The 143,059-nt window shown below is 47.1% G+C and overlaps 5 protein-coding genes across 6 annotated transcripts in view; 3 read left to right on the top strand and 2 right to left on the bottom strand.

Moving 5' to 3' along the window:
* Positions 1-43,828, top strand: part of SAMD4A (sterile alpha motif domain containing 4A) — a gene marked incomplete at both ends in the record, with an annotated part of 64,014 nt that extends 20,186 nt beyond the window's left edge. The window contains 11 exons of one of the 2 annotated variants that reach the window (XM_079537154.1): positions 19,570-20,088; positions 30,845-31,108; positions 35,228-35,337; positions 35,928-36,014; positions 37,308-37,602; positions 38,214-38,299; positions 38,948-39,066; positions 40,192-40,393; positions 40,738-40,864; positions 41,898-41,981; positions 43,800-43,828. In XM_079537154.1, coding sequence (XP_079393280.1) covers positions 19,570-20,088; positions 30,845-31,108; positions 35,228-35,337; positions 35,928-36,014; positions 37,308-37,602; positions 38,214-38,299; positions 38,948-39,066; positions 40,192-40,393; positions 40,738-40,864; positions 41,898-41,981; positions 43,800-43,828 — 1,922 coding nt within the window. The remainder of the gene's footprint in view (positions 1-19,569; positions 20,089-30,844; positions 31,109-35,227; positions 35,338-35,927; positions 36,015-37,307; positions 37,603-38,213; positions 38,300-38,947; positions 39,067-40,191; positions 40,394-40,737; positions 40,865-41,897; positions 41,982-43,799) is intronic. The other variant, XM_079537155.1, reaches the window with a different exon arrangement.
* Positions 43,829-54,979: 11,151 nt separating this feature from the next.
* GCH1 (GTP cyclohydrolase 1) lies at positions 54,980-72,079 on the bottom strand (the record flags this gene model as incomplete). The annotated part of the gene is made up of 6 exons (XM_079537691.1): positions 54,980-55,106; positions 55,984-56,068; positions 57,240-57,271; positions 60,029-60,084; positions 62,274-62,383; positions 71,779-72,079. The coding sequence occupies 6 exons, from the start codon at positions 72,077-72,079 to the stop codon at positions 54,980-54,982; spliced, it is 711 nt and encodes a 236-aa protein (XP_079393817.1).
* A 4,758-nt stretch (positions 72,080-76,837) lies between these two features.
* On the bottom strand, positions 76,838-107,180 carry WDHD1 (WD repeat and HMG-box DNA binding protein 1; the record flags this gene model as incomplete). The annotated part of the gene is made up of 25 exons (XM_079536662.1): positions 76,838-77,038; positions 77,637-77,772; positions 79,002-79,135; positions 79,564-79,716; positions 79,859-79,902; positions 80,745-80,801; positions 82,457-82,587; positions 84,090-84,307; positions 84,652-84,783; positions 86,026-86,140; positions 87,847-88,003; positions 88,279-88,416; positions 88,886-89,127; positions 90,276-90,460; positions 91,127-91,320; positions 91,525-91,720; positions 92,253-92,388; positions 94,742-94,848; positions 95,291-95,383; positions 97,129-97,224; positions 100,348-100,398; positions 100,695-100,806; positions 102,517-102,668; positions 105,557-105,668; positions 107,104-107,180. The coding sequence occupies 25 exons, from the start codon at positions 107,178-107,180 to the stop codon at positions 76,838-76,840; spliced, it is 3,369 nt and encodes a 1,122-aa protein (XP_079392788.1).
* A 6,886-nt stretch (positions 107,181-114,066) lies between these two features.
* Positions 114,067-115,377, top strand: SOCS4 (suppressor of cytokine signaling 4; the record flags this gene model as incomplete). Its single annotated transcript, XM_079536677.1, has 1 exon — positions 114,067-115,377. The coding sequence occupies one exon, from the start codon at positions 114,067-114,069 to the stop codon at positions 115,375-115,377; it is 1,311 nt and encodes a 436-aa protein (XP_079392803.1).
* A 19,967-nt stretch (positions 115,378-135,344) lies between these two features.
* On the top strand, positions 135,345-137,175 carry MAPK1IP1L (mitogen-activated protein kinase 1 interacting protein 1 like; the record flags this gene model as incomplete). The annotated part of the gene is made up of 3 exons (XM_079537496.1): positions 135,345-135,368; positions 135,883-136,596; positions 137,164-137,175. The coding sequence occupies 3 exons, from the start codon at positions 135,345-135,347 to the stop codon at positions 137,173-137,175; spliced, it is 750 nt and encodes a 249-aa protein (XP_079393622.1).
* Between the last annotated feature and the right edge of the window lie 5,884 nt (positions 137,176-143,059).

The raw sequence follows: 143,059 nt of genomic DNA, 5'->3' as shown, positions 1-143,059 counted from the left end.
TTGCTCTGAGTTGGGTTTATAGGCGTCCAGCCACCCCTTTGTAGGCAGCAGAATCTCGAGATGTGCGTCTCCTCGTGTCTCCTTTTGATGCAGCCCCCAGTTCTCCCTCTCCCATCACCTCTGTTGTGCATTCACTGATCCTGAGTGGGTGCAAAGCTTGGGGGGGGGAGGTGTGGGGGACGGGGGCATTGCTCCCACCTGGGGGCTGACAGCGGTTCCTCACACTGCAGGGTGGATGGTACCGCACTGTGGGGAGATGAAAGGAAGGGCTGCTTATCTAATTACCCCAAAGGATAATTATAGCAAGGAGCAGGAGTTGAAGGAATGAACTCTCTGGGCCTGACTCATCCCCTTTGCTCCTCTCTGGCAGCACCGAGAGCAAAGTGGGTGGGAATGTCCCTGGAGATGCTTCCCACGTCCGACGGCATCCTTGGATGCGATGGCTTTGTCCGGCAGCCCTGGGGCCACACGGGGATCTGGCCAATGCTGCTGAGCACGGGGCTGCCTGGCGTTTGGTGGAGCCCCAGAAAAGCAAGGAGGCAGCCTGCTTTGCCCACATGCAGCACTTGGGTTTCAGTATTTTCAGGCCAAAGGGAGCCAGAGGGTTTGTCTGGCGTGACCTCTTGCATAACACAGGGCTGGAGCCTTCCACTCGGCGATTCCTGAGTCATGTCCCGGGCGTGTTTGAATTGGGCCATGTGCACCTAATTAGGGCAGAGCCTTGTTCCAAGGAGCTGGGTCTTGAATGAATGCAGCTCAAAGGTGTGCTCCTTATATAAGGCACCGATGTCCATCCTCAGCAGCCAGAGAGCCTCCAGTAAGACATACCCCATCACCCATCCGATCACCTTCTACTTCCCATGTCACTCACCCACATCTGCATTTTTCAGACCTCTCCCCCCACCTCATTAACCAGCGAAGGGATGGAAATGTCACATCCCACCCCCCAGCCGGTTTCCGTTGCCGTGCTGTATAAATGGGTCGCAGTGATGTACCAGTGAAAGAATGCAGCTAACCGCTGTCGGTTGGGATCTTCTCTCGTCCTACGGAAACTCCGCATTCTTCGGCCAGCTTGTGGCATGCCAGCACATTCCTGCTCCATGAGGTGGAAGCAATCCTGGTAGTGTGAGCTGTGATTTCTGTGACTGGGGTGGGGAAGCGCCGCTTTAAAAATACTTTTAATTATATTCTTTCTCGGCAACACATCAGCGCCGTTTTTAGCCCATTACGAGCGCTGCCTTTTTTCTCCTAAATCACGCCTATTATCTGATTGACCTACTTCTTATTTGATGGGTGTTGTTTTTTGGTTTTTTTTTCTTATTTTTTTTCTGCCATCACGGAATGTTCTATTTTCAGACACTTAAAGCCCTTAAAGGAGAAGGAAAATAAGGAACTCTGTGTCATAGAATGGTTTGTGTTGGAAGGGACCCTTAAAGGCCCTCTGGTCCCACTCCCCTGCAATGAACAGGGACACCCACAGCTCCATCAGTGCTCACAGCCCATCCTCTGCCCTTGGGTGTCTACAGGGATGGAGCACCACCTCTGTGGACAACCTGTGCCAATTGGAGATGGTTGGCTGCAGAGCAACCTGCTTTTGTTTGTATGATGATGAGGCTTGAGGGAGAATGGAAGCATCCCAGTTGTGTGTCCTTGTGGTGTTTTAATGAGGTTTCCATGCAGGATCCTGCTGAATTCCAGGCTGGATGTGGCTTTGGGCAGCCTTGTCTGGTGGTTGGCAACCCTGCACATACCAGGGGGTTGAAACTCAATGATCATTGTAGTCCCTTCCAACCCAGGCCATTCCATGATTCTGTGATTCTGTGACTCTATGAATGCAGTCAGTGTGACACAGGAGGTTGGGACCTCCTTCCTGGGGACAAAGAAATGAATGTGAGGTGTTTGTGCTGACCATGGATGAATCTGCACCAGCTCTTTGTTAGCTCACAGAGCACCTGGGAGAAACAATCCTGGCATCCTGTGTTAGAGGATGCTTAGGGAAAGCACTCTGTTTAGTTTACCCAGGAGGGTGCAAAGAATTGATCCAGCCATGTATAAATACCTTTGCAGGCAGTTTGATCCGTGCATGAGAGCTGTATTGAAGCGGATAGAAAAGCGGGGATCCCACGGGCATAAAGCACTCATTACTCCAAATGCAGCAAGTTGTGTAATTGATCACCACCCAGCCCTCCACAGCCATTATACCAGCTCCCTTACGAACCTGTCAATAATCTCGTAATGTTTTTTCTTTAAACCTTAGTGGGAGATGTCTCTCCCCACACCTGATATGTTTCTTGCTACGCCTCCAGCCTTGCCTCCGGTTGCATGTTGTAAAAATCCCAGTTCTCCTTTGGAAGGAAGGCCCTGCCAAGGGCATGAGGGTTCTCTGTTAGTGACTGTGACCCATCTCAGCCTTTTTTCCAGGATTTTCCTCATCAGACCTGGTCCTAAGTACCTCCAAGGATGGGGCACCTACAGCTTCTTTGGGCAGCTTGGTGAGGCACTGGAACAGGCTGCCCAAAGAAGCTGTGGGTGCCTCACCCTGGAGGTGCCCAAGGCCATGGATGGAGCCACGGGCAGCATGAGCTCCTGGGGGCAACCAGCCCATGGCATGGTTGGAATTGAATGATCTTTAAGGCCCTTCCAACCCAAGCCCACATAGCAGTGCCAAGAGCCAGTCTTGTTGCTCCACCTGATGCTGCGCAGAGTGGAAAAATAAAACAAAGGAACACGTTGGCATCAGGCTCGTCCCACTCTCTATTCTTGGCCTGTTGTGATACCAGGAGTGTATTTTTAGGTCTGCAGTCATGTGTTTGCTGTGCCTCCCTCCCATCCTGCCAGTCTCCAACCCTAAACAGCTGCAAAAGAAAAGAAGTCTTAAGGGGCTCCAAGCAACCTGTTGGGCTTTTGATTGATCTGCGAAAACAAAGAATCCCATTGGTAGTGATGCAGCCTGCAGTGGTAAATGAAAGATACATTGCAGTACCAGTGTGCTCTGTTTTCAGATGTTCAGAATGATCTTTTCTTAGCAAACTTGCCTCATTGTCCAAAGACTTGTGTAACTAGAGAGGTAATAGCCTCAACTTGCACCAGGGGAGGTTCAGGTTGGATATTAGGAACAATTTATTCTCAGAAGGAGTGGTGATGTGTTGAAACAGGCTGCCCAGAGAGCGGTGGGGTCACCATCCCTGGAGGTGATCCAGAACAGTGGAGATGTGGCACGGTGGGCATGGTTGGGCTTGGGGATCTTGGAGGTCCCTTCCAACCTTAATGAATTTGTGGTTTTATATATATTTATATATGTGTGCTCAGATTTCTTCCCTCATTGAACACATGGATGCTGTGATGATGGGTGCCCTATGCTCCCTGTGTAGGCTCTCACCTGCGCAGGGACGAAGATCTGAAGGGAAGGCAGCACGATGGGATAGCTATAAAGCAGAATATATCCACTCAGAGTGATGGAAAATCATTCACAAATCACTGGGGGATAGCACATACTCCTGAGGAGCTGCTCTAGACAGGTTTTGTACATGCCAGACAGATAGATTGGAGTGTAACATTTACTCAGGAGTAAGAAATGGAAAAACCTCACCCCAACCTTTTAATACCAACTCCTCTAAATTACATTTTTATTGACTTGTTTAAAATACAATGCAGGCGAAATCTGTTTCTCAAGAGTGACTTATGCTGGAGTTAAAAAACAGAAAGCAACTCTTGTCTGCCAGCCAAGCAAAACTTGGATTGGCTATTAGAACCAGGGTTTTGTTGGCTAGCATTGCGCCTGATTACACGAAAATGTGGGAGCTAATGCTTTCTAAAGCTATTTTTCCAGGCTTTCAGATGTTGGGTCGTATCACCTACTGTATTTGATCAGCAAGACTTCCATTCTCACCAGCCCTAATCAAACCCGCGTGTCTCAGGAAGCGCAAGAAAAGCACTTTTTTGCTCTGAGTATTTATTTCTAAGTAAGCATAGCTGTCATCTTAGACAAAAGATCTGTAAAACCATTTTGTTGACGTGCAAAGGAGATGGATAAACTCGATTGTGAGGTAGTGTTGTGCAGACTGGTGGAAAGAGCGTGGAGATGCTCTGTCTCCACTAGACACACTTGTCTGTTCTGCTTGTAAATTCTTCCTATAACGAAGATTGCCCAGCTCCTTGTGTCAGTGCTTTGGGGTCCTTACTGCGAGCAGATTTTCCCTGTTTGATAAACTAATGCTTCTTCCGTTGTGAGTCCCCATGGTTTGCCAGAAGCTAAGGGCAATAGGTCTTCGACAGAACAAGTGGTAATGGCCTTAGGTTGCACCAGGGGAGATTCAGGTTGAGTATTAGGAGGCATTTCTTCTCAGAAGGAGTGGTGATGTGTTGAAACAGGTTGCCCAGGGAGTGGTGGGATCACTGTCCCTGGAGGTGCTCAGGAAAGGATGTGGTATAGTGGTGTGGTGGTGATGGGTTGATGGGTGGGCTGGGTGGTCTTGGTGGTCCTTCCAAACTTAATGATTCTATGATTGTAAGTTTTCCTTCCAAAATGACTGCTGATCTGCTTGGGTTTCTGAAAGATGTCTGTGGCTGCAGATGGGAGACAAAGGGAGCTGGATTTGTGTCTTGACTGGAGATAGTTCTATGGGAATTGTGTGGGAGCTATGAGGGAGTATTATAGCTACTTTAGATGTTGATTGATAGAGGTGGTGTTTTGCAGTGCTGCTCCTCAGGTTGCGAAGGACTCTTCTGAGAAGCATGCAGAGTTAACTTTCTGTTCTATAAGGTACTTCACAGGGAGATCCTTAAGGAAAAAGGTTTCTATGATACGGGCAGTGAGGCACTGGCACAGATTGCTCAGAGATGATGGGCTCTGAGCACTGATGGAGCTGTGGGTATCTCCGTGCATTGCAATCCAAAGAGATGGCTTTTTGCCTTTATGGCCTCACCCCATGTACAGGGAAGGTGCCAGGGGCACAGCCACAAAGCATGTAAAGCAGACCTGGAAGAAATGGCAAAATGTCTACTCCAAGTCATGCACTGGATGATTAGATGCAACTTACTAGCTTGGCCTCCTACATGGTTTTCCCCCAGAAGTCGTTTAGGAGCATCGTAGAGTCATAGAATGGCCTGGGTTGCAAAGGAGCACAGTGCTCATCCAGCTCCAACCCTCTGCTGTATGCAGGTCGCCAACCAGCAGCCCAGGCTGCCCAGAGCCACATCCAGCCTGGCCTTGAATGCCTGCAGGGATGGGGCATCCACAGCCTCCTTGGGCACCCTGTGCCAGTGCCTCACCCTGCAGTGTGAAAGGCTGGGAGATGTGGGGGAGGAATGGCACGGTGAAGCCTTGGGGAGTCCTCAGCTGTGCCATAGGGGTGCTGCTTTGTCTCCTGTTTGCAGAAGTGGCTGCTAATGGAAAGCCGTTAGGAGAACGGGGTTGTGTTGCAGCTGAATAATGTAGTAAGTCTGAATAAGCAATGTTTCTATAGGAAGCACTTGGAAAGATGTTTTATCTACAGAAGCGAGGATGCTTCATTAATCTCAGTGAATAATGCCAGGCCATAAATTATCTTCATAATAGACATATTTACATTATGAAAAGTAACTGTGCTTAGTCTTAGATGAAGGGAATTCAAAGGAAAAGAATTAAAGAAAATTGCTGGGCCTTGCAGGGAGGTTGCTTTGCTTTCAGCATCAGAAAATATTGAGAAGAGTCTCTTGATAACAGGAGGAGATGGGTGATAATGCAGAGGAGTGTGCCCCACATCCTGAAGCTTCCCTACACATCACACAGGGAGGCTGGAGACAGGGAGGACCCAAGCAGCTGCAGGAATTCCTCTGAGCTGGGAAGCTTCAGCCTCCCACGGCTCTGCCAACACAGGTGCTGCAGAAGCAGCGATGAGCAGGAGGAGGATTCTGTTGGACTCAGGCAACACAGCAAAACTGTCTGCGTCCCCACGGGGTGCAGTTCTATCCCGTCTGGCCAGATTGTGAAACACTGCAGGTATTCAGCAGTCAGATCTCCCTGCAGCCCAGTACGTGGCTGCCTGAAGCTGTGGCACTCTCCCTGTGTCCGCTGCAGCTTCCACTCCCACCAGCTTTATCAGCACAGCTCCTTTGCTTCCACAGTTCACACTTTGGGCATCACAGGAGCTGCTAGCTCACAGCAATTGATTGGAGATGTGTGGATTTATCCATTGAGAAACCCCAGAGAATGTTAGTGCAGAGCAGCGTGGGCTGAATCTCTCCGTGGGGGTTATTGCAATGCACTGCTGCTGCAGAGGGGAGAACAACAGGATGCATGGAAGGTGATTTTCCTGTGCAGGAAAGAAAACAACACTTGTCTTCCATTTGATTGGATGTTTTGTCCCAAATACTGCGATATTTGGTCAAGAGAAAGAAAAGGGAAGAAGAGGAATGATTTCATTGACTGTTTAGAAACTTTTCAGCCCTGGGTCAGGGCAGTCCCAAGCATGAATGCAGGCTGAGTAAGCAGTAGATGGAGAGAAGCTCTTGGGACTGTTGGTGGACAAAAAAAACTGTGTGTGATCCAGCAGTGGGAACAGTGGGTTCCTGGATAGTCTGATCTCATGGTTGGCAACCCTTGCCTGTGGCAAGGGGCTTGGAACAGCATGATTTTTGAGGTCCCTTCCAATCCAAGCCATTCTAGGATGATGAGTACGAGGATGTAACATATATCTGCTGTGAACATGCTCAGTGCTGTTCTGGGGACTTCCATGGGCAGCAGGTGGTGGGGAAGGGGAGTCCTTGGGTATTCAGTACTGTACAAAGCCAAAGCAAGCAGCTGAGCAGCAGGGCCATGCAATTGCAAGGGCATCAATGCTGCTCGTTAAGGTAAATGCTCATGCAGACCCATGCATCTCATGTTCAGATTGAGGTGAGCAGCGGCTTCACAAGAAGATGCCAGAAAGGTGCTGGACTCACCAGCCCTGGAGGTGTTCAGGGAACGTTTAGGTGTTGTGTTGAGGGATATGGTTTAGTGAGAGCTACTGGTGATAGGTGGGTGGTTGGACTGGATGATCCCGGAGGTCTTTTCTATCCTTGGTGATTCTGTGATTCCCCACACTCCTGCAGGGCAGAAATGTGGCCAGGGCTTGGTTCTTACACCTCCAGCATTGCAAGGAGGTTTTTGTTGTAAAATCACAGGTGTGTTTTCCATGGACAGTACTGTGTAGGTTGTGCTTTGAGGAGCCTGGCAGGAGAGCAAGCTCTAGCAGGGTCTTTAGGGTCTGAATCTTCAGTGCATTGGGGTGCCGCCAGTGGATGGATGTCAGCTCAAGGTGCTCCCAATGGACTGTGTTGCATCATGCTGGTTTCCAGCAATAAAAATGGGTTCAGATCTGAGAAGCAGGCCAAACCTCAGACTGAAACACATGGTGGTGATGGATTGGCAGTTGGACTTGGTGGCCTTTCCCAACCGTAACGATTCTGTGATTGCGCGATTTGGATGTGTAGCTGAGTAAAACTTTCCTTGAAACTCCTTTTTCGTCAGGCTCTGTTTCCTCTTAATATGTGGAAATTACATTATTGGCCAGTGCGCTTCCAGCATTCACTTTATTTTTAACATTTCCATGTCCGCTGTGTGACGGGAAGCAGCAGCAGTGGCCTGTGAGCATCCAAAGATAGGAACGGGTTTGTTTTATCTTTCCTATGGCCGCGCTGAATTTTGCTGTGCACGTCTTGGCCGGGCTCCAGGAGAGTGAACCAAGCCCACCAGATTGAGAAGAATTGAATAATGACCGCCTTGCGGTGGTGATGCGGGGAGGAACAAAAAAGTGCTTTGAAGATAATGACAGCCCATGCTTTGAGGAGTGCCAGCCTTGCAGAGCGTGCTGCTCGTTAGCACGCCGTGATTAGAGGACGGGATGAGCAACGCAGTGTGCGACGATGCCCGATTTGGATTTCCTTTAAAGAGGGAGTGGCGAAAGGCAGGGCACAGACAGAAATAACCGAGCATCTCCCCGGCAGATGGTCCCATTCCCAAACCTAAAATTACACGGGATGAGGATGAAAGGAATTAGCATCTGGTGGCGAGGGGAGGGCAGTGTCCCTTCGCCCGGGGCTGACCAGATGGCCCCAGCTCTACCGATGGCTCCGTATGGGTGTTTCCAACCTTTCCCCACTTGCAGACCTCTGGATATTTATATTTTTCTCCCTCCAGGGGAGGTGCAGATTCCTGCAGAGCAAATGCAGGCTTGCTGGCAGGAGTCTCGCTTCTCCTGGTTCCCTTTTATGGACCTTCGTCTCCCTGCTCCTCACTGCAGGACCGGGTTGGGATCCAGCTGGGTACGAAACCCCTTGGGGACCAGCACCCAGGACATCACCAAGTGCCCTGACGCTCCTTCCATTATCCCAGCTGAAACCATGTGTGGCCTCACTGGATGCTGGGGTGTGCAGTGGGTGCACACTTGCTGTGCCCTGGAGCAATATTTTGGGTTGCCAATGCTCATTTTAAGGACTTCTTTCAGCTGGAGCAGGAAAAGCCTTCTGGAGAGCCTTCAGCATCAGTAGCCCAGTGATACAATGGATGTCCCGTCCCTGGAGACATCAGACCGGATGGGGCTCTGAGCACCTGGTGGAGCTGTGTGTTGTAGGGGGGTTGCACTGGATGCCCTTTAAGGGTCCCTTCCAACTCAGACAGCTCTGCAGTTCTATGAAAATGACCTTTTTGAGTTGATTGACCCCTTCCCACTGTTAATTTTAGCTGTTAATGGTAGTGTTGGGGGGCCCCATGCGCCCCATCCCCAGAGCACTGCAGGAGCGTCAGGCAGCATGCAAAAACAATCGTGTTTCAAAGCAAGGGAACACCCAAGAGCTAAGATTTACCATGTGCACAGGGGGATGCTGGCAGCGCCTGGACCCTCTCCAGCATTTGTAAATGTGAATTACACAACATCGCAGCGCTCTGCAAAGGCCAGGGCAGAAATCTCTGCAAGAAGCCACTGGGAGAAGCGAGGCTTCGCCTTCCTACGTCGCCACGTTTTATTTTTATTTCACTTTTGAGCTAGTCAGAGAGCGGCCTGCCAGAGCCCAGAGCCGACAGGCCATGCCGACGGATGGCGTGAGGTGCCGGGGGGAAGGAGGGGAGAACAGGGATGTTCTCACCCTGCTCTGCTTCCTTCCTTAGTGTTTCCTATTAAGCCGAGGGAGCCGCGCTGATGCGGCCGCTTTTTTCACCTCCTTCCAAGCTGGAATTGAATGGTGGATGATTTCATCGCGGCCTTTTTATGTCGAAGCCAGCGGCCTGCGTCATGCAGCGGCGAATTCAGGCAGATTTTATTTGCATGTGAGTCATTGAGCTTTTCCAGCTGAATGTCACCGAGTTGGAATTTTTGGGCTGATTTTGTTGTTGTTTTCATCTCTTGGTGTTTTTCCACCCGCCTCTGTTGCTGCCCCACGCTCCCTTCACCCCCCAAAAAGAAGAGGAAAAAGCTAAAAGAGCCCAGAGCTGGGGTTTGAGTTGGCAGAGTCGAAGGATGGGATTATGAATGTTCAGTGGGGGGGGAGAGTGGGGGGGGGGGGAGAGAGAAAAAGGATGCTTTATGTCGCTCCCCGAGCCGGCGCAAAGCCAAGCCAAATGGAGGGCTCTAATTTGGGAGTGGTGTTATTGCAGGTCAGAGGGAGTCAGTTGCGGGCTAAATTGGGAGAGCTGTCACATGCAGTAGCTGCAAATGCTGACGGTCACGTGGAACACACGGCCCCTCGTACAACTCGCTTGGATTTTGTTGACAACGCTGAAGTGAAGAAAAAAATCTCTTTCTTTTCCCTCAAAAGACGTGCTGGGTCGCACAGCCCCCCGCCTCGCTGCCCACTCGCCCCGGCCCTCGCTGCCCTTTGCACAGAGAAGTTTATAAATAGAGCAACTCCTCCATTATGTGCAGCTCCAGTCTCTTTATTTTTACACTGGAATCTGTTCAATGATTAACAGTTGAAACCATGTGCTGTATATCAATACCTTACATACTCTTCATAACTTATTTTTAGTATTTTCCCCCTTCTAAATCCTTTATCCATGTTAGGCAACACAGTTATGACATCCAGATAATATTTTTTTTATAGCCTTTGAAGAAACTTATCTGCATTTCAATTGAGCTTTTGCTAAAAGGCTTTTTGCAATTGAAATGAAGAAGTCAGAGGAGTGCTTCCTCAGCTTGTGTGCTTTTGCCTGTAATCTCCCTGCTGAAAGTAATGAAGCTTTGGGTGTTTTTGTGCATTGGGCTCAGAGAAGAGTTATGGAAGGCACAGAATCATAGAATCACAGAATTGTTCAGGTTGGAAAAGACCTTCAAGATCACCAAGTCCAACCCCAACCCAGCGGCACCATGTCCCCCAGCCACCTCTACCCTTTGTCACGTGCTTTGTTACATTTGGCTTCCTATATCCTAAGAAATTCCACTCAAAACTTGGACAGGAGGACATGCAGAGGCACATGAGCAATGTAACCCCAAGGCAAGCAGAAGCAGTGAGCTCATCTACCATCTGCACCCCATGCTTCCCAAAGCAGCAAAACCCTCCAAGTTCTGCCGTTGCTGCAATCCCAAGCTGCAGGAGGCCACGGGGCAGCTGGAGGCACCCTTTCCCATTTGTGCTTTTAATCCTCACTGACCCATCCCAGCAGCCATCCGACCCAGCAGCAGGGATATCTTTGTCCCACTGCAGGGACGGCCATCTCGGTATTTCTGTCGCGGCATTGCATGCTCAGGATGTGCTGGATTCCCTCCTCTCTTCCTCTTATGGCCCAGGAACAGCACTGAAACCACATTTTGGTGTCGTTGCTACCTTCCCTCGTCCCATACAGAATGTCCCCTTGCTTTTTCAGCTGCTTTCCTCCATCAGCAGATACAGTCATAGAATGGCTTGGGATGGGAGGGACCTCCAGTTCCAACTCCAATGCCATGGGCTGGTTGCTAGCCACTGTATCAGGCACCAGATCAGTCTGCCCAGGGCCCCATCTTAGAACACCTCCAGGAATGGGTATCCATAGTTCTCTGGGCTTGGGAGCACGATGCCTCCAGTGCCCAGGAGGAGCTCGTGTGCTCCAGCAAATAAATAGAAACTGGCACTGTGAGGCCTTGTCTGGTGACGGGCTGCCTGCTTGAGCTTCAGTTGGGGTTTGCTTCTCCTCCAGCCAGAGTTGGGAAGTGTTTTGGGATCTCTGAGAGATATTGAAGACTGCAAGTGCTCGTGCCCGTGGCTCATTGCTACCCTACAGTGCATAGGGATGAGGCAAGGAGTGCTTCAGAAACCACCAGGACATGTCTGGAGGCTCCTGTTCTATTTGAATCTCAAGCACATGTGTCTCTGATCCACTCCTGTTGGTCATTCCTTGCAGCATGTTCTTTTTCCCATGCCCTGGTGAGCATCTGGCCTCCTCTTGGGCTTTGCATAAGAAGTGCAGAGGTGGTACCTTGGCTGGCTCTGAGCTCTGATTTCTGACACTGCATCATTTCCCACATTTTTCTGTCCAAGTCAGACAGAACTTGTGGGATTTTCACTCTTCAGCCCCGATTCACATCCGTTGGCACTGCTTCCATCTATGCTGTCACTGCTCAACAAGGTTGAGCCTTCTGGACCGCAGCTGACAAAATTCGGGATGCTAATTTGCCTTTCCCAGGTATTTCATTGCATTGAAACTGAATGCCATCGTTCATCAGATCTTTGAGGTCCCTTTAAACCCAAGCCATTCTGTGATTCTGTGATCAGCATGGTCTGGGTCCCTGTGGCACCTGTGGGGCTTTTGATGAGGTTTCCCAGCATGCTGTCTTAGCTGTGACTCAGTGAGATGCTCTCCACGTTGCAAAGCTCTGCACTGAATTAAAAATCATGTTGCTAGGGAGTATTATGATAATACGTGGTTTTATGCTCCATAGCAAAAATGTGCGACAGTTATGGCCTAGAAAACAAGCCCATAAACTTCCCACCAGATGCATGGTGTGAAAATGGAGCAAACTTCAGCTTGGTATTTATTATGTTGTGGAAAAAGACTCATGCTCCCAGTGGATTTCCTGAAAGTCTGCTTTGGGTTGATGACCCTAGTGGTGCTAGGAAATAGGTGCTAGGAAAAATCTTCATTCTTGTTGCTGTCTGCAGAAGCACACACACATAATGCTTGTGCCATTTGATTCTCCAGTGCTAAAAGTACATTGGTTCTGGGTTTGTATGAATGGATTCACAAGAACTGGAGCTCTGGAAGGTCACTGCGTTTAGGGAGAAAGCAGTGTTAAAAGTGAAAATCTTTTTTCCTTCTACTCATTCTCCAGCACAGTGGAGCCAGGCTCTTCTGTCCCTGTAGCTCTGTGTGAATTAAGGGACATTTTGTGTAGGGATCTCCCAGTTCATTCTGCTGCTGAACAAAACAAGGAGTGTTTTGCTCCATCTGGGAGCATCCTTTGCAGTGATGTCTTCCATGCAAGAAAGGGAACATTCACTGTGAAGCAGACCATTGACAGGGCTGACGATGCTTTGGAGGGTTTGGTGTACTGCGTTTAAAAGGGCAAAGTTGGGCTTGTGTCATAGCCTCCAAAGAACTGGGGTTTTGTGGTTTGCTTTGGTTTGTTTTTGCCATAAGCTGCATGTCGTATGGCCAGCAACACCTCAGAGTGGCTTGCATAGAAGAGTTGGAAGAACTTGGCTGTTTTTCAGAATCAAAGTGCATTCAAGACACAGCAGCCAGCCCTGCGATGCTCTTCCATGCCCATCTACTTCTGCACCAGGGTACCTTCATTTCAGAGCTGCAGGGACCTGAACTTCAGCACAAAAAATATGGCTGATGATGGTCAGGGAGCTCTTCGGAGCTTGCAGCCCATCAGTGCCAGCGAGCCCATCCTGCTGCCTTGGAGATGGGTGCTGGAGAGTTTGCCTGTTGCATATGAAGCCATACTAAGGCTGATTGCTGTGATATTGCATCTTTTGGCTAGAATTGCTTTCAGTGATTAAACTGCTAGGTTTCACAGATTGAAGGGATATCATGTAGTTTACATGGAGGTTCTTAATCTCCTTCATTAAAGACAGTGAAGATCCTCCATCCTGAAGTCCTCTATGCTTCTCTCAGCACTGAATCCTGGGCTACAGTCACAAACATTTGCTTTTGCTGCCTGGTTCTTGCCTTTGCTTTTCCAAGGAACTGGTGTTGCCTGCACTGGGAATTCTCCAGCCCCCCCTATGCAGTGCCCATCGCTCTTGCTCCATTTTTATGGCATCTCCTTTTAATTCCTCGCCATCCACCATGGCCTGCTCATCTCCCCTTCTGCTCTGAGCTTTTCTGCCAGATGAAAACAAAATGTTAGGAAAGTGCTTGATGTATTTTTATCCCTGTTGAATGTGAGGTTGCTGTTGGCAGCACAGAGGAGCGCCAGTGCCAAGAGGACCCATGGGTTGCAGAGCATAACCAGCACATTTTCCATTGAGTCTGAAGTATGCACTGGTTGGGGTGCTGGAGGATGGGTGCTGTATATGGGCTTTTCATGGCTGAAGGCACACATTGCTGTCTGTCTGTCCCCTTGTAGTGGGTGCTGATGGCAAAAGATCCATTTGTCCTTTGAGATCATCTGCATGGAAATCAACCAGGTAGAGGAAGGGGCAGTTTGGTAATTGCCTTGTTATGATGCATTATAGAATGACAGAATCATTCAGATTGGAAGAGACTTCAGGATCCCCAACTCCAATCCATCCCACCGTGCCCGTTGCCCATGTCCCTCAGTGCCACATCTCCACCTTCTCTGAACACCTCCAGGGACGGTGACCCCACCACTCCCTGGGCAGCTGTGCCACTGTCTCATTACTTTTTTGGAGAAGAAATTCTTCCTAATATCCAACCTGAACCTTCCCTGGCACAGCTTGAGTGCATTACCTCTCATCCTGTAGAATGAAGCAACTGCAGACCATTGGGTTTTGTAGGTGTTGAGGTGGGCAGTCCAGCCCACAAGCCTTCCTGGTTTCTGCTTGCTTTGAGACCTCCTGACTTTTCCCATCTCCTTGCCAACATTTCTTACAGGAATAGAGCTTGCCCACCACTTCCCACATTTTTTCCCAAGACCTGCATAGGTGAGAGCCTTGCTTTTGGTGAGACAAGGAGCAGGATTTGGGTTCACCATCTTTTCAAGCAAGAGCCGTGCTCACAGCTTGTATCTATCTGCTGCAATTGACAGGTCTGCAGAAATCTTCGTCGTCGAGATATATTTTTTTTAATTAGCATCAGTTGCCATAAAGCAAAGGCACATGCTGAAATACTTATTATTGGCCTCTCATGCAGGGGAAGGCTGCCAATTTTTAATGGTGGGGGTATTGATGTGTTCTGGAAGGGGTACAGAGAGGGTTTCCAGCAGGGTTCTCACTTGGTTTGCTTGAATGTTGCTCTTTTGATTGGGCCTTATGTAGGGAGAAAATGATGTAAATCCACTGAAACAACGTGCTGTGTCTTCTGGCCAAGATCTGGCTTTTTTTTTTGCTCTCTTGTTTTCAAACCACTCTGTGTAGGGTTGGGATTGGTCACTCTGTTCCACTCAAACTTAATACTAAGCCAAATAACAGTTGATCAGTGTGGCCTCTGGAAGTCACAGAGCCAGCAGAGGCATTACGATGGTCTCAGGATTAATGAATGTGGAGTCACATCCTGCTAGAGATACAGCTTTTATCTTCTGTGGAACTTAAGGGAAACAAGAATGGAAGGAGGCTTGAGCATAGGTTCACAAGTGTCTTGAGAAGATGCAGAACGTGAGATCTGGTTAAATCAGACTGCAGTTCATCCAGAAGCAAAAAAATAAATAAGAAATAAAAAAAAGATAAATTCAAGCTTAACTCATCAAAATCCAAATGGAAATCAAGGCAACGTGAGACACGTGGGAACAAATGGCTGTTAAGAATAGGGGTGCTGTTTGCCTCTTGGTGATGGCACTTCCCTGGAAGATGGCATGTGGCCATAGAGACTGTAGGGCTGTTAATACGTGTGCTGCTGGAGCTTTGTGAAGCAGGAGAGGTCCAAGTGCTGTTTTTTATGCCAAAAAGAGTGGATGCTTCCACTGAGCTGTACCCTGCAGCAGTGCCAGGGCCGCAGTGGTGATGCAGGAAACTGCAAACAATGGGAAGCTCTTCTGGGAATGTTGCTGAGGAAGAGTTTCTCTAGGTGGGCATTTTTTGCCCTTCCTGCACGCCCAGAAATAGCCATTATGTGCACCAGGGCAGCCAATTTCAGGCTCGCTCCAAGTAGATGCAGCGGTGTACCTGGGGTGTAGTCCATCCTCAGTTTAGTCCATCCCTAGGAGGGTTCGGTCAGTTGGGCTCCGTTCCTCCTCCAAGACCCCAATGCTGGGGCACATCCCATGCAAGATCAGGGATCCCAGTATCAATTTTTGATAGAAACTCTGTTTTTAGTCCTTGGGTAGAGCTGGGAGCACTGATCCGTTTGGCCATTCCGGAGGTGTCCTGCTTAGTCAGTGCCCTTCAGATACATGGAGCTTACTAACTCTTAGTCATTTCTTGCTTGTGCAAATCATCTGAATGTGTTTTTGAGAACTTTTCGTGGAATATGTTGTTAAACTGAAAACAAGGGTATAATAAAACAGTAATTTAAGAGTAATTCACTGACAACAGGAGCCCTTAAATGCACTGACTTACCATTGTGGAGCGATGATACCAAGCCTGCTATTTAAACATACTCTTTGTCATTCAGAAAATCCTTGGGCAGCTTTTAAAACACTTGCAGTCTTTAATTGTTGTCCTTGTTACTCATTATAGGCTGGTGTCTGGCTCATAAATCGCACATCATTCATCTTGCCCGCTTTGTCAAAGCCTCAGCTGACACATTTGTCTACTTCACTTGTGAAATGCGATAACTTGCATACGACAATAGGAGCATAACCCAATTTCTGCCACAGAGCTCTCCCTTCTGCTTTCAAAATGAAAAGGTTTATCTTGGCTGGGGTTGTTGTTTTTTATTTTAAGCACTCAAGAGATATCATGCATTTCATTGTTCCTCGGAGACATCACCGCTAATGAGCAAATGCATCCCTGAGAGTGTGCTGGCAGCCCATCCTTCTGTGCAGGGTCACTGGTTTCCAACTTGAAGCTAGAAGGCTGCTTGCAAAAATTAGAATGGAGCAAACAAACAAACAAACAGGTATTGCGTACTTTGAGCTTTCTAAACACCAGACATTGTTTTGATAGAGGAAGGCTGAGAGGACAAGAGTGCTCTCCCTGCTGTCTCCCCACTGCATCTGCTCATAAAGCAGCATGAGCTTCAGCCTTAACAGAAGGACCCAGTGATATGGGTGGAGGTTGGTGGCCCTGCATGTGGCAGGAGGGTTGGAGCTTCATGATCCTTGAGGTCCCTTCCAGCCCTGGCCATTCTGTGATATCTGAGGCAATCACCCTGTGCTTTGCTCTATGGCAGGCAAACCACTCTGGAAGGATAAATGAGACTGCAGTTTCACATGGCACCTTACATGGCTGTTGCAAATATCTGAATATCTTTTATATCCCTGGCATTCCTTCAAGCAACCAGAGTTTTTATTTTTGCCTCAGAGAGCATCAAGTGTTGTTGAAGCAGCATGTAGAGGAACTAATGAGGCTGTTATCTCATTAGTGTCCACACCTGTGACCTGTGAGCACTGCAGGCAGCATGTAGGGACTGGGAGAGCTGGCAGCTGGGACACGAGTTAAGTCCCACCTGATCATGGGAGGCTGATTTTGGCAACAGCTCCTGCTGAGGTTGCCCACCCCTCATCCACAGCTCTGGGATAAGGTCTCCATCCTTTAGGACTTGTGATTTCAACCCTTAAAACCTCTTGGGTGCTCAAAGCAAGTGTACCAAGCAGGAGCTCTGTCAGTGACTGGGTGCGTGGTCATCCTGTTGGCCTTGCAGCACAAATCTGCCTTCATCAGCTTTGTACAGTAAGTTTTCAGCTTCATATTGCCTTTGCAAACTGTGGAAATGATGGAAAAGATAGCAAGGGCCAGAAGTGATGGTGATGAGGTTGGTCATAGGATCGTCAAAGAATGGCAGAATGGTTTAAGTTGGAGGGGACCTTAAAGATCATGGAGCTCCAACCCTCTGTGCTGGGGAGGGTTAACAACCCAGAGCTACAGGCACAGGAAAACTGCATGGGCTGTTCTTACTGAGAAGGTTACCCCAAATAATCCCAAATTCCCTACTAGGATCTTCTGAAAGCAAAGGGTCTTTAACACTCGTCTTGCTTTTCTGTTTGTGTTTAATTACTCTGTGTGAAAAAGCAGAGCTGCACCGGAGTGTTTTGAGAGTGGTCCCATGCAGAGCACCTGATTACTTGGTATTCTTGGCAGAGAGATCATGCTCAGATCCCCCAAACAGTGGCCAGCTAGAAAAGTACAGAACAGTGAATTACGACCCAAAACGTTACGTATCCACAGCAGAACGCACCCAGCCTCCTGCTACACTTGTGTATTCCCTACAAGTGTACTTAGGTTGAGAGTTGCTTTTCCAAATCCACTTCTTAAGCAGCAGAGCGTGCACATCTCCGCATGCACTGAGCACCAACATCTCGGTTCTGCTGCCAGAACCGGGGTTCCGTCCCACCCAAAGCTGCGTCACACGATGGTGAGCAGGGATGGGGAGGAGGCTGGGGCTGCAGGGAAGTGTGTGCCACTGCAGAAAGTTCCAGGGAGAGCCAGCAGCGCTTCCAGCAAGCCATCTAGTGGCTTCCTATTAAAACAGTTGCATGCCTGGAAATGGGAATGTGAAGCCAGAGTGCTGTTTGCTGCTGCTCACTGGTGTTTGTGTCGGGGAGCTGACATTAGGGTTTGTTTGTTTCATCTCTTTGAAAGGGGAGATAACAGCAGGACGAGGGGAAATGGTTTGAAGTTGAGGAAGGGAAAATTGAGGTTGGATGTCAGGAGGAAGTTCTGTGCTGTGAGAGTGGTGAGGTGCTGGAACAGCTGCCCAGAGAGGCTGTGATGCCCCGTCCATCCCTGGAGGTGTTGAAGGCCAGGTTGGATGGGGCCCTGGGCAGCCTGGGCTGCTGTGAAATGTGGAGGTTGGTGGCCCTGCATTGGTGGGGGGTTGGAGCTTCGTGATCCTTGAGGCCCCTTCCAACCCAAGCCATTCTGTGATTATGTTAGCCGGATGCTGAGCGGTGCCTTTTTTAGGGTCGTGGTGTAATAAGGTGTTGGAAGTGTTGGGTTGGTTGCTGCGCTTGGGTCTTCCCAAGCTGGTGGGCTGACCCTACAAGTGGACATCAAAATCTTCATTTCATGGATGCGTACATCAAATACATCTATCACATCACCCTATAGATAGATGAGAGGTTATGGCCCTCAAGTTGCTCCAAGGGAGGGTCAGCTTGGATATTAGGAAAAAATTCTCCGAAACAGCAGTGATGGAGTGGCACAGCTGCCCAGGAGTGGTGGGGTCGCCATCCCTGGAGGTGTTCCAGAGCCATGGAGTTGTGGCACTGAGGGACGGGGGCAGTGGGCACGGTGGGGTGGCTTGATGATTGGGCTTGGGGATCTTGGAATTATCTTCCAACCTAAATGATGCTATGATTTTATCACTAACAAAACTCCAAGTAGCATCACTGGGTCCAGGGCTCCCTGCTGAGCTCACCTCCCTGCTGACAGTGGGTCACCACTCCTGACAACTCCCATATGGTTTTCTGATGAGCCGTGTGCCCACATGGCGGCTGTTCCACCTGAGTGTGTCTCTCTGCGTTGCTGGCAAGGAAGCTGTGTGCAGCAGCATCTGATGAACATCAAGACATACGGTGCTTGCTGCTGCTCCAGCTATTCGCAGGCCAGTTACTCTGTTGCAGAGGGAAATTAAATTGTTCTTGACAAATCTGTGTCAGCAGTCACTTATCATCTTGTTATCTTCTGAGTACTTACAAGTAGCTTGTTTCATTATTTGTTCCATCAGTTTTCCAGGCGCGTGAGTTGAGTGACCAGTTTGTAATTCCCTGTCTTCTCTGTTTGCATATTTTTTAAGCTAGACCCCATGGTTTTTTTTTTTCCTCTGCTCTTCCAAAGCCTCTCCCATCTGCCACGAGCTAACAACAGCCCTGCAGTTGCTACAACGCAGCCCTTCCCTGAATTCCTGCAGGGCAGCTTGTCACTCTGCACACTTTGGCTTGCTTGTCCCACACCTCGTGTCCCTGTGGAATGCTGACTTTTCTTTAGGGCTCACACCCTGTGCCAGCTCCTTTCCATTCCCTATGGGTGCAGGATGCCTGGTGGCTGTCGGTCCTGAATTTGAAGAGCAGTGACTCCCTGCTTGACAGAAATTTGTGCTGTAGCATCACGCACACAGGGATCCCTTTGTCATGTTGTGTTTACCCTCTCTGAGTCATATCAAATCATATCATATCATAGAATGGCCTGGGTTGCAAAGGAGCACAATGCTCATCCAGTTCCAACCCCCTGCTGTGTGCAGGTCACCAACCAGCAGCCCAGGCTGCCCAGAGCCACATCCAGCCTGGCCTTGAATGCCTGCAGGGATGGGGCATCCACAGCCTCCTTGGGCAACCTGTTCCAGTCCATTCATTTATTCATTAGATCTGTTTGCTGATTTCTCAATTCTCGTTTTTTTCCCCCCAATTCCTTCCACAGGAATCATTAACCAATGGCAACAGGAATCCAAGGATAAAGTGATATCCCTATTGTTAACCCACCTGCCTTTACTGAAGCCCGGAAACATCGAAGCGAAAGTCGAATACATGAAACTCTTGCCTAAAATCCTGGCCCACTCGATCGAACACAACCAACACATCGAGGAGAGCAGGCAGCTGTTGTCCTACGCCTTGATCCACCCGGCCACCTCACTGGAGGACCGCAGCGCTCTGGCCATGTGGCTCAACCACCTGGAGGACCGCACATCGGGGACCTTTGGCAGCCAGGGCAGGGGCCGTTCGGACTCTGTGGACTACGGGCAGACTCACTACTATCACCAAAGACAGAACTCCGATGATAAACTCAACGGATGGCAAAACTCTCGAGACTCGGGCATAAGCGTCAGCGCTTCCAGCTGGCAGGACAAAAACCTGGCCTGCGAGAACGGCCATCTGCCCCTCTACTCCTCCTCCTCCGTCCCCACCACCATCAACACCATCGGCACTAGCACAAGCACCAGTAAGTACCTGGGAGCTCTGGGGAGCTGGTCCCACCATCCCTCTTTGCCACGTTAAGCAGAGGGGAAAGTTTCATTCAGGCCACAGAAGACTCCCTGGTTTTGGTGTTTTTCCATTATCTGCTTGTGTTTGTTTTTTTTTTTTTTTTAATTTCCCACCTGCCTTTTTGGTGTTCTCCCTTTAATTCTGTGGGCTTTTAAAAAGGTTGCTGGAGAGGACAGAAAAGCAGCCAGAAAGCTAGAAGAGCAAAATGGTGTGTTATGGAGGGCAGCCCCTTCTGTTTCATGCAGCTCCATCTAGGTTTGCAGCTCTAGAAGTTCCCAAAGCAGGCAGCTGATGCTTTGTTTCCAAAAGCAACCTGGGGACCTGGAATGAGATCAGGGCCCCAAAGAACAGGCATTGTGTTGAGAAGCAGGCCTGGGTTCTGGAATCTTTGAGAACATCCCCTTTAATCTGCAGCACAGAGAGGTGTGAAGCTGATGGCTGATGGTGATTGAGAGGTTTAGTTGCAAAGTTCTCTGTGTTTTCCAAGAGGTGGAGAGATGGGAAGCTCTTCCCTATTGAGGTCCTGACAAGTTTTGGTGGGGACGGCGCAGAGCCCAGCCCAAGGCTTGAACACTGGGAAGGTGCCACAGCTGGGACTTTGTCACTCGTGGTGAATGGAGGTGTAGTGCAGCTCTGGCTTTCTTAGAGCAGCTTGGGAGAGGAGCAGAACATGTTCTCAGTGAGCTCCTCTACTGTGTGGTTGTTGCATACTTATCCCTGATGACACGTGGCTTCTGCTCAGAGACCTTCCTTGGCTTCTGTATCACTGGATCTTGCCTGACGGGCCATGGAAGCAAGCACGTTCCCCTAATGCATGCTTTTTGTCCCCATTTTAACACAGTCTTCTCACCCTGCCCTTCCCCCTCTCTGTTCAACCCTTCTCCACCTGTTATTGGGATGATCTTGTCCAAAGCACTGACAATTCCTTCCTGTTCTTGTCCCCTACCTGGGGCTGCTTCACATGGTTCCTTGTTCCCTGCTTCTATCTGTGCTATTGGAGCTGATTAATAGCAATAAATGCCCATTCCTCCCCAAAATTCGGTATGTTATTGCTCCCTCTGTGGCCTTCCCCACCTGGCACCTTCCTAAGGGATGCAGAGAGTGCTTGCAGTGAGGCATTGGTATCTCCATCAGTCTATGGAAAGCACCATAGGTGTAAAATGCTCACTTAAGGCTGCTGCTGTTTTTTTTTTTTCCCACTCCTCTAATCAGTGCTCTATTAGGTTGTGTTCTAAATGAACAGCCATGGGAGATGCAGTTCTGGATTCATGCAGCCCAGCCCCTGCCTCTCCAGCACCCATCTTTGTCACCCAGGGATTTAGCAGCATCTAGACACTAGCTGATGTTCTCATCCCATCCTATCATGTAGCTCTCTGTAGAGCAGATCAGGGAGCAGCACGTGTAGCACTGGAACCAAGTCAGGCAGCTTTAGGAGGTGATACAAGGGTTGGCAGCAGCTCTGATGCTCTGGCTTCTGATACCCTGCGATTGCACAACATGGGGCTTCTTCATTGCCTTGCACGGGGCAGAGGAGAGCTGCATCAGAGTGACTGAGCAGCACGGGAAAGGTTCAATGAGTGAAAAGACTCATTAATGCGTTTGCAACTGTGATATTAAACCTCCCGTTGTTTATTTTTCTTCATTTTTTGTCCCCCCTCGTGGTGTTTGCATGGCTGGAAGCTTTGCTTGCCAGGGAGGGGATTAGAATTGGTGGCTGCAGGAGGGATTTGGGTCCTTGCAGGGAGGTATGAGCTTAATCTGAGGATGATGCGGGTGAAATGACACCGACTTTGCCAGTGGCAAAGTGATGTGCTCCAGGAGACCCGAGGTGTTGGGGAGGTTTGGGATGTTTAGCCAAGAGAGGAAAGGCCTCATTGATCCAGGTGAGGCTTGCAGGAAGAAAGCCTGTGACAAAAGAAGCTTTGGGTGCAGCAGGTTAATCATTGACAAGCTGGGTAAGAAGCACTGGGTCTTAAAGGACACTTCTCAATAAGCTGCTCAACCTGGTGTGAATTTGTTGTATTGCCATGGCCCTTTGCCACAGTGGTCCCAGCACAGCATCCCCTGCCTGGGCCAGGTCTCCCTTGTGTCCCATAGCACCGCTTCACATGGCACCATCACACCCACGTTGTTCTGCTGTGGGATTTAATCATAGAATTGTTTAGGTTGGAAAAGATCATTAAGATAACAAGCCCAGCCCCAAGCCACCCCACCGACCATGTCCCTCAGTGCCACATCATTGGACTGCACAGCTCCTGCTGATTCATTTGGGTGGCAGTGAGCACAGACAGCCTGCAGGTGCAGCTGGAGGCCATGCTCTGTATGTTTGGTCCTGAGTTTCCTTAATGCAATATTTACTTGGACGGAAGCACAGTGAATCCACAAATAGATGCTCAAAACCAAACACGGCCAGCCAGCCTTTGTCCCAGCCCCTCGAGTCGCTCACTACATCCATAAATCTCCTATTCCAAAGCAAAGCCCTCAAGCACTCACTGTTTGTTTAGGTTTTATTGCTATTCTTGTTGGGTTCTCCTCTCCCCAGAGGTGTTGATGTGGGCAGGGCTCAGCCTATCAGTGTCTGCTTCCAGCACCAGCATGGGGCAGAGCCCTTCCTGGAGGTGTCTGGAGGCACTTGTGCCTGATGTTTTGGCACAATTAAACTCAGCCGAACCAGAGCAGTGCCCTGGGCTCTGTGCTCAGAGCTCAGTGACCAAGGGACACACAATACAAGCTGTAGAGGAGCATTTCTCCTGACCTCTTTCTCTGCCATATGTAATAGGTTCCATCTGAGCATGATCTGGCTTCCAGCTGGGTTTCTTTTGTCAAGTGCAAGCCCAGCACAACTTAACCCCATGTTTTCCCCTCCTCTACTCCCAGTACATCACCTGGGGATAGCTGTGTTACTTCTTGTGTTGATTTATGGTGAGATTTCGCTGTATTCCCATCCCTGGTGTAAAGCCAAGGCACACAAGGTCCCTGTGGAGGGCAGGTCCCCAGACAAGTCAGCCTTACAGAAAGGCTCATTCACAGAGAATTTCCCCCAGATACTTGAATTAAATCAGGTGAAGTGTGTGCATCACAGATCAGAGACCTCATTATGGAATATCCCACAGAGCAGAGATCCTGGGTGCTGAGGATGTCACCAGGCAGAAGAGATGTCACAAACCCTGGTATTCCAGTGTCACTGCTCTGCCTGGAATCCCCTGCATGTAAGCAAAGCTTGGAGCAGCATTGACAGTCACACTTCTGCTGCTGAACAAATGTGCATGGTGCAGTCTGCCATTCCCACAGAATTCCCTGCCAGAAAACCCATGTTTGTCTCCAGGAGGAGGAGGAGAGTGAGCAGGATGATAGATACTGGAGAAATACACTGCTGTGTAACTTCCTCGTTCCACAAAAGAAAATTATCTTCTCTTGTCCTAAACCTGAAGAGAAGGAATAAATCAGCCTTTGATGCAGGTCAGCAGTGCTTGCTTTTGCCCACATTCCTTTCTCTCCACTTACATTGCCAACTCTTGCTGGATTTTCATGCATTTATAGAATCATTCAGGATGGAAAAGACCACTAAGATTCCCAAGCCCAACCCCACAGCACCCCACCATAAGTGATAATAAGCCCAGCACCAAAGCACCCCCACCATGCCCACTAACCATGTCCCTCAGTGCCACATCTCCAGAGCTTTTGAACACCTCCAGGGATGGGGACTCTGCCACCTGCCAGTGCATCACTGCTCTTTTCAGAGAAAACATTTTTCCTGATACCCATCCTGAACCTGCCCTGGCACAACTTAAGGCCATCACATGTTGTCCTACCACTACTTGCCTCCGTTTACTGCAGTTCTGAGCTTCCTAGTGATGAGAAAACAAGGTGGTGAGGTTTTCCCCAATCTCATCAGGAAACTAAGGTGGAAAAAACAACACCAGGAAAGCACTTGTCATGGACTGAGTATGAGTATCTTGTTTATCCTGCAGCATTGTGCAGCAGGTCATTGCCACAGTAGAGGAACCCACCAATGGACTCAGTATCCTGGTAGCAGACAGAAACTGCGTGTTTTAACCTCGGTTTGGGTTGGGTTGATGGGCAGCTTGCAACTACAACACTTGCAGGTGTAGATTTGCTGTCATGTGTGGAGGGAGTTGTGTTTTGAGCCAGCACCTTTTGGACATTGCCATACTGGGGTGGGATCCTTCAACACACCTATCATCCTCATTGCTTAGGGATGGGAACATGTGGCGTTATAAAACCTTAGTTGGGCTCAAATGGTTTTTGCTTTTTTCTCTCTTTTAGTGATTGGTTCTGCAAAGTGTGTTGGCCTTTATCATGCTGAGCCTTTCAGCCATGGGAGAGCAGGGCAACTGTTGTCTTGCTCATGCCCTCTAGTGTTGCTTGTAATGATCGGAGAACATTTGTAGGAGTTGCTGTTTGCCAGTCACTTCACTACAGTATCTCACTCGTTCTGTAGCTTAAAAACAGAGGAGGAGGCGTACAGAGAGAAGGTGTGAGCAGAGCTGTGTGAGTAGAGTTATTTGTCCAAATCCAGGCAGAATACACACAGATGGGACTGAGAGGGGGAGACAGCGTCTTCTGCATCAGCACTGAACATCAGGTACAGATTTCCTGGCCCTTCTCCTGAGAAATGTGGCCCATTAACCTGCAGAGCATCACTTAGCAAGGAGGCACTGGGGTGTGGTGGAAGACAAGAGATCCCACCATCTCAGGAGGTGGGGTTGAACCATCCTTGCTGTGTTGTTGTGTCTTCAGCTTTGGGGGCGTGACCTATGCCTGTATCCTTCAGCTACCTGATGGAATGGCTCCTTGCCTTCCTGGCTCATGGGTTCCAAGGATGCCATCGAATTTGGGAAGCCCTCTTAGAAACATAAAATCATGGAAACATTAAAAACATTAAGGTTGGAAAAGACCACTAAGATCATCTAGTCCAACTGTCAACCCCTCCCCACCATGTCCTCTAACCATGTTCCTCAGTGCTCTTCCAGCAGCATGTGGTGGTGGTGCTCCCAGCCTCCTGCATTGGCACTGGGGCTTGGATAGCTGCAGGCAGGAGGGTGCAGCTCCTTTGCTGCCTCTGCTTTCCTTACAGCTGCTGGGGTGCCTCGGGGACACTGAGAAGCAGCAGTAGTGGTTTTGTGCCTTATCCTGTGGTCCTTGGGATTCCTGTCTCCACTTGAGGTGCCGGAAGAGGCTGCCCAGAGAGTGGATCCCTGGAGGTGTTGAAGGCCAGGTTGGACGGGACCCTGGGCAGCCTGGGCTGCTATGAAATGGGGAGGTTGGTGGTCCTGCCTGTGGCAGGGGGTTGGAGCTTCATGATCTTTGAGGTCCCTTCCAACCCGGGCCATTCTGTGATTCTGTGATTCAGAGAATGCCAGCACAGCTAATTGATGCTCTGTGAGCTGGGAGTGAAATCAGACATCCCCAGTAATTCTTCCAGCCCCCTCAGCTGCCATCAGGGTTTCCTGCTGGATGGACCCTCCTAGAGCTGGGCATATTTCACCTGGTGCCCACCGTCACCGGCACAGACAGCAGTGAGCTGTAGTTGCTCATGCACTGAGCTCTGCTCTCCCCCTCAGATCTGGCAAATAAATAACTCAAGAAAGATCAGCTCTGCTTCCAGCAGGAGGACAGCAGTGCACACGCGTGGTTTGGGTTTCTCTCATGTCAATCCCAGCTGCAGCACTGTGCTGGGACTGGCTGCGTTATCCCAGATCTGCAGCGTGCAGCTATTTAATTAACTTCTGACTTCTGGTTTAAAGGAGCAGCGTGCAAAACAGTTATTTACTTCATTTGGAAATCCTTTTAATCGTTGCTGTAATTACAGCTTCCTGCTCTTTCATTTTTTTGGATATTTTTCTTAGCCGGGGGGAAAGGAGGGGAGGAGAGGGAATATTTGCCGTCTTCCTTGTGGTTATCACATCCTTCAAATTACTAAAAGAGGCTGGGATAATAGGTCTAGTGATTATATATAGGCACCATCTGCTCTGTGGCTGCTTCCTATCAAAGTGCAGCAAGGAGAGTGCAAGGAGGATATTTTCTCTCCAGCTATATTAAGACTCTGTTTCCATCTCGGCTCCCAAGCAAGGCTCTCTGAATGCAAATGGATCAAATGTGCTGTAATCAATGGCTTGTTTTTGGCAGCCTTGAAGCCGTGCCTTATTTTTTTTTCTTTTTCTTTTTTTTTTTTTTTTTCCCTCCTCAAACTTGCTGTTCCTATTCATTATGCAATTCTGTGCTCAGTGTTTTCTTTTAATTGCGGTCCCCGCCGTTTGCTGAGTAATGCAGCCTGGTGTTAGCACGGAGATCCCTGCTGTAAGTCAAATGCAAGGAAATGTCTGAGGAAATGCAGATGTTTCAGGATGCTCGGGGTGGATCTGTAGCACACACGAGCTCTCAGTTTGCAGAGGAGGCAGAAAGCTGAGATGAGTTGGTTTGGGATGATAGTGGCAAAAAGTCGATGTGATAAGAGCTCGTGTGTGGTGCTGATGGAGGCTGGTGGGGACGGTGTGTGCCTGCATCCTGCTGAGCATCCCAGCTGGCTGGGGCTGGGGGAGGTGGGTTGGGCTGAGATGCAGAGGATTTGCAGAGGTGCCTGCATGGCCAAACTGCAGATTTCAATGAGCAAAAGTGGGTAAAGAAAGGAAGAGTGAGAAGAAAATCCCAGTTTGGACAAGTCAGTGAGCATGGAAGAGATTTCAGTACAGTATAGCTGGTGCTTTTTCAGAGTGAAAACATCCCTTTCAGAACCATAGAATTATTAAGGCTGGAAAAAACCTCCCAGATCCCCAACCCCTGCCCACCCCACCATGCCCACTTCCTATGTCCCTCAGTGCCACATCACCACGGCTCTGGAACTCCCCCAGGGATGGTGACCCCACCACTCCTGGGCAGCTGTGCCACTCTAGCACTGCTCTTTCAGTGAAGAAATTCTTCCTAATACCCAACTTTAGGCTACCCTGGTGCAGCCTGGGGTCATTCCCTCTTGCCCTATTGCCAGTTAACCTGGCATCCATCTCTTCCACTTGTCCTGCTCAGAGTCCTTTGCTTATCCTACAGGTTGCACACTGCTCTGTAAAGGCACATTGCCAACCTATATCTTCCAGCTTGGTCTCTAGAAATGGAGGATGGAGGGGGTTCTCCATTCAAAGAATATCACAGAATCACAGAACTGTAGGGGTTGGAAGGGGCCTCCAGAGATCATCGAGTCCAACCCCCCTGCCAAAGCAGGTTCCCTACAGCAGGTCGCACAGGTAGGCATCCAGGCAGGTCTTGAACATCTCCAGAGAAGGAGACTCCACCACCTCCCTGGGTTATAGAATATTATGTTGTAGAAACTAATGCAGATGTTTCTCAGGCTGGAGGTCTTACCAGTGGCCAATGCAGTGGTGCTGGAGGCATCCCACAGGGTTTTGCCTACATCCAGGCTTGAAACATGTTTTCCAGCTTGCATGGCTGCATTTGACCACACCAGATAGCACCCTGGGTTTGCCAAAGTGATCCAGGAGCTCCTAGCAAAAATTAATTAATTCTGAGCTAATGGCTGAGGCTCAGCTTAGCACAGAAGCATTATTATTAATGGATCAGAATTCCCCGGGGTTGATTTGTGTATGAATGTATAAAAGAAACTGCATTCATTGGCCAGCAGAGAGGGCATTGCATTCACCTGGCTCAGGGCAGACCCTCTGTGCCCCAGTGCCCATTGCCTGCTCCATTCCCAGTTCAGCCTGGATGGGGCCCCACAAGAGCTGTGACACTGACAAATGGGTTATTGTTGCTCTGTCCAGTGCTCTTCTTGAACAGGAAACAGCATTTTCAAAAGTCGTGGGGTTTTGTTTTTGGTGGTTTTCTTTTTGGAGTTTGCACGACAGGCTTTTGTGCTGTCTGTGCTTCTTCCTGATTCCTTGGCTCAAGGCTCGCTTTGCAATGCATTGCTTTCCCTGTGCAGTGGTGAAAGGGATGTGAGGTTGGTTTAAAGGGCACCCCAGCAGCTCGGTGTGTCACCCCAAAGCCAGATTTTGAGGTGAGTGATGCTAAAGCCAGGAAGCATAGGGGTGACCCGAGTTTTCTCCTCACTGCCCTGTCCCTCCTGCAGCATCCCATAGCCCAGATGCAGACGTGCTCCTTCTCTACCCTTTTATTTTTGTCCCTTGGAAACACGACGCCAAGCTTGGTCTGAAACCCAAGAGTGCTCCGGCAGCACAGCACGCATTTCTCAATGCTGGCTCTGGGTTATTTATTATATTTTTCCCTAGGATGCCAAACGTCTCAGGCTGATCTCAGAGGCGTTATATTTAGCAGTGACGGCCAGGTTGTGGCTGCCCGTGGTTTGGGTGTGATTTAGGAGCTGGATTGCAGCAATGGGCTGAGGCTGCCCAGGATTGAGCACGTGCAGCTCATTTATTTTAGCAGAAGACCGAAGGAGCAGATTATCCCAGCTCAGCCATTGGCATCGCCAGCTTCACCTCAGACCACCCAAAAAGTGCTCCAAAAGCAGGGAAGGAGGTGATGCTTTCAGGATCATCAGCTGCATCTGTTATTTCAAGAAGCAAGAGAGCAGAAGCCCAAGCAGCAGCATTCATCAGTGTGCCAACAAATGGGCACCCACGCTGTGTCATGCTCCTGGGTCAAGCATTGCCTGCCAGCTCCAGGGCCTCCTACCACAATTACAAAGTAAGATTGTAATGTGCAGCATCCTTTTTGGAGGAGTTTCCCTGCAGCATTTCTCAGGAGCTGTGTGAATGGGCTCATACAGCAGCCTGCTGGATGCTGGCTTTGTGCTATCTCGGGAGAAGAAGTGGAACTGATTTTTATGTGTTGCACTGGGTGGTTTCTAATTGTTCCTGACCAGCCTGCGGAGTCCATTATTTCTCCACCAGCTGACGCCGGCTTCTAATTAGGGGATGTAAAATGAAGATGGAAGAGCAGCAGTTTGCAAGGGGATGGTTGCTCAGGAGGAAATCCGTGCTGGATTTAAGCCCAGAGCATCCTCTTACTTGGGGAGAGGACAGCTTGCAAGCAGCAGCCCTGGGCTCCCTACAAGCTATCCTGTGATGATCCTACAGTCAGCTCATGCCCTGCAAGCTCCTGTGCTGCCCGTACCCCATTCCTGCACATCTCCTCTGCATGAATATTTCCTTAAAGGAACTTATCCTACAGTTGTCTGGGGTGACCTCAGCCCCCTGGATGTTGCAGGGCTTGGCACAGTTTGGCTTTCCTGGCTGAGCCACAGCACTTAAATATCTCATCCAAGAAAACCTGGAATATTTCTGTTTTACCGTCAGGATGTTTTCCCATTTAGGAAACACTGCTTTGAAAACAATTCCAGCTCTGCACTGACGTCCTTTTCTGTCAAGAGGCTTCTGCGGGGCATTTCTGTAGTTGTTCAATGGGAAGAGAGCACATTCCTCACCACGAGCCACTCCACTCTTTCTGTGGATTGCTTGCAGTACGTGCCAGCAGGGAAGGCACTGTCAGAGACAGGAATGCTAGAGATGTGCCCTGATTACCCCACAGGGGAATTGTGGACTGGAAGGACATTGAGGCACTGCACAGATTGCCCAGAGAGGTGCTGGTGCCCCATCCCTGCAGATAGCTCAGGTCAGGTTGGATGGGGCTCTAAGCACCTGATGGAGCCGTGGGTGTCCTTATTGCAGAGGAGTTGGATCAGAGGGCTTTTAGTGATCCCTTCCACCTCAAAGGACACTATGATGCTGTAGCTCTGGATGCAGAGCTAAAACAGATTGTCCCACTAACCCTGCACCTGTGTGGGGTTCCCCGATGATCCTGGATTCAGAGAACTGTGAAATAATTTCAAATGCAGGGGTTAGCCATTGCTCTTTTCCCAGCATCATTAAAATCATTTATTAGAAAGAAATTGAGCTTGATGGTGTTAAAATGTCAGGCAGGAAATACAAACATGCGTAAAACTGGGGGGAAAAGCAAATCCGAAGCTTTCCAAGGAGAATTCTGCAGTGGGGGACTCAGACTCACCTCCATGTCCAGGCTGTGCTTTTTCTGCTGCTTTGCATTTTGCTTTTTTGGGGAAGGCAGCATGCAGATGAAAGCATGCCTGCTGGGCTGGGGAGCGGGGATGCTCTCATTACTGACGATAGCTCAGCTGACTGCAGGAGCTTGGTAGGACTTCAAGAGGCTGAGAGATCTATTTGGGTAATAAGTTTCTCCACAGTTACCTTAGGCAGATGTGCAAATGCTCTTGCTTCAGGGCATAAGCTGAGTGCTAGCCCAGAGGGAAAAGCTTCCCCTTCTGAAAAGCTTCCATGCCTTTCTCAGCAAGGGTTGGTTCTGGGGCAGTGTGTGATGGTAGCAGGATGCTTAATGAGCTCAGCGTAGCTGCTTGAAATTTCCCATTCTGCCTGAAATACCAGCAGCATCCTCCTTATCAGACAGGCAGCGGCTCCTTTTTTTTGGCTGGAGAGAAACCCATGGCTCACCCTCACCAAAGCATCCCCATGGAGCTCATGTAACCCCATCTTGTTGCAGGTACTGGGAGGCAAAGAGCAAAAAAAAGAGCAGGATTCCAGCATCCTGTGCACCATGAAGCCCCCGGCACTGTGCCGAGTCACCACCCATTTGATTTTTTTATATATAAATATATATAAATATATATATTTTTTTTTCGGGGGACTCTGCTGCATCCTGGGCCGCGAGGGGGGAATAACCTGTTTGATTTTATTTTTTTTCAGTTCTCTCAGGCCAGACACACCACAGCCCTTTGAAACGCTCTGTGTCCCTTACCCCACCCATGAATGTGCCAAACCAGCCTCTAGGACATGGATGGATGTCTCATGAGGACTTACGAGCTAGAGGACCCCAGTGCATCCCTTCCGATCATGCCCCCCTGTCTCCACAAAGCAGTGTAGCCTCTTCGGGAAGTGGTGGGAGTGAACATTTAGAAGATCAGCCTTCCGCTCGTAACACATTCCAGGAGGAAGGGAGTGGTATGAAAGGTGAGTGACAACTGAGATGCCTCCCCCCTTTTTGCCCCTGCCTGCTCCCAGGACCTTTTTGGGGCCATTTTTGGGGAACTTGGGCTTTGGTCGCACCCTTGCTGGCGTCATCGCTGCGTCATCGTTTTGGTCTCACCGTATTAGGGTGATGGCTTAGGCTCCAAAAAGCTGCATTTTCTCCATAGCCTGTGGTTTTAGCTGCCAGTGGTGCTCTCTTCCTCTTTCAATTTTCCAATTACAGTGAAAAAAATAAGTTTAACAAGTCATGGGTCATTTATCATTGCGATGGTTGATGTGACCAGAACCCCACCGAGTATCTGGGGCCCAGGATGCTTGTTTGCACTGACTTCATCCCACGTATCTCAGTTGTTTTTCCCATTTTGCCTGCTTTTCACAGAGACTTTTAGTAAGTAAGGCAGAAATGAAACCTCTTTGCTGCAAAGATGGAAGGCAAACGTCAGGCTGTAGGGGAATGAATCGCTGTAACTGTGCAGAATGGGCAAACTCACAGCCTGCGTGTTCTTGTGAGCAGAGAAAATGACTGGAAATGAACTCACAGCTAGCAGAGACTTATTTAAACAACTGCTGTCAGGCATGCAGTGTAACACAGTGCCAGCAGGGACGGTTGCTTCTCATTAATGCAAAGCAGCTCTATCGCGTGAAGACCGATGGTGCACTAGAACAAGGAAACGTATTTTTCAGTAGTCACAAGCGGTGATTTTGTTCTAATGGCAGACAGATCTGGGTATGGAGGAGTCCTCTGTAATGTGGAGCAGTATTTGAATGGGCACGGTGTGACTGTCTGTGATTTGCATGGAAGAAATGTGTGGAAACACTCCTGGTTTGCCCTGTGATGCTGTGTGCTGAGCCCCATCCCTGGGTGGGCTTTGCCTTGAGATGATGCCTTGGGACAGTGGCCACGGGCTGTGGATGTGACAGAAGGGGTTTCTAGGGGGCTCTGCTCACTAACAAGCTTCTAATTAGGGAGCTCAGGCAGGGAGAACCACATCAGGGCAGGTGGCACAGAGTGGGTTTTCCCCACATGACGTTTCTCTGGGTTTCTGCTGGTGAGGCTGGGGAAGAGACTTGGCTGGGCTTCACTCTGCATGATTGTGACCTGGGTGGTAATTTTCCCAGAGAAGTGCATTGAATCCCCCACACCTCACCCATATGGCCAAGGCTGCTCAATTTCCTTCAGAGAAGCAAACATAACAACCAGAGGTGCTTTTGCCCGTCGGGACCTTCCTAACCCAGCCCAGTCTCTTTGTCACCGCTTCCCCTCCTCGCCCCTCTCTGCAGGATGCTTCATGCACATCCCTGCTCTGTTCCCCCACTGCTGAGTCAGACAATCTGCTTCTGTCCCGCTCTCAGGGACATGCAAACCAGATGTCTGCAGCCTCTGGTCTCATGCCCAAAGTCTGTCACGCCGTCCCCTCAGCTGTATTTCCTTCAGGCTGCACTGACCTGTTTTATTCCCAGTTTTCTAAACTTGGGATCGTGCTTCCTTCTCTCCTCTGGTTTTCTTCCATAAAGCCCATATCCTTCTGAAGATGCGTTGCCCAGAATTGGGCTTTGTATCAGAGCTGAGCAGAGAGGACTTGGTTGCCACATGGACAGGGTTCTGGTGCTGTGCAGCTCGCTGTGCTCAAATAACACGACAGCGCTGGCTGCGTGCAATCCATTGTATCCCCAGATCTCCCCTGCAAAAAGTACTGCCCGTTCCCTGCTCTCATTCTGTGCCGTTTGCTGTTCCTACATCCGTGCACAACTTCATGCATTTTTATTGGATTGTGTCTTATTTCATCCAGATCGGGTTCTGGCTTTGCCAGATCCGTTCGGAGCTGCAGCCACGTCTTCTGAAGTGCCTTCCCCAAACTTGCTCTCTCTTCCACCCTCCAGGGCAACCATTGGATGCATTGGGGCCCACCAGGGGCCCCCACCTGTGGTTCGTCTCCCCTGATGTTATGCATTTCTCTATTTTCCATCTATCTTCGTGCTGAAGGAAGCACAGAAGTCCTCATCCTGCTGCTCACGTTAGACACGGCGTTTTGTGCAATCGTGCCATGACTTAGCAATTATGTCCCAATAATTGATGATTAAGGAGTAGCTCTGTGTGTGGAAGGCAAGCTCACTGCTCCATGGGGAGCTGGGCTTTCCAAGGGCCATGAAATCACCTTATGCAGCCTTTTGCACATCCTTATTTTCTTTCATTCCATGTGTGTGAAGTTGAATCTCTCTTCTGCCGGTGTCCAGTTGGTTTTTTCCCATTGACTTTGTCCTGTGCCAAATGCAAATGTCTCCAGGGAATAGAGGAACAGGCAGATCTCTAATGTGCCATCACTAGAACGTTGTGTTTCCCATAAATGAAGCTGAGATTCAAACCTGCCAGGCCCTGTGCTGGAAGCAGAGAGCTTGCCGTTAATAGCTTTTCATTTCTCAAAGCAGAAAATTGGGGTGAGGCTTTTGGTAGTGGGGTTTAGAATTGTCACGTGTTGGGACCTTTGGGAAATGGCAAAATTGAACTTGTCTGCACTTGGTAACTGCTTTGCCCCCTTGTTGGGTGTGAGGTTCATCTCCTTCAGGGATTTAACTGGAACACAAGTACTGACCTGTGTCAGTGGACAGAGCCTGTCAGTGGGCAGGATGGTTTGGGTTGGAAGGGAACATCCAGTCCCAGCTGCTGCCATGGGCAGGGACACTTCCCACCAGCCCAGGGTGCCCAAAGCCCCATCCAGCCTGGCCTTGGGCATTGCAGGGATGGGGCAGGAGGTCTTACCAGGAGGGTGGGAGCTTTGCCTGTTTGCAGATGAAAACTCACTGGGGACCTGTTGAGGTGGGCTGAGTGTGGCACTGGAGTCTTTACAGGGATGAGACACGGGTGACCCTCCTTTAGCAAGCAGCAAAGGGGTCTGTGCATGGGGAAGTGGGTACTCCTTGATGGGCACATTGAGCAGGCAGAGACCAGGGAGCTCCTTCCCTTCCCACCCTTGTTCACGGTCAGTGCCTTCCTGCACAGGCAGTCAGTGCCCACCATATGTTCTGCCTTACATGAGTGTGGGCTTCAATGCTGTTTGGGGCTGAAATGCTGTTTTTTATTCCTGTGCTACCCAGTGCAGGCTGAGATGGTGCTGGAAGATATCTCATGGATGAGGCAGGGGACAAGGACTGATGGGACTGATGGGATTGCTGAGGGTGCCAATGGAGTGCAGTGGGCTTGGCAGGCTACGTGGTGCTGTTCAGCTGCTAAATGAATCAGGTCCCAATCTGCCAGAGCATTTGAAGCCTGTAGGACATAGAGCAGAAGCAGCAGCATGGGCTGAAACCATCACCTGCAGAACCCAGGGGAAGCTCTGAGTGGGGCTGAAGCTACAAAAGTGGGTTTTGGAGACCATCTTTGACAGCGCATCATTTCTTCCTTCTCCAATGTAAAATAATGATGATCTCTTTGTTTCTCTTTAAGCAGCTGTTTAAATTTTCAGCACCCCTCATCTTCCCTCACGCTGTAAATCATTGTCTGTAAGCTGCAGCACAGCCATTTGCTGGTGCTAAGCTCAATCCCACCATTCCCTTCTGCAGCTTCCATGTTTCCAACAAAGCATGAGGAGCATGCCCATGCCATGGCACAACACCAGCCCCCCATGTAGCATCACCAAATTGCATGGCTGCACATGGGCATCAGGGCAGCCAACTCAGCTTTAGGAAAAGACTTGAGGTCATTTTGTGAAGGGGCCCTGTGTAGGGACTGAGTGTATAGCAGTGGGTCTGGACCCACTGAGCTTGGTGGGATGCTTTGTGATGAGTGGAGCAGATGCTGGAACACATCCTAACGGTTTTATCTCGGGTGTAGTGTAGACAAGAGTGATTGGATCAGAGTGGTTTCAAGAGCCAGGGAACTAACTCTGAGTCCCCCTTCCATCGCACCCATAGCATCTCAGCCTCCTTAGGGCCCCGTGAAGCTCAGTTGGGCACCTGCAGCATCAGTGGGATGGCACATGGGGAAAGCAGCCCTTAAAAAACCCCTCTGTTGCCTCCTCAGTTGACCCAGCTGTTGATAACACGTGTCGTTAAGCAGCATCGTAACTAACGGGGAGCTCTTGTCCCATTGCCCTTGTGCTGCAGATGTTCCAGCCTGGCTGAAGAGTCTCCGGCTGCACAAGTACGCCGCGCTCTTCTCACAGATGACGTACGAGGAGATGATGGCCCTCACTGAATGCCAGCTCGAGGCACAAGTAGGTCTGCAGGGCACAAGGCTGTCAGCCCCAGCGCGTCCCACTGGCAACGGGATGCCTGGATGCGTCTTGTGCCCTCGTGGCTGGTTGGAGAGCAAACAGCCAAAGGAGCATGGAGCGTTGGGAGAGTGAAAAAACTCAGTGTACTTTGAGAAGGCCACATCCCTGATTTCTTACTGGAATTCCCATCTTCTTCGAAGTTGCTGGGAGCTGTGCTTGGGGTTTGGTCATGTTGGGATTTGGGCGTTTTTGGGGCACAGGCTTCAGGCCGTAGCTCCCAAAAGTCAGTGGGACTTTGGTGGCTGATTTCTGAGTAAACCTTTGAGAACGTCCCCTGTCTCAGCTTATATCTGTGTTAGCCTTGGTGTAAAAAAATCCAGGCAACACCTTTGCTTTCACTCTTTGAGATATACCAGGGTAGGGATGGGTTAGCTAGAAATCTGCATCTCCAGCAACTTCCTGGCTGGTTTTCTATGCAGACCAGAAACTGGATTAATTTATAGCATTTATCCATTTCAGAGGGAAGGGCTTTGGGTTGCTCAGGCCATCCCATGGAAATGGTAATGCCAGGCTGTGTGCTGTTTTTGCAGAACGTTACCAAAGGCGCAAGACACAAAATAGTCATCAGCATCCAAAAGCTAAAAGAAAGACAAAACCTGCTCAAATCATTAGAAAGGGTAAGTAATGACAACAGCTTTTATGTTTCCTGTTTTCCCCCACAGACCCAGTGGGAGCAGCTCGCCTGACCTTTTGCTATTTGTTATTGGGATATTGTATTATATTTAATTGCACCATCCTCCAACAGCAACCAGCACAGCCTCCCACTAGGGGCCTTTAAATACCTCTGTGGTGTGTTGCTATTTATTGGTGTTTTCCTTAGCTCACTGCTTTGCTATTTATTTATAATACAGGATTGTACTTGGAGTATTGCAGGAGCTAATTAAGTCATATTTACTGCCATACATTAATAATTACTATTAAATCCAAGAGGCAGCCCACTGGATTGAGCTCACCTCTGCAATGTGTTTTCCAGCCTCTACTCCCTCCTCTCCACGTAGGTTTTGGGATATGGCATTGACCACAAGCCCAGCCCAACCAGTTATGTATGCTGCAAAATACAAGGAGGGAAGTGCCAGGGGCTGCTTTGCTTAGAATCATAGACTCATAGCAGAGAATAGCTTGGGTTGGGAAGGACTTCACGTCCAGCTTTTTGTCCACCAGGACCCTCCAGTCCTCAGCAGAGCAGCTCTCAGTCAATTCTCCTCCTGGTCTGTACACATGCCTGGGATTGCCCCGACCCAAATGAGCACTTCGGCCTCATTCAACCTCATGAGGTTCATGTGGGCCCACTTCTCGAGCCTGTCCAGCTCCCTCTGGATGGCACTCACACGCTGGGTGTGGGCTGGGGGATCTCCCTGTACCACACTGTGCTGGAACTCAGTGCTGCTGCACTTGGGAAGAGACATCTCTGGTTTTCCAGGCTTCCTATCCAAATAGTTTTCTTTTCTTTTTTTTTTTTCATCCTGAGGTTAAGCAAGAGCATGCGTGTGTGATGGATTTTTTGGGGCATTGTCTTGCTGCTGAAGATTGCTGCTTTCTTGGAAAGAGGCTGCTCCACCCTCTCTGCCGGTTAGCAGAGCAGCAGATTTCCCCAGAAAGTATTGCCCAACAGCCTGACGTCGTGCATCCCTGTATCTCCAGGCTGAATTTTTTTTGCTGCAGGGATTTCAGTTCAACTGCAGACTGCACAGAGCTGTGCGTGTCCCATCTCCCGTCCCTGGAGGCACCCAAGGCCACGGATGGGGTTTCAGGCATCCTGATCTGATGGGAGGTGCCTCTGCCCATGGCACGGAGTGGGACTGGATGGGCTTTAAGGTCTCTTCCAACTCAAACCAACTCAGTGGTGCTGGTCTGGTTTGTAAGCGGTGCCCTTTCTTCACCACAAATCCTCCCTTGCCTTGAACCCACAGGACATCCTGGAAGGTGGCAACCTGCGTGTCCCGCTGCAGGAACTACACCAAATGATCCTCACCCCCATCAAAGCCTACTCTTCCCAAATCTCCAGCCCGGAGGAGCACAGCCGGGACACGGACTCACATCATCCCCCCTCCCTGCTGGGCTCAGACAGCCAGGGCTCCGATGGCAAGGACTCTGCAGCGGGGGGCATGCAGCAGCATCACCTGCCGGGCTGTGAGGGCGAGTCGGGGGGAGGCCCTTTGCCTGAAGGTGACCTGCCTGGACAGTTCACAAGGGTGATGGGGAAAGGTGAGCGAGGTTTTGTGAGTGTCCCACACAGGCCAGCTGGGTCTAAGCCCCTTTTTAAACTGCGGGTTAGATGCAGGACATTCAAACATGTAGGTGCTGTTCCATGCGGGGTGTAGGGTTTGCATTGGGATTAATGTGCCAGGGGGTGGATGGAAGAAGTGCGAGGTGGAGAGCAGCATCGTGTGCCATACACAGGGCTGCTGCAGTGGGTATTTTAGACACGTCCTGCTTCCCCTGCACGGTATCTGAGGTGTTCATGCTGGCTGCATCCAGCAGGCGTGCACAGAAGACCAAGAAGAGAAGGAAACTTTCTGAGGTGCATTGGGAAACAGCAGCTCTGTTAAAAACCTGCTGTCATCTGCTGCCTTTCACATGTTGTAATGGGGAGATGGGAAGGGGGCAGGTCCTGTGCTCCTGGCTTGCTTGGGTCTAATTCTGGGGACTCATCTGAATGGACACCAGTGTAACTGAGAACAAAATCTGACCCTAAATATAGGACAGGAATTAGGGACGTGCTTTTTTTCTCATTGATACAAGGGAAGGGGGGATCCAGGGACCTGATCCCAGCTCAACACTACGTTCCCTCTGATTTTCCCTTCTCTTTCTTGCAGTGTGCACACAACTTTTAGTTTCCCGACCAGATGAAGAGAATATAAGCTCCTATTTACAGCTTATAGACAAATGTCTAATACACGAGGTGAGTTGTGACAAATCTTGTTGTTGTTTCCAAAGTATTTGTTTATGTAAACGCTCTGGTTTCTAACACAAATATTTTGGGGGAGTATTAATAGTAATTATGGGGCCAGTAGGGTGCACAGAAACACTGCTCCCCCAGTGCTTACATGGTGGCATGGATGTGGAGCTGGGAAGTGCCTCGTGCCAGCCTGGCCCTACTAAGCTCCAAGCTGTGCATGCAGCTTAAATAAAAGACAAGCTGATTTGTGAGCATCCAAGGAGTGTTCCCACTGAGCTGATACCCCCGGGGACCCCTGGAAATGGTGCAAGAGGTACAGCTGTGTCCTGGCAGGGATAGGGAAATCTCTGGGTGTTGTTTTTTTTTATATCATAGAATCATAGAATATCCCAAATTGGAAGGGAATCATAAGGATCTTTGAGTCCAATTCCTGGCTCCACACAGGACCACCCAAAAATCAGACCATATGTCTGAAAGTAGCGTCCAGATGCTTCTTGAACTGGCAGCTCAGGGCTGTGACCACAGCTATGGGATCGTGCCACTGCCTGCTGCTTTCTGTGCATGCACATACACAGCCCTACTCATTCCATCCAGAAAAATACTCATGTGTTTCTTATTTTTCTCTCTTTTTTTTTTTTTTGGGGTGGACAGGCGTTTACAGAGATACAGAAGAAACGGCTGTTGTCATGGAAACAGCAGGTGCAAAAACTCTTTAGGTCTTTCCCTCGGAAATCCCTCCTGGAGCTGTCAGGCTATCGGCAGCAGCGGAGGTACGCGGGCACTGGGGAGGATGGAGGGGTGGCAAACAGTCCTGCAGCTCCATTTTGAATGGGGATGCTCATGCTGCTGCCTGATGCTACCCCACAGCCTGGCCCTGATCCCAGGCATCTAGCGGATTAAATCCATCCAGAAGCAGGAGGGCAGCGCGTTTGCACCCATTTCACAGATGGGAAGCTCAGCCAGCGAGGAGCTGAGCAAGCAGAGGGCATCCCTGTGCCACTTCTCACCCTGCCTACTTCCCTCCTGCCTTCTGCTCATTAGATCAGGGCTGGAGTTCCACCAAAAAGCCATCAGAAAGCTGGCAGATAGGTTGGAAGCCCGCTGTTAGGGAGCACGGTGCTATGAACACATTGTTTACTCATCCACGGTGATGCTGGGGTTTGGGTGATCCTAGCATGCAGTTGGGTTGTTTCAAGAACAAGGCTATTTTTAGACCAGTTTGAACAATAATGTCAGCCTTTTGCTTCGTTCCACTAAATACGTGTGATTGCAATCAGCACTGCTTGCTGCCAGAGCAAGAGGGGGTGGTGGGCAGAGGGGACGTGGCACTGCCTTGCACTTTGCATTTCATAGAGGCCTGTCAGGGTTATAGAGTGGCTTGGAAGGAGCCTTAAAGGACACTTGGTTCCAACCCTACCACAGCCAGGGCCATGGCCTCAATGTCTGCCCCCATTAATTCCATTTGTGACCATCTGATCTTGGGTCTGGGCCATTCTGCTGCAGACCTGGGGTTGTGATGTTAGAGCAGGTCCCACCACCTGGCTGCCTTTCACTCAGTCTGTCCCACGTGGCTCAGAAAGCCATTATGACCAAATCTTACCAAACTGGGGCACTGTCAGAGAGGGCTTTGTTCGTAAAAACAAACCTCGCGGAAGAGAAGGTTCCAACAGCGTGAGCTGAGCCTCTATCAGAGATTAAGGTAAGGAATCCAAATGGGAGAGACTTCTTTTGTGCCCCAGCTGCAAGATGAGTTTAAACCAAACCCCAAGAAAACAGACAGCATGGACCCATGGTCGGCGAGTGGGAGGGCACAGAGCCCCTGGACCTCATTGCAACCGTCACAAACCCACCTGGAGAGCACCTCCAGTCTCACCCCAGCATTTCTCTCTCTGCAGCCGAGGCTTTGGGCAGTCCAACTCCTTACCTACAGCCGGATCCGCCGGGGCAGGGCTGGGCAGACGAAACCCCCGCCAGTTCCAGATCCCCTCCCGCAACCTCCCCACTGCCCGCCTGGGGCTGCTGGGTCCCAGTGGGCTGCTGGGCACCCCACAGCGCAGCCCTGCCACCAGCCCTGCCATCCTCAAGCAAGGCAGACAGGTTGGTCTTGCTCGTGGCTTTGTGGGGAGCGACCCGTGGAGTAGGGAGGGCAGCTGGGTGCACAGAGGGGGAGAATTGAGCCCCCAGGGTACTTTGGTATTGATCCATAGATGTATATCACACCCGGGGGTGTGCATTAATAAATACCTGGCAGGAGGGTGGAGAGGCTCAGATGGGTGTGGATGAGAGCATCACTGTCCCGATGCACACCGTTTCCCTTCTTCCACTATTTCCCATCTCCCACCAGTTTCCATCTCCCCCCATTCCCCATCTCCCATCATCTCCCATCCAACGCCATCGTCTCCCACCAGTTCCCTCCTCACTCGGTTCTTTGCATCCTACAGAACCTCTGGTTTGCCAACCCTGGGGGCAGCAACAGCATGCCCAGCAGGAGCCACAGCTCAGTGCAGAGGACGCGCTCGCTGCCGGTGCACACCTCCCCGCAGACCATGCTGATGTTCCAGCAGCCAGGTAGGAAGCAAGCATTTCCCTTTTGCTTCTCCTCATCCCATGGTGTGGAAGTGGCCGTGCCAGCCGATAGCCAGTCTTGCTCTTATTTAGGACATCATGCCACCAGGATGCCTTTGGGATGGGTTGAAGCAGAGATACTGCTTGGCCCTACAAATGACACCGCAGCCGTGCCGTTGCCCTGCGTAACTTCCCTCTGGGGCAGTTCACTTCACGCTGTCGCTCTGTGGTCACTTTGTCACTTGCATGTGGCCTTGGTGTGGAAGAAGTGACTGGATGCCTCAAAGGAAATTCTTTTGTTAATGCCTATGAAGGTGAACGCTCCCATCTCTGCTTCCCTCCTGAACACCTGGATAATGTTCCCTAGGAACTCGAGGAGCTCCTGTAGGAGCATCCTCTGATTCAGTGGTTCCTGTGAAGTCCCCATCCTTCCCGTGGGGATGCTCGTCCCCATTCCTCTGGGCAGCCCTCCGTCACCCTTTGAGCATGGCTTTTCTTACTATGGCAATTCATACGGGGCATTACACCCCTGACAAACTGGGACCAAGCGTGGCCTCCCACGTGTGCTCTATTTAAAGCTGGCACTGTGTGTGACCTGCGGGCTGAAATGCTGCAGGGCTGGGGGTGCAGATCACTTACAGCCAGGGTATTTGGGGACAGGGCCGTAGAAAAGCCAAGGGACAGCAGCAGCACCTACAGCCCCCTGGCCCATCCATCTTGTGTTGCCACTCCAGCTCTCCCTGATTTATCGGATCGGAAATACGGGATTTGTAGGATAGGAAACAGAATGTAGGATTTACAGGATGGGAAATACATCGATAGGAAGTATAGGAGAAACGTGGTGATTTTTGGAAACTTCTCTTTACTGGGGTTATTGCACTGGAAAAAAGGAGTGTTAAGTGCAGTGAGAGTGCGCTGGGATGTGGGTGGGTGTTGGTTGGAGTGGGAGAAAACCAAGCAAGGGGAAGCCAAAGGGGTGTAGGTCAGGTCCCCAGCGTGTCCCCTGACCCAGCTCTTCTGTGCCTGTCTCTTGCAGAGTTCCAGGTGCCGGTGACTGAACCTGACATCAACAACAGGCTGGAGTCCCTGTGCCTGAGCATGACGGAGCACGCGCTCAGCGGTGAGCACTCCCTCCTCCTTGGGCTCTTCCAGCACGTCCAGGCGGCCTCAGCCAAGCCCCCCAGGGGCTGCCCCACGCCCCCCAAGGGCTGGGACCAGCTTTGGCTGTGAGAGATGAGACAGGGTGGGATGGTTGCTGCTCCCACGGAGAGGTCTCAGCCAGCTCTGTCGGGACAGAGGGGTAAAACTAAACGCAGGGATTGCGCCCGGCGCTGGCAAAGCCTGTGCTTTTAGCCACTAGTTAGCTTGCTAATCATCATTAGTGTTAGCTCACTAGTCTGCTGTTAATTAATGACAAAGCCACCCAAGCTCTCGAATGGTGCACAGGCTTCAGAGTGCTCTACCCCTCTGCCAGCCCAAGCCCTGCTTTGCTGGGGGACACGGGGACCCCCAGGGCTGCAGCCATCCCTTTGGGGTCGCGGTGATGCTGGCAGCCTGGGTGGGGACAAGGAGCAGGGAGGGAGGAGGAGGTCCAGGCTGCAAGCAGTGCAAGAGGGGAGCCCAGGGAGGCACCGGACACGCCGTGACGCAGCGGACCCGGATGGCGTGGGGACGCCAGGATGGGACGAGCCGAGCAGCCCGCGTCGCCCAGAGCCTCCTGAATACACGGCCCCAAAAACCACAGACTGTCGGATGGTGGAGGATGGGAACCCACGGGGAGGACAAGGCTCCCTGCAGCGATGGCACTGCCCAGGGACAGGGACGTGGGAGCGAGGACTGGACGTGGCAGCAGGGTGCTGGCCGTGGGCACAAGGACACTGCTGTCACCGACGCGTTCCTGCGGCGCGCGCCCAGGCGAGGCTTAGCTGTGTTGTTCCTGTGCAGGGTACTGCTCCTCCAAGTTATTTGTTTTTTCCAGGTCGTATTCCCCCCCCTTCCCTCCCCCCCCCAAGCCTCTCCAACCCGGCTGTGCTATAAATAGCTCTGCAGAAAAAATAATATTGAATAATAATAATAAACCTTTGGGGGAAAAAAATATCTAAGAGTAACAAACCTGTTTGTTTTCAAGTCTTAAATCCCGCCTGGCTGAGCAGAACAGGCAGTGCTGTGTTGGGGTGGGCACAAACCCTGCTGTGTGCTGCCCCTGCGTATCCCCTGAGTGTAATGCAGCTCATTCTGCATTGTGCAGAGCGTGGGGAGAGAGGGTAGCCCCGCTCTGCACCCCAGGGATTGGGATGGGGTTTGGAGGAGGGTTGGGGGTGTGCTGTGGTTCATGCAGGGGGGCATCTTGTGCTGGGGGGGGGGGTGGAAATAGGGTTGGGGTGCACTTTGTGCACTGTGGCAGCCTCCTTGTGCGCTGGTGGAGGTGGAGGGATGCTTGCACTGGGTCCTGTTGTGCAGCTTTGAGTTGGGTGGCACATCCTTGGCTGCAGGGCTGTGGGCTGGTCGCATCCCTGCTGTGCTGGGTTGAAAAGGCTGTGGGGCTTTTATCAATCGGTACTGCTGGGTTGGACGATCTGGAGAGGAGCAAGGCAGTACCCCAGGGCCGGCTCCATCCCCACGTGCTGGAATGGGGAGTCCCAAACTCATGGCCACATTGCCACCAAACTGTCAGGAACCCCCATCTGCTCCTGGAGAAGGGCACAGCGGGCCGTGGCAGGAGCAAAACCCCACTGAGGCCATGGTACCAAAGTGGGTTGCAAAGAGACTGTGGGAGGAGAGCGGTTATATCAGCCCCCAAAGACCCGATTGCCACCCTACGGGAGGATGAATGGGGGATTGCCCCGCTTCCATCCCACTTCAGGGGATGACCAGGGGCAGTCAGGAGCAGAGCAGTGTGACCCCAGGGCCGCCCCTAACTCTGCCTTCCCACTTGCAGACGGTGTCGACCGGACCTCCACCATCTAGAGGAGGACAGCCTGATGGCGGCGGTGCTGATGGGAGAAGAACTGCTGCAGGTCCAGCGGAGAGGTCCAGGCACGGGAGCCTCAGTGACAGCTTGCATCCTTTCTGTCTTTCTCTCTCTTCCTCTCTTTTCTCCTGTTTTAATTTGGTGAACGTGTAGATTGTCCTTGTGAACATACCATTAGACTTGGAATTTGTGTTGTCCTTTCTTACATCCGTGCTAAAAAAAGGAAAGGGGGGAGGGGGGGGGGGGGGGGGGAGAGGAGGGATGGCAAAGAAAGAAACAACGCTGAGAAAAACAAACAGCAAAAAAATGCCTGGGGTGGGTGGGGGGTGAGGCAGAAAAGTGCTGACTTTGTGGTTTCGCCATGGGCGGTGAATGTCACCTGTGTGTGACCAAAGCCCTGAAGGGAGGATTTGCCATAGGGGACCCCGCGGGTGCTGCCAGCTGGCCCGTCCTTGTCCTCATCCCATGGGGGCCGGGCTGTAGCCTATGCAAAAAAAAAAAGGCCCCTTGGGGATGGATGGAACCGGCGGCTGAATTGTAAAAACCAAAATCAAAAAAAAAGATAAAAAAAAAAGAAAAAGAAAAAAGCAGAAACAAACCTGCCTTTCTGTTTTGCAAAGAGCACCCGGCACAGAGACCCGTCTGTCGGTGCGGTGTTGCGGGGCGCCCGTCCTGCTGTTGGGTTGTGAAGGGCTGGGGATGTCGGTGAGGGGCGATGCAGTGAGTGATGGGTGTCCGTGTCTCTGTCTTGTGTGTGTGGTAGAAGAAAGGTGCTGCATCCTGGGTTTGCACATCTGCCCAGCCTGCCCAAACCATCACTGCATCATCACCACATTCATCGTGGCATCGCTGAATGGTTGGGTTGGAAGGGGTCGTAAAGACCTTCTGGTTCCACCCCTGCTGTGGGCTGGGTGCCCCCCAGCTCAGGCTGCCCAGGGCCCAACCATGGCCTGAGCACCTCCAGGGATGGGGCACCCACAGCTCTGGGCAGTGCCAGGGCCTCACCATCGTCTAAGTAAAGAATTTCCAACTAAAAGCCCATTAAAATGGGGTTTCCCCAGCCCTGCAATGGGGTAATCCTGACCCCAAGGTGAGAGGACGTTCTGGAAGAGCAGAACCAACCAAATGAGAGCGGGCACCAAAACTCAGCCCTGTTATGGGGCATAAAAAGCATCAGGAAGGGGACATGAATGATGCTCACCCCTAATGGACTTAGTGGAGGAAATGAGTAACACCTAAAGATGCTCAGAGCAAGAGGTGAATGGTCGTGGTGCCCCCTGGGTGGGTTTTGCTGTAAGCACTGCAGTCGGTCCCTACTAATAGAAGGGCATGTGAGCAATGGGATTCAGTCCCTGCTCATATATGAGGCTGTAGGGTTCCCAACATTGGCTCAACCCACAGCACCAATGGGCAGCTCCACTTGAGGTTTGACCAGCAGTGCTGCTTTTCCAGGGGCTGAGCAGGGCTGGTTGTGCAGCTCTCGGCAGATGCGCAAATCCATTGGCGATGCAGCATTTTTAAGTAGTTTCATATGCATCTATATATCTATATATATATATGTGTGTGTGTGTGTATATATATATAGATATATATATATAAAAAGAAGTGTCAAATGCAGTGTTTTACATTTGCTGTTCCTTGGTTTGCTGTTGACCGGAAGGCGTTGAGGCGATGTTTACGTGGGGGAGCGGAGAAGGGAGAAGCAAAGTGGGAGTGCTATGGGACAAGCAGGGCAGGGCGGCACGAGGAAAGCCCGAAATCCTATTTATTCCTTTGCTGAATATAGAAACAGAGGTTATCTGATTGTTGAGAGAGATTATTTTGGATATATTACATGTGAACGTGCTATGGCTGGTAACCATGATGATGTCTGTTATTAACAACCGCCGAATCATTCGGGTTCTTTGTGTTGGTTTATTTGTTTGTTGTTTTCTTTTTCTCAAAGCTTGTTTCCCATTGGCAGTGTATGGGTTAATGGCTCTTCCGTTGTGTTTGCTGTTGCTTGTTTTTATAAGTAAGGAAAAGCGGCTTCGGTTTCCATTTTGGAAGTCCCTCCTGGCTCTGTCGGAGCCCTGCGCTGAGTGCAGGTAACAGCAGAGCTCTGTTCAAAGAAACGGATCGAATCCTGGTATTTATAAGACACAACACATGCAAAAAAGAAAAAAAAAAGAAAAAAAAAAAAAAAAAAAAAGAAAAAAGAATTAAAAAAAAAAAAACCAACAAAAAGAGTTGCATGAATAAGGCTGTGAAGTCAGATATTTAGTAATAACGCGGCAGTGCCTTTCTTTTTTGTATCCACCCATTTCCCTCTCATCCCCCCCCACCACGTGCAACTGTTCCCTACGCCCGCGGCCCCGGCAGCTCCTGGTGCTGCTGCCCCACAGCCTGCACCCACAGCCCCGCTGGGGCAGCCCTATGGGGCCGCGACGCTGAGGATAACCCCATTTCTTTTGAGGTGTCGCCGTCCCGCTGGGGATGAGCCCTTAGCCGAGCCAGGAGAGGGGCAACCCAAGGCTTCTCAGCTCATCGTAAGCCTGGCGTTGGGGAGGGGCTCATCCTGGTGACCCCAGCACGCTGTGATCCCGCATCGCAGGCTCCGGTCAGCACTCGGCGTTGAGGAATTTGTGGTGTCACCTTCCTCGGTGGGTGGGTTTTTTTTTGGATGTGCCTGATGGAAAGTAGGTCCTGCAGACGTCGCATTTTGCACACGCAGCTCCGAGAACACTAAAGTTGATTTTATACGAGTCATCGAGAGTTTGCAAAAGTGAGTTTTATTTTTTGTATTCCTTTATCTTTACTTAAAGGTGAATGTGTATTCCTCTGGGAGGAATAGGAAGAAAATAAGAAAAAAAAAAAAAGAAGAAAAAAAAAAAACAAAAAAAAAAAAAAAAGAGGAAAAAAAAAAAAAACAACAACCAACCAAACCCAACCAGGAATGTTAATAATGTTAAACAGAATACTTCCTCCCTTATTAATATATAACCCTCTGTATTTATGCCTATTGTAAGCTGACTTCCAAGAGCTTTGACCTCTCTTCTGTTGCATGCCGTTCCCGGGCAGCCCTTTATTGTACATGCATGCCTTTAGTCCTGTTTTTTCTGTACAAAATTAGTGCACAAAGAAATATTTTTGCCTAGTTCATGTTGCCAAGCAATGCCTATTTTTTAAATTTTGTCATATATGGAAATAGCATGTTTGTTACATGTAAAAGCTTCCCGATATACAGAAATACTAATGTTTGGAGATGCTGGTCTTTGCAAGTGTACAGTTTTCAAATGTTGTTACCAGTGAAACACCCTCGTGATTTCAACTTGCTCCAATGTATTTATTACTCATTTGCTCCCATGTAACTAGGAGTCATGGCTATATTTCATATCGACGTTATATTGAAAGTGAAGGGAGATGATTAATACAAGGTTTTGTAACACCGCGGTGTGCCGCCTCTTCATTTTGCTCTCTTCAAGGCAGGATGGCTGAGAGCCAAAAGGGAAGCACCGAGGCGATGGCGGGCTGAGGGATGGGAGGGAAGAGCGCTCAGCTCCCCAGGATGGTTGTACTTTCCTTCCATCGGTCCCACTGTAGTTGGGTAGATACAAATCGGCCTTCCCTGCGCATCTGTCCCACAGGGACATGGGCAGTGTGGATACCAGGGCCACAACTCCTGTTTTTTTCCGTATTTTCTCAGCTTTCTTGGCTTCTGCAAGATGCCAACAGCTGCGCTCTGGGCAGCACCAAGGGAGGGAAGAAACCACAGCTCTTGTTTTAGCACTAGGCTGAAGAGGCGCAGCTCAGAGCAGATGGTCCCACCCAAGCCATGGTGGCTGCTCAGGGCCTTCCTTGTCTGCTTGGGTTTGGGACAGTCCAATGCACGACCTTTTCCAGAGTTAGACAGCCCTTACAGTGAAAAAAAAATAAAGCAATTCCTGGCATTGAAATGGAATTTCCTTGACTTCAGCTTGTGGCCATTGCCTCTCGTAGCTCTGAGCTTTTTATCCCCATCGTTGGATATTTACACACAGCACTGAGCTCCTCCTGGGCTTCAACTTCTCAAGGCCCAGCAACCCCAGAACTCCCAGCTCCTTCTGCTTGCCAGGCCATTGGCCCCAGTATTTCCATAGGGCCTTGCTGTGGCCCTGCTGAGCAGCATGACGTTCCTTTTGCCCATCCCAACAACCCGGTGAAGTCCCTGAGGATGGCAGCGCACCATCCCTGGTGGTGGAGATGTGGCACTGAGGGACACGGGCAGTGGACAAGGTGGGGGTTAAGGTTGGGCTTGGGGATCTTGGAGGTCTTTTCTAAGCTGAACGACGCCATGAATCCCCCTGGTGAATCCATGCTGACTGCTCCCCATGACTACATGTCCTTCAGGAGCCTGGAGGTGGTGCCAGGATCGGCTCCCCCAACACCTTCAGGCTTTCTGAAGGAGTCACCTTTGCTCTCTTCCCATCCTCAGAAACATCCCTGATTACCACAGCCGCCCCAGGACTGCCGAGAGCGGCCTCACAATGGCTCCTGAGTGCATCCCACCAGCCCCCATGGGACATCCCTGTCCCTCATCAGCTCCAACTCCAGCTGAGCTGTGGCTTCAATGGCAGACGACAGCATTGAGCGCAACCTCAGTGAAGCTCCTGCTATTTCAAGCTGCTCCTGGGCAGTGCAGGAAGGGCCAGCCCTGGAGGGAAGGACTCATTGCATTGCTCTATCCCACCCAAATTACCCTGCCCAGAGCTTGGGCTGGCTGCACACAGGGCACCAACCGCACTTCATTGTGCTAAGAAAAGCATTACCTAAAACCCAGCGAGATGCTTTTTCCTTCCATAAACAGTTTGACTTTCCACATACGCGCGTCTGCGCTCTGGATTTCAAAGCATGTGTTTGTTGTGCTACTACCGAATGAAAAGGGAAAGAAAAAGAAGGGGGAAAAAAAAAAAAAAGCCCTCGGATGGAAAATTGGAGCTGGAAGGGCTGAAAGGGCTCCAGGGGAAGTCTGCAGCAGCCGCGCGGTTAGGAAACGTCTGCAGGTCCTGCTGTTGGGCTCGCTGGAAAGAGGCTTAAAAAAGGAAAAGCAAAGAACTATTTCCATGCTGCTGGGAGATGGTGACGTGGATCAGCCCCCAGCAGCTGAGGATCTGGGGTTGTGCCATGCTCCAGCCCCGTCTGGCTGCTGAGCTGCGGCTTTGCAGCCCGTGCCCAGCTGCTCGAGGTGAACTGCAGACCAGAGAATGCTTGAGGTTGGAGGGACCATCTAATTCCAACCCCCTGCTCCTGTCCTCCTGTGTCCTAAACACAAAATCCCCATGCAAGTGCAAAGAACTCCTATTTACCTTAACAAGGTTACAACCTCTTGTCAGCATCAGGCAGGGATTTCCCAATGCTCAGAAGTTTAATATGAGTAAAGAGGGCTTTCCCGGGTGAGATCCTTGTGTTAGAGGAAATAATTAACCCCTGCACAGGGCTGGCAGCAGGGACAAGACATCACAGCCTCTGTCCCCTCCTCCTGATGGAGAGCCATGCCCCTAGGAGCAATGCCAAGTCCCAGAGAAGGTGGAGCCCCCAATGTGGGGCTGCAGGAATAGCTGTGACTCTGCAGGGCTTTTTGGCAGCACCAGGGGTGACCTCACTGCCGGGCTCAGCAGTCTCCAAGCTATTTTTCTTCGCATGCCCACCAGCAAAGGGAGCTGCAAATAGCTCTGTAACACAAGGCAGGCGCTGGCATCTTTGGGAGGTGGAAGCAGCGTGGGGGGACAGCGGGTCTGCCCTTATATGCCCTATGCCTTGGAGTGCTGGCAGGCCAGGAACAGCCTTTTATTGGCCTCTGAATGCCACAGGGAAAGGCAGATAGATAAGGACTACCTGCCATATGCCAGCCTGAATGGGTGCCATAAATCTCTGCATCTCCACACTATCAGCGTTTGCAGTCTTGTGAAGATAAGGCCGCCCTCCACACCCCAGCAAGGTGCCTGGGTGGATGCTTATGTCTGTTTGTATCAGCAGCCCCCACCTCTGTGCAGTTTGGGGGCTGGGTCCCGGTGGCTGGTAGCAGGAGATGCCCACAGCTCTGCCCCTGCTCAGCTGGGGGCACATCGCCCAGCTCAGCCACAGTTCCCACTTTTGTACAGAAAATACGGCTGTTTCTGAGGCCTGCAGCTCACAGAGACGGGGCTGGGCTCAGCAGAGGGAGCCACAGACTGTGCTGCCGCCGAGTCTGCTCCTCCCAGCCTTATTTCTGCGTCTCAGGGTGTTGATGCGTGACCAGGGCTGCAACAGCAGCCTGAGCATCACCAAGCCGAGAGGACAGGGTCTCCACGACCAGACTCATTTTCCTTTATTGCAACAGCCTTGCCTGTCCTCCTTGCTTTCCTTCCTCCATCCCTGCCATCCCCGTGTGCTAACACCTCTCTCCCTCCAGCTCACCTCCCCAGTGAGCAGTGATGGGAAGGAGGACGCAGCCAGATGTGCACTGCCCTGGGCTGACCCCCCCCAGGCCTCTGAATTCAGGTCCCAATGGAAAGCACTAACACAGCTCTAAGCTGTAACCCCACGTGACTTGAAAAGCAAACTCATCCCACAGCTGTGTTATAAAGGTGACACCAATGGGCCCCCAGATGTTTGCGCTGAAGTTTTTTTTGCCTCCCAATAATTAACTTCTCCACAGACCCCAAAACCTGCAATACTTATGGCTAAAGGATGAGCCCTGCCTCCTACGCTCTGCTTTGCCCGAGCACCTTTAAAACAGTTTGGTGGATCACAGAAGCACAGAATGGTTTGAGTTGGAAGGGACTCTTAAAGGCCATCAGGTCCCCCTCCCTGCAGTGCACAGGGACACCCACAGCTCCATCAGTGCTCACAGCTCATCTCCTGGCCTCAGGTGTCTGCAAGGTTGGGGCAACACCACCTCTTGGGCAGGCTGTGCACTGCCTCACTGCTCTTATTTAAATGGGCTTGTATAATCCAACCACTCTTAGGACAGATCTTTAGCTTTTGCTCCACTGTTGCCATCAGATCAGTAATGCAAATGGAGCAGTAAAGCCTCCTCTGAAATGTTCCAACATCAAAACCACAGCCTAAAGCTGATCAAAAAAGCCCACCAAACCTTGCTTTGATACCCTTAGGTTATTACAGCAAAATTTGGCTGTGATGTTGTGCACGGTGATTTAATGGATGTCCCTGTTACCAGCATGGCCCAAAACTTACTAAACAGAACTTTAATGCTTCATATCCTCTCAACTGCCAAACCGTGACCGCAGCTTTAAATACAACTGGAAGGCAGGCTTTGCAGCAAGGTTATTTCCAAGAGTTCAGCAGAAGGGTTTAGCCAAAGCTCAAAGGGCAGAGCTGACCGCAGTGTCTTTCCCAACATTGATAACCACATAGAGACAGCAGGGGCAGAAAGCAGAGGCCATGTAAATGAGCAATCCGAGCTCATTAAGCAACGAGGAGCTGCTGGAAGGCTGTGATGGCTACATAAAGGCACTCAGTGTGGAAATGACCTCTAAGATCCCCATCCCCGACTCTTCCTCACTCCCACATCGCTCAGTGCCACATCTCCACGTTCACTGAGCACCTCCAGGGATGGTGACCCCACCACAGCTCTCTCCTCCGGGCTCTGAGCCGTAGACTTTCAAGCTATTTTTTTTCACCTCAATGAAAACAGAATTTCACACGATTACAAAACCAGGGAGGTTCCTTTCAAATCCCACACTGTCGGTTTTGTTTCTGTTTTGCTTTGTTTTCAAGGCAGGGAATAGAAAATCTCTTGCAGAAGGATCTGCTTTGCCCAAAAGGCTGTTTCCCACCATAGCCACCAGCTTCAACACACAACCACAACGAGAACAGAAACTCCCCTTCACAACAAAGGCAATTCTTAAAAATGCTCCTGAGGCTTCCCACGAGAGCCATTTCCAAACAGGACAGGCCCCTCAGAAGAAACACACGAGGCTGGAGGGCCTTCCCATTCATCACTCCTCTGTTTGTGGCCACCACAAAGCTCACCCACCAAGCTGGCTGCACCCAGTAGATCCCCCATCGCCTGTAGCCCCAACATTTCTGAGTGCCTTTTCTCACCCTCATCTGTGCTTTGACACAGAGATGTGGATGAGAGATTCATAAAGCGATGGTGACTTCCTTAAAAGCATTTCATTCCTTCTTCTTCCTCCCCTTTGCTCATCTAGGCTGCCATCCCTTCCAGTGTCTTGGTTCTGCAAGTCTTTTCTATTATTTTCAAGGATTTGTCTCTGAATTTCAGAGGTATCTGCATCCCATGAGGACACCAGAGCCAGTTCCTTTAACACAGCCTTCCCATCCTGCAGGAGCAGCTGCTGGCCCCAGCTGAGCTCACTGCTTACATGGTACACGCTGGGCTGACTCAGCCAAGATAAAGCACAACTTCATCCTCAAGGTTGGATCACACCTGCATCTTTTCTGCTGTTGGGGTATATTCATTCGGGCAGATTGAACACAGGAGCATTAAAATTCTCATCCCTGGTGGCTCTTGTTCATTTCACAGAGGCACAGCCCTGGCTATGGGGCAGCAGAACTCACCACTGCATCCTCCCCATCAGATCACAGAATGGCCTGGGTTGGAAAGGACCACAATGATCACCTAGTTTCAACCCCAAGATGCTCGGCGCCAGCTGGGAGAGTCAGGGACAGAGGCTCTGGTCTATGGAAAGACCTCCAATGATGCCTTCAACAGGGCTTCAGTCCACAAAAGGACTCTGAGCCCACATGAATCCTAGTGCACACAACATCCTCCAGAGCAGCCACTGCCTCCCCTCTTCCTGTTGCTGAATCCTCTGATACTGAAGACCAGAATGAGGAAGGTTGCACCAACCTTGAAGGAAGATGATTTTGGGCTTGTTTTGTTCTTGGTTTTTTTTTTCCTGTTGCTCTGTCAACAAACAGAAACCTGCTACTGCTTCAGAAGAGAAACTGAACATCATCGTCACAAGGCTGGAGCACTTGCAAGCACTGAAACTACAGGGAAATATTGGTGGTAGGTGGACAGTTGGACTGGACGATCTTGGGACGTCTTTCCAAGCTTGGTGATGATTCTGTGACACCACCACCCACCTCATCCTGTGCTGCCATCACCTGCCAGTCACCAAGGATGCTACCACTCCAAAGGGTAACACTGTGCTTTAATGTTCTTGAAACAATGAATGTTTTTGAGACAATGGACACTGATGAGGTACAACAGCAGGCTGTTTGTACTACACACATACACACACTGGTTGTCATTAAAGCTGATGTATTTGACATGTTCCAAAAAAAGTGCACCAGTCTTACAACAAATAGGGAACAAAATCCAAGGCCACAAGTATAGAGGTATGTTTTAAAGACTACAGGTCACACAGAAATAAAAAACAGCAGTGGTGAAATATGAACTTTATCCTGAATAGAGATAAGTGGTTAAAACACAACCATTTCACTACCTCAGGAGTAAGATTGTGTTTTACAAAGCCTTAACTTCAAACAACTAAAGCAAGCAGAGAGAAACAAATACATTTCTGTGCACCTCTTTGGTCCCCAAGTTCTCCTTCCAACCTAAAAAGGAGAGAGTTTTACATTGAACTTCAAGCAAGAAAGACTTAAGGCTTTTCATCTGGATGTGTGAAACCAACGCTGAACTTGAGAGAGGCAGGATCTGCTGTCTGCCAATAAGGAGAACTAAAGCCATGGAATTAGTGTATTTTGTAAGTGTGCAGCACAGCTTGTTCATGATAGCAGACAGTTCCATAGCACCTAACTCAACAGGTCTAGCTTGCCAACCAGGAACTACAATTCAGGTTAGCTGAACACCTTGGGATTCATATTCAGCAAAGCCAGGGTGACTGTGGGGACCTGCACTGCAGGCATCCCACAGCACAGCTGGCATTGCCTTTGTTTTGTCTCCTGTCCTTAGTTTAAGGAGGGTGGCTTTCAATTGCACATCATGTTTTCCCAATTAAGAGTTACACAACTCCCATTAAAATCCTAACAGAGTATAAGCAGTTCAAGTCAGTTCAGCTGCCTAAAACTTTCTGTACCAACGCTGCCACATACAGAGGTTGCCACATAGACAGAAAACTGCAGTTTAATTCATTTTGACGCCCCTGGAAATGCTTTTCTCAATTGCTCTTATGAAATGAGCTGTAATTTCAGGTTGCTTTGCCCCAGAATGAACTGCCATCAGGCACAAACACAGCGTGCCGTGCTCAGGATTTCAGTGCTCACCTTTGGTCCAACGTTCATGATGCAAACCTTGGAATGCTTGAAGAGAAATCCTCATTTTGAGATCAAACCAGATCTAGCTTCTCAGTCTGACTGATGGAAATCCAAGGGGGAAAACTTAAAGACAGGGAAAAATACCTCTTTGGATATCTGAGCTCTTTGCAGACAAATTCTGGGTCTTCCTCCTAAAACCCCATTAGAGTTTGCTTAAAAATAGTACGAAACTGACAGTTAAAGTGGTGAGACATCCTGAGGCACAGAGAGAAAGGTGCATAAACCCTTTATATATTGAGATAAAACTGCGTTCCAAATCATTTAGAAGTGAATTCCCTGCATGTTAAGAGGTTAGGAAAAATGTGTTTTAAATTCTCAAGTACGACAAACAGAGTTAATACTAGCAAGAATATAAAACACCACCAGAGGTAACATCTCAAGGAGGTGTAACAGACATATCCAGACACTGACAAAGCCACTGCAGGACTTGTAGTAACGACCCAGAGACAATTCAAAACCATCCTTCTCACCAGAGGTGCAGTATTGGCAGCATGTAAGCAGTCCTACAAGGATCCACAGCCGTTTGCTTCCAGTGCTGCACCACGTTTACTCCACTAACATTGTTATTTCACAAATACCCATTTCATTCCCAAAGCACGCTTTCCCCCTCACAGCAGTGTGCTCTGCATGGTAGGTGTAAAGAACCACATTCAACCCCCTATTCGTAGCCTGTAGTTCTGCAATATCAGCCCAGTTGGAGATCCAGGAGCAGCCAACCTCATCATGACATTTCTCATTTGCCATCACAAGTCTTTTACTGAACAAAGACTATGACAACAACTCACGACCATTTAATTTAAGAGTGCGACGTAGGAACAAGTAAGAACAGACGGCGACACTGGACAGAACAACCTCCAGAGTGCATTTAGAGAATAACAGTTTCAGCTCCTGATGAGTGTCAAGAACTCCTCACGGGTCTTTGGGTCTTCCCGGAATACCCCCAACATTGTGCTGGTTACAGTTTTACTGTTCATTTTCTGTACCCCACGCATTACCATACACATATGCCTAGGAGAAAGGAGAGGAAGTCAGTAAATGAGATGTGCTATGAAGAAATAAGAAGTGCCATGAAGACAAGTGTTTCTTATGGGGTCACATTAAATTCTGTGGAAAAATGAAGCTAAAACAAAACTTCTACATCTAGAAAGGGGGTCAACTCTTTGAGAAGGTAGATAACAGCAGGACAAGGGGAAATGGTTTGAAGTTGAAGGAGGGCAGATTGAGGTTGGATGTCAGGGGGAAGTTCTGTGCTGTGAGAGCGGTGAGGGGCTGGAACAGCTGCCCAGAGAGGCTGTGATGCCCCGTCCATCCCTGGAGGTGTTCAAGGCCAGGTTGGATGGGGCCCTGGGCAGCCTGGGCTGCTATGAAATGTGGAGGTTGGTGGCCCTGACTGTAGGGGGGGGTTGGAGCTTCGTGATCCTTGAGGTCTCTCTCAACCTGGGCCATTCTATGATTCCATGAATGGCAAACTGTAAGAAGGGCCAATGGATATCAGCTGTCCTCTGGGACAAAGAAAGCCAAGTTCTCAGCTTCTGAGTGCTGTCTTCTCTCTGCAGATCCTAGGAAAATCCCACCTTACCAATGTGATCATCACAAGGACACGCTTGTTGCTAGACTCAAGCTCTGCTGTACTTAGGGATCCCGTGCGAATGGGACAGCTGACCCAGTTGTCATATTTCTGCAATGGTTAAGGCAAGCCCACACTTCAAACAGCTTCAACCCCTTGCACTGAATGGGCCAAGATCACATCTGTCTACCTCCTCTCTGCCTCAGGTACGTGTCACACAGCTTAGAAGAGCTGAGGCAACACACAGCAGCTCTGCAGCACACAGCTGTTATCACACCCAGCCCATACACTGCTGCAGAGCAGCTCGGGGTAACTCACGTAGCTTCAATCACCACTCCAACTCCAGCAGGCTGTAAGGCTTCTGTGATGGCTATTGCAATTTGTTTGGTAAGGCGTTCCTGGACTGAAAGGACAACAGGGAGTTCAGAACCACTCTTAAAACTGACAAGCTTAAATGCATCATCGTTCCCTGCAAGCATCCTCACTTCCAAGCGTGCCTGCCCCTTCTGCCCAAGCAGGTTGTAGATGCCCCATCCCTGCAGGCATTCAAGGCCAGGCTGGATGTGGCTCTGGGCAGCCTGGGCTGCTGGTTGGTGACCTGCACACAGCAGGGGGTTGGAACTAAATGATCATTGTGATCCTTTTCAACCCAGGCCAGATTCTATGATTCTGCTCCCTGCCCCCAGCCCGAGCTCTGTTGTCTCCAAATGAATTTTATTAATACCAAACCTTAGCTTATATTTTGTACCTTGGAACGGATCTTTTATTTGCTTGTTTATACTGGACGTCATTTTCCATTATGTGTTTGCAGGAGTTTGTGTTACTGTGACTTGCAGTTATGGGAATTATACAGTTAGATTTTCTTGCCTTCCTCTGTTCTTTTATTTACTTTTTCACATATTTACTCACTGGCTTTACTGCTACACTCTCCACTGCCTACACTCACAATTTCCCTTTATTTTAAGAAAAGGATATAGAGCTTTAAAAAAAAGTTAAAGAGCAAATTAAGGGAGGCTACTGCCCTCCAAAGCTTTACTTCCTGCAGCTATTCACCAGTTTGACACTAACGGCCACTAAGACTTCTGTTGCCACAACCAGGCCAAATTCAACCACAGGACAGTGAGAGCTGGCTGAGCCTGATCCAAAGCCTTGGAGCAGCTCTGTAGTTTCCTCTAGCTGTAGCTCATGTAGCTTCTCCAGAGCAGCAAACTTCCTTAATACAGCAGCTCTCAGTCCATCTCTTCAGACAACACTCCTTGAAGGCATGCTCAGCCATCTGGAGGAGAGCACACCTCCAGCAGCATCCAGCAACTCCAGTTATTCCTTGCAGCTGTATCTTACATTTATCCCATGAATCAGTTCCTGCCTACATTCATTTTCATAGGCACATTTTACCCCTCAGGGGAAATGCAGAGGCTAAGTAAGGAGACAGATGAGAAACACCTCTTCAAGAACGCACTGTTTTTCTTCACTCTCTAAAATCTGAACAGTTGTAGCCCACCTCTAATTACTGCTACACCAAGCTAGCCAGCAAAGGGCTGCACAAGCAATAAAAAGAAGATCCAGTTGTTTACCTTGTAGTCTTCTACTGTATATCTCCACAATCCTAGAAGAGAAAAAGGCAATTTGTTTTAGTTATTCCTTTCTGAATATTGTCTGATCTTTCCACTACCAACAGATCGCTGCATTGATCAAAGTTCTTCCTGGAAATCCATCCAGCAATGCTTCTGCTCAGCCCCTGGTTGGCATGGCTCAATGAATTCCCTTACCATTGCTGGTTCTAGTGGCAGGTACCCCTTGTCTGCCACCCCACCATTTTAGGGGCAGACCTATCACTTCTCCTTGGAGCTTCTTTGCTTTGGTTGTTACTTTTGAAGTATTTGTTCTACCACCCACCTGGACCACATGCTTGCAAGGGAATCCACAGCCAAAGACTCCCTGAAAGCTAATCCTTGAGTTAACAGACTGCCTACCAAATGCTGTTTTAAGGATGTTTGGATACTGGGATTCCCAGAAGGCTACTGGCCTTAAGCAAGAGATGTTCTAGATTCCTACATTTAACCCCAGATTTAACTGACAGCTGTGGGAAAATAATTGTTTTTATCAGACATGGAGGTTGGTGGCCCTGCCTGCAGCAGGGGGGTTGGAGCTTGGTGATCCTTGAGGTCCCTTCCGACCCAAGCCATTCTATGATTCTATGATAAAGCAGATACTCTCCACCCATCCTTCACATTTCAGTGCAGGGCTCACCTTGGTGCTCATCTCTAACAGGGTTTCAAATGCAAGCCATCTGCAAAGCGATTCGAGTGATGGTTTGATCATCTATCAACACAGTGCTGAAATCCACATATTTCAAGAAAAAAAGTCCATGGCTGCTGTGTGACTCAGCGAGTTATTCATGCAGTCCTTATGCATGCAGACCAAATGCTTAATTACACGTCAAGTGGCCATGTTAAAAGTTGCTGCAGAAAAATTCAATACCCATCTGGTCAGAGCAGACAAAAGCCAGACCCTGGCTGGCAGCCTGAGGCATCACTTACAAGAAACATTTCTGACAATGAGACTTGCCTGCTGCTTTGGAGAGAGAATTATATGCAGAAAGTCCCCTCCAGAAATGAAATGGCCGTGTTATAGCTATTCTGAACAAAGCAACATAATATTTAGACATTTAGAAACACAATTGATGCTTGGGGTTTGTTCTGTGTGTGTCCTGTAAGCATGTCTGCGTGAAAACAGAGGTGGTGTTATCAAACCTGAGCTTAAAATCCAAGGAAAAGTGTTTGTCTGCTGAATGCAGGTCATCCCCACGGCAGGAACACACCACATTAGACTAATCCTATTATGAAAGATTAGGTCTCCAGTACCAACAGCCTCACAAATCTTTGTGTGAACACTGGTTGCATTATATAGGGCGAGAAAGGGAAGCACTATTTGGCCTACAGATCTCCTCATGGCGAGTACAGAAAAGCAAGCAAGGATAGAGAAGATTTGGTTATACAAGAATCTAATCTTTTCATTATTGAAGGATATGGAAGTTTTACCCTCACTTGAGAAGAGAAAAAAAGGGCAATATTTAACATTCAGAGAACAGTGCAGGAAGACATGCACACACCCAAACATATTTCATTCTGAGAATAAACAGTGGGAAAACTGGACTCTTCTAGCACAATGTTGCCACTTGCTATAAGGACCACTTGAGACAGTTCTAAACCAGCAAATCCAGAGGCAATGGCAGATCCTACAGTATCAGGAGGCAGCTAAGTGCAGGCATAACAAATGTCTGCCATGAGAATTTAAGTGTTTAACTGTGTCAGCCTTCTGATCAGAGCAAATTCCACTCCTGCAAGCGCTGCTAGAAGATGTGAAGCTGGTTGCCCTGTAATACGAGGTTCAAAACGTGACCTCCTAGGGCCCTTCTGCTTCCAGCCCAAACTCACTGCTGTGCAAGCAGAGCACAGAGCAGAGATGGCTGATTTTAAAGCACTTCAGCGTCACACGCAGCACATCTCTTACCCACTAAGAAAACTAACAGGCATGCAGAATTACTAGGCTAATTCTCCTTGGTGTGATTGGAACTGCAGAAAGATTAACAGATGTATCAGGAAAGTATAAGTGTGTCCTATGTGGTTTTTCTGGACTACAGCCCGTGTTTTCAAGCTGCAAGACATCCTTCCACTCAGGTGCCCAATCATCTGCCCAGGTGAGGGATCTACCATCCCCCATTAAATTGTCACCTTTTAACACAACTCAGCAACAGCCCTGACCCAGGGAAAACAATATTTTACATAACAAGTGGATTTCTCAAGTGTATCTTAAATACTTTCTTTCTAAAGCGGAGCCTTAGCAAAAAAGTCTACCCCATGACTCTCTCAGCAGGCCATGAGAGAAAGAAAGAAATGCCAGATTTATCTGATGAAAGCTTTGCATTCAGATCCAGACGGTGTGTTGGTCTGCAGTTTGAGAACCCTGCTCTTATCAGTCCAAACACAAGCAGATCTCCAGCTGCTGGAGATCCCCATTCTGCCTGCTGATCTGCCTTAGGACACAGCCAAGACTCTCCATTTGTTCTTGCTTCTGCGTTCTCTTTCAACACCAATGTTCTGGACAGATGGACGTGCAGAAGTGTTACGGCTCTATTCCAATCAACTGTGATATTAATTAACACAGAGCTCTAAGACTCATCTGTCCTCTCCACACACACACACACACAAACGTGTAATGCTGAGGATTGGTTTAAATCCAAATCCAGGACACAAAGTGTGCTGAGCTTCAGAGGGGGACAAGATTAGCAAGATTAACACAGTTAGCACAGCTTGGAATCCTTTTTACAAATTAGCATCACTTTCATTACATTAGCACTTACCTAGCGAGCTTGCTGAGGCCAAGTACTTGTTTGTTAGGAAGATAGCCAATATGTACCTAGACAGAGGAGAACAAGCCATTAGCAGAATGAAAACCAAACTTCCAAACGTGTACGAAACCCATGCATAGAGAGTGAGATGTGCATATGTCCCAGTAGTGTGAACAGCCCAGAAATCTTAGCAAGTGGGAGGAACAAGCCAGAAAAATTACTTGTGGAGCTATCAAAGGCTGTAATGCCTCGTGAGGTCAGTGTCCTGGTGCAGGATAAGTTGAGCGTTCTGAGGATGGAGAGGAAAATCAGTTCTCTGAAAGTCAAGGCTTATGTTCCAAGTCTCAGGAATGCCACAGAGTACTGCTGTCTTTAGGCACAAAAAGCATTACTTGTTACTACTCAGCGCAGCCCTGTCCATCTGACATAGCCATGCTTTTCTTTCAAGTCCTACAATGGATAAAGGGAGAGAGAAGGACTGCCATTCCAGTAAAGGATATCTGATGGCAAGAAGTACTTTGCCACCAAAACCAGGCTGCACTTACTATTGTTCCTCTTATTGTTGTTCCTATTATTGTTTTAATGCCAACTCATGTGCTACCAGTAGCACCACAGATCACTGTATGAATCAGCCAGCTTCTGTCCTGCCTGACCACGGACTGACTGAACACTCATCAGGAACATGTAATTGCACTGGGCTGAAATGAGTTATGGAGTAGAAAAGTGCTCAGATCTGACGGGAGAAGGAAAGGCATTCAGCTTCCTGCTATACAGAAGGCTGCTGAAATCAAGTGGGCTCACACTAGTGACAGATTACAAACCAGCACTTATGTCACTGTATCAGAGACTTGAAAAATTAGCCACGATAAGGTAGGGGAGTATCAGTGTAGGATTCTGCCTTCGTGCTTTGCCTGGAGGCCCCACCTCAGAGCCCTGTTTTGCTGTACCTGCAGGTAGAGGCACCACAGCACACCTAATTACCTGGCTAACTTGCTCATTCCTATCACTTCTGTTGGGTAATCAACCCACTGACACCTGAAAAGACACGAAACATTTCAGATAAAGCAAGAGACATAACTCAGAAATAAGTGCTGAATCTTGTCCCCCACAAAGTAATTTGTGTGTGTGTGAATTTCTGGATTTTATTCAACATAGAGCTGCAAATACAAGATCTGCTGATGGGGATTTGCAGCCTGTTTGATGTACCCAGCAGGAGAATGGTTAGGCTGAGAACATTTAGAGGTGTACTCAGGCATTCAGCAGACCACTGTATGAGCAGGACCAACTCAGTGCTTGTGAGATTTCTCCAAAGCACACAGGCTAAACTGCTAGATGTAAAAGGAACGCATGGATTGCCACAGAAGTAATGAAGTGAACACACACAGACCGAGTAACCAAGAATAACAGGTGAAATAGAAAGCTTTCACGGGAACAGAAGTTATTTTGTTCTCTGGCAGAAAATGCTAACAGTAAGAAAAGAAAGCAGAGGAAAATGAGTTGCCTCAATAAACAGTTGGTTTCTGTCTGGGTGTTTCATTTTTGGGGGACAGTTTACTCAGAACATTTTGTGGTACTGATCAAATTTTGACAGGTTACAACAGTACTTGCTCCTCTGTCCTGGGAGCGCTCAATGGAGAACAGATGGATCAGAATAAGGTCCATCCTCCTGTGCTCTTACAAGAGTGGTTTTCAGAACTACCAACACCGAACTATTCAAGCTGACAGACGTTGAGTTGTTTTTGTTGGTGGTGGGGATCAGGGGGGAGCGTTCAGCTGTTGGTAGCACCATTTGAAACACCAGCTCTGTACTTGGGAGTCCCAAGCCACGCAGCCTCCTGCTAGCCCATTTAACAGAGGGCTGCTAATCAGAAGTTTGCTCCATTCACAGAGGCACAGGATAGCTCTGAGCCAGCAACTAAATCCGTGACGGAGGCAGCGTGCAGGGTGAGCTGGTTTAATATCAAGATGTCTGCCCTCGAGGCTTGCTGCTGCTTCACAAAGAAGAGCTTTAATGTGAAATGTCAGAAACCATTAGATTAGTTAGACTAGGAAAGGTTGAGCATAGAGCTTTAAATCCAAATAAAACTCACATTAAGGAGGTCTTTCTTATTTGTATTCTCTGGAGATTGACTTTTAGAATCATAGCCGTAAGCAGTAAATACTTACAGCTTTAAAAGCTTTGCAGTTATAGCTACAAAGTCTTTTACATGTGTCTTTTATCACGTATTCCCACGTTTGTTTGACGAGGAAGAGTTACCTTTCCAACAAATGGAACGAGGTGATGCTCACACAATGAGAACATGTCTATGTCCTTCACAATTACCATCTCATCGTGGTCTTCGTCAAAGATGGCATCGTTCAGAACATCTGAAATTAAACATTTGCATTAAGAAAAATACATGCACGAGCATGGAAGGTTCTTCCAGCCAATATCTCAGCAGATCTGTGGCTCAAAAGTATAGATTTTAGGGCTGAGTTATGGGAAGCAAGGAGTAGCATCACCAGCACACTTTGGTTTGGATACAGTCACAATCACATGTACACTACGTCAAAAGTCAGTCTGTAGTGTTCTATTTGAATAATAGTTTGTGCCCAGGTTAGAACAAATCCAGCCTTTGTGGAACTTCTAGCATCTAATATCAATTAAAACTACAGCTCATCAAGCCAGCAATGAGGAGCAGAGCACACGTCTAGATGGGCTTTCATTGTGCTTGCATATACCACGAGCAAAGCTGAGCCTTAGGTTTGAGAAAAGCTAAGCCATCACAGTGGTTTCTGCAGCCCCAACACCAGCATTGCTATCCTCCAGGATGCTCCATGCCCCAACGATAGCTTTGCATCTCACCCTGAAGCACACCAGCCAGCAGCTGATCAGGCACATGCAGCAGTCACAAAGGTCTGTAGCCAAAGACCAGGGGGATATTTGCTGTTCTGCACTGAGAGCAAGCACGCATTGTATACTGCTTCTGAATTCTGCATCTCAGATTTAATGGAGAATTAATATGGAGAAAGCCACGAAGAGGAAGAGTTGGTGCAGTAAAGAAAGGAACATGTAGCATGAGATTTTGCCAGTCCCAGAGCTCAGCACAACAGATCCTCAGTTGGTTTTCCAGATTCAGCAACCCCCTGATGTTAAAGTCCCGCAGGATCCTTCAGTTCAGGTTACAGCAGATCACAGTGGTCTCCACAAAGAAAGGCCACAGTGAGCAAGACCGTGTTTGGAGAGTGTCAAAGTAGAACAGCCCCAAGGTAAGGGAGCCTTTTAGGAGACAAGAGAAAACAGAGGGAAAAACAGAGTGAGGGAAGGGACAGAAGGGCTGACAATCAGCACAAGGAGCTCTGCAAAGAAGTTAGCTTGAAGCCACACACACTTGGAGTCATTTCCAAGAAGCAGAGTAAGACCCACCATGGCCATAAGGGAACAAGGAGCCACTCTGTTTGGCTTTATGCCTTTATGCCTTCCCCTGACATGCACGCACACCTAATGGCCACCATCTGTTGTCGATACGTATCATCATCACGGAGCATTTTAATTTCCTGCTTGCTATCAGCACTACACAGGTAACCCTGGAAACTGTGTGCAAGATGTTCTGCCTGCTACGCACGTCCTTCCCAAGAAGGGCTGGCGACCTGCAGAACAGCAGGGCTGAAGCCCAGAAGGTTTCTGAGCAGGGACAGAGGGCACGAAAGAGGCCAGGAAAAAATCCCATAAAGGCACATGATTTTGTGCATCAAATTTTACAGCCCAGTTTACACCAGACACTGTTGGGAAGGTTTTTGATTGCATGGGAAGCATCATGCTGTTGTATTATGAATGCAGCCAGAAAGAGACAGAATTTGGAAGAGAGCAGGCTTGGAGGACAACAAAGAGAAGCCAGAGCAGTAATGCAGGTTCTCAGCACTCACCCCGCGCTCCACAGATGTGCCATTTCCACAGCAGAAAGGCAAACAGTGGTTTCACAAAACCTGCTGCTATGCCCAGCACTGATAAAACAAAAGCCAAACAGATCCCAGAAGCATCTCCAGAGCAACTGATGCTGTTATTAGACCACCAGCTTGGCTCACACCAGCACTGCCAGCAGCGCATCGGGGCCTGATGTTAGATATGGATTTACGTCAGCACAGTTGTGGAGCAGAATGTTCAGGACAATCAGAAACGTTCACATCCTCATTAAGAGCCACCGTAATGTGTGACAGCATTGTGTCACACAGCAGAAGGTAATTCAACACGGAAAAGTCTCATATTAATATATAAACACACATAAATGTATGCATATACAAACTCATTGATGAAATATATATAAGTGGATCCTTAGAGACTTCATCCAAGGGGCCAAGATCAGTTACCAGAATCACAGAATGGCTTGGGTTAAGAGAGACCTCAAGGATCACGAAGCTCCAACCCCCCACCAATGCAGGGCCACCAACCTCCACATTTCATAGCAGCCCAGGGCCCCATCCAACCTGGCCTTGAACACCTCCAGGGATGGACGGGGCATCACAGCCTCTCTGGACAGCTGTTCCAGCACCTCACCACTCTCACAGCACAGAACTTCCCACTGACATCCAACCTCAATCTGCCCTCCCTCAACTTCAAACCATTTCCCCTCGACCTGCCATTATCTACCCTTGTAAAGAGTTGAAGAAGGAGGAGTTGTGTTGTGTTATGGAGGCAGCTGTTACCATAGTGTAGGGCAGGGAAAAAGAAGGCCAACAGACCCATCAAGTGCCACACAGGCAACCTCAGGAAAAGAAATACATCCCTCCCCATGGCCAAAGCAATTAAATAGGTACACAAAGGTCATCCCTCCTTTTTGCATATCCTCTGTCAGGTTATGGCAGCTTGGGCAGCGAAGAAAGTTTAGAAGCAAATAAGCACGTAGATCTTTGTGCCAAGAATATAACCACAGAGCTGCAGAGTATTTCAAACTTCTCATTTATACAGATCTTGTCAATTTTGCACAAGATCTTCTGAATATTACTAGCAAGCTGCAGCCAGGCGACAGCCGAGAGCTGCTCAGCTGCAAAACTTCTCCAGTTGTGCCCACAGCAAGCTGTGTCAATTGGAACAAGCAGCACCTTGAGGAGGAGGAGGGCCAGAACCCACAGAGGAAGAAAGAAGCTGCATGTTAACCCCTCTGCTACCCCTTCACCACTGCCAGGTGATACCAGGCAGACAGAGGCAAAACAAGAGGTGAGACAGAAGGCCAGCACCCGACTGTGCTGTAAGAGCAGAGCTCCAGTCCTGCTTGAGTCCTTCCTGCTCACTTTACAAGCTGCCTCTCCTGAAAAATGAGCACCGTTCAAAGTCTGTGTCTGTCTCAGCACCTCCCATACACACATATCCCTTTCAAATCCAAGCCCTGAGTGGCATCAGATGAGTCAGGTAAAAGTAGCTGAGCCAAGATGCTGGACTGTATCCTGCTGCACCTTAATTCAACAAGGAAAAACTCCCTCCAAGTGCCATCCATGTAATCCTCCATATCAAGAAAAGGACAAGATTTGCACATCCTCTGCTTACAAGGAGGCTGGCACATCCATCCGCAGTCTCTTGGCCCCTTGGGATGATACTTTCCCTCAATTCACCCTGCTTTTATTAGTCACAGCTGTGCTTGAGAGCTGCTACCAAACGCTGTCAATGCACCAAAGGAGCCTGCAAACATCACTACTTTCATTCTCTGCCACCCAAGAAAGGCTGAGTGAACTTGTTGCTTAAGCCCAGGTGCATCACGTTAAGGGAATGCAAAAGTTTGGATAAAAATGCAGAGCTGTAAGGAAGTGAACAAGAGCAAGCACAGAGTTACGGACAGTTATTCCAGTCGGTACATCCACCAGCCCAGATCCCATGTTCTGATACAGAAGCTTCATTGGGCTGTTAAAGACTAAGCAGTCATTCCTGCTGCAACTCCTGAAACAGATCAGAATTAATTTCCCCCTTTATCTTCCTCAAGAGTTGATTTAAAAAAAAACCATCATAACCGGATAAAGACAGAATGAGAAAGACCTTTCAGGACTTTGCGTCAGAGCTCAGCAAAAAGACCTGTTGCTATAGAAACTATTTGCATAGCTTTAATGTGACACGGGAAAGCAAATGCACCTCTGGCAACCAAAGAGGATGGAGCCCACCCAGCAGCTGGCTCCGTAGGTGAGGGGAATGGAGGATGACAGCCCTCTGTAGAGCAGCACTGCAGCATTTCAGATGCCTGGTCTTGGCTAGATCTTTCAGATAAGAGCCTGAGATGGTTGTAGGATGCTCTCAGTATGAGCTGGGTTGCTTCACTCCAAGGAGGAAGCCAAGCTGAGGATTGCTCACTGTAAGAGGGATGGAGGCGGTCTCAGATTTAGCAACCCAGCTCCTTGAGCTCAGCCATCCTGGTAGCCATAAGCACAAGGTTCTGCAAGGCTCCAGACTGCTCTCACTCACATGGTAGATGTGGAGGATGCTCCAAAGAGCCCAGAGACCACAGACAAACTGTTCATTGAGATGGAACTAGCTGAGGCACAGCGGCAGATACATTCGGCTGGCTTTATTGGGCACTTCCTCTCAATCTGAGAAGAGATGGAATTGACAGAGCAGAAGACCTGAGCTAATAGATGAAGGCACGGTAGGCAAGCCAAGAAGAAAATTGCTATAAAATCTTTCAGTTGTTGCTAAGTGGTGAGATTGAGAGTCAAAACTGACTGTTCGTATTCATGCATCCATACTACACAAGAATTGAAGCTAGAGAAAACATTCCAGCCAAGAAACACAAGAGAATTATTGCAGCTTTTCAGCCCTGAAAGGTACCAGGAATTTATTATGCATAAAAAGAGGAAAATCAGGCTAGAAAACTCATTCATATAAAGAGAGTTTGTACTCCTGCAGAAAGTTAATGACTTCAGGTTGCTAAGGCAGAGGGTGGACTGGGTATGCCAATTCCCAACAGAATCACCATCTGCTTTCAGAAGTCTTGAACAGCTCTACGAAGAGACTCAACCTAAGCCGTAATGAGGCTATTTTAGCTGGCAATAAGAGTTCCAAACCTGCAGAGAATAATTAAACAGGCATTAGCACCACGTGGCTTCCTTGCCACTGTATACCTTCCCAACAGGAAGGAAGCAAAGCATCAGAAAAAAGGATTTACAAGTTTATGACTAACATTTCCGACTCCATCACTGTCACACCAGAGGACTGGAAACAGTCATTCTGCTTCAGAAAGGAACATTCTTTTCAGAAGCAAAACTTAATTCTCCAGCTGCCAGAAATGATACATCTGGTCCAGCTCTTTTACAACTCACACTGAAGAATTAAATCAGGAGGAAAAGCACCAGGGCTGCTCCGCTAATTCTAGCCATCAGCTTTATGGATTCATTCACCCTCTTACAAAGACATTCCACACTGCAGAGAGAGACTGAAGCCTATTCATGTGAGTCATGGCAGACTCTCAGATGAAGCTAAGCTGAGGTTTGGAAGTTGTTTTTTGCCAATATATTTCTTAAAAAGAGGGAAATCAGGGCCGTGGAGACGCTCATTAATATGTATCTGGATTTGAACACCTCATTTCACAGAAGGTGCTGGAAGCTCCCATCCACGCTTCTTTCTGAAAATGAACCAAATGGAGATCACAGACAACGTAACAACGCTTTGAAAAACAACATGAAGAGATCAGAAGTCTTTAATAGCGTAAGATCCAAGAGATTAAGATAGTTAATAAACTCTGGGGGGAAAAATCTAAGTGTATGAAATTTGGTGTTGCTTAACTACTGATGGTCAGGGAGGTCATCCTGAGAAGGCCCAGCGCTAGAGCACAGGATTCTCACTGCCTTCAGAACCAGGGCTGGGGGCTGAGAAGCACCCCAACATCTTACCCTGGACAATCCCTCTCTCCAGCCTTCAGTTCAAGAAACAAACCAAAGCCACACTGCTGATATTTAAGTTCATACATAAGGCTGTTATACCAGTGAAAAGTAAGAGAACCAGCAGTGCTTCGCCTCCAGCAACAAACCACTCAAGCAACTCCTCAGCTCTCAGCAAAGGGCAGTGCTTTCGGTCAGTCTTGTTTGTTTAAGGCACTGCCTATTTCTATGCAGACACACACAGCTCAGCAGGTGTTAATCTACTGGTATTAGACCTCACCTGACCCATCTGGTGGTGCTCAAGGATGGAGTGATGGCACCAACGGACAAAGGAAAGACAACTGATGTCATCTACCTGGGCTTCTGCAAGGCGTTTGATACAGTCCCACATCATAACCTTGTCTCTAAGTCGGAGAGATACAGATTGGAAGGGTGGGCTATATGGTGAGTAAAGAGCTGCTTGGATCATTGCAATGATCTACGTTCAGATAGAGGCTGATCCTGAGTGGTGCACCCCACACACAACACCTTTACCAATGACACAGATGATGGGACCGAAGACACCCTCAGCAAGTTGATTGATGACACCAAGCTGAGTGGTGCAGATGATACAAAAGAAGAAAAGGACACCATCCAGAGGGACTGAGACAGGCTTGAAAAGAGGGCCCAGATGAATCTAAAGAGGTTCAACAAGGCCCAACTGAGCTAATGGGGACACCCAGCCCATGGCAGGGGTGGGACTGGAGCAGCTTTTGCATCTCCAGCAACCCAAACCATCTTCTGACTCTATGATTTTAACAAGGTTCAACACACCAGAAGGACAGCGAAACCTCCTAACTTGATTGAAAGCTGCACACCAACTGGAGAGGTCTTTCAGCTTTTATTTATATGACAACCATCATTACCAGCAACTATTTAGCAAACACGCCTCTCAGCTTGAAGTGCTTACATACAACGAAGACAAGCGAACTTCCCCCTGCAGATGTAGGGAGCCTGTTCAGCTTTGTCTGATGTTTCCTGGACCGTAAAGGAGCAGGATCTGCTGTCCCGTGTTTTGTTTTGAGGCATCTCCAACGTGTGCTGTTTCTGGAACTCACAAAATTGTAACTGAAGATTTCAGTTACAAGTTGGTCTGAAGTTTTGATTTCCACATATTCACCCATTTACTGTGTATCATAGAATGGCTTGGGTTGGAAAGGACCTGAAGGATCATGAAGCTCCGACCTCCCTGTCGCATGCAGGCCCACCAACCTCCACATTTAATACCAGGCCAGGATGCCCTATGCACACATTTATGCTGTGCAGCATTCATAGTCCAGTGAACAGCACTTCCAAGCATAACATCAAGCACTTACTGAAGGAGGGACAGATCTCCCCAAATTCTGCCTTCGAGTGTTTGATAGACAATTGCCTGAACGACTACAAGGATGCTGAAGGCTGCCAGCCAGCAATTAACAGCTCAGATCACTTTGATTAATCAAAAGAACACATTTCTGTTTTGTTGTCATCTGCTTCCAGAATGAACAAGCCAATAAATCTGACCCTGGTGCAGGGAAAGAAAATACATTCTTGTGGGGTCATGCAGAAGCACTGAGTGAAACGAAGAAGTAAAACTTCTGGTATCTTGCAATGGCTACTAATATGCACAAACTCAAGAGTAAACTGCTAGCATCTTTAGATCTGCTCCCCAGATGGATTTTACCTGAAACCCCCAGGGGTATCCATGCTCCTCCAATAAAAATCTGATGGTCTCCACCATAAGATGAGATCAGTGCATTAATTTGAACATCTTTTGTCAAGGTGAGAGCTTGGGCCTTTAGGAGCCCAACCAGGATTAATGCACATAGCAGGGGTTGAAAGTAGATGATCATTATGGCCCTTTTCAACCTAACCCAGGCCATTCTATGATTCTATGAAAGGGAGAACACATCCAGAAAGAAGACTGAAAGCAGATATTCAGCAAATCAACTCTACTGATGGCTCTGAAATGCAATATTGACAGCTGCAGAAAACAGATAAGGATGAATAAATGTAAAGCAGGAACACTGTTACTCTGCACTGTCAAGCTAGGAAATACACCTGCAACAGAAGCTACGTCAGGTTCTCTGCTACTCACAGAAACCTGAATGGAGAGAAAGGGCAGAATTCAGATGTAATCCTCCCTGCAACACAGGATTTATTTATGAAGGATAAAGAAGTACAACAGCTTTCAGCACCCCATCTGCACTCAGAAACACTCAGTGGCAAATCAAAGCGAGGCACCATTCATTAACAAACAGCAGGCAGCTGAGCTGTGACCAACCACATAACTGTTCTTGCTTACTGTAGGAGAAGCTCGAGTCAGAAACACCAAACACTGCAGATCTCCTCTGGTGTACTTTTCACTGCGCCCTGTCCATCCTCCCCTAGATTTCACAGCTTGGAAATACATTTACTACATCATTTTGTGTTCCTGTACCGTATGGAAAAGTAAAATTAAAGTTGCTTTCCCCCCCACCTCCCTACCCAAGGTGGTTACCCAAGCAGAAGGCTGACTTCAAGCTCTGCAGCTGTACTGCATTCCCTGCTTCAGCCTGTCTGGTTTTCAGCTCTGTTTCACAATGCACTTAGGACCTCCCATGCAGAACTGAACTCCACACCAATTCACAACTCCAACCACCAGATATTTTGCTGGCTTGTAACAAACTGTTCTTCAGCTACAGTTCACCCCCTCTCATTTCACTACTAAGAGCAGGAAGACCAGAAGCACAAGAGACAACCCACCCAGCACAGGAAAGGATGCCTGCATCACAGCTTCCTCTTATTTCCTAGAAAAGTAGCAAAACAAAAAGCAGACCAGGAGCATAGTACCTAACAGTGAGAGTAACAGGTGGATAGAAACAGTGTATAGAATCATCATAGAATGGCCTGGGTTGCAAAGGAGCACAGTGCTCACCCAGTTCCAACCCCCTGCTGTGTGCAGGTCGCCAACCAGCAGCCCAGGCTGCCCAGAGCCACATCCAGCCTGGCCTTGAATGCCTGCAGGGATGGGGCATCCACAGCCTCCTTGGGCAACCTGTGCCAGTGCCACCAAGGCTGACCATTCAGGAGGGGGTACCCAGAACCACTCTGCTCTAAGAAACACATGTGAGATTGGGACAGATGAACCAGCATCCCTCATTATCCAGTGGAGCAAAAGCTTGGGGTGAATTAACAGGAATCCATCTGGTTTAGCTGCAGCAATATTGAGAGAGGAGCTGAGAGTGAGCAACCTCTCAGCACGGAAATGTGTTCAGAAGAAGAAAACCCTGCTTGAACCAGGCAGGTTGGGTGTGAGAGCTCCTGTATTACAGAGCAACAAGGAGACAAATGCAGCCCCCGAGCAGGGTGGCACGGGGGGGCTGGAGATTCGTGATCCTTGAGGTCCCTTCCAACCCGGGCCATTCTATGACTCTGAGCAGACAAAGTGTCGTTGTGCGAGACCTCGATGAGAGTCCATCCCAAACACGGCGTGCGGCGAGACCGAACGAGAGGACAACCCAGCACCGACGTGAAGCTGAACACCAGGATCGCTCCCAGAGACGGAGCAGCAGCTCCCAGGGCGAGTTTAGGACGTGACATCGCAACAGGAAGAATTGCTCAGCGAGTTAGAGCCGCGAGTTACACGCAGAAGGGCTTCGGGGAAACGAAAAGGGAAAGCGAAGCAGCAAGGCAGGCTCCGGGTTGAGCAGCGCCCGGCTCAGCGCTCGCGTCCCTCATCCTCCAACCGAAACTCACCTACGAGCGTCAGAAGGAGCGGAAGGGGAACCGGAGGGGAACTCCCTCGTTTCCCAAGCCCCGCATTACAGCACGCACCGAGCGCAGCCCTTACTGGCACGGCTAGGAGGAAGGAAGGCGAGGTGAACCCCCGCCCCAGGTGCCCCTCCGGGCTCGGCGCGGCCGCCTACCCGCGATGGTCTCCTGGTAGCCCTTGGTGAAGAACTGCATGGCGGTGGCCGCCCTCCAGGGCGTCTTCAGCAGCCCCTGCCGCTCGGGATCCTCGCCCAGCGCCCTCAGGATGGTGGTGTAGGCGGCCGCCAGGCTGGGCAGGCTCAGCTCGTTGTCCTCCTCGCTGCGGGGCCGCTCGCCCCGCCATCCGTCCCCGCTGCCGCCGCTAGCGGCGGACACACGCGGCTTCTCTGTGCCCAGCGTGGGGGACGGCGGTCCCTCCCGCCGTGCGTACCCGTTGCAGCTCCGTGCCGCCGCCATAGGCGCCGGCAGAGCCGGCCCGGCCGAGAGCGCTACACAAACCCCAGTCCCGCACTGCCCTCCCTCAACCCCACCACGCTCCCGCCCGACTGAGCGCAGCGGCCCGCTTTATACCGCCCGCGCCGCTCCCATTGGCTGGCGCCGCTCTTACGTCACCGCTCAGCCAGCCGCCGGGATCCGGGTTCGAGGCGCGGGCCGAACCACCCGCAAACCGCCCGTAGGGAGCACGGAGCTGCAAAAGCAGGGATGGGGGGAAAGGGGAAAACGACTGGCTGCTGCCTCCAGGGGGTCTTGGGATATGTCAAACAGCGCTTTTCCGTGATGGAAATACGTCATTCATTCCTCGTGCAATTACATATTCATCAGTATGTTCCCATCATATGGGATAATTCCGTGCGCTGGTGTTTCTGTGCTCCCACCTGCAGCCCTGCATTCAATGGGGATGTGCTGCTGGGTTTAGTCGTTGGAACCAAAGGAATTTCCAAAGGTGCCTATGTTCCTCGGTACTCCTCAGGCCAAGATTTTATCAACAATTCTTTATTAATTAACCCCAGTGCCCACTGGGCAACGACGACCACTAAGAACTCCTTAAGGGAACCACTGCTGTGCCAGAAAGGCTGAGGAAGGACCTGGGCAGTATTATCTGGGTCAAGTGAAACCATCTAAAAGGCATTTCTTAAATGCAATTTCTGCACTGACAGCCGTTAAATGGCAGAATTAAATCACACGCTGTATTTTTTCTGCCATTGACTCAAGTAGGAGCACTGGGCACTTGAACTCAGCACTTAAAGTCTGAGCTGACAAATTCCTCCTCCTCAACCCATCCGCAGCGATTTGTGTCGGCCTGATGTCTTGCTAAGAGCTCAGGCAGGAGAGCAATGCAGATCAATAGCACCATTAGCATTGAGCCAGAGCGTGGCCCCAGCACAGCCCTGCAGAGCTCTCCGTCCCAATTCTGAACCACGGATGGCTTCAGCTTCACCAGTGCAGCTCGCTGTGCCCGTGCATCTCCCCACTCCATTGCTTCCCAGCATTATTAGCCCAGGATCAATAAAGCCATTCGCAGAGCAGGCTGCTCTCTGGCAACACAGCACTTGAAATTGTTCACCCCCATTTCCTGACCATTTGTGTCCACTCAAGTCCTGCGTCAAGTGGCTCTTCACAGCCCAGGTAAAGATCAGCGTGGTGCCTGCCTCTAAGTAAACGAATGAGTTGGGCCATTGTTTTCCTTTGCAGCAGAATTATATTACAAAGCTTGGAAAGCCAAAGAAAATATTCTTTGGGAGGTGAATACAAACCTTATTGCTTTACAGTACAAGTGTTCTTTTCTCGGAATAAATGTCTGGCTTCCTGTGAGCCTGGCACTCCCTCTGAAATCAAACAGGTCTGCAATGCTCCAGCACGCCAAGTCGTCCATTTATAGATCTTCTCCAGAGATAAAGGGCTTGCCACGCTCTCCAGCTGCAGAGCTCAGGTGGATGCTCACTGCTTTGAAAGGCCAGCAGGCTGCACCCTCTGCTATGAGTCTTTTTTGCTGGTTTTTGGCACTTGTATCTGTCTTGCAAGGCTGGACATGTTGCACGACTCGATCTGTTGATGTACAACAGAATACCCCACGTGCAAAACAAGACAGCAGGTTTTGGCATGGGGATTGTCTTTAAGGTCAAATAACACGATGAAACGGAAGAACGCAGCAGTCAGAAGCAGAGTGAGGGAGAGGAGATGCTTTGTGCTCCTGGGATGTGGAAAGGAGCTGTGACAGTAGCAGAGGAGCAGGCTGAGACGCAGCAGCACTTTCCATTGCTGCACTGCAGGCTTGGGGTGAGCACAGAGCCCCACAGCTGGGAATTAAGTCCTATTTTGAAAGAAAAACAGCTAGTCAGGTTTTAAGTTTTCCTTAAAGATCCATTCCATGTTTTCTGGTGGGTTTGAGTTCATCGTTCTGCGAACACCCAGCTCTGCTTGGCACTGCCCAGCCAGGTGGAAGCCTCCTGGCACTGGGAGGTTATTTGCAGCTCTGCCTGCAGCTGGGCAATGGAGCGGAGTGCAGCTCTGATGAAAGAGCTGGGGTCTGGAAGCAAGGCAGGTGCTGCTGCTGGCTGCTAATTTTGGTGCTGGGGCCAGCAGCAGTGCTTAGTTAATTTAATTAAATGCCAGGGCTAAAATGCTGTTCCTTTTTGCACCTCTCCACCATGTTGCAAAGTGGAGGACTGCAAGAAGGGCACACCACCACTTCCAGCCCCCTACCTCTGAGATCCCAGCTGTAATGTAGGAAGCAGTTCTGCTGCTGCTTTCCAGCCCCGTGCACAGCAGTGAGATTCAGACTGTGGCCCCCAGGCTGTGGACATTGGGTCTGATGAAACCCACAAAAAATATAAAACAAAAATTAAGCCAGGAGAAAAGCAAACAGGAACTGGGGACTTGCAAATGGCATCTGACGTCCTCTCAGTTATTTCCATGAATTCATCCGCTAAATCCAGGAGTCTCCCTCAAAACAGACCTTTGGCATGTTTGTTCAGAAGAGCCACGCGATTGCAAAGATCCAGCTCTCTGAAACCAGCCAGAAAACTTTTCTGCAAGTTTACTTTGGATGTTTCCTCCCTCCTACAGGAGCCAAAAGGACTTTGGATGCTTTGTGGGACCAGCTGTACCTACCTGCTTCCATTGCAGAGCAGGAACTGTGCTGGATTTGTGCAATTTGAAGATGTGAGACAGCAAACAGACACAGACCCAACAGCTGGATCTACAGACCAGTTTGGTTCTGTTTCTCTTTCATCAGCAGCACTCTTTTTCCCTCCAAAACAATGCCACTGCATCAGAAGCTACCAGTCAGCATCCTGCTCAGGAGGAATAAGGTAGAAATAATTCACTGACACGTGCCCAGATATTCCCAAAGTCATCCAATCTGAACATTCTGCTTTTCAAAGAGGGATTTCCATCTTAGTCATTAAAATGTTTTGTTTTGTTTTGTTTTCCTATCATAATTTGGGACACAGAGTACATTTCTGAGCCAGTTCCAGACTCTTTTCTTATCTACCTGATTTTTCAGCTCACCTTTTGAGCCTGCAAAGGACTTCAATGTCATGAGCCCAAGATATCAATGCATTGCACAAGTACACGATGCAGCCTTCATGAGGGAGCCCTGGAGACTTAATTTCTTCTTGTATTTTGGCCTGCATAAAAGGACACTGGCAGGTAGCTCAGTTTGAATATGAAGAAAAAAAGAAACGTTGTCCATTCCCGCTCACCCCATCTCCCAGGACCATGATGAGGACTCTAAACTGTCATCACAATTACCCAGTCCAGCAGAAAAACAACATTACACAGTTCACTAAGCCCACAGTGATTTTCTATCAGGATGTTTTTCTTACCACTGCTATCCTGTTGTTCTTCAGTAAACCCAAATGCTGAAATATGCCTTGCTGCCTAAAACACTCATCCTGTACAGCCATCAATACCATCATTTCTTCTCAAAGTATGCAGGCAACTGTTGGAACATCCCACTACTCTTCTGGATTTTCTGCTGTGTCAATGCAGTCCCTCTGTGTAAGTACACTTACATTAATTCTTACTTACTGTCAGCACTGAACCATAACATGAGAAACAATTACAAGAACAGTGGATCTAAAAAAGGGATTTAAATTAACGGGTCTTAAGATTTTTCCCTATGTGTTTACCATCCCAGCTGACATCATCACCCTTCTATTTTCTAAGTACAGGGAAAATAGGAGGGTTTTTTTTTTGCAGAACACCTCTGCAATGTACAAAAATCACTCTGGATCTTCAACCTACAGATTTTAATGTTAAAAATGTCTTCCCAGTGGAGAATCATTCGGCTTTTCAGTAATAAAATGAAGAGAAATGAAGAATAAAAAGATTTGTAAAGCCAGAAAAAAAAAACCAACAGGATGCTGTTATGTTAAATTGGTTTATCTCAAAAAAAAAAAAAGTTCTGAAACTTGAATTTCTTTCAAATGTATCTACTAGACACATTGCCTCTTCCCCAAAGAAGGGTAAATATGACTGCCTTAAAGTCTGTTTAATTACAAAAACTGTAAAGGAAAGGAACAATCCCATTTCATTTTAAAAACAAACACGTGGAACAATGCACACAATTTCTGAGCACTGAAGTAGACAGGGAAAGCACATTTGCACAGTCTGGCATGGCTCGTTTTTGCACACCTAACACTCCTAATTCAGCTTCAGTCCTACCTGCCCTGGTTTGCTGTCCCAGCCTGGGTCAGGCTTCTCAGTGACTGCCTCACATGCTGACACTGCAGCTGACCATCAAGATGTTAAGTCATCATCTTCCCCTCCTTCTCATTCCTTGCACTGTCCTTCTCTTACAAGTGTTTGCAGCAGGCAGAAGGAATGGCAGAGAAGCCACGGCTCTAAAACCACAGAACAGTTTTGTACATAGCATATGCTCCCCAGAACAACTCACCCATATTTAGCACCAAATATTATGAGCGTGCAGACACATGGCTGCACAAAACTGTGGCACTGCACTTCTAGGTAACAGGACCATTAGCATTAGTTCTTCTGTCTGTCTTTACACTAGCAACTTGCAAAGAGACCTGATGAATGGATTCAACATTTCTCTAAAGAGTCCATCATAAAATACTTTCTAAAAACATTTGGAGCAAGGCACTCCCTTTTTGCTAGTGCTCTTTGAGTGCAGCGGCACATTTCTGAAAACACTGCATAACTGCACTGAGAAAGCAGATGCTGAGGAGGTACCAGCTCTGCTGGTATTATTTAGCTCTGCTTGAATGCAAAAGATGACAATCTGACATTGGTTGATTGATCTAAAGGCTTCTTCTTTTTGGATACATTTGACTCCTCCGATTTTTGCTCCTCATTCATTTTCGCCTCATCTTCAGCAGCTGTGGGACGCTTCCGTTTTTTATCTTCTGTGAAATCATTTCCTGCTCCACCTTTTGCTTTCTCAGTCCACACCTGTGAAGAAAGCACATCGGTAAGTAGACAAGGACACAGTAGGCCACAAAATTCACTGCATTATTTTACATGCCCTCTTTCTCTGATTGTAAGGGAGCAATGGAGTAATTCCCATTAAGAACTAAGGGAGGCTGCTAATCAAGTTGAGTAAAATGTCCTCACTTTTCTTTTGTAACAGCATTCACCTTCAAAAGTACAATTCCTTTGAGCCTGCAAATGAAACTGAAGGCTTTAATGGTCTTTCTGGACACATAAGAAAGCCAAAAGGCTTTAGAACCAAGCCCCAGTGAATTAAGTCTCACTGTATCACTTTTAACTCCTTCCCTTCTCATTTGTTATTTCTTCATTGATTACATTTCTCCCAGATGCCCCATTTTGGGAAAGCAGCTTTCTGTTTTGTTTATTATTAAGACATCAACACAGGCAATATTTTCACAAAGTGTACGTTTTAGATCATGGTCCAATTCAAAACTGAAGTTCCTGAGGAGGGACAACAGTGGAATATAAAGGAAAAAAAGTGCTAACTGGAAATAATCAAAAAAATTGGTGGGGGAAGAAAGAAATCTAAAATAAAAATAAATGAGAGAACATTTGTTACCATTCTTTCTTCTGTTGACAGAATCCTAAACCGACTCATGCCTTCTTTTATTACTTCTGATTCATTCAGACCAGGATTATCTGTTAAAATGTTTGCTCTGTTCTCTTCTAGCCACATCTGGAAACCTGTCTTTGGTCTTAAACAAGCACAGAAAGAATGTCAGCTAATGAAGGTTACAAGAAAACCATATGCCCCAAAATAACATTTCTAAACAGCACTTGAGAGGGTTTTTTGTTCTCCAAAGCAACAGCATATATAGTCAGCAGCTCACTTTCTCCTCTTGCTGTATGCTAACAGAACATGCTGACAAGGCAAGGCTAATCCAAGTGTGTTTATTAATTCTGTGATAGATGTGGAGATTAACATTTCAGGTTCAGAATGATAAAGCATAATGGTCCTCTTCCTTTCCGACAAGGTCTCCTCAGCCTAAAAGCAGAGCACATTGTAGCACCTTTCAGCTAATCCTTTTCACAGTTCTCTTTGTCCCACTCTTTAGAACCTTATCTGTTAAGGCCAATGAAGAGAATAGTAGTCCAAATGAATAATAATTACATTTGACTTCCTCAGCTAAATGAAGTCTAAATGAAAAGTCATTATAATAATGCAAGTTTCATGAGGACTGGGATTGTGGAAAATACACCTGCTGCAGAGGAATAACATGTATTAAGAGTGTTAGCTAGAAAGGGATATATTGCTTCAGTGATGCCAGTTTCTGGCTTTCTGTTTTTCCTTAAAAAGTATAGGAATAAAACTGTAAAACAAAAATACACAGCACAAAGCAAACCAGCAGCACCCATATTAAAATTAACCGTTTACACATCCACATACAACGTTTAGCTTTCAGATCTCTGAGTCTGCCTAGGCATGTTTTAATGCTAAGCTTTCCCTGTATTTGGGAACAGTACAGCAGCATGGCTTATCTTTCAAAGGTTATTATCAGTTTCAAAATCATCAAGGCAGAAATTGTTGCTTACACCCCTGAAACGACACACTGTGCATTACACACTGTTTGTTTATTATTCATCCACACATTCATGCACACACTCTATGGATTTGTTTCAGGCTGATACAAAACTTACACTTTGAATAAAGCTGCCATGCATAACTGGAAAGATCAAATAAACAAGAACTTTCTCTGCTCTGCCATTGTGAATGTAATAAGCATGCTATCAAACTGCCACAACGTAAGCACCAGTTTGCTGTTCTTCTGAAGAAAACCCCCAAATGTGACAACTTGTGACCTAAAACTTCAACCTTGATATTAAGCCACCTTGGCTAGCCCTGTGTCTTCAGAAACAAGCAGTTTGTGGACTTGCTGTTCTATCAAGATCAGACTATGGCACTGAGCAGCAAGTGTTCACTCACCTTTTGTTTTCTGTGTTGTCCTGTGCAGTGACTTGGACCACAGGGGGCTCATTTCCTGCTTTTTCTTCTCTTTCTCCCACTCTTTTTTCACTGCAGCTGGCTGTGCGTACCTGGAAGAAGGACGCTGCTGAAGCCTGCAGAAGTTGGTGCATTAAAAAAAGAAGGTGAATGAAAAAATGCAGCAGTGCCACCCTCAAACAAGGCACATCATAGAGCCTAACAAAAAGCTTTTCCTAAAGGCATAGCAATCATTTCCATGAACGGAACAACTAATCCAAAGAATGTTACGTAAACTGCTCAACTTCAGCACAGCAGACATTTACCTCACATTATTTAAAATAAAAGCACGAGATTCACTGCAGAATATAATTTCTGCAAACGAAGAAACACTTTCTTATTCCTGTTCTGTGTTTGCATCAATTTCTGCATTATGCTTAAAAGAACACTGCCATCTACAAGGATTTACTGAATCAACAAGTTTCACACTTGATGAAAGCTGGTGAAACTCAATTGACTGTTTTTTTTGCTTATTGAAACAACATGAAAAGACCAGAAGCATTACCTGCTTGGACTTTGGCTTAGGAATCAGAGGCTTTATAACTGGAGGGCTCTGCTTGTTCACAGCTCGACTGCTAGAAATTTTCTTTGAGTATTTGCTCATAGTGTCTAGAACATTTGCTGAGGGGACCAATGGGTCCTTTTTGCTGGATGAGACCTAGCAAAACAAACAAACAGACACTTCCTTTATCCTCTGTCCCTCCAAGATCTCCATCGTAGTTGTACTGTTTATTTAGATATCATCATCTGCTGTGATTTTCAGAACGCCACAATCAAACCAGACTGTTCAAGATTCTTACCTTGAAGGGATTCACTCGTCCTTGGCTGCTTGATGCAATTACAGCTATTTAACAGGAAAGAAAAAGAAGAATGTAAAAATGCGTGCGCACACAACACGCACACTGTAGATAAGTAGAGGAAAGATCATTAGCCTCATCTGCAAAAAACGTGGCTAACGCTCATTTTTCATGTTTCAGCCTCTGTTAGTTGAAAATTAAAGATGATGACTGGATCAGAGGCATTCATTATCCCACACCAAAGCAAAGAAGTTCCCTTTAGCTTGAAAGCATTTGGCTAAAAAGAAAAGCACTTTGTTAACTGCATGAAGGTTACATTATACATCCTCAGCTATTAGTCATCAGAAAAGCTACACTGGACCTACAAGTACAAATCCATAGGAACACCCATTATTTCCTCCATTTCCATTCCTATTCATCTTGCTGGAGGATGGCAGGAGGGAAGAAACAAGAAAGAATGCAGGACTGTATTCTGCCCTGCCTGTTAAACCAGACTAACTGTCCTATGGCAGGGTTACTAACTCTGCTCTGTGAGTGCAATCAAGGAACATATCTGTAATTATGAAGACAAATCAAATGATCATTGTTCTAATTTTTCCCTGTCTGAAAGAACACCTTTAGGACACAGCCAGGCAGACAACTGATTCAGCACTTGGCACAAGCAAGGTTATCAGCGTGGTGTTGAAGAGCATCATGAGGTAAAGATGACATCAACAGGAATAAGGAACCTCTTGAAAATGTGAACATAACAATCTGCATAAGTTACTCCTTGACAGCACTGTTAGGCACTGTATTTTAGTAGCAATGAGAGGACAGAAAACAAAAACAGGCACGGAGGTGGTGAGGCATGGCAAAGTTCTTACAGTGGAATAAATGGAGATTTACCCACCAGACTTAGGAGTAATCACCTCTGCTGCAGAGACTGCTTTGGAGAAAGGATTTGGCCCTTTGGAACAAAAAGGTACAGTAAAATCTAAGAACCAGTTAAAAACAAAATCCTAAACACACAAGCAAGTCATAGGAACCAGTCTGTACTTTAAAGTATGCATTTCCAAATTGTGCACACACTTTTGCAAAGCCATCCATCTTCTTTAACTGGATTTATCTTAAGAGTTCTATACTTATTTCTTAAACCTATTTTTTTTGAATTAGAAAAGCTAGTCATGTCTGAAAGAGAGAAGCATGATTTTTAAATAAATGCTTAACAATAAGGGGTAGACAACTATAAGATACTTATATTTACTTTTTACAGCATTGGCATAACTATAGTAAACCAGAAAGCAGTAGTTCTGTTTTACAGGTAAAGCTATCTTTCCATCCATCCATCTTTTGTCTCCTTTCTTTGGAGGTAAGAAGCTAACACACCCTATAGATAATCACTAAACTCATTTTGCTTTTCTCCTCCAGATCACCACTTAAATGCCCCTAAATGAACATTTTCAACACACAGAAACACACAGCAGGATGGGACAGATGAGGAAGTGAATGGAGACAAAGTAAAGGGGGAAAAAAAAAACAGTCTGCCTTTGGTAATGATAGGAACATCAGAACACTGCAGACTGCCTGACAATTCTTTTGCAAGTAAAAGCCCAGATGCTGAAGAGGGAATACTCAGTGAACTGTTGGTCCATCAGTTCATCTCCTGCAGGACTTGAACTGAAATCAAATAATAGCATCACAGAGTGACCTAGCACATTAGAAACAGTGTCAGACAACAAAAAAACTCCCCAGGGATCCCTTTAAGCAGTTATGGACAATACACAGCGAGCTGTGACAGAGCAGGAGACGCACATTCTGTTACTCTGCAGCGACTACAGACCCTGATCAGGTGGGCTCTGTCATGCAGGGGATTCTGGTAACAGGAAGCTCAGGGGCAGAAGTTTCTGTATGTCACCCTGTTAGACCTGTTGCATATCTTTTCATGTGCTAAAGCCAAGAGGGATTAGAAACCACTAGGCCTGTTCTAACTAGCCTGCAGAAAACACAGCCCCTGCTACAGTTGCAAGCTGTCAAAACTCAGTGAAAGAAACAATTAATTTATACTGGCTTCTAAATTGAACCTCACCTCTTTGTCAGGTGGTGTGCCTGCCTTTCCTAAATTTTATGTAAAAAATAAAAAATAAAATAAAAAAACAGAGAGAAAACTCCATTAGGATGGTTGGACTACGTGATCTTGCAGGTCCTTTCCAACCTTGTGATTCTATGATTACTTGTTTGGTGCTACATACTGCTGAGTTATCCAAACTAAAAGTTATCAGGGAAATTCCAGAATTCCTTATCAAGTCTGTGAAGAACACATCCAGATAAGATGTCTTGATAGGACAAGGGGAAATGGTTTCCAGTTAGAAGAGGGGAGATTTAGACTGCATATCAGAAAGAAGTCTTCTACGATAAGGTAGTGAAGCACTGGCACAGGTTTCCCAGACAGGTGGTTGATGCCCTGCTTCTGTTTTGTTTCTGCCCAAGCTCAGGCTGGATGGGGCTCTGATCAAGGTGTTCCTGCTCATAGCAGCAGGGCTGGACTAGATGGCCCTTAAGGGTCCCTTCCAACTCAAACGATTCTATAGCTTCCATCCCACTCAGAGAACAGATTTTTCTTACTCTGTTTAGGCACTTCAGGCACTCCTTCTGCCTCCTCACACCCATCCGTTTCCTCAGCCTCTTCCATCTCTTGGTCCTGCTGAGCACTTCTGCCTGGCAGCCGGCCCCACTCTGTGGCAGAGGTGCTGTAACTAAAAGGAAGGAATTCATCAGGAAGGAAGAGGTGCCTGGAACTCCACCACATTCACACAGTAAACTGAAACGAAGGCTAACTTACTTAACTAATTTAGGAAATAAGATGAGTAACACTTGGCACTTGTTACACTGATTACAAAGCAACGATTACTAAAAATCAAGTTTCATTAACCACTGCAGTTCAGCACAAAGCACTTGCAGTGGTTCTCATGCAGCTCTAAGACAGACCACACAGCTACCAAACCACCTGAGTCTCACACCAGTACAAGTGCAGGCACCATTCTTCAAACAGCTCTGCACACAAGAGCAAACACTCAAACACAAAGAGCAAGCTTTTGCCACCTTCTTCAGAGCTCACAACAAGGCTGCTAAGCACACTTTGCCACAAAGGTAAACACAAACAGAAGACACCTTCTGTAATCTCCATTTAAATATAAATACCTCCACTATGGTGAGAAATACCAGGCAACTTTTCTGCATAAACAAATGCACACGTGACAACAGAGACTCCTATGTTCAGTCTGAAGTTTAGGCAGCAGGTTTTCATGTTTAACCCAGTTATATTCTAAATTCCCAAACTACAGCATGTACATTTCTTGCATTTCCCTCTTTACTGATTACTAAAATGCATGCACATGTAAACAAAAGGTTCATTTCTCTTAATTAGAATGCCAGTATTAAATTGCTTGGGTGCTAAGCACAATGCAGTGTCTGTGGTGTATTTCAGCCCTCGGAGTGGGCAGACATGGGATAGCAACTCCCATTCATGCTCCAGAAGGGGGCAGACCATTTGGCAAGGAGTTTTAAACATGCAGTTTCACACAGGAGAAAAGGGAAAGGCTACAGATAAATCCCTCAGCTTATCACTTCCTCTTGCTTAAAAAAAGTTACAAATTGCATACAGAAAATTGCTGTGGGAGGACACTGCTTCTGATAAAACATTATGACATTTCTCTGCTTTAACTGACTGGTGGTTAGCTACTTGCTTCCTTCCAGCTGCATCATCCAGATGCAAAGCAGGAACACACAGCTCTTCCCATATGTTCCACAGTTTAAAACAAATGCAAAACAACAATAAACAGAGAGAGGAAAACAAACTTATTTTGCCTCCAGATAAAACAGATGTAGGTATAGGAGGAAAGGTAGGAGCACAGGAGCACAGAAATGAATGAACTGCAAACCTGTAATATTTCATTCGTTTTGAAGAGCTGGGATTAGAGGTGAGGGAACAAGACATAGTGGGATACCCTGAGGTAGCTGAAAGAAGAGGGAGCTGGAGGGAAGTAAAAGGCCTTAAGGTGGGTGTGGATGAAAAAGAGGTAAAAGGCAAAGAGAAGAAAAATAGGTTGGAGTCGATCAAAACAACAAAAGCTCAGAAGAAAACAAAAGTAAAAAATAATCAGAGCAACTCAGAATCAGCTCCACTTTGCCTCTGAAGCCACTGTTAAGAATTCAATAAAAACATTCCCAGCTTTTTAATCCCAGAAATTTGTGTTACCCTGCATTCACGTGAGTTGGGAAATCCTCCTCCTCCTCCTCATCCTCCAGAGCTGTTGCCAATTCACTTGCTTTCTCTACAGCCACCTCGCTGAGTCGCTCAGCTAAATTGAGTCTTCGTGAGCGGGATGCATACTTGATGGCTAAACTCACAACATTTTGTGTCATGAGGTCAGCAAGTTCCACACAGCGGAATTCACGCTCCAGTTTACAAGAAAGCTGGAAGGAGAAAAGCCTTGAGAGTTACACAGCTCAGTGACACAGCCCTCTGAAGACTACAGGACCAGAACATGATGAGGTTCGTGAATAAAGACAAAAATTATCAACCTTCTTTTAGAGGGTTGTTTTTTCTTTAATTTTTGGTTAGGAAGCCTTCCTTCTTTCTATCCTGTGATAAGCAATAACAACATGACCTGCCATCCACCTCTTATTGCATTTGGGGAGCACCAACTTCCACTGGATGAGCCAAACTTCCACTCAGAGAATCACACCAGAGTTTAAATCAAATGCCATCTACTCAAAGTTTCAGGGATCGTTTTTGGTTTTGATTTCCTTGTACTTACAGCAAACAATTTCATCAGAAGTTCCTGCTGTTCCTTCACTGGCTGACTTTTAGCATTTTCATCAAGCTCGTAGCCATTTTTTGATAAGTAATCCACATAGTTGTGAAATACAACTGAACGCCAGTATTGCTCCTGAAAAAAAGAAAGACATTCTGGAGGTCAGGTGGGGGGGAAACAAGGAAGCTCTGAGCTCAATGCCCAACAACTTACAGAGGATTTTATCATTCATTCTTAAGTCTTCTTTTCATTTTATAACGATGGTGAGAGGCAGACAGCTCTCCTCAAATGCCAATGCCTCCTCAGGATGAACCACACTAACATCCATCTACAAACTGAACAGACTCCATGTATTCTAAATCCCATTTGCACCACGGGCTTTCAGTAGGATGATTCTTAGATATTTATCACTTTGCTACCAGCACAGGCAATTCTTGAACAAATTGATTGTTTTATCTTGTAATTTCTGTCCCAGCAAAGTGGAAGGATTCCACAGTAACACTGGAACTGTAGGAGTAACACTCATTTGTGAGACAGCTGAAAAAAAAACCTCATAGCTGATGTTTTCCAGTGAAATACTGGTATGGTTATTGCACCAGCCTAGCTCTGTGGAAAAATAACTCATTCAAAGCCACTCATTAGATCTATTAGGAATCATCTGTTTCTTCATAAGCACAACACACACTAAAGTACACATTCCCTCAGGCTAAACTGACAGTTCCCAAAGTTTCCCTTTTATTGTTTGGAAAGGATAGGAAAAACAAAACGAAACAAGCAAACCACCATAGTCCATCAAATAAAGAATACATTAATAAATAAATAGAGCCTCAACATGAATTCCAATGAGTTCACAGAAGCAAAGCACTTGTTGAAACTCTTCAGACTTCTATCAATGAGAATAAACTTCCAACAGCACTAGGCAGTCTCTAAGTTTGAAGCCAGCATTTCATTTTCATTTCTATTTTGTGTACTACAGCTGAACCCCACGACACCGTAATACACAAATCAATTAAAAATTGGATAATTGATATACTTTTCTAGGTGTTCTCCTTTATTGGTCAGAATGAGATTATAAATATAAATAAATATTTTAAATATTGTTTTATATATACAATATACATAATTTATAATGTAAATATAAACCTTGTGTCAACTCTAACAGCCTCATTAAATATTTTTCTAGAACCAGCTGTACAGCAAAACAAACAGAAAAAAAGCCACCCAAAAGCCTGAACTCAGATAACCTCCTTTGCCAGGTGCCTTATGCAGAGTTTGTACCACTCTCTTCCTCGCAGAGATGATTAATAGAAAGCTTGTATAATCCCTGCTATGCGGATGTCTAAGACAATCAGCTGTGGTCTCAACATCATTCCATACCTCCATCTGTCCCTTTTCTGTTGTAACTTGGCAGTAAGGGAGTGTAAAAGATAATATTGCCACTGCAGGACGTGGAAGTGTCGGAGGGAATCGGGCTCCTTTGCAAGGAATACACCTGTGCATGGGAAAGAAAAAGCAGATGTGATCCTCATCATCTAAACCACGTCTCCAAAGAAGCAAGGCACTTTAAGAGGATTTGGTCTTTAAAAAGTAGTAATTAAATTACTGACTTAAATATAGCAAGATGTAAGATTGCATTATGAAGGGTTATTTTTACATTGCGACCAATAAAAGATTTTGAAAGCAGCAAGGCACACGCTGCTCTTGTTCACATCAGAAACTCCAAGCATGGCACAGAACAGACACAGATCTCTATCTCACACAACACACAATTTGACAGCAATTACAAAACATAAGTGCAGTTTATCAAATGCAGAACCTACCAAACAACAAAAGGCCACTGGAAAAAGAGCAGGCACAGACTGCTTATTCTGATGAAGGTTTTGGACTTAACAGTGATGTATGTAGGCACACAGAGGGCAAAAACAAAAAGGGAGGGCATGCAGATACACAGATACTAACAACATAGTCTTAATGTTTCATTGAACTAGTGTTCTGGTAACTATCACTTAAGCAACACAGTGATTGGAGAAGAGCTGTGCTTCCAGCAGCACCAACAAGCAGTGACAAAAATGTCTGCTTTCATAGCTCTAAGCTGCTGTTTCAAACACTAGGGGAAAAAGGAACAGGAAGCATTAGTGCTCTGGCTATCCTCGTTGATTACAGCACATGTTGTTCCTACAATAACCCTCCCCACTCCTTATCTTCAGTATGCTGGTGGCTTTGAATCGAATGCCCTTTGCAATTCAGAGGTCAGCACCATCCCTCTTGGAGCAGAAAGACAAGAGAACTGACTTGCAGCTGATCACCCCACCAATGCAACGTGTCCTGCACATTCGTGGTGAACTGCATGAGCAGCAAAGTGAGACAGCCTAAATTTCAATAAAATGCAACAGGTTGCCCAAGGAGGCTGTGGATGCCCCATCCCTGCAGGCATTCAAGGCCAGGCTGGATGTGGCTCTGGGCAGCCTGGGCTGCTGGTTGGAGACCCTGCACACAGCAGGGGGTTGGACTTGGGTGAGCACTGTGCTCCTTTGCAACCCAGGCCACTCTATGATTCTAGGATTCTATGATCCAGTGGGAAAAGGACATAGATCACTGAACAAGATGACACACAAAGCTTGGCAACTAAGTGTCTCTGGTGCTTGTTGCAATTAAGAGGAATGCTCACATTTTGAAAGTAATGGGTCACTCTCAGCTAGATAATTATTTGAGCACATCAGCACTTTTCCAGAATCTTTCTTGTGGCCACAGTTTAAATATTAACATAGTACCAGATTGTTCTTATTTATCTGTGCCTAACAATGTAGATTAGTTACAGGATTTGAATCTTCTCAAAGGGACAAAAGGGAAAAATACAGCTAAAAACTCAGAAATTTTAAAAAAATATATCAGCAACAGAAGCAGAATCCTAAGAGCAACCATAAGCAAAGTGCAGTCTTACAAATGCGCCTGCATCAGAGACGTGATTTCATAACAAAGTGCACATGCCTGTCAGCCAAGGCAAGCAGCTAATATTAGTTTGTCACACATTATAAAACCAAGGGTTTATTCAAAACAAGCTTAGTAACGAAACATCCATGCTGAATTACATTTGGGAACTAGAGCCATTACTGTATATCTGTTTTAGTAAAACTCATTTCCAGTTTCTCTTTCTAGAAGGTAAGACAAACAGAGCATTTCCTTTGGGGTATATCTGACCTCAGCTGCTGGGGGTTTTCATGGATGCCAACGACCCAGTAGTGATCAGATTTTCCTTTGCAATGCTCTCGTGTGTTACACACCGGAATCCAAGTGTTCCCAAGTGCTCGGTTCAACATCCTCACAATTCCCTCAGAATCCACGTAACACGGGGTACCTGTTGGATACAAATGCAGGGCATTATTCTGACAGGCAACTAATTATGACGTGGCTGAGTTTGAACTGGTGGATACTGCTGGGAAATGACGTTTTACATAACTCAAATTCAATATCCTCTCACCCAAGCAGCGCGACCGCGCCGGCAAACTGCTTTCCTTAGAAAGAAGCTCCACCTTCTGACAGCCAGTGCTACTGCAAGGGAACTGATCCCAGTTCAGGACTTCAATTAATTTTATCTTATTAATTCTATTTGCGTTTCATTTAATTTCATACCTTCTGCTGAGAATCCAACCCACACCAAATAGGACTTCTGTGTAAGAGAAAGAGGGTCTCCGTGCAAAATTTGTTTCTTCTTCTTTCCTAGCTCCATCAGCTGTACCCCAAGGCACTGCTCTCCATCAAATCCAGTACCTAGGAAAAAGTCGGTCAAAGACTGTGTTAGAAAGCAAATGGTCTTTGTCACTTAGCTAGATTTAGGTAACTTCTGAATCAAAAGCTAAGTCTAAGGCAGTGTTATTCACAAACAAACTCTAAGACAAGAGACTACTTGCCACTTTGGACATACAAAGTATGCATAACTAGCTCCTTAATTTCCTCGAGTAATTAATCATGGCATGACTGAAACCTAAGTTCAATCTATTTGTGCTACTGTTATAAAATTCTCCTGTTCCCCACAAGTTAATCTAGGCATCCCAATATAAAACATGCTTTACTGTCAGATGCTGAAGACTTACAGGTTGTGACAGTGTAACCATCATCAAGACAAGGGGGAAAAGTAAAATACTTCTGATGACTACACAAATACAGCATCTGAAGCCAGTAACAGACAAGGAATGGAAACACGAACTCAGGACATAAAAAGGACAGAAGGGAGAAATACCTCTGTGGTAAATAATCATCAGCTGCTCTCCGTGCCCTGCCATAGACACCACTGGTCCTGGGAGACAGAATATCTCTTTCTGAACTCCTCCAACTGTAAACAGTCGAACCAGCAAGGCACTAGTGGCACAAGCAGCCCAGCCCTGACCTAGACAGATAGCTTCAATATCTTCATCCTTTGGCATATCCACTGTCCACTCCTTGTTTGCATCCCAGGAGCTAAAATGAATGCAGTGGAGTTTGCTGAAAGAGAGAAAAAGAACAAGAGGTATGTATTTAAACAAGAAAAAATAAATGAAATATCTGAAAATATACCATGCACTTCAACTATACTAACCTAATAAGTTTCTATCAGAGCCCTTGAATCTGTGGCTCTCCTGGAAAGGAACAATGTCATCCTACAGATTACAAGGAGTCATTTGCAAAGCCCTGCTCTTACTATTCGAAAACTGAAGAACCAACCTGAACTCCAGCACTGTGGATTCAGAGCCTCTGAAGCATGAGAGACACATTAGAGGTCTGAAAGGAGATTTTTAGATGGAAATAGACAAGTGTTGTGCTTAATTAGCATTAATAAGAAGTGAAGGTATTCAGTACTCCTGACTACAAGCCTTTATTACATATTTGTCAAATCATGCTGTCCTTCAGGAGAAAAAAAAAAAAAAATGGGAACTTTGTTTCTGACATCTTAATAATTGAAAATTGTCTGTAACCAATTCACAGACACCATTATTTTTGATAGATAACTCACATGTTCACCTCACTTTGGGGAAAAAAAAAGTTCAAAGTCAGATAATCAATACATACAAATAATACTCCCAAAGGCAAAGATTGCTTCTCAGCCTGTCACAGTGCTATTTGTGTCAGAGTAAGTAAAAAAGTTCTTCCTTCAAGATATTTCTACAGAAAAAAAACAACCAAAAAAAACAGCAATAGTATTGCTGCTGCTCTTAACTGTTCTTAAGCTCTTCACATTATAATTTTTCTTCTAAGACTGTGGGTATCTCCAAACATCTCTCCTTAGCAACGCTATGAAAAGAAATAGCACAGACCTCACAATTTATCATTGATCTGAGCAGACTGAAAGACTATTGTTCACGTTTACAGTTTCCTTTGTGCTGGCAGTGCATGCACTTTCTAGTATGTGTGTGTTTGGGAAAAAAGAAAAAAAGGATTTGAAGAAAATCCACAGGAAACAAAATACATCTTTAAATATCCTGAAGATTGCACGTGAGTGGGGGTGAAAAATCCTCCTCAAAAGCAGCCCCATAAATAAAAGAACAAGATCAAAAGCCAAAAAATCTAAACTAAAGTGATAAAAGCTGAGATATGTGAAACGTGGTAAGCGTAATTCCACACTACAAGCTTGACAGAGCAAAGCCATGGCTCACCTTGCGAGTTCCTCTGTACTCTCACAGGCCAATAAAATAGCTTCAGTAGAGAGGTCGGCCATGGTGTGGTTCAGGGAGTTAGGGAGGTGTGTGGCATGATGTATGGAGGTATCATGGAATTCTATATCAATAGCGTTGTCTTGCTCATCGTTGTAACAACGAATGATACCAACAGAATTCCAAACCTATTAAAAAGAAATAATAAAATCGTGCATCATATTGACTGCCCTCAAATAGCCTGCTGTAAGATAACCACCTGAACCAGCACTAGGTGGGAAACTGGAATAAGGCTGAAGAGTTACACAAGCAGGTCTGGTTTTGGTTCCAAAACAGCTCAACTAGGTCAAAAAACTGTTTTGTTCTCATTGCTTATGTATAGAAATATAGCCATGCTTATATATATAGCCATAGCTATAGAAACATAGCCATGTTTCTACTTACAAAATAAAATGTTAACAGCTTGCAGTTATAAAGAAATAATGAATGATGAATGCACAAGTCTTAGAAGTATAAAAATATCCACAAATTCTGACTAAAAAGGAAGTTCAAAACAGATTCATTTGACTTCCACAGCACAGGTACAAACTGTATTTCTGTCTTGAAGCCAAATATTTACTTCTGCATCAAAAGCAACCAAAACACAAGGCAGAAAATTATGCATTAACACAAAGCCTGCTTTTTACTAGTTAGCTTCACCCTGTGAAGCATTTAAAAAATAGATAAATAAATAAAAGAACAAAACCACAACATACAAATACAGATTTGAGAAAGATCAGATTAAGATCAAGCAAAACCAGGACAATGTTAATAAAGCAGCTACATCTACATAATCACAGAGAAGTGAGATTTACCATGAAGCGGTGCATGAGATGCACAGGAGTGGAGCCAGACTGGAATGGCTTTTGCCTGGGGGTTGGCCGTGGCCCATCATAGAAAGGCTGCTGTGTAGATGATGTTGGCAAAGCTGGAAAGCCACCAATCTGATCATCATCATCATCCTCCTCCTTTTCAAGTAGATTGGAACTAGCTTTTATCATTCCAATATCTAAAAGTTTCAAACACATACATATATATTGATATCTTCCAAGTATTATTATTGCAGCAGAAAATAGGTAAAAATATTAAAACAGTGAAAACTTATCTGGAAAAATAAGACAATGTAGGTAAATAGATGATGCCAAGAAAGGATGCTAAGAAATCGTTTCAATAACAGCATTACAGAGCTCTGGAAAACTAGCTTATTCTGTACCTAATGAGTTATCATCATCATCAATTATTGCCCGTCTTGGATGGCCTGATGTTGGCATAAGGTCATCATCATCACCATGATCTTCATTAGCTCCAGTGTTTGGGGAAGATTGTGGTTCAATCATATCTCCATTTAAATAGTCATCATCATCTCCATCAAAGAGATCTTCATAGTCTTTCGTAACAGTATTGGCAACCTAAAACCATGTTATCAATTATAATTAATTATCAGTTGACAATTATTACCTATTTTTCTTATTATTAGCAATTCTAATTCCTTCCAGTATATAAAGGAGGGAAAATCTGGAGAGGGAATTTATCAGAGTGTAGCGATAGGACAAGGGGTAATGGGTTCAAACTATCAGAAGGTAGATTTAGATTAGGCATTAGGAAAAAATGCTAAACTATGAGGGTGATGAGGTCCTGGCACTGCCCAGAGCTGTGGGTGTCCCACCCCTGGAGGTGCTCAGTGCCATGCTGGATGGGGCCCTGGGCAGCCTGAGCTGATGGGAGGTGTCCCTGCCCACGGCAGGGGTTGGAACCAGACGGTCCGGTCCCTTTCAACCCAAACCATTCTGTGGTTCTATGATTACATCTTCTTTTGAATACAGAATTCAAGGAATGAATCCATGCACAAGAAGGAGCTTTCAACACTCAGTAGAGAACGTTTCATGCAATTTGATGACATAAGCTTTTAGTTTAATGTAAGAAATAACTGGTGCTGATCACCTCGTCGTTTGGTTTCTTTCCACCACCGATATCCTCCCACAAGCCCAGATTTCCTTCAGTATCTGTGTAAGCTATTTGCTCATATTTGGGATGCCATGCCAGTCCGCAAATCGAGTAACTTTTCTCATGCTTCATCCTAAAAAGAACATGAAAATTCCCTATTTTTATTAAGGCTCTCAGAGCACAAACACCCTCAAGTTCTATGATTCTATCTATGATTCTATTGTAAGCACTTGTAATACTAATGAAAATAATATAAGTATATATATACAGGTGACAAAATAATTAATAAATTACCTTTGGAATAAATAGTTATGCTAAAAAATACAGCAGATCTTCCTTTTCTATGGAGGAAATTATTTAAGCTTTAAAATCAATCAGATTCATATTCATAAAACAACAGCTTCCTGATGCATGCAGAATACAAAGTAATTCCCCAGCAGACAATATGTTCCAGAACCATCCAGTTATAAAAAGAACATTAGGCTGCTTCTCTTGTACCAAACTGACGATTTAGTCCTTTATCTTCTCCTCCCTTTATTCTCAGAAAACAATCCTCCCATGAATTATTTACACGATGTCTTTAAGGCCTTACATATGCACTAGAGTAACAATCATGTTTCTGACTCAAGATAGATAAAGCCCCCCTTCTGTTCCTCACTGTAACTAACCAACATAAAGTTCTATTTGTCCTTTTTCTGCCTTCTGACTTACTGACACGTCAGTATTTCTCCTCAGTTGCATCTTACTGCCAACAATCTTGAACTCTGTAACTTGAAGATCTGTTTCCATAAAACTATTCTTTAATCAATTAGAAGATTAAAATGTAATAAAAAAATAATGCCTTTGAAATGCTTCCAGGTTCTTTTAGCTATGCGCACTACATATGGTGGGGGAAGGCAAAGCAGCGCCACTTTCCTACCTGACAGACATCAGTGGAAGTTGCTTCCTGGCAGAGCATGGGAACGATGTGGCAGCCCCTGAATACCCATCAGCACAAGAAATTAGGTATCAGTATACCTCACCCAAATTGCATAAGGCAAGAGCCCTCCTCTTGCTCCCTTGCTCAAACCTAGCCTGAACAGTGGCCCTGCATCACAGCAGGGACCACCCAGACCTGACACCACTCTTCCAAACCTGTGCTTGCCCGTGTTCTCCCTTTCTCCTGATGTGCTTGCAGAGACCATCTATAAGATCAGATAGATGGGATTTTTTAGCTAAAGCCTTTATTTTGCTGCCTCCTGGAGTTCTTGCAAGCACAGCACAGCGTTGGTGGTATAGTGGTGAGCATAGCTGCCTTCCAAGCAGTTGACCCGGGTTCGATTCCCGGCCAACGCAATTTGCATTTTGGGTTCTGGAATCCTCAGAGCCCTGAGTTGGATGACTGTGATGCAGTGACAATAAGACCCCAGCCAACCCCACACCTGTGTGGGATTCGCTGCTCTACCTAAAGCCTATAAGCCTATGGGGCTCAATGGGATGCATCTCAGGGAGCAGGCTGATGTCAACCTGAGACCTCTCTCAATTACTTTTATAGGGTCTTGGAAATCTGGAGAGGTCCAGAAGCTGGCAGATGTCCCAGTTTTTAAGAAGCACAAGAAAGGAGACCCTGATAATTACAGGACTGTCAGTCTCACTTCAGAGCCTGGTTAAATTACAGAGATTATTCTGGGAGTTACTGAAAAACACTTGAAAGACAATGTAGTCATTGCTCACAGCCAACACGGTCTTCAAAGGGGAAAGCAGTGCTTGATAAACTTAATTCCCCTTCATGAAAAGGTTGTCCACCTAGATGACAAATGGAAGCCAATAGATGTGATCTTTCTGGATTTTAGCAAAGTTTTTGATACTGTTTCTCACAGTATCCCTCTAAACAAAATGCCCAACAAACAAAACACAAAGGGTGAACAATTGGCTGATGGCTCAGACTCCAAGGGTTATAGTAAAATCCCTTCAAAGTTTTTATAAATGATCTAGACACACACTCAAATGCATAGTAGCTAAGTTTGTAAATTGTAAATTAGGAGGAGCTGTGGACTGGGAATTCTGCTCTCTGGTGACAGCAATTAGACCTAAGGGAACAGAATGGAGCTGTGCTGGGGGAGGGCCAGGTAGAGATTAGGGAAAGGTTCTGCACCAGAGAGTGATGGACATGGAACAGGCTGCCCAGGACAGGGGGCATGGCCCCAAGCTGCTGGAAAGAGCATTTGGGCAATGCACTCAGACACAGGGTGATTTTGGGTGGTACTGTGTGGAGACAAAGGGCTGGGACTCGATGATCCCTGCGGATCCCTTCCAACAAGGGATGCTCCATGATTGTACAGTTTGCAGTGGAACTTTAGCAGAAAGCTTACTGTTTTACCCTGTGAATCTCAAGTAGACTATTCAATGGTTCTCAATTTGCACAAATAAGTTTTAAGGAGGAGATATAACAGTTCTATTTTAACAAAAAGGATGTATTATGGGCGTTGTGGAACAGCACTACGTACCTCTCTATGCACTCCTGGGTTTCTACCTTCCACACCACTATACTCCCATTCACACTTCCAGCTGCCAGGTACTGCCCACAGGGAGACCACACCACAACATTCAGGGGCTAGGAAAAAGGAAAAATTATAGGGAGAAGTATCACCAATGCACACAAAGCATTCATATTCTGAAGCATAAAATGGATGTTCTAGAAGGAAAAAAAATATCTTTAGCAAACCACATCCAGCTTCCCAAACCAGAACTGCCTTCAGAAAGTCCTCAGCAAAACCGTTCCTTAAAGACAGCACACTTACTCTCCTTCAGAATACTCAACTTCTGTCACTAAATGCTGTGATACAAACCATGTCAAACAACCCATGACAAAAAACAGAGACACATAGACAAGTTTGACACTCATCTAATATCTCTTGCCTTGGTTTCCGACATCAAGTCAATAGGATCAGAAATAAAAGTGGGAAGGGAAAAAAATCCTATTTCTAGGTAAATCTCTAGCTGAAGAACACTTAAGAGTATGGAAGATGTAGCAAGCAGCTGTTTTGTGTACCTACCTGAGTGATGGAAGTATCTGATAGATCAACTTGATTATCCCAGGTTTCTCTTCTGTATAGTTTAACAACTTTGTCTACAGGAATTGCCAGCAGCTGTTGAAAGGAAACAAGAATCAGGCAATTTAGAACAAGTTATCTTTCAAGAAAACATTCAAGCAAAAAAAGCATAGCTTCTTCATTCAAAAGTATTACAGCAGTGTCAGCCTACATGTCCAGCAGTTCTCTTGGCATCCTAGCAATACCAACTGAGAAAGTAAAGAATGCTGAAATAATCTTGAATTACAAGGTTCTTCAATGCTTTTCATATGCAACACAGCAAAGAATGTTTGTTTTTATTTTAATCTTCATTTATTTCTGGCAGAAAACTGATGACAGCTGCAACATAAGGTTCTAAGTTCTTATTTATGTAACAGCTAAGAAACACGCATAAATAAATTTTGGTGCTCTGAGCACAAATCTTATGTTCTCCCTCTTCTTTCCTCCCCATCCCTCTTCTTATCAGATGACAATTCCTCTATAAATCTTACTTGAATAGCTCGTTCCTGAAATAGTTCGTGTGGTATTTAGCAAGCCTGCATAGCTCTTGCTGCCTGTTTACTTCATGGGATTTGTGTGTTAGTTGGTTTTGTTTATTTTTGTTTTAAAGAGATTTCTAATAATCTGCTGTATAATAGGAGTGAAGCAGCTGATGACATTTGTGTGACAGTGAAGTCGTGTAAACATTGAAGTCTGTGCTTTTATGCAATATGTGTACAAAGTAACCTGTGCTTTAAGTGTTTTATGCAATATGTGCATAACCTGTAACTTGTGCTTTAAGTGACATTCTGTCTCCCACAGAAGAGTAATCCATAATGCTAGGTATTTCAGAGTGGACACATGTAGACACTGCTCACAAAAGGCTAAGGTGGGGAAATAGAAGATTATTCAAGTCAGAACTCTGAGAAACCACTGGAAAACACTCCTTAGATCCTGCATACTAGAATGCCGATAGTTTGACAGAACCTATTATTCATCCTTCCAGACAGCAGGCAAGAACAAAAGCCAGCAAGCAATTTTTCCTAAATTACCACCTTTTGCTCAATTCTCTGTCCTTTACTTGAAGTACGATGTGGCATGCCTCATTTCATACAGGTTTGAATCTATCTGCTCCTCTCTTCTTTGTGTTACCAGCTGGGGCAGGTGTGCTCTAGGTTGTATGATACAGAGACATCTACACAGCTATGCAAACTTCCCTCCTCCTTACCCTCTTTGTGCTAAGTGATGTGTACATAGTGCTCTTGCATCAGCACAAGTACAATCACTGGATACATAGTATGTATTATCGTCAGCACCACCATTACCCACAGCAGCACTAACTGTTCTTCAGTTGAAAAGGATCATAGAACAGTTTGGGTTGGAAGGGACCTTAAAGATCATCCAGTTCCAACCTTCCTACCACAGGCAGGGATACCATCCACTAAGTCAGGAATAGTTTACTACTTCAGTGACATTTGCAGAGCAAGATTACTAATTGATAAAATTTACCCATAGAGAGACTGAACTCCTTTGACGCTCTGCTGTGAACAATTAGGTCATTTCCCTCATGCACAATGTTCCTTCCTACTCAGCACAGTGCGACTGTTCAACATTGTTTGGGGCTGACAGATAGACTGCTGCCAAACACAGTCTGGCACTTAAGCGAGCAAACACTTTCAAGTTGTCGTTTTTCCTAAAAGTGAACTTCACCCCAAATATTTTCCTTACTCTCTGGAGTTGGAATTTGGACTTGCCTGGATTGAGTTCTACTGCACAAAGAGAAACGAAGGATTAAGATGTGGCTACAACAATCTGTCACTTACCTTGGCACTGCCAGGTTGCCAGGCAAGCCTGCATATGGATTTAGCATTTATCACATCATTACATTTCTGCAGCAGCAGCCAGTTTGTCACGCATGTCTGAAAACAAAATATTCAAAAATGAGTTCTCCAGTTCTATGAAAATCTATTGTATTTTTAAAAGCCTGAAAGGAGAGTGGTGAGGTGCTGGAACAGCTGCCCAGAGAGGCTGTGATGCCCCGTCCATCCCTGGAGGTGTTCAAGGCCAGGTTGGATGGGGCCCTGGGCAGCCTGGGCTGCTGTGAAATGGGGAGGTTGGTGGCCCTGCATGGCACAGGGGGTTGGAGCTTCGTGATCCTTGAGGTCCCTTCCAACCTGGGCCATCCTGTGATTCTGTGGAAAAAGCTAGAAGGAAAAAAGGCATATAATTTTTAGAACTGAAATAAACTCCTTCATACAAGTACCTACTCCTTCAAAAAAAAAAATATATATATATCTATATCCAAAAAGACTGAAAAATATTTTGCCAATGTAGACCTGAAAATATTTAATTACAATGCAAGTACTTATGAGTTAAGATCACAGCAAAAGTATTTTTAATGACGTACAGAACAAAAGAGCTTCATACATTTAGGTTACAAAGAGAGAAATCTGGCCAAACTCCTCTGTCAAATCCAGACTGACTGCAGCAAGGTGACACACAGCAGCCTGAATCTTACAACAGCAACGTAAAGATGAATGCATTGCTAAGTTCTCCTACAGCACAGATGCCATACATCACTGCCACAGCCCCAGGACACAGCTAGCCTAAGTGCCCCAAAAGGCACCCACTGTCAGTATGAAATTCACATTAGAAGTATGTTTTTGTTTGAAAAAGTAGCAATTGCACAAGCAAAGTACGTTCCTAATTATACTTACAGGAATAATTCTGCATGGATATTTAGTCCAGTCAATATGGCATTTAGCAAAAACAATCCCACATGTATATGCAGAACTGCTTTATTATAGGTTCACTTGAAACCTTCTTCTCAAGCTCCTTAGACTGCAAGGCCAGCAGAGACAGCAGGCTCACCAAATCTTATTTCTTACGTGCCCTGAACTATTTGACATAAATATTGCTAAGCTGAGCCCAATGACTGTAATTCTTAAGTATTACAGAATCATAGAATCACCAAGGTTGGAAAAGACCTAAAAGCTCATCCAGTCCAACCGTTCACCTATTCCCAATAGCTCCCACTAAACCATGTCCCTCAACACAACATCCAGCCTTTCCTTGAACACCCCCAGGCTCGGTGACTCCACCACCTCCCTTGGCAGTCCATTCCAGTGCCTGACCACCCTTTCTGAAAAGTAATACTTCCTCATGTCCAGCCTGAATCTCCCCTGCCGTAGCTTGAAGCCATTCCCTCTGGTCCTATCACTAATGACACGAGAGAAGAGGCCGACCCCCAGCTCACTACAACCTCCTTTCAGGAAGTTATAGAGAGCAATGAGGTCTCGCCTGAGCCTCCTCTTCTCCAGGCTGAACATTCCCAGCTCCTTCAGCCTCTCCTCATATGGCCTGTGTTCCAGACCCCTCACCAGCTTTGTTGCCCTCCTCTAAACACATTCCAGGGCCTCAATATCTTTCTTGCAGTGAGGGGCCCAAAACTGGACACAGCACTCGAGGTGCGGCCTCACGAGTGCTGAATATAGGGGAACAAACACCTCTCTGCTCCTGCTTGCAACACTGTTTCTGATGCAAGCCAGGATGCCATTGGCCTTCTTGGCCACCTGGGCACACTGTTGGCTCATGTTCAGCCGAGCATCAATCCATACCCCCAGGTCCATTTCCTCTACGCCGTCCGTCCTCCAGCCACACCGCCCCAAGCCTGTAGCGTCGCCTGGGGTTGTTGTAGCCAAAGTGCAGGATGTTCTTCAATCTGTGATTTACATCCCTCTTTTGTGAGAAACTGCTGTGAAGTTTGCAATGGATTATTTTTGCTGTTGTTTTGTTTCTAAAAAACAGCATACCAAGTCCCTTCTCAATAGCCTCACTACAACATGGCCCCATCTCCACAAATAAAAAAGACTGAAATGCAGTAAGTTGAACCTTGAGTCCTTGGCAAACTAGGTTTGTGTGCCGTAGGCAGAGAGCAAGAGAGATGAAAGCACCACTGCACAAAGACCTCTACCTAGGAAAATGGGCATCATCTCACTGAACACAGAATCACAGAATTGCCCAGGTTGGAAAAGACCCTAAAGATCATCAAGTCCAACCACAACCTGACCATACTACCCTAACTGCTAGGCCATGGCCCTGAGCACCACACCAAAACAGTTCCTCAACACATCCAGGGATGGTGACTCAACCACCTCCCTGGGCAGCCCATTGCAGTGCTTAACAACCCTTTCTGTAAACAAGTTTGTCCTGATAGCCAACCTAAACTTACCCTGGTGCAACTTGAGGCCATTTCCCCTCATCCTGTGACCTGTCACAAGTGAGAAGAGACCATGGCATGTGAAACCCAAATCCCTTCCTGAACCCAAGTCAAAGAAGCCACTAGTCAGTCTGAAAATTGATCGGTAATTCACAGAGAGCTCAGGAAAGGTAAATGAAAACAAAACACACCTAGACAACAGTTTATTAGCATAAAGTTTACTCTGTAACCCTGAAAGCAACAGATGATATTCTGAAACCCTAGTATCCCTGCTCATGGCAGGGGAGTAAGGACTAGATGATATTTAAGGCCCTTTCTAACCCAAACCACTCTATGATTCTGTAATTCTAAGACAAAAAGGCATCCAGTGCTGTTACCTTTGCACAGAGGGTTATTTTTGAATATGCTGAGGACAAAATACACGATGTTGGCCAATTAAGAAAGATGGACAGAAAAAATATCAGGGATTCCACAGGATAACAGCCCAGAGCCCAGGCAGCATTTCATGCTCCAGCTTAGAATTTCTCCCAGAAATAGATAAAAGCATTCTATAAAGTACACTCAAATTTCTTACTAAAAAAAGCCAGTATTCAACATCCAGCATGTCTTCTTCCAGGTGTTTTAGAGTATAGCTGCCCTTTTACATGCATATGAACCCCCCTATATAAACAGTTTTTGTAAATGCTGTCAGCTGTTACTGATAACACATAAAAACATAAGCAGCATTTATTCCAGCAGGGTTATTTCAGTCCAGTTCCTTTTGCTGCCTGTGAAATCCCTGTTTTCCCATGAAACACTCAACTCAGAAAGGAATGCCTTTTACCTGATCTTCCACTTTCCATACTCTGACAGAACCATCGCAGCTTGCTGATGCCTATGGAAGAGAGTTTTGCAAATGAACTTAAATGCTATAACCAACAACACAGATATAGAATGCATAAGCACTTTTAAAAAGAAAGCCTCCTTGTTTAAACTGTTTTAAGACTTAAAACCTTCTGTCAAATCACCTTGGTAATTCCAAGTAGTTTCAGTAGTTAACTGCAATGAAGATTTATGTGCCCACTCACTTGGTTCTGTTTGTTTGTTCATTTCACTCAACAAATATTTCTTTTTTTTTCTCACAGGGAAAAGGAAATTCAAGGTAGAAAGTAAACAAGGAAGTATTTTTACCAGATAAATATCCATGGGGTCAAAAGACAGGCTTAAAACAGGTGCATCATGTCCTCGGAATGTTTTCTGTTTGCTGCTGTCAGCCACCTCCACAACTTTGACCATGAAGTCGCTGTAGATTACAACGGCACAGAGATAAAAGCATTAACATTGGTATCAATGGTGACAGAGTATTTGTTTACAGTAATAAACATCAATTTGGACAACAGTTATCTGCTGGGAAGAACAACCTAAAGGAGAAGAGTCTGAACGTTTGTTACAATAAGAGCAAGGACAGATTATCTTCATCAAAAGATAATTTTCATTCAAATGAGAGTTCATGAAATATGCTTGAAGATATGGCATACATACAGACCACACAGCTGCTAAACACAGTATTTTATGAACTCGAGGGAAAACTGGTGCTTAGATACCAACAGCTGACTTTACAAGAACTACCTGTTAAATGGAACCCGCATTTATTACAAATAATTCTCTTGGTCAAAAAAGGTAAAGCAAATGCTTCATCTTGTAAAGCTGTTAACAAGATTATTAAGACCAGTATCAGATCTATATATTTGTTATTATTATTATTTATTTACATTTTTTTCAACTTTATTCCCTCCTCCAAAATGACAAACATTACTACAGTTGAATTCAAAGCAGCCACGCTAATAACTTCTAAGCCAAAGAGCTCCTGTCAGAACCTTTCGGTACTGTTCCCTGTGCTACTTCACTGCTATGTTTTCACAGGGGAACTTAATTTTAGGCACTCATTTTATAAGATTAGCCATTCCTTTAACTACATTAAGCTGCCACAAAACTGAAGTGTACAGACTTCACTGAAAAACTGAGAAATCTGTGATAACAAAAGCAATTCTTCTTAGCTGTACTCCCCTATGCCGCAGCTGTCGACCTCCTTCAGTGTGTTACAGAAGATCTCATCAAGGGGCGAGCTCAATTTTACAGCATCTCATGTGAGGGCCCTGATCAGGCTGCAGAAGTACTGACTGGGGGGTAAAAGTTTTTGGAAGCAGAAGGAATTTGCTGTCTGCTTTATCTCTCAAATCAAAGTCACAGCCTGGGGCAGAGCTGTTCCCTCAGAAATGAGCACTGGCAAAGAGCCCAAATTCATGATCTCTGTCAGATTTAGAGATTAGAGCAGTTACTGTCCCCAGCTCTCCAGTCTCCCACTTTTGGTGGAGCTGGCATGTCTGCTCTGCAGCTGCCAGACTTTACAGCCCAGCATCGATCCAAACTGCTTTCTAGTTCACTTCACACTTCGAGGAGGCAGGCAGCAGATGTAACGTTCAGCCATCTCTGCTGCAGGGATGGAGGGCAAATTCCAACAGAGAAGCAAGCAGGCAGTCTGGATTAGCCACAGTGCCCAAAAAGCTCATCAGATCAGCACTCAGCCAACTTCTGCATGTGTGCATACATACATTTGCCACATTACGACGCTGATGAGACGGGCCATTATCTTTAGCACGCAGTAACAAAATCCTTGATGCTGCAGTGAGACCCATGTGGGCAAACACTTGTGCTTCTGCATTACAGGACTGAAAGCTGAAAACATTCAAAGCTCCTCAAGAGCAGGAATTATTTCACAACACCACACTTCCTTCCTAAAACTATTTAGTGGATCAAATGCCTCCCAGAGAATTGCTGCTTAACAGTTCTTTTCATTCATTTCCCCACTGCCACCCTCCCTGGAAGGCATTACGCATTACTTTAAAACCCTCAGAGGTATGTGGATTAATAACCCCAGGGTAAAAATCACTGCGTGAGGAAGCTGCCACACTCTGAACGACAGCAATGCCTTTCCTTATGATGCACACATTACCTAGATCCAGCAGCAATTCTGGTACCATCACTATTAAAGACAACGTGGTTTGCATTCGTGGTAAAACGAGTAAGGATGCCATCTGGAGCTCCTTCAGGAAACGTGTGTATCTGAACAGTGTTGTTTGATACTGCAGTGATCAATCTGCCATTCTAAAGAGAGAACAAAAGAAAAACAAGCAACAGCATAAAATGTACTGGTGAAACTACATTTACACCCAAGAAGCCAAAGAAATGAGTTGATGTTCCCAATATTTGGGCAGATTGACTTTAATAGTTCCAAAAGACATGTGACAGCAAGAGTAGTGGGGGAAATACTCTTTTACCTTGTATTTCTTCCATTAAAAATACAGAGTAGCACAACAACTTTACTACTTTCTCACATTAACCCAACTACTTAAAAACTAATACAATGATTCTCCTTGTTTCAGTGCTGTAGAAATACACTCCAGTTGTTTCAGTACACTTAAAATTCATTATGTTAACTATATGGCAATTTACATCACTGAGACCTTCCCAACTTAAGTTCTTTGCTATGAGAGTGGTGAGGTGCTGGAACAGCTGCCCAGAGAGGCTGTGATGCCCCGTCCATCCCTGGAGGTGTTCAAGGCCAGGTTGGATGGGGCCCTGGGCAGCCTGGGCTGCTGTGAAATGGGGAGGTTGGTGGCCCTGCATTGGTGGGGGGTTGGAGCTTTGTGATCCTTGAGGTCCCTTCCAACCCTGGCTATTCTATGCTTCTGTGATTCTGTAATTGCATATTCACTAAAATAACAAATACCCTGAAAAGTCACTAATGAATTTCAGAGAACCGTCTGCTCTTCTTCAGTCGGATAGAAAAAACCCATCCTTTTAAATAGGTAAAAAAGCTCTTAGAACAGGAAGGATGTTGCACCCTGTGTCGATCAATATGCTACATCATCAGGAGAGGGCAGCCTTGGACCAAACTTGACAGTTAAACTTCACTAGGGAAAGATGAGAAGTTCATGAGCTTTGTCCTTTTCAGAAACAGAAGGGAGATGTCTACTAAAAAATTATTCCAGGTTAAAATTGATTGCAAAACAAAGAAATAATTATCCTACGCTTGGAACAGTAGCGTGTCTTGCTGAAGTGACAATATGACTCCTCACTTGCATGCAGCAACAAATTTTGGCAGCGTACTGAAAAACGTTGCATTTCTTTCTTATTTTTAAAGAAGTCTAAAGTTATAGTAAAGATGCTGAAGAAAAAGAAAGCAGTAGCCAGAGCTAAATAACCTGAGAAAATAGGAAAAACAAGAGACCAGAGCTAAAAGTCCTTTCCAATAAACTAAGAACACACGACTGTTCCCACTGATGTCCAAAAATTACAACCAAGACGTTTCCCTCCTGTATTCAGCACTAATTTTCACCGTTTCTGACACTGATGAACTCACTCAAAACCCCCTCACTTTGTGTGAGCAACTGGAAGTGACTTGATGAAAACCAACAGCAAAACACACTCAGAAGCAGTGGGGACCGGGGAATGTGCACAAGTTATGTTAAAAGGAAGATACAAGGAATGTCTGAAAAAGAAGAAAGATGTTTTAAGGCAGTAATTCTGAATATGTTTTCAAACGATTAGCTTTAAAATCATACATCTGCATGAATTCTCATTCATTTCATCTGTTAGACTCCCCTTCAAAACCACGACGAGTTGAAAACCAATTTTAAATTCTCCTTTATCCCTGCAAAGTTTATTTTATGATACCTGAAGAACAGATGGAGACTTCTAGAATTGCTTTCTGCCATAAAGACAACGTTTTGGACCCTCTATTACTAACATAACGTAAGAATAATTGCACACAAAGGAATTTGTGTGAGAATTCTCAAGCTAAATACACAAAGAAGTATTAAAGAGAATAGTATGAAAGAGAATTACTTTCTATTACACAAATTTATAAAGTTAACTTATTTACCTTCTTATTTACAACCACAGTTTCTAGATACATTACAAGGAACTGCCTTAGCATTGAAATAAACAGAGCAGGCCATACTTCAAACAGCAGAACAAGCCAGCCAAGTGACAGAAGAGCCTCTAATCTGTATGCTCTTACATTAATTACTATTAAAGACAGATCTTGTTCTCCTTCGACTTGGAAGGGAGGGGAAGGGACAAAGGGGAGCAAAATGTCTGAATTCTGGTCTAGTACCAATTTTGAGAGCTAAATATCAACTAATTATTAATATATATATATAAATTATATATATATATATATATATATATATATATATATATATATATATATAAAATCAAAGCATTACCAGACACTGACTCAGGAAAGTAATTTTTTGATTAACAAATATTATAATTCTGTGGACCTCAGAACAGAGCCACACAAAACAAGCTCTTGGCTTTCTATTTTCATATACCCTTCAACAGGAGTGCAGAGCCTCTGAGATGGGATGGGCAGAAGAGCAGGAATCAGCTGCACCATAAACTGCTGGGAAACTTCTAGTGACTGACATTGTGAGAAAATACTGAAACAGTCTACAGAGTTCACTGAATAATGAGTTTAATCTGCTTGGTTTGTTTTTCAAAAAGGAGATCAAAGTCTGGAATAATTATAACTGACTGCGAGGGGAGAGGGGAAAAAAAGAACATTACAGAAATTTAGTATAATGAATAATTCCTCCACAAGCCTACATGGTGAAAAATGAATTGTTAGAAGTACTCATGTTTACATAAAGTACTTCATTTAGCTAAAATATTCAACAATTCTAGAGGCTTTTTGAAAAGTGTTTTCAGTATTACTTAAATATTTTCACTGACACAAAGATACTAAGTGGTGGTATGCTCAACTTTAAACAAAACCTGCCACTGATTAACCCCCACTCAATGCTGCTTCCCATACACTGATGTGAAGACAAACAGACTGACATGTGCTGCACACAATATCATTCTTGCCTTTTCCAGATATTACCTCAATTTACGTGTAAACGTCACTTAAGAACACCAGCAGTATCTCAACAGACAAATATCAACATCAGCATGACACAATTTAACAGATCTGTTAATTACCATACCTTCAGAGCACATGAATAAGCCCTCTCTCCAACATTAATGGACTTTGGATCATCATCATCCAGGTTTTCCCAAATCCTAACGTCTCCATCACTGCCGCAAGTTACGATGCAGCTGTTCAAAGACACAGGATTTGAACCAAATGAAAACGAAGTGTAGGTTGTTTTTTATTTACTGCAACACAATACATATGAATCATAATTCACTGAACACTGTACTTAATAAACATGACAAAAAATACAAGTCTGGTAGCACAACACGGTGCTGCTGTCTTTGAGAACCCGCTAGGCCTGGCACTACTGAACTGAACTTTACTTATCAATCCATGCTCACCAGGATCTAGATGGGATTTTTCAGAGGACTGATTTCACTGCCAGCTGAGCATTTAATTGCTTCTTAAGCCTCTGAAAATTTACCTTGCAGCTGAGGGCAAAACTAAGAGCGTTAACACACACTTGACTTAAGTTTAACAAGCTTAACACGTTTCAGACCTACAGAACCATAAAAATATTAACATGGTGTTCAACTGTCAAGTTTGCTGGAGATAGATATAGCTTTGACTTCTTACAGCATATGCAAACATATCTTCTTCCAAGATACATTTAGAGTCTATGAAATCACTTCTGTAGAAGAGAATATATAGAGGATCTTATACATGTGTGTGTAGGAGTCGGCCTCTTTTCCCAGGTAACCAGTGATAGGATGAGAACTAATGGCCTTGAATTGCACCAGGGGGGAGTCAGGTTGGATATTAGGAAACATTTCTGATCCCAAAGAGAGGTGAGGTGCTGGCACAGGCTGCCCAGGGAGGTGGTGGAGTCAGCATCCCTAGAGGTGCTTAAAAAACATGGAAATGCACTATTAAGAAACATGGTTTAGTAGGCAATACTGGGGGTGATGGTTGATCCTAGAGGTCTTTTCCAACCTTAATGACTCTATATGTCCCACACACCTACTGTTCTCAACAAAGACAAATAAAGGATGTGCCAGACCAAGCAAGGTCATAGGTCCACCTGTCCAGTATTACAGCTGAAGAGATAATTCTCAGAAAGCAACAGATAGGCATGTGATCATCCATCCCCAGATGGTCACAGAATTGTTTGAGTTGGAAGGGACCCCTCAAGGCCACCTGGTCCCACTCCTTGCAACAAATAGGGACATCCACAGCTCCATCAGGTGCTGAGAGCCCCATCCAGCCTGACCTCGGGTGTCTGCAGGGCCATCCACCACCTCTCTGGGCAACCTGTGCCAGTGCTTCACAGCCTTTACTGTGAAAAACATCTTTCGTATGACCAATCTAACTCTCCCTCCTTTAGTTGGAAACCGTTTCCCCTTGTCCTGTCACAACAGACCCCACTAAAGAATCCGTCCCCTTCTTTCTTACAGCCCTTTCAGATACCCAAAGCTGGCTTTCAGGTCTCCCTGAAGCCTTCCCTTCTCCATGCTGCACAGTCCCAGCTCTCAGCCTGTCCTCGCAGGGAGGCGTCCCATCCCTGGAATGATTTTTATGATGATATTTTCCCCTTCTCTCTAGGATTGGGGCAGTTACCTGCTGCTGTCATCAAAGCACACGTCTGTGTGTCCCTCCGTGTGTCCATACCGCATTGGCTTTTGTGCTGACGGCATTTTTCTTCTTCCCTGTCAAACAAGGGTGGGAAATAACATCAATTTTTTTAAAGAAAGAATCACAGAATCACAGGAAGAAGCACAGACCTCTGTCGAGCATAGTTAATACCTCACCGTGGGATTTATCTGATATTCAGGGCCCTTTTTGCTCTTTCTGTATGAGGTGAAATTTATCCCGAGTAGTAAAACAATCCCGTTTCCTTACAGCAAATAGAAAAGCAGCATCCCCTCACATGACAGTCACACCAAAAAAAAAAAAAAAAAAAAAAGAGAGAGAAAGAAAGAAAAGCTCGGCATTACCACATCCAGCGTGAAAAGACTTTAGGAAGAGCCCCAGATGGGGAATCCCAGCTACGGAGGCTGGAAGCGCTGTACCCCAATAGGGCCGTAACCCAGTATGACCCCAAAACGGGGAGGAAAACAGAGAGGCTCAGGCGGCCTCACCGCCGTAGCGGCCCCAGAGCCGCGCAGCCCCTCGGGGTGCGGACCAGGAGCTCCCCCGCCCCAGGCCGGGCGCTGGGCCCAGGCCGCGCTCAGCTCAGCTCGGCTCAGCTCAGCTCAGCTCACCTCACGGCCCGTCCCAGCCTCCACTTCGAGCCTTCCCGCGCTCCCGCCCGCGCCGGGGCCGGGCCCTGCTCCGTCAGCGCGCCGTCAGGACACGGGGCGGAGCTGCGAGCGGCGGGGGCCGGGCCCGGCCGGCAGACAGCGGGATGGCGGCGGCGGGCGAGGCCGGGACCGCTCGGAGGCGGCTGAGATCCAGCAGGTGACGGGGCCGGAGCGGGGCCGCCTCCTCACGACTGCCGGGCGGCAGCGGCAGGTGAGCGGCGAGGGGGACGCGGGGAGCGCGGCGGTGCGGAGCCGAGCCGGGCGGCCTGCCTGCATTCCTTCCTTCCTTCTTTCTCTTCCTCCTCTTCGCCTGCACGGTTTGCCTCAGTGAACGTGCTGTAGGAGCTCCTCGGGCTCGTGGGTCCCGAATGGTGGCACAGGGCTGCTGCCATCCGTGCGGGTCAGAGCTGTGCCGTGCCTCTGTCAGCACAGCTGGCGCTGGAAGCAGGTCGCGATACGATACGACATGAAGCGTGTCCGTAGGCTGCAAAATAGGAGCTGAGCTTCTTTATGTTTCTTAAAGGACGAGACTTGTGAGAGCTTGGCATACCTGAAATAAACAGAAAATAATCTCTTCCCCCCCCCCCCCCCCAAAAAAAAAAGAAAAAAAATAGTAGTTCTCTGCTTTTCCTTTATGTAATTTCAATGTTCTGGCCCAAATTCTTCCTTCTTCTAAGGAAAATGGCTTGCAGGCAGAGCCCTTTGATCCTCAGTTTCACCCTGCGATCGGTGCTGGGCGAGCACTGGATCTATTTGTGCTGGAAATGCGACCGGGCTCTTCATAACACTGTGTTGCTACTTTCATGAATGAGTGAGGCAGCGTTGCCAAGTAGGCATGCTTCGTTTTTGCCTTTATTTAATTTTTTTAATGAATATGCCCGGATTTCATTATTAAACCCCGTGGCAGCTGTGTGAAGACATGTTTTCCATGGGTGTACCCTGACATATCTTAGCAAAGCGTGATTTCTGGAGAGGATAATGTGTGCTAGCACCGTGATTCTAGCTGAACCACTTACCGGATGAGTGGGAAGGCCAAGCTATTCTTATAGCAAGCTCCTGGGGCTGAGAGAAGCGTGTGCCAGCTGTATTATTATGCCTCTAATTATTTATTTTAGTTTGCAGAATGTCTCGTGCAAACTGCACCTGAAACATTTTATGGTATAAAAGCTCAGCTTCATGCAGATGTCCCAGTTCACAGTCCAGAGGTGCTGCCTGCTGGAAGAGCTCTGTGATTCCTGGGAAAGCTTTTGGGGTCTGTGGGTTTGAAGGTCACTTGGCCAAGGGAACAGGGCACCCTGGCTCTGTCCCATTGGAAGTAACGAGGCATCAAGGTTAGCCTTTAAATCCAGTTGGAAATTAAAGCAGCTGGCTTTATGAGGAGGTGTAGCTGGTTGGGAGGGCAGAAGTGGCAGGGTGGGAGCATGCTGCTCACCTGCAGGGTTTCTGGGTGGAGCACAAGTGAGGTGTTGGTCATGGGACATAAAGCTGTTCCTGATTTAGTGCTTGAGAGGCTGCTGAGCGCTCTGCCCGGCTCTCCTGCAACCCATGCACATGGTGCCTTGAAAGCAGCAGGTCTGAGCTTTCCAAGCCTCTTCCACATCTCAGGTATGAATCAAAGAGCCCTGCTTTGGGGTTGAGGGAGGTGTTGCTGCATGCCCTGTAGTTCTGGGAATATACAGACTCAGTGGGGATCGGGCGTACTTCCAGGCAATTGCTTCTGTCATTCTGGTTTACCAGCTGTATCTTTAGGCAGTAATTTCTGTTTTGTGCATGTGATAATTTCTTTAATTAGTTGAAAGCTGGAGTTGAGCTCCATTCTAGAGTTAGGTATTTTGGATGCTGTATCATAAATCAAAATAAACGCATTCAAAACGGAGAAAAATAAGTTAAGAGGAGTTGAAACTCACTGTTACTCTTAATAGGCTGGGCTTTTTTCCAAAAAAAGTCAATAACAGCTCAACTTCAGTGGAAGGTCAGGTTTTAAAATGCGGTCTCGCAGCCAAAATTTAATTGGGTGAAAGTAATGAAAACAGCATGTGATCGCTGAGAGATTTTTGAAATGACTTCTATGTAAGTTGTAATAAATTGGAGCATTTTTCCTTTTCGCTTCTTTGTCAGAAAGAAAGACTAGAAAAAAAAAAATAACAAGATTCATTTAATTTAGCGTATGAATCTTCCCTTTTAGAAACGATTAGAGTTACCATACAGTGACCCTTTGGCTTTTCTGTACAAGAACAGCAAACCTGCTAAGTGCTTTCTGCATGAGGGTCACGCAGATGGGAGCAGGTTGCCCACAGAGGCAATGGGGCCTCTGTCCTTGTGGTGCCCAGGACGGACTCTCTAGCTCTGGAGGGCTGGAGTTTGGGCTGCAGGCAGCTTTTCAACCAGCACCCAGGGGATGTTATGACATTCTCTTTCTTCTTTGCACAGAGACTGAAGCAGCTTCACAGAAGGGACTCGAAGGCTTGAGGCAAGGGTCCAGGGTGTAAATATCTAGTTAAAGTAATTCACTATTTATTGGAAGGGGGGGGGGGATTTGCCTACGCTTAGAGTTTTGATTCTGCTGATGGAGTTACTGGGTGTTTTGCAAGTGATATAAGTAGGCTTATGGTGAGGCTGAATGTGCCTTCTCACAGATAAGCACTGAGATGGCATTTTGCAGCTGGCTGGGAGGCCTGAAGTTTAGTGTCAGGGCATCGGTGCTGGAAGGAAAGAGCACCTGGAACAGCTGCTGCCCCATCCACTCCAGAGCCTGCGGATGGAGCCGGAGAGGCTCTGCGTGTTCAGGGAGCTGTGCCCTGGTGAAAACAACAACAGAACCCACCCCGCTGCCTCTCCTCGGGGATTGCAAGCCACAGCAGTGTTGGATAACCTTGAACTGCAAGCCGGTCCCATGGCCTGATGTGAACTCTGTTTATCCCTGCGTGTTGCTTTTGTTCTGCCGCTCGCTTAGAATTGCGAACATCAGGTTTTTTTGTCAAATACATCTGCTTCTGAGATGCCTAAGGTATCCCCACTTCAAAGGAAGCTTTTGTAGGCGGAGGACTAATCGTATCTGTGCTGTTCATTCTCTACCAGTGCTTGTCTCTTCACTTTTTGCAGAAGGAGAGATCTCAGAACTGATGTATGTAAGCTGTGCGGAGCACGACTTTCCCATTTAGCATTGCCTGTAGGGAAAAGTACACTCTGTGTTCCCTGGTTTTTATTCTCCCTTTCCTCTTCTGCTCTTTCAGTTGCATTCAGCCATAAAGGGATGTAGGTACAACATTGTATTTCCTCACAAGTGTGCAGTGCAGGGGATGGTCAGTTTAGGTAGGTGGCCTTAAGGGTAATACAGCACTGAATGCACCACTGTCCTTTATGTCTGCGTACCTAAAACATTTTTAGTTGCCATTTTACAGGCAGGGCTCTTAGTCATGGATTGGGAAAAGTATGAAGGCACGACTCCTGGTTGGAACATGAGAAAGAGGGGTTTGGGCATTCCATGTGGTGCTGGGGTGCGTGCTGAGCTATCCTTCACTCTTCTTCCACAAGGTCAGATTCAGATTTGGCTTTAGTAAGATGATGTCCCATTTTCTTCACCCACTCTGCACTCTTTCCATGGATGTCTGATGAATGATTACTTCTGTGACGTGGCAGGATTGTGCCTTGCTCCCAGCAGCCGTCAGCCCCTGGGAGCAGCTTTCTGTGCTGCTGGCTAATGGTGCATGTCTTACAACATCATGTGCTATCGCTTCACTTTGAGTTGCAGGGTTCAGATACCACTGGGACGTGATGGAGGAAAGGTAGGAAGTAGAACGTGGCTTTGCAATTAAATACAAGAACAGCTCAACAAGGCAGAGATGACAGAAAACACCAAAGTAATTTCAGCGGTAATGCTGTGCTGTCATGCCGGGGGATATCAGACCTTTTCGGCACTTTTGGGTTTTGTACGTTTCAAAGTTTTCAATTAAAATCCCATATTCTGCATCTTCTTACTCCTTATACAGTCTGGGCGTGCAGGATGAGGTAATTAAAGGTTTCAAAGTCAATTACAAACTGTCATATCCTAATTTTTAAGTACCTGACTTTGTACCCTAAATGGAGGGAGGATTGAGTTTGGATGTCAGGAGAAGTTCTGTGCTGTGAGAGTGGTGAGGTGCTGGAACAGCTGCCCAGAGAGGCTGTGATGCCCCGTCCATCCCTGGAGGTGTTCAAGGCCAGGTTGGATGGGGCCCTGGGCAGCCTGGGCTGCTATGAAATGGGGAGGTTGGTGGCCCTGCCTGTGGCTGGAAGTTGGAGCTTCGTGATCCTTGAGGTCCCTTCCAACCCGGGCCATTCTGTGATTCTATGAAATGAGATTTCCCTTTCCAATTAAAAATGCCATGTATAGAGTAAGTAGATTCCTACAGACTGAGTCTAGAATAGGTTTATGGGGCTTTTTTTCAGTCATTGTGTAGAAAACTCAGTGCTCCACTCTGGATGAAAAGTAGAGATAGTGCAGAAGCAGTCACCAAGTTTTGGTCTAAATAAAGGCAGTTTAAGTTTCATGTAGATGCAGCCTTTCTTCTGTTAGTATTACATCTGCAGTGTTTTCACTGAAAAGTGGTGTGTAAAACCTTGAGAGAAGAAAACAGTCTTTAATATTTGATGATTTGTAATTGCTGAAATGTGGACACATTCTCTGCTTCCACAACCACTGAGGGATTGTTCATCCAGCTGCCTCTAACACCAGGGTTGTTTTTTTTTTCCCACATATTTGCAATGTTTTCTCTCTTACCCTCATTCCACATTCCTTCATCTCCTCACATTGCTCCACCTTTCCCTTCCCTTTTCCTCTGCACCCCCCCAGGTTTGTGGATTGTAAGCAATGAACACAATGTCAAAAATTCTCAGCGCAAGTTCCATCTGGGTTGCATTTGGTCTGCAGATTGCATGTAAGCCTCTGGCACAGCAGGCTTTCTCTTTACTGAAAGCAGAGGCAAGACCTCAGCCTGCTCAGCCCCTGGGGGACTGCAGGGAGATTGTGTCATGCTGGCTAATCCTAATGATGAGGACGAATTGAATGGAGAGAGGAAGTGGATGCCCTTTTCTTTTCCTGCTTAATATTTACCAGGTCAATTAGTTTTAAAAACCAACGGTGGACAGCAGGCTCGGAATCTCGTGTTGGTGCAAAGGCATGGTGGTGTGTGATGGAAAGCAGTTCTGCATCCTGCCATGCCTCAGCAGGGTGTATCATACACAGCATATTGCTGTCTATGTTCCTTAAAAAAAATATATCTCTGCTCTACTTTCAACTGAGCAATCAAAAGAGGAATTTTTGTTCTTCAAAGCGCAACATTCAAAAGGAGATCTCTTATCTAGTTGAGAATTCACTGCATTTTTGAAAACAAAAGCGAATGAAATCAGCAACTGTGGGTCTCAAAGCAGCAGTGATTTTAATAATGTAAACTTTCTTCTCTAATGAGTAATAAGCGGTTCCATCTTTCATGGCCTTTTAAAATTGCTTTTAGTAAGGGACTGGATTTGTTTTAATCCTTTTCAGTATGTAAAGCCCCAGATATTTCAATCCCTTGGGGGCTCAGTATTTTCTAGCTCCGGTTTAAAAGGCAAAGGAAAACAGCTTTCAGAAATTGACAGAATCTGTGACTGATATAATTTATTTTTTTTTTATCCAGAAAGTGACCCAAAAGTGTCAGTTAAGAAAAAGATCTCTGGCATCCCACTCTGTGGATTAGCAGCAAACAGGCGTATCATCTAGGTACAGTAGCTCTTTGTACTCTGACCTACTTGTTTCTGCTCTGCCTTGTTTCTTCTTGAAAGGTTATTTGGAAGAGATGCAGAATTTGCTCGAAAAACAACTAAAGCAGCGTCACCTGCCATGTGAAGTGCTTCATCTTCAAATGTTCCCTTGCAAAAGAGGATTGCCAGCACCTCCAACCTTCTGCTCTGCTGCATAGTCAGAATAGGGGCTCTAAAGATACATCAAATCGTTTATTCTGGAGGATGCTTTTTACAAGGAAGGCTTAAGATCCTTGGCTGGGATCGGACCAGGATTTGTGGAGGGCTCTCAAGAATTCAGCTTGATCATTATTTATAGGTGGCTAACGATTAATTGTCGCTGTTGTCATGCATACACAGGCATTCATCTTGTGTTGTGTGCATGCAAAGCTGTTAACTTAGCTGTCTTCTCTTTGTCCTCAGATACTTTCAGAAAGCACCACAAAGAAGCTTCCGTGGGTAGAAAACCCTGCAAGAAAAAACTGCGCTTTCTGGAAACTTGGGGAGCAGAGCTGTCGAAATGGCAGAGAATAAGGACAGTAATCTTAAAAACACAGATGTGAGACCCAAGAGCAGCCGGAGCAGGAGTGCAGACAGAAAGGATGGTTATGTCTGGAGTGGAAAGAAACTCTCCTGGTCGAAAAAGACTGAGCGCTGTTCTGACCCTGAGACGGCGAACGCTGCAGGAAGGTCAGGGCCTAATTTAAGGAGCCAGGAGAGAAAGTATAGCTGCTCCTCTATCGAGCTGGATCTAGATCGTTCGTGTGGACACAGGTTTTTAGGCCGGTCTCTCAAACAAAAACTGCAAGATGCTGTGGGTCAGTGCTTTCCCATCAAAAATTGTACCAGTCGGCACGCCTCAGGACTTCAATCGAAAAGAAAAATTCATATCAGTGAGTTGATGCTAGATAAGTGTCCTTTTCCTCCACGCTCGGAGCTCGCTTTTCGGTGGCACCTGATTAAAAGGCATACAGCCCCTATAAGCCAAAAAGCAGAAGACTGGACAATTGCTGACTTATCCCAGAATGAGGAAAAGGAGGAGGACCTACGAGACAATGAGATAGAGTCCGATCCCCCATCGGCTCCCTCCCCATCCTCTGACCTTACTGATGGCATTCCCTCCAGGCAGGACTCACGGTCTGAGCTGGCGGCGGGGAAGGTGGTAAGGAGCAGTAAAGACGACAGCGACATGGACTCCGACGATGAAGTTGTAACACTGTGCACAAGCTCTAGGAAAAGAAACAAGCCCAAATGGGAAACTGACGATGAGCTGCTGCGGATGGAAACGCCTCCGAAATACCATACGCAGATCGATTATGTGCACTGCCTAGTCCCAGACCTCCTGCAGATCAACAACAACCCCTGCTACTGGGGAGTCATGGATAAGTATGCAGCCGAAGCACTGCTGGAAGGAAAGCCAGAGGGAACGTTTTTGTTACGAGATTCTGCCCAGGAAGACTACTTGTTTTCCGTGAGCTTCAGGCGCTACAGCCGCTCTCTGCACGCGCGGATAGAGCAGTGGAATCATAACTTCAGCTTTGATGCCCACGATCCTTGTGTCTTCCACTCTCCTGACATCACGGGACTCCTAGAGCACTATAAGGATCCAAGCTCCTGTATGTTCTTCGAACCGCTTTTGTCCACTCCGTTGAACAGGACTTTTCCTTTCTCCCTTCAGCATATATGTAGAACAGTTATTTGCAACTGTACGACCTACGATGGTATTGATGCACTGCCTATTCCTCCATCAGTGAAGCTGTATCTGAAGGAATACCATTATAAATCGAAAGTTAGAGTACTCAGGATCGATGTACCAGAGCAGCAAAGCTAGAAAATATTTTTGTGACAGAATGAAATGGTCTCTAAACAGGTGAATTGTGTGGTCAGTCCTTCCTCCCTTTAAGTTCCTTTTCAATGGCAGTTTGACGTTTTTCTTCCTCTTTCTGCAGATCATTCAACCCAAACAGGCCTCTGCTTAAGGCTTTTTTATCCAACTGTACTTTGAGTCTTCCCAGCTCTCTTTTAGAAATGATATTCCTTGTGGGCTTTTGGTACTGTTCCTAAACTAGTTTTATGGAATTTCAGGTAGGCTTTCTGGTATTTCTATAGATGGATAGTCTTTAGATCGAAAAACCTTAGAAATTGGTTTTGAACTTGATCCATCTTTTATATTGTATTTCCATCTGTTGCTGACATGTTTGAAATAATGCACTGTTAACTGAAGACTGACTCATCTGTATTTTCTGCATTTCTTTTAAAACGAGTCTCTAGTCTTGTGTCTGTGTGTATGTCTGTCTTTAATACAGTAATTTCATCAATCTATTTCTAACATTACTATTCCTAGCAAAATGAAGTTTGAAAGAGGATATGATCTTTCTATAAATACATCAGGGGACTGAACAGCAGGGAGGGGGAAAAACAATTCAAGCTGAGGCCAGTGCTGAGTACAGGAACAAACTCCTTTCTATAGGAGCTGCTGCTTCTGAAACGATAAAGCACAGCGTGGGAGGGGGAGGAAGAAGACACCTCCTTAAGGACCCTGCAGTTTGTGGGTATTAAACTAGCTGATCTTGTGCCCTGAGGTAGTGATGGACAGTCAGATCTGCTGCTGTCACTGGTTTAATGTGTGGAAAAGATCCAAAATGGGCAGTTGCTCGTAAAATACATACGCAGGATAAAAGTGGGAGCACGCAGCACAGCCCAGTCCTGCTCCTGGGTTGCAGACTAAGGGCTACAGGAGCACAAGCAATATTTCTCATTGAATATTTCCATTTCACCTGGTGCTGCACGCTGTGAATTTGCAGAGCCGTCCTGGAAGCTGCCTGTTGAGTTAGCAGGGAAGCTCTGCAATACAGCTCCACTGGGGACCTGCTTTCCTGCCCACGCTGCCCCTGCACAAGAACACCCTTTCCCCTGAACTGCTGCCACTGTGATGTAAATAGATTTCCAGGGACATCTGCTTAGAGACCAGCCAGTTTGTTTTCACTGTGTTTTAAACAGGTTTCGAACCAAAGTCTCCAGGGAGAAAATGCAAACACATCAATCTATCGCATCGCACATGGATGAATGAGCTGCAGGACAAACTCTCAGCTGCTATAAATCAGCATGGCTTTATTGATGCACTTAGAACAGTTTATACCAGCTGAGAGTCTCCCTCCTCCACATGCAAATGATAATTGTATGACTGATGTCAGAAAAATTACTGCTTTTTTTGGGGGGGGCAATGTTTTCCTTGTGCTGCTTCCATTCAACTGATAGTAATTTTTGCATAAGCTGTGTTTATTCAAGAACAGCTTCCTATTAGTAAATCTATTTCTTCTTGATCTATGCCTGCCATTTTCCTTACACAAAATGAAAGAATAGCAGGGGACAAATTTGCTGTTTTTGCCTGTCAATACAAAGCACTGCTGCAATCAAAAACAGTAGTAACTGGCTTGAAATCTGACTTGATTTTAGTGATTTGAGAGCTACTAGCAGTCTTTCAGAAACAGTTCAGCTCGGTTTCAGATGGCAGTTCCCATTATTATGTTTCCTACAAGCCCACAAAATGTAGATTTCAGCCAAGAGTCTCATCCGCTTTGGAACGTATCAAAGGCCACCAGCTCTTTCAAAGCCATCTGAGAAATGTCCCTTCAGGATGAAAGGTCATGAAAGAACCTTTTAGGGCTCAGGTCTGCAACTTGCTGCCAATTCAGTGTCGTTCCTTCTGCAGCCTACACTGCTTTGGCAGCCACAGGGTGTTGATGCATCGCTTACCCCAAAAACGTCTACAGCTCTCCGTTTTTAGGAGCCCTATATAATATAGCAGATGAGGGATGGAGGTGCTGCATGTAAAAATAGTGCCTTTCGAGGCTGGATGTGAGTCTGGGCAGCCTGGTGTCGTGGTTGGCAACCCTGCATATAGGTTGAAACTAGATGAGCACTGTGGTCCTTTTCAACCCAGGCTGTTCTATGATCTGAAATCACACAAAAAGTCCTAATGAACAGGCTGTGGAAGCTCACCCTGTGCTTTTTTTCCTGTTATAATTGTCCAGATCATACCGTGAGTGTGACCTTGGTACAGTCTGAATTTTGTGTGTGCATGCAGTCTGAGAGATGTATTTCATGAAGTACGCAGTTTTTCATGAGATGTGAGAAATCAAAAACTCTATTTTGCTAAAACCTATGTCCCCTCTCTCCTTGTTTTTCTTTTTAATGAGCTTTGTAGAAATTAACTGATTTTACAATGTGCAAAGCATGGTCATCCAGAAGTTTCTTCCTGCTGTTCTTATTAACTGGATTTAACCTGGAGAAGAGAAGCCCCAGGGAGACCTCATGGTGGCCTTCCAGTACTTGAAGGGAGTGGATAAACAAGAATGGGAACGGCTGTTTGTGAGGGTGGATGGTGATAGGACAAGGGAATGGTTTTAAAGTGAGACAGGGTGGTTTAGGTGGGATATGAGGAGGAAGTTTTTCAGCCAGAGGGTGGTGAGGCACTGGCACAGGTTGCCCAAGGAGGCTGTGGATGCCCCATCCCTGCAGGCATTCAAGGCCAGGCTGGATGTGGCTCTGGGCAGCCTGGGCTGCTGGTTGGTGACCTGCACACAGCAGGGGGTTGGAGCTGGCTGAGCACTGTGCTCCTTTGCAACCCAGGCCATTCTATCATTCTGTGATTAACAGTCTCACTGGTGCTCAAATAATCCTTTATAACACCTCGCATCATCCATCTGAAGGATATTCCAAAGATAACCAAGTCTTAAAGATCAGCAGTGAAGCCCTTCAGATCTCAGAAAGCTTCAGAAACAGGGTAAGGACTTCTGTTTTGTCATCCCAGGTTCTTTTGAGATAAAGATTGAACATGGAACAAAGAAAGGTGTGGAGAAATACAAGTGCTTGAGGTGCCAGCAGGCACGCAGCTGATGGAGATGTCCCTCAGTAGCAGCCCTGGCTTCAAGCCCCTGCTTGGAGAGGAGACACCCAGCCAACTCTATGCAGGAATTCTGTCCATCAAGTGGTTTCTTTTGCTTTGAAGGCTCACCTACGTTATTTTGTGGTTCTGTGGGAGGGCGATGCCTTACATCAGTGTAACCGACTGTGATAAGGAAGAGGGATCTGATTTTGATCAATGATTCTGATAAAGGGACTCAGGTTCTTGATGCAGGCTGAGCAAACAGCGTCTACAAGCTGTTTTTACAGGGTGCTTTGAAAACATGAAACACTGTGTTCGTTCTGTTCCCAGGATGGATGTGGGGTAGTTTGTCTGTCCAGTGATTTGGAGTATATGTTTCTTCTCAATTTCCTATTCTCGACAGCTGTCACACTTAAATCTGAGGCACATTTGGGAAGGATGTGTCTATCTTTAGTAGACATTTAAAAAACTGAACCTAGCGACCGTAATTGAAATGCTCTTCTTTTAAAGATGCTGGTTTGTTTCCAACGTGAAAAAGAAATCCTTGTGTGATGCAGACACACGTGGCCTTACTGTAAAACCGACGCCTTCTTCAATAATTAAAAAGGGGGATGCTTTAATTTTGAAAAAGGATGCTGTAGGAAGGAGGCTAAAGGAAGCTTTTAGTCAGCTCGAAGGCTAGATTTATTGATCCAGTGATCAATCCCTTTCTCTTTCCTGGATTTAAAGCTAATGGGAGACTGTGGTCAGAGATGAGTGGCTTTTAGTTAAGGTTTTTGACTCTTATAAATAATACAACAAATGTCCTAGTAAGTAATAAGACGTAAGATACTCGCTCATTCTTTTTAAATAGAACAAATGTGGCAAACAAGGCTCAGCTGTAATTTTTGAAGTCATTTATTAGACAAATTGCTCTTCTCTACTTCTTTTACAAGAGAGACATAAACCATTATATTATTTATTCATGAATCATAGCCATTAAGATGATAAATCAAATTATCAGCTTCCTGTCTCTCTTCAGTTTTAATCATTTTTTATAGTTCATGTAATATAAAGACAGCTTCCTTCCTATGAAACAAGAGACCTTCAGAGACCTTTTTATTGGGAACGCACATTTCCTTCCCATTTTTAAGTATATCCCAGTGATTTTCTCTGTCAATTTTATCTGCAATAAAAATCCAATAAGGAACTTGTACATTGATTCAATATAGCCAAGCCAGCTATGAAGTCGGTCATTTTTCTTCACCTCTGAAATAAGGCAGGGCTCCAGAATGCAATTCAGGGTTTCTCTCTGCCCCCCTTACGTGCACCTGGAAGCATCATAAGGTTTGGTAGGGAGCTCACCTGCTGACTGCAGGAGCCTTCTGAGCTGCACTGTGTGAGCCCTTGGTGCTGCATCCACACAGCCACCACATTTCTCTTTCCCTGAGGTGGAAGAGCTGCTGTTGCCTGACCAACCGAGACCACGGCAGGCGTCCTTTCCATCTCATTCTGGCTGCTTCTGCATCCTAGAGGTGCATTGGCAGCTGTGTGTGACGTGGGGTGGGTGGAGGAGCCCGTTCAGAACGGAAAGCCCATCGATCGCCATTCAGACTGTGGCTGCTTGCAGATTTGGTCAGCTTGATGACCCATGTGAAATCCTGCTCTCAGGAAGCGCGGATGAGGTCAGGGTTACGAGGTTACAGAGAACACCACCCTCAGAAACACGCAGCTGTGCTGCAGCGCAAAAATCAATGCCTGTTTACTCAACTCGATGAATAATAGAGTTTGAGATGTAAATATATAATTGATGCATATAAAATCTATAGGGTGAGGCTGAAGTGAGTCGCAACGACTTCCCTGTTCCCCGCATCCATCTTAACAACCCCCCGGCTACCTGTGATGCGCCAGCAGCCCCAAAGGCTTCCCTGGCCCCAGCTCCCTTCAGGCTGGCTGCCATGAATCCCGCAGGGAACGTGAATTCCCTGGGAACTCCGAAGCAAGGCTTTCTCTCCTTTTCTGCAAGGAGCACAGCCTGTAAGACCCAAAGCATTTGTCTCCCTATTAGGTCCGTGGCCGTTGGAATGATGCAGCAGGAAAAGCCCTGGGCTCGTGTTACGCACCGTCATTCATGTCCCGGCACAACGCCATCGCTGGGCTGTAGCAGCTTCAGCAAGGTTTGAATCCAGCACAGAGGTAGGACGCCCAGCTGGGAGCTGTTCCATATTACTTTCCTTCTTTTCTCTTTAATTCTTTCCGTGGGAAAAGAAATCCTAGTCGTTTCCCCGTTCTCATTAAACCAGCCTCTAGCTAAGAGCATCCCTGAGTTTGCTTCAGCTGAACAGGTTCACTGCCAAACCTTTTTTTCTAAGTGCATCGATTGGACTAGGCTACCATCCATTGCTTGTACAAAAGTGAGTTGTTTTGTTGGTTTTTTTTTAATGAGGAGGCTGGGTTTGGTCCTTTTTAGCAGTGATGCAATGGTGTTTCTAGGTCAGGTCTTTCTGCGCAGTCACATGAAGTTCCAATTTGGACAAAACGCCCAGTGAGGGTCTTAATGTTTGATGCTGTTACGATTCGAATGTTGTCTTATCAAATTTTATTTCCAATTAAAAGAATTGGATTAGCTCTCAGACTGAGACCTTTGGTGTTATTTTTAGCCTACAACTAATGAACCCCCGAAAATAGAGCCTATCATACAAATACAGCAATTGGTTCTGCTGGAACGGTTAGGGAAATACATCAGCAGATCAGAAAGGGTAATAAATCTTCTGTCACAACCTTCCTCATTAAGGGAGATAATTTGAAATTGCCTCTAGTGTATTAAACAGCTCATTATTTTTTAGGGGGGGCAACACACGAGACAAAAGAGTAGTGTTCTTTTAATTGATATCCAAAGCCTGAATCCAGCAAATTCACTCAAGAAAAATCAGCCTGAGCTGCGTGGCCATACAGCTTGGCCAGAGCCACCCAAGCCTTCATCTCCTCTTTCTTAGGGAAGGAGGAAAGGTCTCCTGAAAATACTGCAGGGTTGATGGGGGGTTGGGGAAAAGGCATAGCCCTACTGTGTTTGCCATGGAGTGCCTCTCCACCAACACAGCTGCAAAATCACAGAGGTAATTTAGGGCTCATGGATATTTGTCTGGTTGTAACAGGACAAGCCCCAGAACTTAATTTCTCTACTTTATCTGCACCCCAGTGTTATTCCCGAGGCATCTAATAAATCAAGTAAGCAAAGGGTACCTCCATGCCAGCACGTCTGTGGGAGCACAGAGGGAACTTGAGTGGGAAACTGCAGCAAGAAAGGGGAATTTGGGGTGTCAGCTGAACTGAGGGATGGAACCCGTGCCAGGGTACAGCAGAAACATTCTTCTGTGTGCATGGCCACGAGCTCTCTCAGTAAAGATGGGACAACACCACCCTCGTGGTTTTGGTGAAGAACATCACTGCCTCAACTTTAGCCTTCCCTCAAATTCCTCACTTCCCAGGACACTTTTGACCTGACAAGCTGCATGCTAAGGACAAGCTGGAGGGTTTTCTTCACTGTATCTCTACAGTAAAAAGATGCTGGCACTAGACCAGAAGATGCCTGAGATCTGGCTGCCATCAGGGGAGCGCCAGGTTGGCGCGTGGGACATCCTGTCATTTTTATCCTGTCATTTCTACATGCTCAGAGCCAAATTGCATCTTGGTGTAATGCTGCTGGCCCTTGTACACAAGTCATCTTGATCCCATGCCCAAAAGGAGGGCAAATGTGAAGGGAAAATAGGAGAATATTGTATTGGAGAAGGTGGACTGAAAGGTGGGTATTGCTCTTCCTTTAGTAGCAAAAGCACAAGTAAATAATTGCTCGCTGTATTGGACACATTCCTTTATTGTGATTCCAGGCGGGGAAGGGAAAGGGACATTTGTTATCGCACAGACAACATATGGCATTAGCAAATAACACACGGTGTTGTAGCAGCTGAAAACACAGCTGAGTATATCTTAACCCCCTTAACCTGAAAAGCACAGTGGTAAGAAGTCAAGCAAAAAGGTCTGTGCCTCTTTCCGCTTCATACTGGCTGCAGTACCACCACACACATCCAAAGCCAAAGTTCTCCTTCATTTCGTTTCTTGGCCAGAAAACTGATCCTTCAGCTTCATCGTATCCATATTCTGATACAATACCTTCATAATGTCTTCTCTATTTCGATATAAAGCACAACACTGGCCAAGCATCCATGCAGCCAAGTACTGGTGAGCGCTGGTAAATGCCTGAGGGACAGTCGCACAGATAATGGAAGCAGACCATAATTGCCTTGTCTCTACCAAAATCAGCATTAGCAATAGCAGTGTTATTAAACTATTCCGAAAGAGGCACTAGATGCTGGTGGTTCTACTATTTAAATGTGGCCGTAGTTGTGAATTTCCAGCAGTGGGGACAATCACTGCAGAGAACTGTCTGCAACGTGGTGAATGAATGAGGTACCCCGCCGCACATGTCTACTTACCCCATGGGCCAATGGCAGCTTATTTTTAATCACGAAAACACATTTCAGCAGGCATACCATATGTATTTCATCTAAAAGAGGAGCAGTTTTTAGCAATCCCAGGCCTAAGTACGACGCAAGCTGTTCAATCTTTGCAGAGAGGGAGAGTCCATTCATTTCTCCTGCGCTTCAGCGCAATCCTTTCCGAGTCTGATCCCGCAGTCCTCACCACCTACTTGTTCCTTAGAAACTGCTTATGCGATTCATTCTGTGTTCATAGGTTATAACAGCAACGTGCTTCTTGTTTTTGCTGCCTGTCTCTTCATTAAACCTGTGGTTCACACCGCGGGGCCGGGGAAACTCCTGTTTAGGGAGTTGCTTCTTTCTTGTATTTTGGCAGCACATTTTGTTGTTTGCTCGGAATGTGTTTAGCTGAAGGAGGGCTGAGGGAGGGGTGTGAAGCAGTCCGGGATGAGACTGGTTTTCTCAGGTTGCCAACCAGCCTGGACCTCGGGTCACTGAGCCGAAATACTACTGAGAAAGAGTCATTTGTCTTCATTATTTGTGTCACAACAGTGGCTCGATGCTATTACCTCGTTGTTCAGGATGCTGGAAACTAAAGCAAGGAGATGCTCCACGTCCCAAAGAACGTCAGGTCTGAGCCTAAAATAGGCTCAGGAATACAGCAGCGGTGGCCAAGGGAGGGAGTTCTGCAGCACTGGCATTAACCAAGCGTGGGGCAGCAGTCACGGGGTGTGGAATTAAAGGACAGGAATTTCCTGGAGGAGGAGAAGGAACTGCTGCCAAGCCGGGCGAAGGCAGGCCGAGCTGGGAAGGCAGGCAGATGTGGCAATGGGCTGTGCTGCAGGCAGCCTGCAAGCACCCCTTCTGCTCAGCCACCTCCAGCAGTGCCCAGGGAGCACAAAGCAGCACAGCCACTGCGTCCCCTTCCTCGGGTGCCACGATGCTGCTCCAGCAGCCCAGCGTGCTCTGTGAGGCACTTTATCCCGGCAGTCTGTGCCTTTCCTTCGAAATGGCTGCCTGTGTGGAGTGGTTCTGCTAATTCAGCTTGCTGGGAAGGGGAGATTCTGGCATAACACGGAATCATAACACAAACCCACACTGCCCGGAGCTACAGGAGAGGTCTGGCAGGAGAACAGCAGCCTGGCTGCAAGGATCACTCGGTGCAGTTTGGATGCACGACTTCCATGAACAAAACCCAGTGCTGGATGAACTGGCAGGTTTTTTTTCCCTCCCTTTTTTCCCCTCTCCTTTGCCCTGCTCCTGTGGAAACTGCCCGGTAACCCTTTGCCATGACAAAACCATCACCCAACACACTGCTCGTCACAAGACTCTCATACAAAGCTCCAAAATCAGTGAGGAAACTTTGACTGAAATGAACTTTGCATCAGGCTCGTTCCAAACCTTCTGTTATCTCACTTCCAATTTATCACTCAGATGTCTGTAATTCTCCCCGGAGAGACTTTCTAGTATTTAAACAGCTACTACCCTGCATAATTTCTTCCTGTTTTCAGAAGAGGAATAGAGGAACTGTGAAATCATGCTGAATGCCTCAAGAGCCCAAAGAGCAGAGATTCTTCATTGAATTTGCCACATTCATTATCAGCTGAGGATGTGACTGGAGAGAACTCCAAGGTTTAAAAGTTCAGAAGTAGGTGTTTCTTTTCTTTTCATCCGGACTTCAATTCATTCCAGCCGTATTTGCACTTTAAAGGAGCTCTGTCAGACAAGAAAAACATTTCAAGTCACTTTTATTTATAGGAATCCTTCAGACTTCGGTGGCTATTGACTCGACAAATCCATTTGACCTCAAATATCACTGCAGAAATGTTTTTGTGGCGGGTTTATTAGCTCAGAAGTCTTTCCCAGGCTAAGCTTTTTTCCAGCAGTGCCCTTCCAGCAGGCTGGTGGAAAAAATAAGACCCAAAGAAGGAAGTGGATTCTTAGCAGCGGTTATGCAGACTGTTTTATTCTCATGGCGTTTTTGCACGGCATTAGCAACTCAAAGGCACCAGTTCAGCACGGCACTTCAGCTATTTGCTGAATCAGGGGCTGAAAGCTCAAGAGAAAGAGGAGGAGGAAGGACATTGGTGTTATTCCCACGGATTTTCGCAGAGCATTAAACGACTGTTAGCTGAGCGACAAGAATTTACCCTATTGCAGCTGCAGTGGATGAGATTTGTGCTCTTTTGATGGGGCAGCCTGAAACTAACACGGCAACAAGTCATCAAGTCCCTGTCTTCAGTGAGGGAGAAGGAAGTAAGATTCCAAACTTCAGTCCTCTTTGAAGCTGCTTTTTTTTCGCCTCCAACTCCACCCGATCTATTCTTCTTGATCAATCTCTTGTTTCTGTTTCCCTGGTCCATCACTGTGGGGGACATCCAGCTAACGGAACGCTCGTGTTACTGCTGGAAAAAGCTAAAACACCGCACCAGAGCAAAACGACTCCTAGCAGAGTAACTTTCTTGATAGCCACGATGTGAGGATGGAGGAAATGATACCTGGCATGATATTTCTCTGCCGTGGGTCCCACTGTATCAGTGCTGTAAGAAGTACCGATGTCGGTGGGGAAGGCACTACGCTCTCTCAGCTGCTCCATGCATCTGGTAAATGTTCAGCTTGGTTTGTCATGGCAGCACTGGGGGAAATACCCCAACTATGAGAGACAGCAGGTGAACATCGACCTGGTCTTCATTTGGAGGGGTTTGGGTCAGGTGGTTGACTTGTGTTGTGCTGCTAAAATAGAAAGGCACTCCCAGATGCACGAGTAGAGCAGGAGGCAGAGGAGCCAGCCTCCAAACCTCATGCAAAGAGAAAAAGAAGCTCAGCTCACACTGACCGCATCAGATCTGAATGTAGCCCTTCATACACGATATCTTGCACTGAATAGTAATTCATCACACGCCCTTCAGTAGCACCTTTGTCCTATCAGTAACTTACTGAGCCCTCACAAGCCCAAATGATCCTTATGTGCATAGTTCCCTGAATTACTACAAGCCATTTGACTGTAAATGGGTTCTTTGGCACCAATCAGCAGATCGTTGACCTTAGCAGTATGATTATGCCATCAATACGCATCTGAAGCAGAGACATGAGTGACTTGGTATTGAACGATTAATTTCACATATGGAAATGCATGTGAAAGGGGTTGTGCAAAACTGGAGATCTCAAAGGCCCCCAGAGGGATTGCAGAGGAAGTGCAGAGTGCCAGATGGAGAAAAAGAGCCTGAGCACAGAAGCATCTCTTGATGAACACACGGATCCCAAGTGCTTTGCACAGAAAGATAAAACGAGGCACGAATATATGGCCACAAATGGCATGGCAGGGCGGTGGTGAAAAACGGAGTGATGGAGCTTTAGCAATCCAGGCACGTTCTTCCTGCTTGGAACTGCTCTCATGGTTGCAGAGATGATCAGCGGACATCCCATGGCAGGAGCAATACCTTTAATTTAGTGATGGCCTAAAAAAAGTTTTCCAGCTTGTCTCCACTGCAGCAAGCACTTGAAAATGTGATCTTCCAGAGAATGAAGGGGCCATGATTTCATATTATCATCTGTCAGCAGGATCTGAGGCTGAAAGCAAAGCAGCAAATGGCACAAAACTCATTGAGAGACTGAGGACTGCAACACCAGACAGAAAACAAAGTCAGCCATTGGGCAGGGGGAGGGGAGAACAAAAACAGAATTGAGAAAGGCCTGGAGCCATGAGGAAGGGAGAGGGTTTGGGCCTCTTTGGGAGAAGAGAAGTCAGGTGGGCTTCACTGATGTCACACAGAGAGGAATTTTCTAATTCCTATTCACTGAAGAACAAGTGAAGAGAACTCTCTACTGCCGCCAGCCACAGTCAGCAGCTCTGAACTCTGAAAACAAGCTCACGCGGTGGCTTGATGTACGATCAAGGCTCTACACATCAACCACTGTGCAAAGAAAACGTACCCCAAAAATTCACTCCTTGTCACAGAACACCCATACTGGAACCTAAGTGACTGTCCAAGTGCCTCTAATGACAGTTCACCTGCTCGTAATTTCACAACAAGCAAGCAGCAATGCTTCCTTTCCAGCTCAATCCAGTTTATCTCATCTTCTCAATGGGGTGCATTTGCCATCCCCACGCACTTTGAACCAGTCCTATGATTTTATCTTCATGGCAACAACCTTCTGCCTTGAGAAGGAGCGCTTATTAACTAGAGACAGCGTCATTTTCAAACTGATTTATTTTATGAGGGCTTTGAAATAAATTATCAGTCGGTGATTGGCCACAGGGGAAAGCATATAAAAGCTTACCACGTGCACTGAACATACCATCTGGTATCCTTTAAAATCGAGCTTCAGGGTGGCTCAGCTCATTCTTCCGAGTGCATAATGTTCACAGTGTACACTGAAGCATGAATATAAAAGCAGAGTGACATAACCCAGAGAGAACCAACACTACAACTGAAGCTTTCTATCTCGGATCTCGCTGTTCCAGCCCATCATCATCCCTGCAGGCATTCAAGGCCAGGCTGGATGTGGCTCTGGGCAGCCTGGGCTGCTGGTTGGTGTCCTTCTCATAGCAGGGGGTTGGAACTGGATGAGCATTGTGCTCCTTTGCAACCCAGGCCATTCTATGATTCTATGATCAAAGGCTGGCATTTTCTTCACTAAGACTGATGTCACAGTCCATCATTTTAATCCTATTAAAAAAAAAAAAGAAAAAAAAAAAAGAAAAAACCCCACAAAACAAATCCTTTCACTTTCTAGTTAGGTGAAAAAGGGACGCCTCCGCCATGTGTCGGATTTCCACCTTCTGACTGGCTGCTGTAAAAGCAGGAGGTACAAAATCCATACTGTTGTTGTTCCTCTGGATTTACTGCCTGTGGCATGCACTGCCCTCTGGGTGCAATAAAGTTTCCCAACTGTAATGTTTGTCACATTTCAAAACCTGTTATTGTCCCTGCGAAGTACTAAATCTGACAGGCTGGAAAGTTATGAAGTGAAATCCAGTGTCATGTAAGCAAGAATCCAACAGGAGAGATCCGGATGCTCACATTGCCTACACCATTGCATTCTCAACCCACCTGAGATCAGCCTGCTGGTGAATAGTACCATATTGCTTGTAGTACAGAATAACAGACCTACTTTCGGTATGGTCTGTCGCTCTCAGGCACACAGTTCGGCCTTTGAAAGACAAAAGGGATCCTAATCCATTGAGAAGGCAGCTCACTCATACAGCTGGGGAGGGCACAGTGCTTGGGGGGTTACAGAGCAGACAGATGCTCCCACGTGGCGAAAGGACAACGAATCCCAAGTCACAGCAAGGGAAAGTCTGACTATTATGGGGCATAATGGTGGTATTCACTGTGCTGGTGTGTAAGGATTGCACTGGATATCCAGAGATGTCGTGCAATCTCACTCTTTGGAGATGCTCAAAACCCAACAGGCCAAGGTTCAAAGCTGGCCCTGTTTTGAACAGGAGGTTACAGCACTGCTGCTTTGCAGCCCAAATGTTTATATGATAGAAAGCAGTGGCCCAGGTTTGTAATGCAGAGACAACAGCACAGGCCCTACGATGCAGAGCTGCTCTCACAGAGGCACAAAACTCCCTTTCTGAATAACTGAAATAATCCCACAGCGGGACTCAAAATGGACTGATGGAAAACAACGCTTCTTACAATTCGGAGCCAATTTTTTTACACACAGCTTCCATTGTCTTCCCTAAGAATTGCATGCAGGCTCTGAACTTGTAATTTCATCCCAACTTTTTTTTCTTTTTTTTTTTTTTTCCCACTGCACAGTTTGGAGCAATGTCTTCCAATGGGACGCAGGCAGGGCTGTGCGTTAGAACCTCCAAGCACTGCTCCTGGCACTACCATGGGTCGGTGGCATGCAAGGGAGACACGGAGCCCTGGAGTGTGCTAAGGGAGGGGAAGGGAGCGGGGAGGGCTGATGGGGGCGGCTGAGGGAGCTGGGTGGGTCAGTGTGGGGAAGAGGAGGCTCGGGGAGCACCCACTGCTCTCTACAGCTCCCTGACAGGAGCTGGGGTGAATGTGAATAAATGTCAATAGGGGAAAGCGGCGTGCGGCGCCCTGAAGGGCCGGAAGAGCCGCGCCCACCCCGCCTCCCCTCAGCGGCGGTGGGGGAGGGGCAGCGCCACGTGACCGCGGAAGGGCGGGACGAATGGGGGATTGTCACGTGGGGGTGGGTGGGGCTTGGTTCCCCCACCCTTCCGGTCGGCGCGGGGGCGGGGCGTGTGACGCATTTCCGCTTCCGCCTGGGCGTAGGGGAGGCGGTGGTGCTGTGGGCCGCCGCCTGCTGCCTGGTTCCGCTCCGGCCTGTGCCGCGCCGCGCTACTCCCGCAGGTACCCGCCCGGCCCCGGGCACCGGCACACGAGGAGGGAGGGGGGGATGGAGGGCCCGAGCGGCGGGGCGCCGCCTTTCTCCCCGCAACCACGGAGCCGCCCCCGGGGACAGCTGGGCCGCAGCCGGCTGCGCCCCTCCAGGCCCCGTGGAGCCGCGCGGGGGCGGCGCCGGTGGTCGCTGCCCTGAGGGGAGTGGCGGGAGCTCGGGGCGGGGTGGGCGTAGGGCTCCGAGGTCACGGGGAGGGGCTGCACGGTGGCTGCGGCCGCCTGCGCCTAGGTGGGGCTGGGGGCTGGGAAGCCGAGCTGGCTGATTCGTGACGATCCCTATTTTAGGCCTCGGGGGAGCGGGTTGCTCTGCTTCGGCTGGGTGAAATATTTGGTCGGTTTCCGCTGTTAGGATCTGAGCTTATAAATGAATATATAAATGCGGTGTATAAATAACCGTTAAACGTTTCTCATTAAGAGAAGTCCCGAATCAGGTTTGTGACTGTGGCTTGTGAGAAGTCATTTTGTTTTCTCGAGTGTTGCTATCCTTCAGGTGGGTGACTCACTGACAAAGGGAGCACAGTGCAAAATTGAAGAGAGCATTTCCTGGAGACCGAGCTGCCTATTTGGCAGGGAAATGGGTTTTGAGGTGCAATCAAAGGAAAATGATCACCTCGTGCTGTTCAACCTTTTTGTCTGTGGATGTAGGAAGCAAGGGGTCTTTATTTTTTAAACAATAATTTTTAAAAAGGCAATTCCTGAAGCATCCCTTCCCTAGAGCAGTGGGACCAATGACTGATGTTAAAATGTGTGCCAACCATCAAGCTCCTCCTGTAGAGCACTTCAGGTAATTTTGAAGCTGAAGTTCATTCAAGCATACCCTTTCAGTGAGGAATCAAGAATGAAAAGGCACCAGCTGTGTCCGTTCGGTGAGGCTGTATTCAGAAAAGCAGTTATGCTGGAGAAGGATCTCTGCAGAGAAGCAGAAGGGCGTGGAGTTCTGTGTGTCATCGGTGGGGCTGATACTGGAAGATGACACATAGTTTTGGTGTTGCTTTAAAAACAAGGAGGACCTTTGATAACTGCTCGCATTTAGCTGGTTATTTGTGAGTATGTAGCGTTGTTAGGAGGATGTAGGTGTTCATTAACATTAACAGGTAGTTCAGGAAGGCTTCCAAAGAACTGATAACAAAGCTAAAGCTGGAAATACATAAGCAGGCTTCTCCAAACAAGGACAGTGTGGTGAAAATGGACTGCATGTCTCTGAGGAATGTTCAGAAGCTGCTTTGGAAGAGATGTTTTAATTTTCTTGGAGCTGCTCGACTCGCATCTCTGTAAAACTCCCAGGGTAGGCTCTTCATGGAGTCATCACAGAACAGCCTGGGTTGCAAAGGAGCACAGTGCTCATCCAGCTCCAACCCCCTGCTGTGTGCAGGTCACCAACCAGCAGCCCAGGCTGCCCAGAGCCACATCCAGCCTGGCCTTGAATGCCTGCAGGGATGGGGCATCCACAGCCTCCTTGGGCAACCTGTGCCAGTGCCTCACCACCCCCTGTTGTGGCCAGGAGTGATCTTTGGCAGTGGAGACTTGCAGTTCTCTGCTGGTTTGCAGCACAGCTGGCACACAGATAAGCCACCTCAGCACTGATGTATGTTTGCTGGTTTGGGAAGCTTCTGTTTGTGATGTTGGGGCCACCCGAAGTGATCAGGTCTCATCTTAGGAGGGGAGGCAGCTGTGAAACGGAACGGCTTGTCTTGTGTCGAGAAATGGAACAGATTACAGTTCCTTATGGCCGTGTATTTTGTTGGCCTTGGAAACTGTTAAGACTTCTGTTTTGAATTGTTTTTTTTTTTTCTGGTCGTTGGTAATTTATAGAAACGCGCTAACGAGCGTCGTTGTGGTTGTCATTCACGATTAGATCAGTGCTGACAATCTGAAGACTAAAAACCCTCCTCCTGCCTTCTTTTCCGTCAAAACAGGCGGAGGAGAGAACAAAAAGATCACTGCATCTAAAGCAGCTGCTAACTATGCAACTGTTGCTTTTTATCTTCAGTCTGCCTGCTGTTTATTTCCCTAATGGATAAAGGTGAAATTGTTGCACGGTGCTGGAGTGTGGCATCCGAAAGACCCTAAAAACAGAGAAGGGGCAGCTATAAACTGCTGATGCTTAATGCCTGAAGGGAGAAGCTGCACTAGAAGCTGGCAGTGGTCTCTCTTGCATTTGATCTGCGTAGCTGTGTTGGTAGTTAGAGTTATGTGGGCAGGAATCCTGTTGTAGCTGAGGTTTTGCTGGTAGGCATTAGTCATGTCACAGTGACAAAAGAACCTCTTTGCTGATAGAGCTGTGCCACCCGGTGGAAATGCAGCTGTGCCTGTTGCATTGAGGAGGATTTCTGTTGTTCTTTGGAAGGTGATCTCAGGGGAATCAACTCTGAAAGGGCAGATAACAGCAGGACAAGGGGAAATGGTTTGAAGTTGAGGGAGGGCAGATGGAGGTTGGATGTCAGGGAGAAGTTGTGTGCTGTGAGAGTGGTGAGGTGCTGGAACAGCTGCCCAGAGAGGCTGTGATGCCCCGTCCATCCCTGGAGGTGTTCAAGGCCAGGTTGGATGGGGCCCTGGGCAGCCTGGGCTGCTATGAAATGGGGAGGTTGGTGGCCCTGCATTGGTGGGGGGTTGGAGCTTCGTGATCCTTGAGGTCCCTTCCAACCCTGGCCGTTCTGTGATTCTGATTCTGTGATCTTGGAGATGGGAACTCAATCTGTCACATCAAGAGTGCAGAAAATGTTGTGCAGCCGATGAAGTTATGAAAACAGTCGAGGCTTTGTTTGAATAGCTTTAGCAAAAGAAGGAAGCAGGGTTTGGGGCAGCGCTTTCCAATGGCAGCCACCGGGGACCGGTGATGAAGAAAAGCCAGGGAGGGCAAGAGCATGGGAAAAATGCTCCTGCATTGCTCATTTCCACTTGGTTCTGATGGGAGCAGAGAGGACACAGAGCTGAAGAAACACCGTGGGGCTGTTTTATGGCGGAGGCTGAAGGATTTGGTTTGCCTTACGGAGCATCAAGCCCAGCAGTGGGGTTTCCACAGAGCTCTGAAGCTTGCTGTGTATTCAGCTGGTGTTCGGTGTTGCAGGTAGGACTGGCCTGGCGGTGCTGCAGAGGAGCACGTCTGGGCCTCTGCCATTCTCACCTGCATGTTGTTAATTCCTAGTAATTAGAGGTGAGTTGTTGGGTGTCCAGGAGGCCTTGGATTCTTGTCTGCAGGCTGTTTCTGTAGTTTCTGGGTAGGTGTGCTGGAAGTCCTCTGTGCCAAGTTTCAGCTCGGGATAAAGGGTGGGAGATTCTGCTCCTCATGCTGTCCCTCTGTTTATCCCAGACACTGGTGTTCCCTCTTTGCCTCACTTCAGTTTGATGTTTTTGGCCCTATGCTGTGTCTGGAGCTGCAGACTGAGTGCTTCTGTAAAGCACAGGGTGCTGCCAGGGGCGTTGGCCTGCACAGCACAAAGGAAATGTTGTCTTGCAGCAGCGTGGATGCAAGCAGGACTTTGGATTGAATGCTGCCAGTTCTGTGGCCTTTCTCCTGCGTGCCAAATTACTTCAACTCCTTGAATCCTCCTCCTCCTATTCGCTCTTCTTTTTCCCCTCGCCCCAAGAAAGTGCAGTCTGAAGTAGGGTTTAAATGCAGCAGGAAGAGACGTCTGATCTGTGGGCTGTGATTCTGTGACTGGCTTTTCTCTACACAGAACTGCAAAGGGAGACTCCAAGCCCACTTGTTAACCCTGCAGTCGCTAAAAGCCTCATCAATGCAACAGTGTGTTTTCTGAGATGGTGAGCCCACAGGTTGGCAGCGGGGACCCTGAGATCTTGGGTCCAACAATGTCAGAGTTTCTTTATGAACACATGGATGCCTTGGGCAGTGCTACAGTTAGAACTGGTATTTCAGGGAGGTTTTGACTGGAGTTCGGTGCTGTGCAGCTGGAATGGCACATGGATTCTAGATGGGTTTGTGTGGTGAGTGTGTCTAACAGCACCAGAGTCACTCCTTTAATAAATGGAGGTGGCACTGCACAGATGAAATGGGTGTTTGAGGAAGATCCCCAAACGAGGCCATCCTGTCTGCAAGAGGATCCTTGACATGCTTGGCACTGTCTCAGTTATGCCAAATGTTGCCAGCAAATGTTGCTCCAGTCTGCTTGCCAAAGTGAGAGAGCCACTAAATCTTTATCAGAAGCTGTGCTTTGCTGCAGGTTTTCTCCTAACAGCCATACAGCAGAATTGTTTCCTTAATTTTCATAGCACAGAAGTCTTTTGAAATAATCAGCTGATAAATATTGGGGATTTTTGCTGGCACTTTGCAGGCAGGCCTCTTTCTGCTGCAGCCATCCGTTGTCACAGAATCACAGCATGGCCTGGGTTGCAAAGGAGCACAGTGCTCATCCAGCTCCAACCCCTGCTGTGTGCAGGTCGCCAACCAGCAGCCCAGGCTGCCCAGAGCCACATCCAGCCTGGCCTTGAATGCCTGCAGGGATGGGGCATCCACAGCCTCCTTGGGCAACCTGTGCCAGTGCCTCACCACCCTCTGGCTGAAAAACTTCCTCCTCATATCCAACCTAAACCATGGCAGATGGTCTCTGCCATCCCATAACTTCCCCTACAGCTGAGGAGTTTGCTCTGCTTCTGCAGGGCTTTGGTTGCCTGATGGATCGTTGCTGGGAAATGAGCAGAGTTGTGCTGTCAGGAAAGTAAGGCTTAAGTAGTAAAATGGCAAACATAATTCAATGTAGATAAATGTGATGTGATTCAGAGAGCTTGAATGTGAAATTGTGTGCATCACTTCGTATATAAAATGATGGGCTGACCCTTAACACTGAAGAATAAAGTACTGCTGTGGGAGTCAGTTTCAGCAGTGAGCAAAAAGGAGATCAAACATGAAGAAGTATTGGGAAGGAAATAGAGGATGAACCAGAACATAATTGTGGAACTGTATAAATCAATGGCTCTCCCACATTTTGGATTCTTTGTGGCTGTTTCTTGTCGTTCATCTCAAGAGATACAAAAGAATTGGAGGCACCTCAAAGAGAAGCAGTGAGGATACTCGAGGGGATGGAAGAGGTGCTGTGCAAGGGTGAGTGGAATCGGCTCCATCTCAGCACGGAGGAGGAATGGCTGGAAGAGAATGGGAAGAACACACAGTAATGAGCAGCACAGAGAGGGGCTGGGTGAGAACAGATCTGCAGAACGAAGGAGCATCACCTGAAAGTGTGGCAGAGGTGCCTCGGATGGTTGGAAGCACTGAGCTGTCATTGCTGCTGTTCTTCCCTGCAGACGCTGCTGAAGATGTAATGGGAGCTGAGCTCATTGTCCCACTGCCCACAGCAGTGCTGTTTTACCATTAGCAAATTGTGTCGATTTAAAAACAGACCTTACTAATACAGGTTCAGTTCCTTGTGAAATACTTGCATTATGTAGATTGGAATTCAGTGGGAGGCTTATAAGCCTTTCTGCTGGGGCAGTCTTGCAACATTTCTTTAGGTGTTGAGAGGTCAGGAATCAGGCACTTGTTAGAGGCTTTCCTTGTGTCAGCATTCAAGGCTGCTTGGCTGAAGTCAGTGAAAGCAAATCGGAGCATCCACCGACTTCAGTGTATTTAAAACCCACGTTTGGTACTTCTGAAAATAAGATCTGAATGGGGGTGTAAACGTGTTTAATTTTAGGGGCATTGACTTCACCAACTTCTCCGAGTCCCAGTTTAGAATAGAGCCTGGATACCTGCTGGCATTGCTGCAGAGGCTGCTTGTTTGGCACGAATACCTGAAATATTTCTTCTTGGTGTTGTGACCCATTTACACTGCGTTGCTCCCATCTGAGATGAGATGGAGGCTGCAGTTCTGCTGTTTGCTGGCTCCTGTATTGAGGGAGAGCATTTGGGTGGCTGCTGTCCGTCTGCACCCCAGTGGTTGGGATGGAACCATTGCTGAGAAGCTCTGCCAGCTGGACATCCCTTTGGGTTTGAATGAGACAAATGTCCAATTCTTTATCTTTATTCTTTATCGAACTCTTCCTCGATGTACTTTATTTTCAAGGAATTTCACTTTATTTTACCTTACTTTTCAGCAAAATGTCTGGAACTGATGATTTTTCGGTAAGTAATGGCTTTTTGTTCCTGAAGATCTGCCAGTTGTATTACTTCGTTCTGCTCAGGCACTTCTGTGAGAAGAGGGGCAGCTCTCAGCTGAGATATTGCCTTGGCATTGCAGTAGCAGCTCTTTGCTTTGGGGCAGAGCTAACAGTCTGTGGCCTCCAGGTGTGCCTTGCAGGCTCTCTTCTGCTGCGGTGCTCACAGAGGCCTGTTGTCCTGATAGCATCAGAATAGCTACAATGGAAACTTACAACTCTTCTTCCTGGATTTATACCAGAATTGCTTATGATTCTACTGCTGAAGGTTGCCTTTTATCTTTGGCTTTAGAACTGTGGCACGTCAGGATGCCTCTCTCCTTTAACCATAGAAGCTGCACAAAGTGAACGCAGCCCTCTGCGGCGGCAGATGCTCTTTTCCTCCCGTTCAGGCAGCTGCAGTGCATCTGTGTAGTGGGTGAAGGTGGGCAACCAGCAGCTCCAGCAGGGATCTCCCATGCTCACGGCCCTTTCTCTCTCAGTTGGCAGATGCTTTGCCCGACCAGTCTCCCGCTAAGACCCCCAAAGTGAGCGGTGCGAAGCCCGGCCAGCAGCCCTCCCAGCCGCCTCAGGGTTGGCCGCCCTCGAATCCTTGGAACAACCCGAGCGCTCCCCCCGCCGGGCCCTCGGCGCTGCCGCCCAACACCTCCGCTTCCAGCGTGCCCTTCGGACCTCCTCCTACAGGAATGTATCCTTCAATGCCCCCCGGACCGCCTGCTCCATTTCCTCCTCCTCCTAGCGGACCCTCTTGCCCTCCTCCCGGAGGTCCGTATCCGCCCCCAGCCGTGCCGGGCCCCGTCCCTCCGGGGCAGTATCCTCCACCAAACATGCCCTTTCCAGAGCTTCCACGACCTTATGGCGGTCCGACGGAGCCGGCTGCGCCTCCCGCTCCCGTCGGGCCGTGGGGATCCATGCCCTCTACAGCATGGGGACCGACAATGGCGGGGCAGTATCCCGCACCCAGCATGCCGTATCCCCCCCCAGGGCCGTACTCTGCTCCTGCCCAGACTCCGGGAGCGGCGCCGACGGTACCGTGGGGCACCGTCCCACCTGGAACGTGGGGACCTTCGCCGCCAGGTCCGTTTCCTCCACCCGCAGGATCGTACCCGGCTCCAGGACTCTATCCTACGCCCCCTAATCCTTTTCAAGTGCCGTCTGGTCCTGCTGGTGCTCCGTCCATGCCGGGCGGCCCCCATGTGAGTATATATGCTGGATGCGGCGCTGGGCAGCCTGCTCTGGTGGTTGGGCGAGCCTGCAGGTAGCAGGAGGGTTGAAGCTAGATGCTCATTGTTGTACTTTTCAACCCGTTCTATGACTTAGTTTTTTGTTATCGGTGAATTATTCTTGACCCTTTTAAGCGTGGGAATTGGGTAGCGAAAGGCCTATTAATGCAGGTAAGGACTTTAAGGGCTCGTCTGCGTAGTCAGTGGAATAACAGGCGATTTTCTGCTTAAACATTGAACTTCGTGCACCAGAGCAGTCACATTCCATCGAGGTGGAGCGTGTCTGAGCACTGCGCTGTAGTGGTCTTCCACTTGTTGGAAAGCCTTCTCTAAAAGACAGAAAAAATAAAGGGGAAGAGACTTGTAAGAATGTTAGGAATGAAAGATACTGTAGTGTGTAGTCTGGAGAGATTGCTTTTCAGGACGCGCGGGGAATAACAACCCATGGTCAAATGTTCTTGAGCTAAGAAGTGCTGTAATGCTAATGAACTGCTTTGTGAAAGCCCTGCAATGACCACCAATTCTCGTTGTCTCTTGCAGCCTTACCGTTGAACACGTTCTGGGCAACAAAGTACTGTAGCTTTCCACCTTCATCCACTACTTACAGAGATTTTTACAGTTTTTGTTTCAGTAATGTTTGGGGCTATGAAGAATACTTGCCTCTTGTATGTGCATTTGAGGTATGAAGGAGCAATTTAGCAATTTGCATAACATTAACTTGCTCGTATGTTGGCGTAATTGTTTGGTTTAATAAAACGAGCTACAAAGAGCAGAAGTGAAACTGAAATCCGTGGTTCTTACTCTGGCAAATATTCCTTGGGAAAATGAGAGCTGCCAAGTAAGGATCCTAAAGAATCAGGCACAAGGACTTGCGAATCAGAAACAGCTTAAATTTCCACGAATGCTTTAAGTCTCGTTGCCGGACTCGTGCTGGTTGTTGAATGGATGGATGGTCGTATCTTGTCTATTTTCAGGTTATTCTAAAAATGTCAATAAAAAGTATTTCAAGATATTTTTTTTTTTGTCAAGAAATGTAATTTTTGAACGTGCTACAGTAATGGAAACGACAGAGACGGAGCGCGTGAACTCGAAGGCTTTCTCAGCACTCTGTAAATCCTGCACACAGTTAATGGCCCAGTCTGGGACTGCGGAGGAGGAGGAGGAGGCGTGCGTTGAAATGCTTGGTCTGGCTGGTCGGCGCCCTGCTGGTGTCTGTGCAGTGCAGTGAGCTGGACGTTGCCGTTCCCTTTCATGGACCGCTGTGAGTTTCGTGCATGCCGATGAGGACTTCGTTTTGCCAGTTCTCGTTCTGTGGTGGTTGGAGGTTTGACTTGGTCTGTGTAAAGCATTAACTCCCACGTAGGTAAAGTACTTCCCTATATCTAACCTGGGTTCTGGTTGTTTAAAATTTGACTTGTCTGCCGAGTTGTGTAAACTCAGCGGGTGTTTTCAGAGTCCCTAGAAACTGAACTTGAGCTTAAAAGGTGAAGAAAACCAGCCTGGCCATTCCCTTCCCAGCAGGTTTTGGCGAGGCTTTTCTTTCTATCTGCTCCAGCCATTCCCTTGTGCCATCCTTACTGCCACAGCTGGGGACGAGCAAACCTCACCGGGGCTCCACTGAACGTGGGAATGGAGAGCAGCGCTCCGTTCCCGGCCAGGTGCCTGCATACCTCACTGAGAAAGCGTAATTTGGGATGTTTAGAAGCTGTGTGCTGCTGTGTGGCTGCCCCTGCTCTGGAAGGGGCGCTGCAGGAAGCTTTATATTCTTGCCATATCTGTGCTGGGGTAACTGCTGGTGCGGCATTACTGAGGCACAGCCACGCGTTGCTGAGGAGCTGTGGTGGCATTTCATAGCCTGGATTTGAGCGTGGACGTTTCGCTTATCCTCAGGTGGGGATCTCCTAACTTAGCCTCTGTAGGTAGAATTAGGAATCAGTGTTGCTTAACGTGTAGCTCGTTAGGGAGTCTTCGTATCGTGGAACTGTGAAAGCAAGTTAATTCGCTTCCCGTACCTTGCCATGGCTTCCTGCATGCATGTGATGAACTTCAGAACAAGTGGGCTGAGCTGGCAGTGGTGCCTGTTGGCTGTGCCAGCCCATGGCAGAGCACTGCGGTGTCCCTGCAGGGGAGAGCTGGGGCTCCTCGAGTCTGCCATGAAAACCGAAGGTACGAGCATCTCTTGTCTCAGTTATGGGAAGATGGCACTGGAGCTGAAGAGAAATGTGTCACACTGCAGCATAAATGCCAGCTCTGACCCTAGGAATCAGAACCCAAAGTGTCAGTATTACCTTAAACAAACCCTTTGGCCCGGGCAGCGCACTTCACTTAGATCTTGGCAAGACCAATTCCAAATAAACACAGTAGAACACTGCCTACATTTGCTCAAGTGCTTTTAATTGCAATACCTGCAGCCTTAGGTTATAAACCAATGTGATGAACAACAGCTGTCCCAAAGGAGCGGATCGTGCAGCACCCTCCAGTTCCAAATTGCACTCTGCGTCTCTGTGCGGAATGGGAAGAGGTAGGAAAGGAGAGGGCAGCAAACGTAGCAAGGAATGACTGCTGGAAGGGGATTTGTTTTGGTAACCAGGCTTCCAGGTTCTTCCTGAAGTAGGCAGGATCAATTACCGGAACATTTAGGCTAAAATTCAGTATATATGGGATGTTTTTTCAATGTATATTCGTATTTCTTGAGGTCATGAGAACTGTTTCATAACCCCTTTGTTTTTGTGAGCCAAGTTCTTTGCATAGCAGTGAAAAAAAGGGTATCCCTGTTAATCTATTGTGTAAAAACTCAAGTTGTCACTATATGCCGTGTAGTAACTTTATCACATGTTATGTCAAGTGTGAGCAACTTCTGGCCTGAAGCTTTTGCAATGGAATTTGTCCATTTCTATGCATCGTTTGAGTTAAATTGCTGAGGAGTTCGTTTTGTGCTTTGAGGTTGACATACTGCATTTGTTTACAATATGAAATATAAGCAATCACATCTTTAAAGTATAGATTATCACCTGCTGCTGTATTTTCTTTAGATGAAACAAATATTGCTGTATGATAGTGAGAAGCTATAAATACAGGATTTGATATTTTTTTGAAGATGCTGTCACTTTTGTATAAGATTAGACATTAAACGTATTTTCAAGACTGTCGTGTTCACTGTTTTTCACTCACAGCCCTTGGCATGCTTGTGTAGATCTCTTTTTTTCTTTTCTTTCGCCTTGAATTAAATAGTAAAGAAACAGGACGTCCTTGGTTTGCAACGACTGAATATAAAATCAGAATTCTTGGACTTGTGTGTTTTTCCTCTTCCTTTTGTGGTTTTTGTGCCTTCGGCACGTTCACAAGTGCTGAGGGGGTGCGTGGCTGTGCGTGAATCACAGAATGGCTTGGGCTGGAAGGGACCTCAAGGATCACGAAGCTCCAACCCCGTGCTGCAGGCAGGGCCACCAACCTCCATGCTTAATAGCAGGCCAGCAGTTCGCTCTGTGATTTGGGGTAGGAAATGCAGATCCTACAGAGGTTTGCTCAGCAGGACGGCGTGTGCCCAGAGCAGCCCGTGCAGCATGGCAGAATGGCTGAAGGCCTCACGTGGGAGCTGACTTTGCTCCCTGGGCATCACCAGGGACACCGGGGTGAGCTGTTGGATCTGGGGAAGGTTTGACCCTGGGGGGAGGTTGGGAAGGAGCCGAGCAACCAGCTATGGCCAGCTGTGTTCTGCTGACACTGAGGCTACGGCTGAAATCCTCTGTGTGGGATGGGGGGCATTGCTCACAGCTCAGGTCTAAAGAGAAGGCTTCCAGCTGGTGGGGAGAGCGTTTTAGAGCAAGCGGCGGGTGGTGCTGCTGTAAAACTGAGAGACCTCTTCACCACGAGGCTGGTGGAGTGCTGCAGTGCTTGTGTCAGAGGGGCCGTGCAGTTTCCATCCTTGGAGATTGAACTGGACAGCACGGTAGCAGAGGCACCTCAGCGCAGGAGCTGAGCACCGCTGAGCTGTGTAGCATCATTGAATGGTGTTCTGCTGCTCAGCGTTTGACACCGAACAAAAGCTGCTCGTCCTGCTACCTGCTCTAAACGACTCGGATGCTGAGTGAACGAGCTGCTGGCTGCACGTACAGAGCCCCGCCGGAGTCAGCAGAGGGCAGTGCTGCTGTTTGAGAGCCCTCCTGGGGGACCTCTGCTTTGAGACATCCTCATTGAACGTACTCAATGGATTTAAAAAGGAAGGAGACAATTGCAGCAGTTCAGTGCCTGGCAGCATTGTTTGGGGTAAGGAGGGCTGCCGTGTGGGGTGGTGCTGGGGATGGTGGTGGCTTCTGGGATAGGACAAGGGGGAATGGTCTTAAACTGAGGCAGGGGAGGTTTAGGTTGGATATGAGGAGGAAGTTTTTCAGCCAGAGGGTGGTGAGGCACTGGCACAGGTTGCCCAAGGAGGCTGTGGATGCCCCATCCCTGCAGGCATTCAAGGCCAGGCTGGATGTGGCTCTGGGCAGCCTGGGCTGCTGGTTGGCGACCTGCACACAGCAGGGGGTTGGAGCTGGATGAGCACTGTGCTCCTTTGCAACCCAGGCCATTCTATCATTCTGTGATTAACAGTCTCACTGGTGCTCGAATAATCCTTTGTAACACCTCGCATCATCCATCTGAAGGATATTCCAAAGATAACCAAGTCTTGGAGATCAGCAGTGAAGCCCTTCGGATCTCTCAGAAAGCCTCAGAAACAGGGTAAGGACTTCTGTTTTGTCATCCCAGGTTCTTTTCAGATAAAGATTGAACATGGAACAAAGAAAGGTGTGGAGAAATACAAGTGCTTGAGGTGCCAGCAGGCACGCAGCTGATTCTTCACACAGCGCCCTTGGGTTGGTTGGGAGATGGCACTGTAAGTTTGCTTCTTTGCACAGATCTGCATCAAACCGCATTGGGTTTGGAGGGGGCCGGGGGCTCCTGCAGTCTCCATTGACACAAATTGCTCTCACAAAGTGCTGGTTTTTTGCCTGCGCTCTCATTTTCTAGGATGGAGCCACAAAGGCAGGAGGTTGGCGCTGAGGAGGTGTTCGTCTCTTTTCTCAGGTGTCAAATGATAGGATGTGAGGAAACCGGCCTCGGGTTGTGCTGGAGAGGCTTAGGTTGGACATCCGGAGGAGTTCCTTCATGTGGATGAGGGATCAGGCACTGGAGGCACTGCGTGGGGCGGTGATGGAGTTCCCCATCCCTGGAGGTGGTGGAGGGGTGGGGTTTGGTGATAGGGCTGATGGTTGGACTTGATGACCTCGTAGATTTTCGCCAGCCTGGATGGTTCACAATTTTATGGGTTGACTGTACGGCTCATTGAAAAACAAACAGCCCTATAAAGTAGACAGGAATTGTTCATTTCCAGTCAGCAGTTTCTTGGTTTGAAGTGATTTAAGCCCACGTAGATAGCTCTGCCATCGAGGTTGGGATTTTTGTCTCTGCAGGACTCGGTGTCCCCAGGAATGATGGAAAGCAGCACACAGCTTCGTGCTGGATGTGAGCAAATGTTTCTTCTGCAAAAGAGCGGTGATGCGGTGGCACAGCTGCCCATGGAGTGCTGGGATCGCCATCCCTGGAGGTGCTCCAGAACCAGGGAGATGTGGCACTGAGGGATGCAGGCACGGCAGGGGTTGGTTGAGGTTGGGGATCTTCAAAATCTTTTGCAACCTGAATGGTTCTATGATTCTATAAGGCATTAAGTCTTGCTATAGGTCAGTGTGAAGCATTCTGGGACCGATGGTAAGGGGTTGGTAATTCCAGTCTGTGATCACTGGTGGCTGCAAAGGGGCACAGGAGCTTTGGGTCAGTCTCTGAATTCATTTTTCGTACAATCACAGCACGGCCTGGGTTGCAAAGGAGCACGGTGCTCATCCAGTTCCATCCCCTGCTGTGTGCAGGGTCACCAACCAGCAGCCCAGGCTGCCCAGAGCTGCATCTTCTGCTTGGTCTTGTGCAGTTCTTCAGCGTAAGCAACCTGTTTGCCCTCTCCTCCCTTTTTAACCTGAGCTAACAGAGCATGCAGTTAATTGACCCAGATGGCAGTCATACAGTAAATATTGCTACGAGGCAATGACACGAAATCTCCTCAATAAGCACAATTAAATAGACTGAAGCTCTGTGGATGATTGCAGGGCAGCCTATCAAAGGGAAACGCTCAGTGCTGTGTTGTCTTAGGGCGGGTGGTGCCAGGATGTCCTGTGAAACAGCACCAGGGGTGGGGTGAGCACTCAGCTCCACAGATCAGCTCTGCCTTTGTTTCTGGATTACCACAAAATGATGCTGTCAGATAAACTCAGGAGGAAGCAAGTTGTGTTTGGAGAATGTTTCTGGCCCTCGTGGTCCAACCCATCAGTTCTCCAGTTCCTTGATGCTGCAGCTGCCCAACAGCACTGCGTGCAAAGGCTTTCTGAGCCCATTCAGATGAATG

The sequence above is a fragment of the Tetrao urogallus genome (genome assembly GCF_951394365.1).
Source record: "Tetrao urogallus genome assembly, chromosome: 6".
Lineage (NCBI taxonomy): Eukaryota > Metazoa > Chordata > Aves > Galliformes > Phasianidae > Tetrao > Tetrao urogallus.
The sequence above is the reverse complement of the archived record's forward strand: the minus strand, read 5'-3'. Positions and strand labels throughout refer to the sequence as shown.